Here is a 144,179-nt window from a genome sequence, read left to right on the forward strand (position 1 = left end):
ATTCCTGTCTGACGACAGCCGACAGCTGGCGGATCGGGATGCGGCGTGGAGAAGGCTGGCAAAGAGGCGGCCTCGAGTTCGCGGCGAACAATGCGGGTGACGTCGTCACAGGTGGTGGTCTGACGTGGTCGACCCTCACATGTCGACGTAGCAGCAGTGTTGGGTAGGCGCGCAATGTGGTTTGAGATACGGCGGCTCTTAGCCTGTTCAAGGCGACGGCATTCTTTTATAATGGCATCGATAGTCGACACGTTGCCGAAAACAAGCAAATTGAAAGCGTCGTCGGCGATGCCTTTTAGCACATGTGCCACTTTATCTCCTTCGGACATATGATCGTCAGCTTTACGGCATAGAGCCAAGACGTCGAAGATGTAGGAAACGTATGGCTCGGTAGGTGACTGAACACGAGATGCAAGAGCCTTTCTCGCGGCAGCCTTGCGCGCAATGGGGTCGCCGAACAGTTCCCGCAGTTTTTCTTTGAAACTGTCCCAACTGGTTATTTCGTCATCGTGTGTTTGGTGCCAGACGCGTGGGGTGCCGCCGAGATAAAAGATGACATTGGCGAGCATAATCGTTGGGTCCCACCTGTTGTTAGCGCTGGCATGTTCATAGAGCTTGATCCAGTCGTCGACATCCTGTCCCTCCAGGCCAGAGAACACATCTGGGTCACGATGTGGGGCAACCGTGACGACTGGAGCAGTCGGACAAGCCGAAGCCGTTGCGGAGGCGGGTGCGTCACCTGGAGGCGTGGTGACAAGCTCGGTGTGCCGACCACTTCGGAGTTCCGTGGTGAGGACGGGGATCGCTGACCTCCACCAGAAATGTTACGTGTGGAAAGACACAGACGAGAGATCCTGTTTACACGCTATTTACACTCGAGCCAGGCAGCCAGGCTGACACTCGCTCGTGCCGAGGGCACCGACCAACTTCTTCGTCGTTCTCGCGGTTGCTCGTCTCTCGCGGAATCATATCGTAATTATATAAATAAGCACGCGCCATCCGCGGCCATACCAGTTATGGCATCTTGCCAATCGGCCACTTGAGCGCTTTCCAACGCTTACCCCTGTGAGCGCGAGCGGCGCAAATAGCCATAATTACGTCCGTAAGCCTGCTATCCTCTATCATAGGAATTCTTTCTTACGTCGGCAGCTGCGACCACTGTTTAGCATTTGTGAATTGACTTACGCTTACTATTCGAGCAAGCACTGAAGTTCGCATATGTATTGCCTCATCTCTTTCGGCTACAATGCTCGTCTTTGCAGCGGTGGGAGTCGCAAGCTTGCTGATCTTAGAACAATTTTAGCTTTGTGAATTAACTTTCTCGTGAATTTTTCTTACGTCAAAATTTGTTCGTAAAGTAGCTTAGTGAATTCCGCCCCTGGTTCCCGCAGCACAGTGACCCATTGACCCAAGTTGGTGGGAAGACAGGCGCGCACACCCGAACAGACGGACAGACCTACCATGAACTGAGTGAAGTTCTCAAAAAATGCTAAACGCATGAAAACACGCAAATTCCACGCAACACTAGAATGAAATGGCGGGAAGTAGTGGACGACACGAGCCTTGTCGCGTGTAACTGTCTGCGCCGCGAAGACGATGTACGCGTGATGCTTGTCATGGAATTATGTTGATGAGAGCTGTACCTACAGAGAAATATGACACATATACAAACAGAGTTAAGGCTTCATAGAACTTGTGTCATAGTATCACAACGATTTTGGGAGACTGGCAATGAATGGGCCCATACCAAGAAGCACCAATCTTGTAGCACGTACCTCGTGCCGAAGGTGTCTGTTTGGACACAGTCACCCAATTTATTTGCTAGGCAAGACAGCTGGCAGCACCAAATTGTCTACACAAGGTTCTAAGCTGTGTACTTGGCACGACAGCAGCCGGCTCATACGAAGTGGCTCAAGTTAGCTATATAGTGTATCGACAAATATATCCGGCGAGGAAACGACGATAAACGCCCAACACCGGGGAGGGAGCAAAAGAAGCTTCACTTTAAACAGGTGCTGACTTGATCTTTTCTATTATATATTGTTTGTGAGTAATGAAAGTCATAAACCTCTTTACTCTAGAAGACATAGCCTGAGAGCAGCGCAAATAACTTAATAGCTTTTCTGCAGCCAGCTTAGGTATTGTTTACCAGGGAAGTACCGTGTTTTTTACGCCATGTCACAGTATGCGGTTACGTGGGAGCAGGGAATTACAATGTATTGAAACGCGCTCCAGATGGCTCGGTCACATCATGTGCTGCTACTCACGTGAGGGGCGATGCAGCAGCATAGCGGGCGACCGAGCCAGCCGGAGCAAGTGTCAGAACGTCGCAATGTCTTGCTCTAATTTGCCGACACACTGTGTCGTAACGTCGTACCACAGTGGAAACGAAACCGAAATTCGCTGCACGAATGACTTTTTTAATAACTTATTCACTGTGCTATGAAGCTCTAACATATTTTTTCCGGGTTTAAGAGCTACCAGATCTTCATTTAAAGGGAAAAAGAAGGCTCGGAAATATTGCTTTAGTACCACTTTTAAAATAATGATGTCAGCAGAAAGACTTCATCTTCAACGCAGGCGCACTTTCTCGTGGTGTCGCGAGCAGAATTCATTGTGGTCGGCGTTCGGGAAAGCCAGGTGGGCGTTTCGGGAACACACAATTTGACCCAACGTGCCACGCTACAACGACAACGACGCAAGAGGAGAGGTTCTGCCGGGTGAGCGAGAACATTTATTCGTGCGGCAATCGGCCGCTCTGTTGCACACTCGCTTTGCCACGTAACAAAGGCGCGATCACAGAAGTGACCTTAGCGAGTCAGCTGTAGAAGCAGTAGAACGAGTTTCTGCTTTGTGATGGGCTAGTTTGTGCAGGCTGGTTGGTTCGCGGTGGAAATAACAGGAAAATATCGAAAGAATCCACCAGATAGGAAACAACGAAGGAAAGAGCAGTTGAGCACGCGCGGTTGTGCCTCTCATACAGGAGAGTTATTGACGGCCATAGGTCTTCCTCTAGTATTATTTGATCACATAACCTGGGCGCCCTTCCGCATGCGGCCACATGCAGCTAAAGAGCGAGTTATTATTTTAAGCAAAAAATGAGTTCGTACAAAAGACGTATGTATGCTATGGATGCGGTCTTTTCCGGACGATATTTTTCGTTCCAGCGATAGTCACGAGCCACTGCACGAAGAAATGGATAGGCAATTGCGGGACAGTTATTTTCATTGCCTCGATTCTTAGCCTTGATCCTAATAACTTGATTCTTAGCCTCGATCCGAAGCCTCGACAACGCTTACTCCCAGCGGATGTCTGTAACCGATGCTTCCACACGCGCATCTTACCGCACAACAGCAAACGGCTCGACACGACAAAACATTTCTGAAACAACGCCTCAAAACGGCACGTGCTACAATGCAGAGCCAGCCAGCCATCACGTCCTTTCTTCGCATTCTTACTATGTTCTCTTAATCTGTCATTTAGACAGTGTGCCGTCTGGTCTACGTACAACGTAAGGAATTTGAACCTCTGCACAATCGCTGCAATTCACAAAGCACAATATGTGTCACTTGCTGCTAGCAACCTCTCTGTCAGAGGGAGAGTTACTCCACAACATCTCCATAACATATCTAACTGACAAAAGGTGGAAGGATCAGCCTTGTCATTTGTGCGTTCTGCTAGCTTTTGAAAGGTGTGAGAAAGCTTACGTAGGCAAAGAACAACAGCAAATCTTTTTACGGTCTCTTCGGTTGACTGGGGGTGTCTGCGCACTAACAGGAAACAACTCATTAAGCAGGAACCGAGGCGCAAATACTTGAACGTGAGGGGGACACCCACTTTGGAGAATCGAGCTGATTGACGCATGAAGCATCCTGTCATACTGTGGTCACACGACTACCTAAGCGCATTGCCAAAGCATAGGCTAACAATGCTTCTTTTCGCCAGCTTGGAAAGGGACAAGTTAAAAGGAGAAAGCTGTTTGTTCTCTCGAAACGAATACTTGCAGTGCATTCGCTCCTTAGTAAACAAACGTAATGCCAAGGTAACTTAACTGTTTCCCCGCGAAAGGTAGCTCATTGGTAAGGACGAGGGCTTGAAGCACTAAAAGGTACCTTGTAAGAGTTAAACTTGTTCTATTCACTGCTGTACATAGTACACCGGGTTGTAGTCAACTTACCTAAATATTATACGAACGGTGCTGTCATCTGGGCATCCAGAACACGCGCTGTCATAATTAGTTAAAAGAAATTAGTTGGAATGGTTGCAATGCAGAAACCAATAGAGACACCTTGAGGTTGGATGTCGGGTTTACAATACCATCGCATGAAATCCATTTAGGACAAACTGATAAAAGCTCAAAAATTTCGTTGATGGCTAACGTGCCGCATCCTTAAAATATATGCAGGCGAACTTTTCATTATATTCGCTAAGTCATTGGAGTAAAGAGTCATGTGGCAAGCAGTAATATGAGTTCTTAATTTCTACTGTGAAAGCCTTACCGATTTGATCACTGAGATGACTCGCAATGTGTAAGGCATTCGACATTTTTCGCGAGGAAGGGGCTGTGAAGTTTGAATACCTTAGCTTTCCTTGCAGAAATGCTACCATTAAGAGCAATGGGCCAATTCCATTCCGGGGCAATTAGAACTTCCCGAACTTTCATTCCTTTCAATTCCTCAGAATGAGAAAGCATAGCCCATTCCCACTCCGGGAATGGCCGGGGCAGTGCAATTCCATTCCTGTAAATCCTCAGCGTAGGAAAGTCATCTTGGTAAGCATATTTAGTGCCAGCAAACAAGGACGGAAGGGAGACGACACCACAATGCGCGAACTTAAACAACTTGATTTTCAGGAACTACGCATATTTAACCCATGCATACACTGGGCCGCACCTCATACAAATCTTATAACCATCCAAAAAAGTCGTCTCCTTATCTCCTTAGATAAGGAGACGGCTTTTTCGGACGGATTTTTTGGGTGGTTAAGGTTTGGATGAGGTGGCGCCAATGTGCATGGGTTAAATAGGCGTATTTCCTGAAAATCAACTTGTTGAAGTTAGCGCATTGTGGTGTCGTCTCCCTCCCGTCCTTGTTTGCTGGCACTAAATATGCTTTCCATGTCAGTTTACGAACACGCCAAACAAATGGTAATGCATCTTGGTAGTTTTATCGAGCCACCGATTAACGCACCGTAAAGTTGATGTCATCAGATGCGTTAAGAACTGCAAGAATACGCACAATGCACTACCAAGGTCGAGGTATAGTAGCTTGGTGACACATCTCGTGCAGTACAACCACCCTACTAAGTCCCATACGGGCAGTTCTCTCGCTACCTATAGTATTTACATGGTCAGCATGTTTTAACGGCTTGTGTTATTTTAATAATGTTTAAGCTTAAGTGTGTTAACGCTAAAATGAGGACATAGCGTATTTTTGCTTCGGCGTCTTCGCGATTTTTAAATGCTGCAATAAAGGTCGCAAGCAGTGCAAGGTGCAAAAGGAAGCTTAATTTTGGTTTTATTCATCGAAATTTTGCAACAATATGTGATGAGATAAATGGATGCTTCGCCATTTCGTTTTGAAAACTTCAAGTGCAAATGTTGGCTGTTCAGGGGTTAGTTCTAAAAACAAAAAAGTCAGAAAAACAATTGCCTCCAACCTAACTATGTGTTGCACTTCACAAACATGAGCTGCTCGAAAAAGGTGTTTGACAGCCTATTTCGCTTCGCTGTCATTATCAGGGATGTCGTAGAAAACACGCGTTCCACGTCAGCTGACGCCGCATTCAGAGTAAAAACAGCCCTTTCGAGGCGGGAAAGCAAGGGAAAGCAGCTAGCGTTCACTTTCCGATAGGGCAGGGGCTTAACCGTGACCGCGCAAGTTCTCGCTGTAAAGTAAAAAGAAATTTCCCCTGCGATGGGATCCAGGTATGTTGTCTTGGTGGGCATTTTCATACTGTCTGATGTTTTCAGACATCAGTCTACTTGGCCTTGCTTCAGAGTCTGCATTCGCGACGGTGCTGGCGGGGTCCTGCCCTACCAAAAGAGGCCCCCTCCTTACCAACGCAGTACGCATCTGCTCCGCCGTTGCAGCTGAACACCAAGAAGATTTAAACCGTGGGTCTACGAAGGCACCTATAATAAAAAAAAAAAACAGAGTCAGTCCATGTGCTTGCCAACCGCTTCTCCAGGCTGCGCTGTAGGCCTTTCGCCGCCTCTTTGCAAAGAAGTCTGCCCTTGCTTAAAATTTCCGCAAGGGAAACTTCGATATTTCGCAACGCGAGAAGCAAAAGCCCGGCTGTCTCGTGCCTTTTCTGCAGCAACTCCGTGGCTTCCTCTACAGGGGAGAGAAGCTCAAGCAAATATGTCGCCAGCGTAAGTTCATATTTAGACAGTTTAGCCTTCTTGCACGCATTCAGAGTTTCTGTCAGGCCTGGATGACTCCAAAAAGTGGTAACGAGCTTTCTCATCATTCGCAGCTGCGAGTTCCACCTCGTCGCGTTGTGAGATTTCAAGTTAAGACCAGCGACATTCAACACTTCTTCTGTGTTTGTGATGCGTATAGATGCAACGATGGCGCCGAATGTTTGTGCGTCTGGCTCGGCATTCGGGTCCTAAAATAATGCGAGGACGACAACTACTGAATATTGCCACTGCAAGTACAGGTAGCGCAAACGGCAATCACGCAATGCAATATATTTTCAGAAAGTGAATGATGACGTATGTGATTGTACGGTATTGCACTCGGCGAAACACTGACGCTCCTCAAGAGTGCATTAGACAAAACAAAGTGGGCAGAGACACAGCCGTTCTCTCCGACGCTACGATAAATTGAGAGCGCTTAATGCATAGGTTGCACCTCCCTGCTCTTTAGAAATAAATGTTGTGCGCGTAGTGCCATGGCTATGGTACTAAGGCTGGCATTACCTTAATGAAATGGGCTTCGTATTTCAAATAAACATACTAGCAGCAGACTGCTGCCGCACTGACTGGTCTTATATGCGATGCAACTGTGTTTACGGGCAAAGCTATTTGTACTATACGGAATGACGTACGCTGGAGTTTATTTTCTCAGGTGGGGGAGGGGGGGTGCAATCCAAAAAGAAAGGAGAGGGACATCACGAAAGGAGAGAAAGAGTAATGAGTAATGAGCAGGAAATCAATTGACAAAAATAGCTTGAACAAGTAATCAATCAAACACAAATCCTTTAAAATGTAACTTCGGGACACCATCGGTGTTCTTTACATGATGTGCTAGTTTCGTTATTGTTTGTCTTTAGAGGTATTTCAGAACGGTTGATTGACGTGGTGAGAACAGACCTGGAAGTCGCGTAAGCATGGTGCCTGGCCTGCGCGGGAAAACGATCTGCAGCCACTATTGATGGGAAGCAGAGTGCGTGACCTTGGTCATGGCAGCAAATGCACCACGCTGTCCACGAATTTTGCTTCGACAGCCAGGAAGCCCTTCGTAAACCGCGACATCCTCACGCATAGCGCGGTACAGACGTACTCCGCGCCCGCCAAAGATGATATTTTGGCCTGCGGCGGAAAAACGATCTGCAGCCACTATTGATGCGAAGCAGAGTGCGTGACCTTGGTCATGGCAGCAAATGCACCACGCTGTCCACGAATTTTGCTTCGACAGCCAGGAAGCCCTTCGTAAACCGCGACATCCACACGCATAGCGCGGTACAGACGTACTCCGCGCCCGCCAAAGATGATATTTTGGTCTCCAGCGCTGACACCTTCCCGGCCAGGAACTCCTTTCTGAGGTCATCCCGCGATGGCAACTTGTAGCCCGCGACGGTGACCTGTTGAATCTGAAAGAACACAAAGTCGTTACTTCGATGAAAGGCGGCTTATAATGTTGTAAAGCTTTTTGTTACGAATAGTTTGCACGCCTCCTTCTCGACAACACGAAAGGGCTCCATGTCGGGGCAAATCATGTCGATTATGGGCGCCGTCAAGATCAGCCTTTCCATGAACAGGCACTGAGCTGCGTGCACCCAGCGGTGAAGGCCGACGTTATCTTCAGCTGGTTTGCCATCGCCTTATCTAATTGCGAGTACTCCCGTTCGGGCTCTCTTTTTAGGTGCCGAATCAAATTAGATGAAACTCCGACTACAGCATGTATAGCTTCGGAGCAAAGCTTGCAGCGTGCACCTTGTTTTTTTCTTCGTGGGTAATTAAAAAAAAATGTTTCCAATGTAGCACGTTGGCGGACTTACTGCGTGCGTGAGCCGCTGGGCGCAGGAGCCAGTGTGGCAGTGCGCCATGGAAGCGCTTTTTATTTGCAACAGAAGGCTGGGAAGGAGGGTGGTAGCACAGACAGCCTAGGGGAATGCTTCGAAGCACCGTCTGGCATTCACAGTATGAGCGAGCTACTAAATGAACCATTGGGCTTCCCTAGACTCCAACAGGCGCCACCCAGACCTCCCCTTCCACCCCTCCCCCGACCCTTGAACAGAGAGAACCTTCTTCGGCGCGAATCGTCGCGTCGGGGCTCGGGCAGGTGCCGCCGCAGTTACGTTGGCTCTCCTGCTTGGGCTGGCTTCCCGAACCAATGCTTTCAAAAGTTTATTCTCTCTCTGTCTCTCTATACAATTGATCAGTTGCGAAATTCTGAGAGCGGACTTGAAAGGTTTTGTTACTTGTTTCGGGAAGCCCTGTCTCGGAACACTAGTAATAGCAACGGCGGTACCATTCACCTCGATGTCCATGAGTAACCAAGAGCCTTCCTTGAAGTACGCATAAAAAAGATAATTTATACAAATGAAGACATCCATTCAATCTAACTTTGGCATTCAGGTACAAAAAATACTGCAATATTCTAAATTGTTCACTGAAGAAAGCTAAGAGAAGTTATTATGATAACGAGTTTGTAAGCGGCCAGAATACTGAAAAGAAATGGGAGTTGCTCAACGCATTCTTAAACCGAACAAAGTGTCAGAGTACAATGTCTAAAATTAATTATGATACTACACATGAAGACGAACTTCAAATTGCTAATGCTTTTAGTGAACTCTTTTTCGAAATTCACAATCAGCATCACGCGGGTGCTGAATGTAGCATGGATCGCGTTAATTTCTCGTTTTTTTCTTTTCCCTGTAATACCAGAAGAAGGTTTCACAGCGATTATGAACCTTAAGGATACCTCGCCCGGATTGGATGGCATGCATTCACGCCACTTAAAATTGGTATGCTATTTCATCTCTCGAACGTTGGCCAACATAATTAACAGCATCTTTAAAACTGAAATTTTTCCGTGCACCTTTAAGAACACAAAAGTCATACCCATTTTTAAGAAAGGTGATAGGCCTATTATTTCTAATTACCGACCTATTTCTATCTTATCCTGTGTTAGCAAAATAATTGAAGAGCTATTTGTTAGTCGCTTGAATAATTATTTGAAAAAGTTTAATCTCTTGAAAAACACCCAATTTGGTTTTCTTTCAGGTAGCTAAACTCACTTGGCGGTAATCTAATTAACAGACTACATTAATAATTCCTTTGACAAAGGACTTACCGTCGGTTCTGTACATTTAGATTTCTCGAAAGCTTGTGACACTATTAATCACATCTTACCAAAAGATTAGAAGCCTATGTAATAACAGGTCCTGCGTTAATCTTTTTAAAAAACTACTTGTGTAACAGAAAACTAGCCGTTTATTTATCGGGCAAGTTTTCAGACGCCAAAACAATTTATCAGGGGGCGCCACAGGTCTCCATTTCAGGGCCATTATTACTCATTCTCTACATAAATGACCTTCCGCAACACACTTCACTTTCACGATGTATGCTATATGCTAATGACACAACTATCTCACACACATATACATCTTTAACATAGTTAAGTCATAAATTAAACAGTGCGTCAGCTGAAATAGTTACTTGGTGTTTCAGTAATCACTTGATTTTAAATCCAAACAAAACTAAATACGTGGTTTTTCACTCCCCTCAAAGAAGACTACCATTTTCAGCTCAAGTTTACCTCTACTCACGTTTTATTTCTACAAGCGACTGTGTATCGCTTCTTGGTATCAACCTCGATCAACAAATAAAATTTCGCAAACATATTGCGCAAGTTAAGAAAAGAACTTCTTTCGATATACGAGCACTCATAAAATCTAGATCTTGCCTGTCTACTCCTGCTCTCCTTTCACTTTAATATGCATTCATTCGTAGTCATAATAATTACAAGTTTGCTGCTTATGGTAACATGTATCAGTGACACTTAACATCTCTTCAGCACCTACAAAACGAAACCCTGCGCATTATTTTTAACTTTAGCCACGATAATATTAATATCATACGCATGGAGAATAAATTGCTACGACTACTGACTTATTCGTACTCAACTTAATTACTATGCTTTTCAGATTGATTAATAAAGGTCTCAAGCACAATTTTATGTCCTTGGATTCCTTGAAGAATATTACCCAACTTGTTTTGCTCAGAAAAAACAATTTCTGACTGCCTAAAGCTCTTACTAATTACGGTAAGATGACGGTATACTTCGGCGCTATAACAATGCGGAATTCACTTCCCTACTCTATCAAAACATCATCATCTCTTATTGCATTTAAAGAAAAAAACACTTGAAACCCATCTTTTAAATAAATAATTCTGTTATGATTTATTTATTGCATTTACTCTGTTCTTTTGTTGGCTTGTTTCTTTCCTTTCTTCTTTCTAATTTATCTTTGTAATTATTTTGCGTGTAACGATGCACTATTACTTTTCGTGTTAACTTTATGTGCATGTTTTCAGTGTTCGTATGAATTTGTATTTGTCTATCAGATATTTTGTCATCATCATCATCAGCCTGGCTACTGCAGGGCAAAGGCCTTTCCCATACTTCTCCAACTACCCCGGTCATGTGCTAATTGTGGCCATGCTGTCCCTGCAAACTTCTTAATCTCATCCGCCCACCTAACTTTCCGCCGCCCCCTGCTACGCCTCGCTTCTCTTGGAATCCAGTCCGTAACCCTTAATGACCATCGGGTATCTTCCCTCCTCATTACATGCCCTGCCCATGCCAATTTCTTTTTCCTAATTTCAACTAAGATGTCATTGACTCGCGTTTGTTCCCTCACCCAATCTGCTCTTTTCTTATCCTCTTAACGTTACACCCATCATTCTTCTTTCCATAGCTCGTTGCGTCGTCCTCAATTTAAGTAAGCCCTTTTCGTAAGCCTCCAGGTTTCTGCCCTGTAGGAGAGTACTGGTAAGACACAGCTGTTATACACTTTTCTCATGAGGGATAATGGTAGCCTGCTGTTCATGATCTCAGAATACCTGCCAAACGCACCCCAGCCCATTCTTACTTTTGTATTATTTATGCCATCCCAAAACAGATTTATGTATATATAAACCTTGTTTTTTTGTACCCGTTTGTTCTGTTGGCTTGGTTAATTCTATATTTCTCTGGTAATTTCGTAATTTGTCTCCGATAGTCATGTATACAGAGGGTCTCGGTAGGGTCTTGTGACCTTGAGACCCTCTTCTGCACATCCTTCTTGTTGTAATCATGCTTAAAAAATAAGTGTTTTATTTGATTTGATTTGAGAGGACGCACAGTTAATGGTGTATGACTGGGCTGTGCTGACCTGCAGACCTTCGTCGACAGAGTTTCCAGGAAAAGCGTTGGTGTGTCTAGACAGATGAGACAGGGGGGACAGTATTGCGAAATGATTGTAGGGTGGAGGAGTACGAGGTGAGAGGGCGCGCAAGCTGGTATATGCTAAAGCTTGCTATGAACACAAGCATCGCGCCAGCGTCACTACGTATCAGAACTTAGAGAAGCGCTTTTTCGAATATTCGTCCGAGTCGCCGACGGCGACAGAACCAAAAAAGTTAAGGGTGAACTGAACACAGCAGTCGGTCGGGGTGAAAGCGCCACCAAGTTAAAATGAAATTACAAGGCGTAAGGGGGAGTGAGCTGCCGCCGTAGTTCCGCACACCGGATACCAACGGCATAGAGCCGCGATGACGCGAAGAATTGAGACAAACTTTGGAGAAACTCAGTCTATATAGACAGAATCGTAGTAGGCAAGTTGCTTTTAAATGTAGCATGCTTGTAATCAGCCAAGCTATTTTAAAGACACTGCTTTATTGCTAAATTCGACGCTCTGACTTACTAATGTTTAAACGTAGGCTGATTGGTTCTTCGGCATTATTTGACAAAAAAGAGCCTGTAGACGAAAAAGCGCTATGCTTTCGGAACAAGACGTAATCCCATTCCCACTCCATTCCAGACAAAATGCGCCTAATCCTATTCCCATTCCATTCCTCCAAGCGTTGTCGCCATTCCATCCGGGAGTCAAGAAAATGTGGAAGGATTCCGGAGTCATTCCAGTTCCGGAGTGTTAACACCGCAACACTGGCCATGTGTTTGTTTCCTAAAAAAATCACCCGTAAGGGTGATCTTATCGTAATAACAAAACACCATTATTTGTAGCTTCATTGGCTTTGCAGAGGATGATCAACTATTGTGGTACTTAGGAGCGAAACTGCTGTAGACATATTGGCAAAACATTTTCTTTTGAGTTAGAAACAGGAGCAACCGCAAGGCCTGATATCGTCGTGAGATTATACAGACGCATGCAGTTTGGCCCGGCCACTGTTGAGGCTACTTCCCAGTATGCTCAGCCCCTGTACCAGCAAAATTTCTGGCTTTCACTAACATCTTCGGATGCTTGCCTTAACGAACGCCTCATGTTAGGGTGTTGAGTTTCAGCGTAGCTGATTTATAAAGCTACGAAAATGGAAACGAGAAAGATCATAGGTAATGACCAATTTGGCGAATGCAGTATGGAATCAATAGTAACTAACGAGCGCACGATCGGGACGTCTTGCATTATCAGTTTACTGTTTTGCCCGATATTAACCCTCTAATGCCTAATGTGTGACATATGCTAGATCGAGTTTGATGTCTTAAAATGCTGAATAAAGCCAGGAAAATTTAATGCAAAGCCTATATTTGCATTACCGATATGCTGGAGTAACCTTTCTGCAGTGGATAGTTTAGCAAACTAATTACAAGTTCATTAACTATTGCAGGAAATACGTTATACCTGAAATTTTTTTTTCTACCGATGTGCTGAACATGGCCAGAAATAAAGCTCAGCAATTTGTTCAGCTTTTTCCTTGACGGGAAACTACCTTTGGGTAATACTTGGTTTAGGTCACGTGAGAGCGTGCGCAGACCCTACTGCACCGCTCGGGGACGATGTGAACGTGCAGTTGTCTTTCTCCAATTTTCTCCGTCCAAATTTTACTTCTAGTTTCAAACATTGTTAAAGTTCATTACGGACTCGACTAAAAAGCGAGAGAAGAATGACTAAACTCCGTATCCACCGCGCCGAAAGCCCCGCGAGTGAATTCATCGACAGACGACCGACGGGCTTCCTATTTGCTCAGCAGTGTAGTGATATTCAGAAACATTTCGGTATTCTGCTTCTTATCTATTCTCTTTTTCGTCAGAATGATTAAAATAGTTTGTAATTGTTCTCTTTAGAGCAGCAACACCTACTGGTATACAAGGTAGTATACAAATGCTATGCAGCGGGACAAAACCAAGGTATTGTTGTTTGCCGTCGCTGGCAGACACTCAGATAATTTTTTGCAATCCGCCTAATTAGATGATTAGTTATAATTCAACTTGTAAATTATTATTTTAGATGAAGAGTGTCAACGAGCAAATTGCAGAGCAACATGAGAGACTATACGTGCTACATAAAAGTGTTTTTCCTAGTTTAAAAGAAGCCCGTGAATACACGCAATATTGCCGCACGACTGGACGCTCGAGGCACGTTGCGTGTATTCGCTCGCATTTTTCAGCTTGGAAAACCACTTTTATGTAGCACGTATTGAGCAACAGAAAGCTGTATCGGTAGTTTCTCATGTACTACAATGTTATAATTCAGATTTTCATCTAATTATAATAATTGAGGAGTTGAACTATTGAGACCAGTTATATAATTAGGCGGATTGCAAAAAATGATTTGAGTATCTGCAAGAGACGCTAAACAACATTAACTTTGTTTGCTCCAGCTACGTAGCATTTGCATACTTTTAATATTTGGCTCAACTTACATGAAACACGCTGTAGAGCCGTCGAAAGAAGCTGGTGATTTTGCTGAATTGAGTGCAATTTTGCTAGCACGCGAGAATGCAAATAATCAAGTGAATGAGTAAACGAAAAAACTTATGCTGTTTTGCGCGAAGTAATTCGAAAATAGCTTTTACGAATTACGAAGTAAAATTATGTTTACTTATTACATTCTTGTTTATATTGTGACGGGAGCATAAAAGAAGAGAGAGGAAGAAGATCGCGAAGCGCTGGCTGCTGCGTGTTGTTACTAGTCAGCCATCTTAACCCCATTGACTCTGCTTGTACATACATTGTAAATACAGTTTTATACTCCCCATCCCCTTAACATACTGGTGGGAGATGCGCGGTACCACGTCTGGAAACGGCGCTCCGCAGTGGACGTCGCATCACCATCCGCCCCATGTATGACGGTGAGCACTTGGGATCAACGTCACTGCCGTCTCCAACGTCACCATCGCCCGCTACGTCGCTGTCCCCTTCGGTTGTGGTTGTCCAACCCAAGGATCTCGGACCTTTCTGTGGGACTGATGGCGCCGACGTTGAAGAGTGGGTTGCTGTGTGCGAAAGTGTCAGTGGAATCAACAGATGGGACTTTACGCTTATGCTAGGTAACCTGTTGTTCTACCTAAGAGGCACGACAAATGTGTGGTTCGAAAACCATGAAGAGGAGCTGGCCAGCTGGGAACAATGCAGAGAGAAGTTGACAGAGTTGTTTGGCAAACTAGGCGGCCCTAAAATTTCCGCAAAGCAAGAAGCGGCCTCACGTGCCCAATCCCCCTCGGAGTGCCCAATCTCCCACGGAGTATATCCAGGACTTGCAGGTGCTTTGTCGTAAAGCCGATCACGACATGACAGAAGCTGCGAAGGTAGGGCATGTACTCAAGGGAATTGCTGATGACGCCTTTAACCTGTTCATATGCAAAAGCTGCTCTACAGTTGATTCTATAATCAAAGAGTGCCGACAATTCGAGCAGGCCAAAAGCCGACGCGTCCTGCAACCATTAACCAGACTTCCCAATACTGCCGCAACGTTGACGTGTGAAGATCAGCCCGCACAGCAGCATGCGTCGCCATCAGATGACGTGGTGCGAATCGTTCGACGGGAAATGGACGCGAGCGCACCCGCAGCTTCCTGTTCGCGTAGCCCTGATGCTGCCCCTTTTTCAGTTAGCCTCGTCCAAGCCATCGTTCGACAGGAACTTGGAAACATTGGTCTACATTCTGTCTGTGCTGCCGCCAATCATCGAGCCAACGAACGCCCTTGTATTTATGCTCCACCCCGGCGCTTCTCTCCGCGTTATCACAAAACGACTGAGTGGAGAACCGCGGACGACCAGCCGATATGTTTCACCTGTCGCCGCATTGGTCATGTCGCCAGATACTGTCGCAACTCGTGGCCCTCAAGACCTCGCACGCCGACCAACCTGAGCTGTTTTAATGCAAATGCCCGCATTGCTTCGCCCACCGCCGAGTCTAACAGCGCCAATAACTCTGCTAAGAGCACGTGGTACAGTCGCTCACCATCGCAGCGCGGACACCAGTCTAGTCCGTCTCAAACACGTCGCCCATCTTCCCGTTCCCCGCAGCCACGTCGCCTTTCGTCCCCTGTGGCTTTTGGCCGCACCCTTCCGGAAAACTAAGAAATGCAGCCCTCGGACGTGGTGCTAAATTGCCTACTACTGCAGCAAATCCTCTGTCAGCGCCCACAAGAAGTGTAATTGACGTTAAAATAGACGGCGTACCTCTTCCAGCACTCGTCGACACTAGAGCTCACGTATCTGTGATGAGTGCTAGCCTACATAGACGTTTAAAGAAGGTCCTCATTCCAGCAGCTGCCCGAGTGCTTCTTGTGGCCGACGGCGGCATGCTGGTTTTTCTTGGAATGTGTACTGCGCGTTTAGTATAGCCGGCCGCCCTACTTCTGTTCTCTTTGCTGTGATCGAGAACTGCCCTCACGCCGTTAACCTTGGATCGGACTTTTTTATCCCATCATTCCGCTCTCATCGACATCGCAACTGGCGTTCTTCAGTTGGAACTGCCTCAAGTCATCGATGCCCCGAGCACCGCTCCACCGCAGTTGTGTTCGCTTCAATATGTGCGTCTGTCACCTGAGGCAGTCACTTACGTCGCTTTTACCGCACAGCCACAGATTCCTGACGCTGAATATGTCCTTCGCCCCATCATGGACGTGCTTTGGAACCAGAACGTTGCTCTTCCGCATGCGCTGGTGACGAATACTAATAACGGCGTCGTCCTTCCGCTTCTGAATTTCAGCCTGTGCCCTCAAGTGCTTCCAGCCGGCATGTTCTTGGCCAGCGTTTCTAATACTTCTGAATTTGACATTGAATGTCTGAATGACGAGAGCGGTTTCTTAGCACCAATTAGAGCTCACAGTGCTGGTTCCCTAACGGATGACTTCGCGAAAATGATTGCCCCTTAAAGCACCTCTGCACAGGCCACCAAAATACGTGCCCTCCTCGAATCGTACCGTGACATCTTTGATTTCGGCGACAGGCCTTTAGGACAAACATCTGTTGTTCACCATCGCATCAGCACTGGAGACCCGAATCTTATTCGTCGGTGTCCCTATCGTGTATCGCATGCTGAACGTAGAGTCATCCAATCAGAAGTGGACAAAATGCTCCACAATGGGATCATCGAATCAACAGCCAGCCCGTGGGCTTCGCCTGTCGTCCTTGTGAAAAAAAAAAAAAGATGGTACTTGGCATTTTTGCGTCGATTATTCCCATTTAAACAAGATCACCCGAAAAGACGTCTACGCACTACCACGCATCGATGACGCCTTGAACTGCTTGCATGGAGCTAAATACTTCTCGCCCATCGATCTTCAATCCGGCTACTGGCAGATTTCAGTTGATGAAATGCACCGCGAGAAGACGGTCTTCATCATGCCGGATGGCTTATATCAGTTCAAAAGTCATGCCCTTCGGCCTATGCAATGCTCCTGCGACATTTGAACGTATGATGACCTCTCTTCTGCGAGGCTACAAATGGACCACCTTGACGACGTTATTGTTTTTCCCCCACGTTCGGCAGCCACATTACCCGACTCGCTGCCATTATTGCGGTCTTCTGAAAAGCCAGCCTTCAACTGAACTCCACGAAGTGTCAATTCGGGCGCCGTCAGATTACCGTGTTGGGACACCTCGTTGACGCATCCGGTGTTCAACCAGACCCAGAAAAAGTTCACGCCGTACGCAGTTTCCCTTTGTCACGTTCTGCTTCTGATGTGCGCTGCTTCATCGGCTTCTGTTCTTAATTTCGCTGTTTCGTCAAAAACTTCACCGACGTTGCTCGGCCTTTGACAGATCTTCTAAAGAAGAACGCACCATTCTCATACTTGCACACTTTGATCCATCTGCACCGACCGAAGTCCACACTGACGCCAGCGGCCACGGCATCGGTGCTGTTCTCGCCCAACAGCTGAATGGTACCTAGTGCGTGATAGCTTACGGTAGCCGCCTGTTGTCACCTGCTGAGAGAAATTACTCCATCAACGAGCGGGAGCGCTTGGCTTTAGTTTAGGCTGTCGCGAAGTTCTGGCCATATTTATACGGCCGCACGTTTCGGACCTTACAGACCACCACGTCCTCTGCTGGGTGTCTTCCCTCGGGGACCCCACAGGACGGCTTGATCGTTGGGCTTTGTGGCTCAAGGAATTTTCATTTATAGGCAATTACAAGTTTGGACGCCTCCACGAGGACTTTGAATGCCTCTCTCGTCACCCCGTGGATCCCTCTTATCCTGCTGTGCATGATCCGGTGACCTGAGTGATGGCTGTTGCTGACATGACCGACATGCACGCTGAACAACGCGACAAATCCTTACAATCCATCATCGCCGGAGTACAATTTGGCAGCACTGACACCACGTGCTGCATGCTAGTTCTGCACTACGGCATCCTCTACCGCCGCAATATCAACCCTGACGGCCCTGATTTGCTCCTTGTCCTTCGTCGTCATCTGCGATCCGTCGTTCTCGAACAACTTCACGATGTACCGACGGTGGTACACCTTTGAGCTTGCGTACATACGACCGCGTACGACGCCGGTCTTCTTGCTGGGTGTCTACCGCTGAGTGCGTCATTATGTCACAACTTGGGAATTGTGTACTTCGTCGTAGCGGCTAATAGTAGCCCACAAAGCAGAGCACTGAGTGTGGATATGGTAAAGAAGGTTTCCTACATACTGTCTCGTCACCCACCGAAAATTTCCCGCCGTGCTACTGGCCATTCCTAGAAAATTGTATATGTGACGCCCAGCCATTTGCAACACCAACATTGTTTTGCGATGGGAGAATCCAGGTGAGGGACAGGGTGGTTATGGAGATAAAGACACGCTATTTTCTGCAGTAACTTAGGAATGCATGAATGAATGCTTTCATTTATGAGAAAAAGGAGGAGCAAGCATCAGTGGAAGCACGTCTCAGCAGATTGGGAAAGAAGTGGGGGACAAAGAGGAAAGCGGGGGCCCGGGTGGCAGGCGAAGTCGCAGCTAAGGGGCGAGAGAATATAAGCAAGAGTTGGCTTATATTCTTATTAGCGAAACCTGTTGAACTCCGGTGTAGATGTGTGATGTGCCGAGTAAATTATCGGAGTCACCGCCCAGCATCCGTCCTTTGCGGCAGTATAAGCTCCCGCCGTTCTTGGTAACAAACCTTTACTGAAACCAATCTTCGCAATTACTTATTCATCAGCCATGCCTTGCCGCGTATTCCTTAGTGGCAGGGTCTGGGGATTACAACTACGCTGTCCCGACAAGTTACGACCATAACGTGACGCTTGCGGTTACGGATGCCATACTCGTGACTCTTACTATACTACTACTATACTGCGCGAATACTATAAACATGGGTTTACTGCACAAGTTAGTGAACACACATTTTAGAACCGCGTTTTTTGCCATACATACGCTCAACGCAAGCACCATTGCAGCATGTTACGATGCGCGTCCCTTCAAGACAGAGACGCGAAGGCAAACATAAGAACGCGTTAGAAGACAGGGTCTTGGGCCTCGTGCCAAACATATCCAAGCCAACAATATGTTAACAATCATGCCGTTGTTCCTATGCAAGGAGGTTGTGTATTTAAACTTCTGGAGTGACAGTCCAATCCGCCACCTACGGGAGCGCGTGAAGCCGCCGGGGGCCACATTTTTAGAGGAAAAGGAGCGCGGCCACAGTACGTGGCTTCGATATACGTGCGACGCAACCTGTGCTTGCGGTTCTGTGATGAAAAAAATAAAATGAAACCATTTCAGGAAGTATATCAGTCCGCCACTGTGTGTCGCTGTTGTCAAAAATAAAATGTCATGGGGTTGGGTGCCTGGTGTCCTATGTACAATATGTTGCGAGAACTGAAAAACACTCGTTTCCTGTTTTCTTCATTTAGTAACCTGCCACGTGCATCGGCACTGTGATGCCCGTTCGTCGATACTTGGTGCCAGCCCGTATTGAAAAAACGACATGACCTCGATATATTGTTGCGGTGAAGAGAAGGAAGAAGTTGAATTAGAAGAGAGGAAGACGAAGTCTGGCAGTTGCCTGAATGCCATATAGCTCTGTTGTAAATATACATTATTTTATACTCGTGGGCCTGCTTTCTTCCTGCAACATTTTGGTGGAGGTGCGGGGTACAATCACGGAACTTCGCAGCGGACGTCATCTACCTGCCGCCACAATGGCAAATCAACCGACACAAGCGACAACGCGTCAGCAGCCCGTCCCAACGGTCATCCTCACTCATCCACGGGACCCAGGGACATTTTGTGGCACGGACAACGCCCACGTCGAGGACTGGCTTACGATGTACGAGCGAGTGTGCGACAACAACAGGTGGGATCCAACAATGATGGTAGCAAACATGATATTTTATCTAAGAGGAACTGCGAAGCAATGGTACGACACACACGAAGCTGACCTAACGAGCTGGGATGCCTTCAAAGAAAAAATGTGAGAACTGTTTGGCAGACCTGTCGGTCGTCAGCTGGCAGCAAAAAAAGAACTCGCGTGCCGCGTTCAGACGTCCACAGAATCCTATGTCATGTACATACAGGGTGTGCTGGCCCTCTGTCTCAAGGCTCATAACAACATGACCGAGACAGAAAAGATTGGTCACATACTGAAAGGTATTGCAGACGATGCCTTCAATCTCCAGATGTGCAAGGATTGTGCCTCTGTGGATGCAATTATAAAGGAGTGCCGGTGCTTCGAACAAGCGAAGGGCCGCCGCGTCGCTCAAGCTTTCGACCGATTGCCCAATACCGCCGCGACATCTTCTTGCGAAGACCCGCCACGGTTCGTTCAGCCCACAGGACCGGAAGATATCACGCGCATCGTTCGCCGTGAGCTTGAGGCCATGGCTTCGGCTGCAGTTCGTTCCGACTGTCGGGAAAGCGTGCCCGCTATCTCCCTTATGCAAGCGGTCGTTCGGGAGGAAATAGCAAGTTTGGGCATTCCATCTCTCTGCTAGGTCCACCATACAAACACCTACCAGATTTCTCCGGCCGCTCGCTCCCAGACGCAAAGCTTTCCGCCACTCCGTCGCAACCCAGATGACTGGCGCACAGCGGATGATAAACCCATCTGTTTTAATTGCTCCGGTATTGGATACATCGCCCGTCATTGCCGCAACCACTGGTCGTCGCCTCCTCGATGGTCGTCTCCGAGTCACTACCGCCAAGTACCAGACAATCGTACTTTCTCGCCCTACACGCCGACTCGGAACATCAACGCCGACAGTGTTCCACCAAGATCCAGCCGCTCCCCGTCTCCGCAATGTCGTAGGTCCCGTTCGCCTCTCGTTCACCGCTCTTCGTCCCCTTCTGCAACCGGTCGCTTCACTTCGGGAATCTAGGCGGTGCAGTTACCGGAGGTGAAGCTGCAACTCCGACCCGGCCCACAAATCCTCTGTTGACCCTGCCTACATGTGGAAACCTACTGGACATTGAAGTTGATGGCGTTGCTGTTAGATCTCTCGTTGATACAGGAGCGCACCTTTCAGTTATGAGCGCTGCTCTCCGCCAAAGGCTCAGAAAGGTTCTGACACCCGCCGTACCGGGCACTGTGCGAGTCGCCGATGGGAGTACTTTACCTGTCCTTTTAATGTGCACAGCACGTGTAACCATTGGGAGCCATTATACCGTTGTTCTATTTATCGTTCTTGAACACTGTCCGCACGAGCTAATTCTCGGCCTCTACTTCCTTTCGAAATACTCTGCCGAAATTGACTGCTTCGCAGGTGTTGTACAGTTATATCTGCCGCTTCCTGCCGACGCGGCAACTTGTGCTTCACACCGCTTATGTTCTGCTGAGTTTGCAAGGCTGTCTCCACAAGCGGCTACAAATGTCCTCCTGACGCCCTGTCCTCCCGTACCTGATTGCGATTACGTCGTGTCGCCGCTTACTGACGTGGTTTTTTCGCGCAATATTGCCCTGCCGAGCACCTTAATCCGGATCCGCGAAAACTGCACTCGCGTGCCCATCCTCAATTTTGGATTTTCGTCGCATGTGCTGCCACATGGTATCTCCATAGCGCATATCACTCCTTTGGAAGAATTTGAGGTTTCTTCTCTGACCTCTGAATCCTTCCTCAGTACCAACGGACCTTTGTCACCCACTCCTCCGTACTCGACGCCCGCGGACGATGTTTCTAAGATGATCACCCCTGACCTTCCTTTCGAGCAAACAGCAGCTCTTCGTCACCTCCTGTCATCTTATCGCGACATCTTTGATTAGGACGACCGTCCACTTGGCCAGACATCTGTTGTCACGCATCGCATCAATGCCGGTGACGCCAGCCCCATTCATAGGCGGCCATATCGTGTCTCCGCAACAGAAAGGGCCATCATACAGAAAAAGGTAGACAGGATGATGGACAAAGACATCATTGAACCTTCCAGTAGCCCGTGGGCGTCACCAGTTGTCTTAGTAAAGAAAAAACACAACTCGTGGCACTTCTGCGTTGATCACCGTCACCTCAACAGGATAACAAACAAGGATGTTTATCCCCTGCCTCGCATTGATGAAGCTCTTGACTGCCTTCACGGATCCCAATACTTTTCATCCATTGACCTCCGCTCCGGCTATTGGCAGATTAGCGTCGATGAGATGGAGCCCGAGAAAACCGCCTTCGTCCCACCGGACGGTCTGTACCAATTTAAAGTCATGCCCTTTGGTTTATGCAATGCGCCAGCTACATTCGAGCGAATGATGGACTCTCTCTTGCGCGGCTTGAAGTGGTCTACATGCCTCTGTTACCTCGACGATGTGATTGTGTTTTCGCCGAACTTTGAGAGCCACCTGCGGCGCCTCACAACCATATTCTCCGTGTTTCGCAAGGCTTGCCTTCAGCTAAACTCCTCCAAGTGCCATTTCTGTCGCCGTGAAATTAACATGCTCGGCCATCTCGTAAGTGCCGCCGGAATCCAACCTGATCCACAGAAAGTTCTCGCCGTGCGAAATTTTCCTGTACCTTGTTCAACAAAGATGTCCGTAGTTTTCTGGGCTTATGCTCTTATTTACGGCGATTTTTGAAAAATTTTGCCGACATCGCTCACGCTCTCACTGACCTTCTTAAGAAAGACGTCTCTTTCTCTTGGGGACCACTGCAGGAGAAAGCGTTCTCTACCCTGATTGAGCGGTTTACAACTTCCCCAATTCTGTCACACTTTGACCCTTCTGCGCCCACTGAAGTACGAACTGACGCGAGTGGTCATGACATCGGCGCTGTCCTCGCTCAGCGTCAACAGGGCCAAGACCGTGTCATCGCTTACGCTTGCCGCCTTCTTTCCACGGCCGAGCGAAATTACTCCATTACTGAGAGAGAATGTCTCGCGCTCGTATGGGCGGTCGCGAAATTTCGGCCGTACCTTTTCGGTCGGAGGTTCTGCATCGTCACCGATCATCACGCCCTCTGCTGGCTCTCCTCTTTGAAGGGCCCAACTGGACGACTTGCACGTTGGGCATTGCGTCTACAAGAATATACATTTTCTATTATGTATAAGTCAGGGCGCTTGCATAAGGACGCTGACTGCCTGTCCCGCAATCGCGTGGGTCGACCGGACAATACAGTTGCAGACTCGGACATCAGTGTTCTATCCCTCTCCGGCTTCCTCCATATTGGCGACGAGCAGCGCAAAGACCCTGTTCTTCGAACACTTATGGAACGCCTAAGCTCCTCGCCCAACGACCCGTCCCTTCGGATGTTCACCTTGCGCGATGGGACTTTATACCGTCGTAGCATTCGTCCTGACGGCCCGGAGCTCCTCCTAGTCGTTCCCAAGCACGTTAGACTCGCCGTGCTCCAGCAATTTCACGATGCTCCTACTGCTGGACATCTGGGCATCACTCGTACATACGACCGCCTGCGGCGCTGCTTCTTCTGGCCCGGCATTTATCGCTCTGTGCGCCGTTATGTCGCTTCTTGCGACCTGTGTCAGCGCCGGAAGATGCCTGCTATGCCTCCCGCTGGTTTGCTGCAACCAATAGATATCCCTACAGAGCCCTTCTTCCGTGTGGGCGAAGACCTCCTGGGCCCCTTTCCAATTTCCATCAAAGGAAACAAATAGGTTGCTGTAGCAACAGATTATGCCACGAGATATGCCATCGCGCGAGCGCTACCAACCAGCTGCGCTACAGATGTCGCCGACTTCTTACTATACGACGTCCTCCTGCACCACGGCACCCCTCGCCAGTTGCTTACGGATCGCGGCCGCTACTTTCTATCGAAGGTCGTCGATGATCTGCTCCGCTCCTGTTGTACAGAACACCAGATTGCTACCCCGTACCACCCTGAAACGAACGGCCTCACCGAGCGACTCAACCGCACGCTAACTGAAATGCTGGCCATGTACGTTTCCGACGATCACCGCGACTGGGACGTCGCTTTACCGTACATAACTTTCGCAGACAACTCGTCCCGTCATGATACTGCCGGATTTTCATCATTTTACCTCTTGTATGGCCGCGACCCCACCCTGCCAATTGACACGTTGCTACCTTCCGCAGTACAATCACCCAGCACTGGTTACGCTCGCGATGCTATTGACTTAGCCGCCCAGGCCCGACAAGTCACCCATCATCGCCTCACAGTCTCGCAAGCTTCTTAAAAGCGACGCTACGACCTTCGGCACCGAGACTCCCATTTTTCACCTGGTTCCCTTGTCGTTCTCTGGACGCCTTCACGTCGCGTCGGTTTGTCGGAAAAACTACTTTCGCATTATTCTGGTCCGTACCAGATCTTACGCCAACTGTCCGACGTGACATACGAGATCGCCCCACTCGGTCAGCCTTCAGTGGCTCCCAACGTCACTAGCGATATTGTTCACGTCTTCAGGCTCAAGCCCCATGTCCCCCCATTCAGTGAGGCTCTATAACTTGCACCGGGACGGAGCTACTCCGCCGGGAGGGTGATGTTACGGTGAAGAGAAGGAAGAAGTTGAATTAGACAAGAGGAAGACGAAGTCTGGCAGTTGCTTGAACGCCATATACCTCTTTTGTAAATATACAAAATTTTATACCCGTGGGCCTGCTTTCTTCCTGCAACATTATAGTATCCTTATGCCATTTCTTAAATAAAATCACTATTTGTGTAAATGAGCGTTTTTGGTTTACACCTAGAAAACAAGAACGAAATATTCAACGGTAGGTCTGATTTTTGTCCGGCATTTCAGTTCTAGCTGAAAAGAGTCGGTGAAAGCAAATTTACAATAAAGCTAAGGCTACCCACAATCTGCACGCAGCCACAAGCCTACATGCGCTCCAATGAGAATAACCTGCCAAAGTTAAGGTCATGTGTGAGCTGGCGGCTCAAGCAATCCTTACTTTTTTTTTCGTTTCTGCATCCGTTCTGCCTGCGTCTGCGGCAAAAACGTGAAATGGGAAGGCAGATAAACAGAAATTGGTGGAAGCAGGTGGTAGCAAAATGGTTAGCGTGCCCATCTCCCAAATGCAAGATGGTGCATTTGGGAGATGGGCTCGAATCCCGGTGGTTTGTTTGTGAAGACAGCTTTCTGTGCTCTCTGGTGACTGCGAAGCTCAATGAGGCGGCATCCTGACGACAACAGTCGCCTTCAACGTAACAGAATAAGCGGGCGTGCAAGGTCACTCCTAAAGCCGAAAGCACATTCAGAGGAAATACACTATGCTCTTGTCGACAAAAAAACAACAACAAAAAAAACATGATGAGTAACGAGCGCTATTGTTTAGCGAGGCTGTAGGCGGATAATGTCACCATAGACAGGACCACGCTCCAATCCCGGTGCTCAGCAGAAAGGTACATCGACAGCATGTCAGCTAGCGTGTAATCGATACTTCATTAAGGTCGTTGCGTGTTTGTATTGTGTCTAGCAGGAGCGAGTAGTGTAAGAGATGACACTGGAGAGAAGGCGGTGAGAGATGTCCGCGAAAAGTAATTGAGGATAGCCATATTGAATGTCGACGCGATGTTGAATAAAGCCTGCGACTTCAGTTGCTCAGCCGCCAGAAAGGCTTGAATGGTAGCATAGCGCTGGGCGTATTTGGTAACCACAACGATAAACACACACTTTGCGAAAGTAAACAGAGGAAAGGGACGTAGTGATTTGGCCGCCCTTTTCGATCTCTGGCATAATTTGAAAAATGAATGTGGCGAAGTATGACGCACAAATAGTATATGTCAACCCAAATGAATCAGCGTGGTCATACTTGCGCGACACGCCATGGTGGCCTGCCACCAGGACATCATGAATTTGCAGCGATGAGAGTTTTCATTGGGTACTTGAGAATAAAAACGAGCACATCAGAGACGTCCGAGGGACAATTCTAGGGTACAAAAGCACATCGCCCCCGCCCCCGCCCCTCCAAAAAAAAAATCATGAATATAGGCTTACGAATAGGGACATCATAAGATCGAGCACTACGGCGCTTGTTGATCTTGTTTAGGATGACGTCAACATTTCACTCAGTATTTATTTCTGAGAAAATGAGTTGAAGTTCCGTTTATTTGCATCACAATGGCAGGCGTAATCAGGCAAACATTGACAACATTTGATTAGAGAGTGCCTGTCTACTCTGTGGAGAATAGGTTTGACAATGACAACAAACACAAAGCTTTGCTTACATCGATTCGCACATACATGGGACCCGCACAATTTTTTTACTGTCAATTTAAATGCTTAAGAATGGCGCTCATCAACGCAATATTTCCATTCATAGTGAGCAAAAGTGGTTGTCGTATCCACAGCAAAATTGATTTAAATGGCTTTAATCCCACAGACATTATATCATTGCCAACTTCCGTGGGATTGGAGTGGTCAAAATGGGATACAGTTGACAGGGAAATCAGAAGGTTGATGAACGGCAAGAAGGCGGAAGCTTGCACAAGACCTCAGGGACATAAAATGACTTTTTGCGCAGCTTGGTCAGGGGGCCACGCAATGGTTTCCACGTCTATTAAAAATCCTCCAAGATATGAACAGAGGCCGACAAAAATGCCGGCACTTTGGGAAAGGTGAAACCACTGGAAATTTCAGGACAGCATTAGCCTAAATATAAAAGATGACTTAAATATAAGAAACCATAAGGTTGACAGGGTGGCCATATTTTGGCACAAATAAATTGGCTGTTGAAGCAGTTCAGCTGAAACGCAATGGTGCGAAATAAGGCGAGAATGTCGGCAGGTGTTGAACGAAGGTCAAGTAGGTTCTGTGGCCGACGCCAGCGCTCGGCAGCTGTCAAGCGACTGCACGCATTAGCGAGATGCCTGGTCGTCAGTAGTTACAGTATGATTCGGGTCTGAAATATTGGACGCGGATGAATACAGTGCACTCTACGGTGTCATTCTTGGACAGATGGTACCCATTCTCGCGCAATGAGGATGGGAACCAATTGTCTCACGTGCCGGCTGTCACCTTCCTCCTACTGCCAACATTCCTGCCCCTCCGTAGTTGCTTAGCTTTTATTGGGTTCCGCTGCTAATCACGAGGTCTCGGGATCGAGTCCCAACCACGGCAGCCGTATTTCAATGGGTGTGAAATGCGAAAACCCGCGTACTTAGGGTTACGCGCACGTCAAAAATCCCAAGTGGTATAAATTATTCCCGAATCTTCCACTATGGCGTGCCTCATAATGAAATCGTGGTTTTGGCAAGTAAAGCCTCATAATGTGTTATGTAACATTCGTTAAGGATGTCCTGGGCAGTCGCAAAACTCTTGAATACAATCAGGTGTCAGGAGTTGCGCGTGAGGTGTTTGAATATGTCATCATCATCATCATCAGCCTGGTTACGCCCACGGCAGGGCAAAGGCCTCTCCCATACTTCTCCAACAACCCCGGTCATCTACTAATTGTGGCCATGTCGTCCCTGCAAACTTCTTAATCTCATCCGCCCACCTAACTTTCTGCCGCCTCCTGCTACGCTTCCCTTCCCTTGGAATCCAGTCCTCGTATAATAGCCGTGTCTTACCAGTACTCACCTACAGGGCAGAAACTTAGAGGCTTACGAAAAGGATTCTACCTAAATTGAGGACGACGCAACGAGCTATTGAAAGAAGAATGATAGGTGTAACGTTAAGGGACAAGAAAAGAGCAGATTGGGTGAGGGAACAAATGCGAGTTAATGACATCTTAGTTGAAATCAAGAAAAAGAAATGGACATAGGCAGGACATGTAATGAGGAGGGAAGATAACCGATGGTCATTAAAGGTAGAATATGTTGATAGCCTTTATGGCGTTCAAAAGCTGCTGGTCAACATTGCGGCTATATAATAAAGGCGGAACGGCAACATGGTAGAGAAAGGGGAAAACATACAAATCCCGCATATATTACTGCACAATAATTTCAAATAGCGTTCTTGCTTCACGCACGTGGATAACCGCTATAGGAGACTACTTTGGAAACTAACTGCAAGTACTGTATATGTCGTACCCAAGGGTGTACCTGGCCTTGTGGCCAGTAAATGTGACCGAATATTGCGAGCAGCTTCGGACATAGCATGCTAACGGATGACGACACAGACTGGAGTGACTAGCGCAAGAGTGGACAGGGGACACTAAAGACGCTACAAGGACAAGAGCCCAGTTGGAAGTTTGCGCTTATCCTTGTAGCCTCTTTAGTATCTCGTGTCCACTCTTGCGCTAGTCACTTTAGCATGGAATACCAACTAGCCCGGTCTTACACCCTGCGACGACACAGGGACAGTTTGCTCAACTCTTGTTTCGTGACTTTTGTGTCAAGGTGAAAAACCAACATATCCATGTATATGTCTTAATACTTAAGCACATCTAGATTTGCAGCTGCGGCGGTAGCCCATGAGTGCGCATTGCAAAGTCACTATTGAAATAATTGTGCGCACCTTAACGAATTCAATAGGAGAAAATCAAAATCATTCCACGACGGCGTCTCTAGTAGGCGCTGTGCGATGTTCGGACGTTAACTATGTGTGCCGACTGAAGAAAGGCTGCCAGCTTCTTTACTCCGTAGAATGAAAAAAAAAGGAAAGTGAAAAGGAAAAGAAAAGAAGAAAAAAAATAACCGCATAAAAAGCCCAGAATCAACAATTGCTCGTCGCGAGTAAACGCTGGATGACGAGTAATTTCCAGGCGACGAGCGAATACGCTTGATCAAGAACACTGATAACGCCGGCGGGACAAGCATTGTGGCGAAGTTCAATGCGCAGGGATAGCTTTTACTTTTTTATTTTTGTTTGGTTGACGTCATTACGCGTCACCGCGGGAAGGTTGAAATGTTTAAGGTGGGTACGCTACGTGGTGGCACTCACGCGAACTAAACCCTCGTGTCCGGAAAAGCTGTATACGGAAACCCTATTGGGAACTTCGTATATAAGCATCCGTTGTTCGTTGTTTGTCTACTTTTGTTCCACCAATTTTCCAATCACCTGGTACTAATCTCCTACATCGGACATGTTTACTTTCCCCCTGCTCTCGCGGAAACCGAGGACGTCAAGGAGGCCAGAGGTGCCTGAATCGACCGCTGGGCAGATATCTTTACATTCTAACAAAGCATGCTCCATTGTTTCCCTATCTTTACCGCAACAAGCACATGCTTCTTCCTCCTTGTTGTATCTCGCTCTATAAGTGCGTGTTCTAATACATACAGATCTCGCTTTGAGTGATCATAAGTTGTTTCTTTCGTGATTTCCTCTTTTCTCCTAAAGTAGTTACTCATAGCAGGTTTGTTTTCCATTGCAGCCACCCAGGAGATTGTCGCAGCCTCTCTGACTTTGCTCTTCACGTTCTTTGCTGCCATGCTGCTCACCCTAGCGGTCACATACTTGTTAGTAAGCTTCCTAGTTCTTTTCCCCCGTACAAACAAAATTATTGAGAAGGCATTGAATTATTATTGGTCAATGTTGAGTTTTTCATTGAGGAATTGTGGAAATTTTGTAGGAGAGCTGTTGGGCTAACTGTTGAGTGGTCTTGAATATTGGCCACTGAAATTTAATTGAAACACCATTGGGTACCTCAATGTTGAATAATAGTTAAGTTACCATTGAAAGTCCATTGTGCTTAGACGGCCCGTTGTGTTCTTTTTGTTAAATGGTTGTTGAGTTACCATTGATTCCGCGTTGAACTAACGTTGTGGTAGTTCTGTTGACCTGTTGAGTTAATATTGCCAGAGCATTGAAAAGCACATTGTGGCACAGTTGAGATGGCATTGAGATTTTAGAAGTCGCCATTGAAATATGATTGATGTTTTGTTGGGCTAGTGGATTTTTATTCATATATTGAAATTTCTTTGCTGTTCACACTTGCATGCCCCGGTGCCTGCTCATAACTTTGCCAAACACAAACAAAATCAAAGGAGAGACTGGTCCAACTTGAAGTACCTTTATTTACACTAAAGATGCGTGCACGTGAAACATTATTACAGTACATAAGGCACCACTACATCGAACCTGGAGACATAGGCTCGTACCTACAGCACTCTAGCAGTGTAAGTACATCTGAAAAAACCTATACATATGAATTCAATCAAAACGATCATTGTGGTCTTTACTTTCGACTTAAGTTTATGACTAGAAGGCAAAGCGATTCAAAAGGCAGGGCTTAAGCATACCCTTGTAACAACCAACTTTGAACACATGAACACTTGAAGCTGCTTGCGTGTGGATACACACAAGACATCCGAATACGTTGTATTAACAAGTTTCGCACACTAACCCATCACAGGAAAAGTTACGGCTGACTGTGAGAAGGCAAAATAAGACTTGAAACAAATACTTCAGGTAATTATATACAAGCTTTAGCACACGTCTTTCATCGCGATTAAAATTTAATGAAGTACCAAAGTAGACTTGTCTGAGCTTTTTGTCTGCGAGATGTATATATTTTCAGGTTGCCCAATTATTTTATAAAATAACATCACTCAACTTAGCTATTAATTGATGAGACATCATTTAGAAAGTTGTCGGGCATGGTGAATACCTGAGTCATGTTTCTGACGAGCCAGGTTTGCAAGAACAGTACACCATTTGTATATGTTAAATTGAAGTGCAGAAGAGTTTGTTGGTGGTATTTCCTCAATTTAGTGAGCCCATTTTCAGTTAATTTTTCTGGACTCGCACAAAGCTAATTAGAGCACTTTCTGGGGCCTTTTTTCACCATACCCAGCAACTAAGTGGTACCTCAGTCAATAAAGAGATAAGGCAAGGCTAATACCTTGAACGATAAGAGAAAAAATAACTTTTTAGCACAGAAAATTGGTAGTAACACACGGCTAACACAATTCCAGAGCCAAATAGATGGTCACCTGCACTTGTAGTATCAAGTACCCCAGAAATAGTCATAAAGAATGGGAAAAGGTTTCAATGACTGGACAGGCAGATTGGTGAAACAGTGAAAAACGCAAATAAATGCGTATACGAAAAACCAATGACCTCAATTACGTAGGTAAAATATTATTAAAATGCTACCAGAATTTTATTGCATAAAATACATAAAAGTTGCATAAAAATTGGGACAAAGCAGTAAGAAAGACGGAGGGAGATACAGCACCCGTGTTGAAAAAAAATTACAAGTATATTTATACATACATGCATGTATTTATATATTTATACATATACATGCATATTTAAGCTCAAGACAATTGTTTCTCCAATATATACAAAAAGAACCCATGCACTGACGGCATAAAAGAAGGTTCCTGCGCCTGGAGAATGCAGCACAGTACAAAGCAGCGTCATGACAACCGAAAACTAGAACTTAGTATGTTTAAAAAGTAGGAATACTTGCATACCTACAGGCATGTGACATGTCATGCCTTGAATGGATGAAATTTACAAATCTTACACAAATGAAGTTACCATCACTCTTGTTGGCTTCCTCAGGAGACTCCTTGAAGTTGAACTAGAAGAATGTACATCAGTGTTAAAAACAGAGAAGACCCTATAGCGTTCTTCCTGAAATAAACAGCGCAAATATTTCATGTATAAATTCTATGGACACTTCGCCAATTCGGTGTACATTTATATTTGACAACCACACAAACAGAAACGAGAAGGAGGAATTAAGGTAGGAACACACATGAACGCTGACTCAACTAGAAGTTTATTCGTGAAGACAAAGATTTTAAACAAATTGGCCAACTTCACAAAGAAAAAGCCATGGATGTGCAGCAGAAACAGCCCGGCACAACAAAAAAGGACCGAAAGAAATGTCCTGTAGAACAAACATATGCGTCAAAAACAAAGAAAAACATGAAAACTGAAAGGTTTGTCCTGTAAGTGATATTAACGAGAAATAATGCAGCAACTCTTTCCCACTTGGAGTTACAGAAATCTTGCTTATGAATTTTACTTCGTGATCAATAAATAATTCTTCCATAAGTTCTCTTGTGTTCTGGTCTTTGTGATGAAACAATCGTTCTTTCTGCTCTATACCTCAACACCAGAGGAGTTCCAGCAGCAATATTTATTGATCACAAACGAAACAAATACATAAGCAAGTTATCTGTTGCCCTTAGTGGGAAAGACTTGCAGTTCTCAAGAGTATTTCTCGTTGGTTAGTATCACTCATCGAACAAACATTTCACTTTTTCGAGAGATTTGTCCGATAGTTCTCGTTTTTCACGCACGTTTATTCTACATGACATGGCTTTTTCATATTTTTTTCTTGTCGCTCGTGGCTGTTTCTGCCACGCATGCACGGCTTTTTACCTTTGTCAAGTTGACCAGCGTCTTTAATACCTCTGTCTTCAAAAATAAACTTAGTTGAACTTGCGCTCGTGTGTGCTCCTACCTATTTCGTCGTCCGTCTCTGTTCGCGCTGCTGTTTCCAGTACGCACGTATCACTTGGTTAGGCTGGTAAACATTCTCGCAAGCAAAAGGAAATACCTCCCCTCAAAAGGTAGCCCATCCTTTACTACTACAAGCCAGAGCAAATCAAAGCCTTCACAGAGTCCATGCGCGGCAGCTAGTACACCACAGAGCAGCAGAAAAAATAGTTAAAAATCCCACTTGATGGAGAGTGGCAACAGAGACGCGAGCTTGCTAGTGAATCAGCCACATATCAACGGGTGTCTCTTGCACGACGCCAAGCTGCTCTTGACGTAGAACACTTTCGCATCTGGGCATTTGCTGCATGCGTAACCTGCGAGAAGGGAATGCGGGCAGAAAATGAGATTGCGCGGATTCAGAATCTGCCACACACTGCACATAACTACGCACAAAACAGAAGTACACACTATACTGGCAAGTAAAAATTTGCGACTCTTTACGAGTGCTGTCTAGAAAAGGAAGAAATAGGTTGCTACGGTAAATGTTAGCTAAGACACGCATAGCGATGTTGCACAGCGGGGAGAAATATTCCCGGCTCTCTCGCAGAACCAAAGACCACGCGACATTGCATAGCCGATACCAAGCAGATATCGAATCTTTGGGTAGAAGTCCAGCAGCAGGAATGACCTAAAGATACGCCGAGAGCGATGCGAGCGTGAGCGTGCCTGTACGAGTGAGAACATGCATGTACCGCTTCTTTGAAGCTAGCTGCTCCGGCATGTCTCCGATCATCCCACGCGATTTGTGTGCAGAACGTCGCGTACACGCCCTTGCGCGTTTTGCGCGGTAGCGTCTGCGCAGTGAGCTAGCTTCATGCACGCGTCATTTTTCACCGCGCAAACGGTGCTCGAGGCGACAACGCGCCGAGTGGTGCTCCTTTTGCTTCTGCAAGCAAAATACATTCGGATCGGCCCAGCTCAAAGAGGCAGCAGAGAACGGTGGCATGTTTCGGTTATTGCCAATTGAAATTGTACGTACAGTACGCCTTCAACAGAAACGCGCCGCGCTAGATCAAGATGCTTACTGCGGTAGTTTTGGTGGTGATAGGCGATGAGGCGACCCCGTCGGCGGCTGTGTTCTTTGCCGAAGTCGTCACCACACCTCTGTTCATTTGCGCTGTGTATCCGTGTACAGTCACCGCGCGGAAGCTGTGACTAATCGGTTGGCCGTTCTCCGCAAATCCCAAAGAGGCGAAATATATTTTGCGGTGCGCCGCATCATTAGGCGCAACCTAAATCGAGGCGCGCTTAACCGCTAGCGCACAAAAGGTGATAACACTAACCGTATGGTATACGATGAGCCACTACGGATTTAAAAAAATAATTATGGTGTCCTACGTGCGAAACCAACGATCTGATTATGAGGCAGGTTGTAGTTGGGGGACTCCGTATTAATTTTGACTTCCTGGAAATTTTTACGCGCATACAATGCACAACGCACGAGCGTTTGTGCATTCCGCTCCTTTGGCATGCGGCCGCCGCAGGGATCGTATCCACAACCTCGAGCCCCAAATTGCCACGGCGGCCGCCATAGTTACGAAATGCGTATCGCGCGCTTTCGCTCCGGGGCACACGGTTTGCTTGAAGAAAGTGAACGGTGTGCTTAACATCTCATGCTTGTAAATGTCAAAATAGAAAAAAGGCTACGTGCCCAAGAAAACGAGATTACTTACCTATCTGCAGAAGTTCGGCTGCGACTGTTTCGGGGTGCCTTCTCTCCAACAGGCATCATGACCTCTGCCGCGCAACTCATCAAAACAGCCCGGTTCGCACATCAGTCGAAGACTAGTAGCTGAGTCAGCCAACGACTTCAACGGATAAACGTCCTACTTATCTTCGTTAAAGCATTTCACTAAAATGTGCGTCATGATGACCGAAAAGAAAAAAAATACTTTCATCAAAAAGCACGAGGCATGAACCACCACGCAACGGCAACCAACTAACGGAGTCCGAAAGCCGTTCCCAGCTTAACTATCGTATTCAGTTCTAAAAACCTTTGAAATTCAAACTAACGGCACTTAAAAACCGCTAATTAATTAACAATAAATTTTCATCCAATAACCTTCATAAATTTTTAAGAACAACCCAATTTGTAGCGTAAACAATAAATACTACGACCAAAAAATGCGACTACGAAACTAGCGGTAACGATGTGTACTGTTGAGAAAGTGTGCTCAAAACGAAGCTACAACGGTTGCAACCGCGTGCGCACACACACACACACACACACACCCGAACGCTACCTTGACGTTGGTAGCGCCACCTAGAAGTAAAAATTACTACTAATTTTATCATTTTTACAAAAGTAACGCTACTAGAATAGTTTATTGCACCTTTGCAGATGACGAGGTGACAAGTAAGGTATGATAAGAGTCCGCTACCTGTATTTCTTGCATTTCCCTTTGGTGTTCTTCTATTTAACCGAACATGCGGGACCTGTCCTGCGGACGACAGTTCGGCGAGGCTCAACTAAATCGCACGCTTCTTGCAAGGCGAGAGTCTGGAGCAGCTGCAGATACAGCGATTAGCTGCGATACTGTTGCGCCTGTTTCTGAATCAGAAGCTCTTTGAAGTCAATGGTTATAGCGGCTGCGCGCTGCGATCTCAAAGCGTGTTCGTTGTTTGATCTCTAGTACCACGGCCGTTGGATAAAAAAAGCTATATTTACTTTCCGGACGGAACGTGCGTCGCAGGAAATTCGAAGATCTCTCACGTGTATGTTCGCAGCGTGTGCGCCGCTTGGATCCTACGGTTCCCACAGCGCGTCGGATGCTCGAAGGTAGTAGCGTCGTCGCGTGTCGGCGCCTGTCTTATCACCGGCCGCGCTGCTGCCGTGTCTACTTTTGGGGAACTCCACATGCGCGTAGTCGCCGTGTTTGCGAGTAAACTTCGCATTCTTCTGCTCCCCGAAACGTGCTCATTTTGGATCGTACCAATTGCTATGTCATCTAGTGTATGTTAAAACGACGATGGCATTTGTGCGCCGGCGAAGAAATAAATCGTTATGAACTTGGGCGGTCATGAAGCTAGTCTAACGCTGCAGTTTTTACAGAGAGAAAACGGCTACGAAAGGGGGGCAGTCCCGGAGATAGGCGCTTGAAAGCGCCAGCTTTAGTGACAGCACGAGGAAGTGGCACGCTGCGCTCGCGCCAAGCCTTTCAGAACTTACTGGCTTTCGAACGAGAGGAGCATGCACACGTTCGTGGCCTAATGGTTAGAGCACCGGGCTTGACGGCCGACGTTCAATGCCACCCCATCGGTCACACAATAGTTTCTTTTTATCAAAACGAGGCGAAAGAAGAACCTACCTGCCGCAGAGTGACAGCAATGAGGATGGAACGCATCGCATTTAATTTTTGGTATGTCTTCATATGCGAGTCCTAATTATTGATACTGGACTCAACTGCTGCACAACAAAAAAAAACAACTACAAAAAGCAACACCAATTACCCAATAAATTGTTTATTGAGAACACTCAACGGTAATATTGTTGTGCAAGTGTTGAGCGAACTCACAATTGCTTTTGAAAATTTGTTGAAGTCCGTTGTTTCAACAATTCCCCAATAATATATCAATGGTTAATCAACAGTCATTTTGTACGGGCCTCCACTGTACTTTTTACTTTGGCAGCCTTTAAGCAGATTTTATCTCTCATAGAAGTGACTCATGAACTTTTGGTCGAAGCCTCCATAAGGTTCCATAAGGAGCACGCGGCAGTGCCCCCTTGAGGAGAGAGATATTCTTGATTGGGGTCACTGGGCCTTAATGTTGGCCTTAAATAAAGTTTTTTTCCTTCCTTCCTTGATTGGGGGCTGAAAGGTGGGGCTAAGTGCAGCGCGGTAGCTGTCTCTCAATAGAGGACGCCTAAACCGCACTTACACAAGGGGGAAGGGAGAGAAAGGTGGAGTGGCAGTAGCAGCGACAACAGAGGATGCGTAGGCGCGTCACGGGATAAAAAAGTCTAAGTGGCGCTGAGCGAAGTGGGGAAGGAGAACGGAGGCGAAGCACGCGGCGGAGGAGGGTAGGTGAAAAAATAAATAAATTATGGGGTTTTACGTACCAAAACCACTTTCTGATTATGAGGCACGCCGTAGTGGAGGGCTCCGGAAATTTCGACCACCTGGGGTTCTTTAACGTGCACCTAAATCTAAGTACACGGGTGTTTTCGCATTTCGCCCCCATCGAGGGTAGGCGAAGGCGCGCTGGGTTGACTCAGTTGACCTCTTCTGGCAGTTGCTACGGAATCTGTGTGACGAACCCAGTGCGTGACGTACTGGATTCGTCTCGTGATCAAGAGGCTGAGCCTCGAGCGAAAAGGACATAGCAGGGACACAAGCGGCAGCAGGCCAATCGCAAGTCGACTGATCCCGAAGTCGTCGCCAAGCGCCGGGCACGAGCTGAACAAATGCGGCAAAAGGCGCAGGCTTTGCGCTACCCAGGAGTCTGCCGAAAAGGAAGAAGGGGAAGAAGAGGAAAATAAATAGGGTTAACCGTGCATTACCAAATTGCTTGAAATAATAAAGACTGCTTTTCTCTACAGTGCCTAATGGCACTTGATACTTCATAAAGGTAAAAGAAACAGACAAAGAACATACAAAATAAAAAAGTAGCGTTGAGAAAACCGCCACACTTACACACAATAATATTTTTAAGCAATTGTGATGCCCAAATGTGGGGACAGCGGTTCGTGTACTCAAAGGTTTTAACGGTTCTCTCAGGCGGAGCCTCCGAGAATCCAATTGAGGACAAAGCCGTTAGTTTCCAACACACACACAAACTTTTAATGGAACAAAAAAAAAGCTTAAAATAAATGATAGAAAGAAATAGAAAGAATAAAATAAACACTCAAATAGACATCACGGCAGTAAGACACAGTTGGGGCTAGTGTGAAGTTAAATAGTGCGCGAGTCCGGGCTTGCCACGACGGTAGGGACGCATAATTGGTTTGCTTTTCCTATTTTAGTTGTTTTTCTTGCGCCGCGCGTTCACGTGCCGGACGCTCTTCGGCGTTGTCTCCAGCACGGAATTTCCCTCGGCGCACGCACTCCTTGTCGTCTGCTCCTGACCGTCCCGATCACCGCACCATGTCGCGCACCACACATCACATTAGCCCCTTTTTTAACAAGTTTTTCAGAAGGAAAACTGCCGCTCAGTGCGCGACATAGTTCACAACACTATAGTCATGATCTGTCCACGAGATTGCGCACAACACTACAGTCATGGTCTGTCCACGAGATTGCGCTGTAAGCTTTCATGCACAGTTCTCACAGTTGCACAGTGCACTGAGCATACAGATCAAAGACATTAAAAGAAAACACAATTCAAAGAAAGCACAGCAAGTGAAAAGGAAAAAAAAAACTAGCATCAAAGACTAATAGCCTTGCATTGCGATGACACAAGCTTGCAATAGTAACGGCAACATCAAGAGGCGTAGGGTTGCAGCCCCCCACCCCTGTATTCTACTCATGTAGTCCGCCGTACGAAGTTCCGCCCGTTGGCTTTCTTGCAGGTCATCGCCAGGTTCAATTGCTTCTATACCCGAGCCCTCATTTGTTATGAAGGTAGGTATAGGGGTGTCCGTCTCCTCCTCCTCCACCAAGATGAATAATGCTGACTGTGGGGAACTTTCCGGTTCACGCTCTTCATAGCGCTTCATCATGTTAATATGGAACAGTTTTGTAGTATGTCCCAAGTCCAACCAGTAATCAAAGTTCCTTTTTTTTCCTGTGACCACGAAAGGCCCCTTCCAGTGCATCAACAGTTTGTTTGCCATTGTTGGAAGCAGGATAAGGGCGCGGTCACCAACTTTCAGCCGGCGTATCTTACTTCCCCGGTCGTAGTAATTTTTCTGAGTCGTTTTAGATCGCGACAAGTTCTCTTGTGCCAACCGTAGTGTCTTTTCCAGACGATCTCGGAGATCCAAGACATACCCGTATGTGGTCCTGATTTCTTCGCATAGGTGGTCTCCTGTCCATAGTTCCTTAAGTTGACTGAGTGGGCCTCGGACGTGTCGACCGTAGATCAACTCGAAAGGAGAAAACCCCATGCTGGCTTGAGGCACTTCACGATACGCAAACAAGAGGGGTGCTAGTAATCGGTCCCATGACTTTCGCTCTTCTTGGCACATTTTGCGTAGCATTTGTTTAAATGTGCCATTAAATCGCTCCACTAGACCATTACACATGGGATGGTACGGCGTCGAGCTTAGATGTTTGATAGCCAGCAAGTCATTTATCTCTCTCATTAGGTCCGATGTGAAACAGGAGGCCTGGTTGCACAGTATCTCACGTGGAAATCCAATGCGAGAAAACATATCTATCAGTCCTTCGGCCACCGTAGCCGAATCGATCGACGGCAAAGCTATCGCATCTGGATATCGTGTAGCAAAGTCCACCAGGGTCAGTATGTATCGGTTACCCTTATTTGACGTAGGCTTTAAGGGTCCAATTATGTCCACCGCCACTCTTTCAAATGGAGTGTCTATCAAAGGCACGCGACCAAGAGGTGCCTTGCCCACCTTGCTCTTAGGATACGTTCGCTGGCAAATGTTGCAAGAGCGTACGTATCTTCTCACTGCTTTTTGGACTCCTGGCCAGTAGAAGGCTTCCAGAACCCCATCAATTGTTCTCTTAATTCCTTGGTGCCCTGACATAAGGCTTTCGTGTGCCAAAGTGAGCACTTGGCAGCATAATCTTTGAGGTACTACCACTTGTTCGGTCATTTTGCTCGAGGGTAGCCGGTAACGACGATACAGCACTCCCCTTACTACTTCGAATGAATAGGATGCTAATCCTTTGCTTTGGAACACTTGACCCACTTTGTTCCTGCAAGATTCTAAGGTCTTATGTTCGTTCTGGGCCGTGGTAGAATCCCTCCTGGTTATTTTCAAGGCGCTGATATTGATCGTGGATGTTTCCGGCTGTTGGTCTCGGCTCTTGATGCCGACCAGCAAAGCATCCGGGGAATGGTCTTCTCCCTTGGTTCTTTTCCAACTTGCTATACTATCTTCGATGGGCTTCTTCTTTAGCCTTTCTGTCCAGGTTTTATCTGGATCATGAGGTTCCCGGGAGCCTGGTACATTTCCGATAATAACATCATATAAAGGAGCTGTCATACACTTGACAATCGACTTACCATAAAAATAAGGTGAATGAATTTCAACCTTAGCCTCGAGAACTTCAATGCTGCTGCCATCCGCCAGGACAAGCTTAGCGGTGGTACCTGTCAGAGCCTTGTCTGGTACGAGGGAACGACGCACGACCAGCGTATTGCTTCCCGTATCTCGCAAGACTGACGCGGTCTGTCCGAAGATGACGCCCTTTAGCACTGGCATCTTGCGTGGTACAGTCCTTGTGGGTGTCTTCACCGTGCTAGCTATATCTTCTTGTTCAACGACTACTGCGTTGGAATCTTCCAGGCGCTCTTCTGGCGACAATAGGCAAGACGTCTTCTTTGATGGACCGTTTTTCTTGGTGCAGGCTTTGACATCGTGCCCGGGCTTACGGCAATATCCGCAGTACGTTGCCTCAGCTTAGATCGGCAGTCCGATGCTCCATGACCCAGCTTGCCACATACGAAGCATCGCATTGGAACTCTCTCGGATTAGCTTCCGGTTTTCTCCGTAAGGTTAATGCCTTCCGATATCTGCCGGAACACTAACAAATTGGGCTGTCTCTGACCCTCTAAGAAATTATCGGCAGCTTCGGCCATGTCATCTAGCAGGCGGTAGCTCTTCTCGCGCAGGAAGAGTCCTAACCGATGATGACAGTTGTTCAGAAACTGTTCCGTCACCACTAGGCTGCGAAGTGCCATATATTCCTTTTCGGTTTTGGACATTTCCACCCCCGATCAGAGAAACTCAGATCAAAGAAACTTGGCTTCCGGTTGCGTACCGCTTTCCAGTTTCGCCATCTTGAGGTTTGCTCTGTCGGAACTTCTCCCGGTAGCCTTCCGCCGTTAAACGAAAACGCTGGAGCAACGCCAACTTGGCTTTATCGTAGTCGAGGGAGCCTTCCGGAGACAGACGTCCAAAGACTTTCAGAGCTTCTCCGCTCAAGCATAAACTTAGAGTCGTGGCCCATTTGTCTCTAGGCCATTCTTGTCCGGTGGCGATGCTTTCGAACCTTTTTAAATATGCATCCAAGTCGTCCCGGCTTTCATTGAATCGCGGCATCAAACTGTGAGGATTCACGCTGAATGGGGCACTCCATCCAGGCCCTTGGTCAGCTGTTCTTGCAGCATCCGTTGCCGCCATTTGAAGGCGCAACTGAAGCGTTCGCTCCTCCAATTCTAGCTGCCGTTGGCTCGTCTCGCCACGATTGGCCTCAGCTTCCGCGACTTTAAGTCGTAACTGTAAATTCTTTTCCTCTAATGCAAGCTCCTGCTTTTTAGCCTCGCGCTCCGCTGCCCGCTCTTCTCGCACACGCGCTCCTGCTCGCTCAACCATGCCTTCAACTCCGCACCTTCTAGCCCCATGCGTTCGGCTAAGGCTAACAGGTCTCTTGTGCGAGCCATACTTCCTATCCATTAGAACAAAAAAAATCTGAACGAACGGCCTTGTCCTGTCGCGGACGCCAATTTGTGATGCCCATATATGGGGACAACGGTACGTGTACTCAAAGGGTTTAACGGTTCTCTTAGGCGGAGCCTCCGAGAACCCAATTGAGGACAAAGCCGTTAGTTTCCAACAATCAGACAAACTTTTATTGGAACAAAAAAAAGCTTAAAATAAACGACAGAAAGAAATAGAAAGAATAACATAAACACTCAGATAGACATCACTGCAGTAAGAAACATTTGGGGCTAGTGTGAAGCTAAATAGTGCGCGAGTCCGGTCTTGCCACGACGGCAGGGACGCATGCGGAGACGCGGCGACAAGTTGGCGAAAGGAGTTGCGCCGGTCTCACCAAAGGTCGTGGTGCAAGTTGACTGACCGGGCGACCGGAGTGCGCCAGCTCTGGCTTGGTGAGGTAAAGCAGGCGGCTTGGTGGCACGAGCAGACGGCGGCGGCGTTCTGGCCGGGCAGCTGGCGTAGAGCTCGGGCCCGTAGCCCGACTGTTCTCGTCCTGCCCACGGGCGCAGAAGCTCACCGGCCTTGAGGAGCTGACGGCATGCTCGGGTAGACGGGCGACGCACAGGAACGGGCTGGCAGGAGGCCCCGGTCGGGTGAAGTCCTGGTGGCTCGGGTCCGGTACCCGACGGCCTGTCTTCAACTCCCGGTGGTTGACCTCCTCCTGGCGTCGCTTCCTGGAACTCTCCCGGCGTCTCGTCTGCGTCTCTCCTTTCTGCCAGCGCACCACGCTTTTTAACGCGACAGCGTTAAGGAGCTCGTGTCGCAGAAAAGCCGGTGTCGTCGGTGTCGGCGTCGGCGGCGTTGGCCGTGAGCGATAAATCCCAGCAGGCACTTCATGAATAAAAAACAACTTGCAAGATGGGCTGGGTGGGAATCGAACCAGGGTCTCCGGAGTGTGAGACGGAGACGTTACCACTGAGCAACGAGTTTTTTTTTCTTTATTGCCTCGGTTTCCACACAGTTTACGAGATCAGAAGAACACATTAAAGATAATAGTGCCGAGAACCGTCAGCTGTTTGCTGACTACAAGCCATCAGTATTTCGGCATCTGCAGCAACATTTCTAATCTTGGAACCCACTCTTGTACATACGACTGCACCTTCTGCACTTCGACAAAATGGGACACCGATTCGCAAAAATATTCACGAACCGGTCTAGCGTCAATATCCGCATTGTGTACAGCAGTCCGAGTTCGCCATATACTGTGCAGGCCCAGGAGCATAACCAGATCGAAAGGCACACCATCGTCGTTTTCGACCGTGAGATAACGGATTCCGTGCGGACTTAATGGCAACTCTTTTTTTCAAGGTTCTCTGTAGGATGTCCCAGAAGAACACTCCACCCCAGCAATCTAAAAACACATGCTCAATCGTCTCTGGTTTTTTGCATAACAAACAATGAGTACCCCACGGAACAAATAAACCCTTTTCTTCTAACCATGTTTTAACAGGTAAGGTACCTGTGTGCAGCTTAAAGAAAAGGCTTTAACCCCTGGCGCAACTAGCATTTTTTTAACGCGTTTCAAAACATCTTTTCCTTTGCCTGCACAGTATAATTCACGGTACAATGGCACAGGAAATAACACATCCACAAGGTCCTTGTACAGTTTTTTGCGTGACACATCTGTCAAATATTGCAAAGAAAAACGCACCGATAAGAAGCGGAAAGATGACACCACTTCGTTTAGATATCCACGTACCGGTCCTTGCTGACAAACCGAAGATACAACAAATTCTGGTAGTACTTTACCCAGCCTCAGTTGAATCATAGTTCTGAGAAAGGTATGATCTACATCTCTGTGAAAAACAAATCGACTGACGAGTTGTCTCACATACAGATGCACTAGACCAAGCCCACCATTACTCCCTCTTTTAAACAGATTTGTTCGGCTCGTTTTTTCCCATAGAGAGCTCCAGATAAAGACCGCGAACACTCTGTGCATTTTTTGTACATTTAACCTGCTGCAATGCAAAACTTGCATTACATACCATAGCTTGCTTACAAGAAATAGCTTGCACGTCGTGGCCCGTGCGAAAATTGACTTATCCCATCCTTTCCACTTTTGTGCATTTTCACGTAACACCTCTGTTTGTTTTTTCCAATAAGGCGCATTGTCAGAGTAGTACTGTAGGGGTACTCCTAGGTATTTTGTCGGTGTTTCTTGCCATTTAATGTTCAAAAACATCCTTGGTGCGACGTCCCATTCCCCATGCCAGAACCCAACGCACTTGTCCCAGTTTACTGCACTACCGCTTGCTTGACAGAAACTTTTAACAGCATTGACGGTATGCATTATACTTTCATGATCAACACAGAAAACTGCAATGTCATCAGCGTAAGCAAGAAGGCTTACTTCGGCTTGATGTAACTGAAATCCACGTATCCCGTTGTTCCTAATTACGCTTAGACAAAAGGGCTCAATATATATGCAAAAAAGAAGCGGTGATAATGGGCACCCTTGTCTGACCGAGCGCTGTACTGGTATTTGTTCACATACTGATTTGTTTATTATCAATCTCGTCGTACATCCGGCGTAAGCCATCCGCACACCTTCGCTGATCACATTGCCTACATTCACATGTTCAAGCATACATAGAAGCAGATCGTGCGGCACGCGGTCGAATGCCTTCTCAAGGTCAACTTGCAGCATAGCGACACTTAGTTGCTTTGCGTCACAGCATTCAAGGATTGATCGTCCTATGTGTATATTTGTCATAATTGTCCTTCCTTTTATTCCGCACGTTTGATGTGGACCGACTAAATCTTTCATTACGGTCTGCAACCTGTTAGCCAATACTTTCATTAATATTTTATAGTCTATATTTGTCAGGCTAATCGGCCTATACGATGTGACGTTACGTAATTTGATTGGGTCTTCAGGTTTTGGTATTAGGACCGTGTGTGCTGACAAAAAGGACGGCGGTAGATGTTTGCTCGCGTAAGCTTCGTTGTATACTTCAGTCAAAACAGGCGCGATAACACCCTTAAACGCCTTGTACAATGCAGCGCTTAAGCCATCCGGTCCCGGTGATTTGCCATTATTTAAATGGTCAATCGCATTCTTAACCTCCTCTACTGTTATGGGCAATTCTAATACCTCCTTAATGTTGGCGTCAATGACATGAAGTCTTTTTTAAATCTATCAGTGTGAACTTGGCTACGAGAAAACAATACTTTGTAATATTCCAAAAAACAACTTGCTATTGTTTCTTTGTTGGTAGACAGTAACCCAATATGTTCTATTTCTGTTATTGCATTTTGGGAAGCATATTTCTTTTCGACTCCCAAGGCACGTTTTGTCGGCATTTCTCCTGTGCACCATTTATCAGCTCTGGCTCGAATCAATGCTCCATTGTATCGCTCTTGGTCTATCAGCTCAAGTTTTTGCTTTATGCTTTTTATGTCTTCTAAGAAATAACCGGGTTGTATACTTTCAGCTTCCAATAATTGCTTCAGATTCAATCTAAGACGGGACTCGAGTTCTTTTTTCGCGTGACTTAAAACACTGGCCCTTTCAAGTGCTTTCAATTTAATTGTTTGCTTACAAACTTCCCATTTATGTCCCCAACTATCTAAGTTTTGAGTTGTTTTATCTATAGCCTTGAGAAACTGCTCACAAAACTCGTCGTCTTTCAGCAAGTTTGCATTAAACTTCCAAAGATCCCAGGAAATTTCTTTGCTATTTGCTTTTTCCTTTCCAACACAGAAAGAAACCAAACAATGATCACTAATGCAGCAGGTGTGACTCGATAATCTTGACACGACTGAATTAGTTCGGCCGACACGTACACTCTGTCAAGTCTAGCATGGCTCGCACCCTGAAAGTGGGTAAAAGTGACCGCTTTTCCACCGCAAAGACATTCACCCACGTCTTCTAGATTAAATTCTGCAATCAAGTCTTTCAAAACAGCAGTACTTGCATCATTGTGTTCCCCACTGGTTTTGTCACGTTCCGTACAGACACAATTGAAATCTCCCGCCAGTATTAGTCTACGCTCGCATTTCAAGTACGTCTCCATTTCTTCAAAAAAAAGGCTTTCGCTCTTGAGCCTGAGTTGGTGCATAAAGACAAATTACTCGCCAATTTTCTGTTGACAGGGAAAAGTCAGATACAATGAAACGGCCTGACTCACAGGTAGTCACCGACTGCACTACAGCACCAAGACTCTGCCGAATTAACAAAATGCACCCCGAAGACCTCCCCACCGCATGGGCAACACACACGTTATAGCGTCTCTTGAAAGGACGCACCATACGCTCTGTCTGATCCTCTCTCTCTACTTTGGTCTCCTGAATGGCTACAATATCAAAATCGTGCTCCGTTACGAGGCGGCAAAGTTGGTTTTGCCGCCTCTTGGCACTAAGGCCTCGGACGTTAAGTGTTCCAATATTTATCGACCTCTCTAAGGACTCCATATTGGCGAGTGACACCAGACCGAGCCTACGGCGCTCCCCTCACAGACCTTGCCTTGTAGCAACACACAGTCCAGTCGACGCTCAGGGCGTCGACTTGCCGCCGCCGCGTGTAAGCGACGCCGACCGCTGATGGCTGGTGGCCACCCGAGGCTTTTTGGTTCCAGGCTCGGTCCCACGCTTCTCCGTTGCTCGTAGCCGGCTGTCTTGAGAAGCCGTGCTTGCTTTGCTGAGTCGGCGCTTCGTAGGTGTTGTCTCGGCGTCCATTGCAGCCTCATCCGTCGAATCACTGTTTTCGAGCGTCGCAACGACCTCGCTTACTGCGGTCTTGAGTTCAGCTGTTTTCTCACCACTCCCGGACGCACTTAGTGGCAGCTGCTTTCCTAAAGAGTGGGTTTCAGAAGGGCGCTCTGCCGAACCTTCTTCGTACTTTCCTGTCGAAGCGTCTTCCAGAGTGGCGTCTGCTGCCCGAGCGTCGGCAGCCTTGTTCTCTTGCGAACCTGCTGAGCTGGTGGACGCCGCCACCGCGGCCGCGTCGTTGATAGACGCCACCATCCCAGCCACGGTCTCCGCTTCCTCTTCGTCCATGAGCATCTCGCTCCGGTCTGCTTCACCGCCTACGCTTGCAACTCTGGCGTACGAGCGAGTACAATTAGCCTGCTCATGCCCGAACGCTCGGCAGGCAGCACACCTGGGCACTCGGCATTCACGTCGTATGTGTCCAGTGTTGTGACAACGAAGGCATAACGGGGCACGTCCAGGCACAACCACTAGCGCAGTGCCGCTACCCAGGCGCATTTGATGTGGGATGCGGTCTGGTGTGACACCATCGCGCAGCAGAAGACGAACTAGACGAGTCGTTGACTCGGCGCCCTCAAAGTCCTCGGCCTTCCACCGATCACTGATGACCTCCTTTATCTCGCCATACTCTCGGAAGGCTCGTCGAATGGTCTCAGAGGTGACGTCTAACGCGACCCAATGTAGCTTAATCCTGAGTTCTTGCCTCGCTGGATCAATGACGAGGCATGGCCGGTTCTTCACCAGTAGTGGTCCGGCGTCTAGCAGCGTCTGCTTTGCTTCATCTGTCTTCATGTTCAGCAGCCACACGTGCGACATTTGGTAGGCACCAATTCCACCTACTTGCTGAATTACTCCAGCATCCTTCAAGGGCTTCCGGAAGTCGTCGATTCTATAAGGCCGTCCAGTGACGTCGCAGTGCAATACAACTGCGCGCCTTTGTCCTTCACCTGTTGGTAACGGAGGCAAGATGACACGGTAATCCTTGGGCAACGCAGAACACGGGGTACCACGGCCAACGTCGGCCGCTTTCGCAGCTCTCGAGGAGCCCTCCACTCTGCGTCCGTACTGCACGGCGTCCAGAAGCAGAAACCACTGAGCAACGAGTTGGATGCTTCAAAGCGGTACAAAAGCGCCTCTAGTGAACGCGGTGTTGCCTTAGAAACGAGCTGTTTCTAAGGCTCAGGCGTGCGTCGCTTGCTCAGGCGCACATTTCGTTGTCGCGCCGAACGCTGCGTTGCTCGACGCTCACCGCGTCCGATGCGGGGCGCGTAGTCGCTGCGCCGTAGCCCATTGTCTTACACCCCTTGGCGGGTCGACGGGAACGCTCTCGCGTTCCACTCTTGAAGGCGAAGCTTAAGCGTCCTCCAATTTTTTTTTCTTCTCTCTGGCCGATTAGGCATTCTCCTATTGGCTGCTTGACGCCCCGTGGTCTTTCCTAATTGGTTTGCTTTTCTTATTTTAGTTGTTTTTCTTGCGCCGCGCGTTCACGTGCCGGACGCTCTTCGGCCTTGTCTCCAGCACGGAATTTCCCTCAGCGCGCGCACTCCTTGTCGTCTGCTCCTGACCGTCGCGATCACCGCACCATGTCGCGCACCACACATCACAGCAATGCACAAAAAGAGAATAGCACCCAAACACTTGCGCGTAGCCCGCGTTCACGTAGTGAAACACCACTAACTTTTCTATCTACTAACCATGTATGTTGGAAGTGCGGGCCTCGGGAGAACAAATCACTGCTATCTTCTAGCTCTCCTCATCCAAAACTCGTCAAACGTAGCATTGCCAACATGTACCTGCTGAATGTTTTAAAGAAGTCCTGTCCATGCCGACCACATGAGAGCTTTCTCAAACTGATTGATCATTTAAAGGAGGCAGCCTACCCAGTGCATGTTCTTTTTTCTGTAGCAAAAAACATTCTGAATAACTCACAATTTCGACAACCTTACGAGGAGTAGCCTCGAGAAAAAGAAATGATAGCCGTGAAACCATACCATGCACATCCCGTGTCGAATATCTTGAACAAGATCGCTAACCGAGCTGATAACCGTGGCAGGGAATACCACCTAAGGGTGGTCTTGCCTGCCATGTTAAACCTTTCTAGGCTCCACAGAATACTTGTCCCTGCAAAGCATCGGCTCGCGTCGTAAACCATCAAAGCAAGTGCGTCAAGTGTCAGGTGGGAGGGTTGTATGACCTGTGTCGTGCGGTAGGCAGTACGTGGGACAAACTGAGCAATGTTTAAATTTTCGGCTGAGACAGCATCCCAACAAAGTTAAATATGGCAGAGTGTGTCACTTGGCAATTCATTGTCGTGATCGCAAGTGCACGCCAAATTTTCGCGCATGCTCTGTGGTTGCCAGAAGCCATGATAAATGGGTAAGATTATTAATTGAAGCAAAAAGAATCACTGAAGCAGGTATTGTTGCGTGAGCGTAGAATCGGTGTCATTATCGCCAAAAGAGCTGCTTTACATCAACGCGATTGCACACTGATGAACAGTGACAGCGCTCTGTTGGCCAGTTTCTCGGAATAAATTTCGTTGGAAGTGGCGCCTTGTGTGTGTATCTCTTTTGTGCCCTCATCTATGTAGCTTTCACCTCAGAGTATGCCTAGGCCCCTCGGCCTAATTGGCACTGCTTCATCTGGCGTCCGCGACTGTTACGGTTCGGTGCCGAATTGACGCAGATCTATTTTCAGCAGCCGCGCGACACTCGGAAAGCCAAAAAACCGCCCCGCAAAGCAAGTGTACGAAAGCTGTCCACGGCCGCTACCTATGCGACACACGTACGGCGACCTCTCGTACTTGATGCCGGTCGTAGACGCATATCGTTGTCTTGTACCTCCGAGCAACCCGTTTCAAGACTAGGTGAGGGTTTATACAGCGGACGTGAAAGCTTTATGAACCGCTTGCATGCATAAGCGCGAATGGCGGATAAACAAAAAAAAAAAGGGGGGGGGGGCGGAGGGACATGTTGCGGTCTTGCCGTGACTCTCCAGATTTCGTAATCTTTGACGGGCGGTAAATCATGCGTTGAACTGAGAATGAAATTGCGCGTACGGCCACTGCCGAATACCGTCGGCACCAGCAACGTGCAGAGCGGCAATTGAGTCGCATGATGTGCGGTCATTTTGTCTGTCGCGCCTTACGATTTCACCTTACGATAACCCGCTGCCAGTAAAGTTGGCACGGCCTTTCTGCATTTCGGAGAAAAACTGGAAAGCAAAACATTGCATGCAATAAATAAAATATTGCCGCAAAACACACGTCCAGTATTAAGCTGAGAGCCTCATTGGTACTCAAGACAAATGAACGTCAATAATTCATTAGTTTCAGAGGAAAGAAACATTTTATGGTGTTCAACAGAAATTGTATTGAGAAAAAGATTTTAGAACTTCATGTACTAGAACTGAGCTGTAACCAGTGATGATATAGATAGCCCGCACGTGAATTCAAGGGCGCAGCTTTTCATCGTGCTGGGTCACAAACATGGAGCCTATGATGAGGTCAGTGTAAGCCCTCTATACTGAATTGGTGTTCCCTTTGGTAAGAGTACACCGTACTGCATTTATTGATTTCGATGTACCTAAGTTATTAATAGCTTTCTACATTCTTGTTGTGCAATGCTATAGGAGACGCCAGAGCATGTGCAGCACTGTGTTTTCTTGCCCAAAATTTGTAGGCATTAAGCATCGTGATAAATATTTTGATATTTCAAGTGATATTCGGAATATTTTTCTTGATTCGATTTGATATTTGACTCAAAGTGTATTATTCGGTATTCACACAACCCTACTAAGTTTTCTTCAACTGCGAAACTTTGGTCAAGCAAAGCTGCATTGGTGTTACAGCGAAGTTATATATGGCTAACCGATTCCTTCGTCCGTCCGTCCATCTCTCGGTCGGCCGCCTGTACGCCGAAAACTCCTCCGTCGCAACCCTATCCGCGTGCGCGAAAGAGAGAGAGAGAGGCGCGTGATTAGCCAACACCACCTACACAGCACAAGGCCTGTTTACTCCGATCCATGACGTCACGCTATCTGGCCCGAAATTTCCGTTCACAAGGCTGGCGTAACGGAAGCGGTAGGGCCAAAATCCCTGTGGCCTACTGGGGAGCATCCATATTAGATTCTACGGTAGCCGTCCCAGATAACATGACGTCATGGATCGGAGTGAAAATGCCTCGTGATGTCTAGGTGGCGTTGGATTAGTTGCGCCAGTAATGACGTCTTTGCTCTCCATCGTAACCGAGTACGCGTGCAGCAGTTTCTCTCCGGCTCCGAAATGGATAGACCATGCGTCATCGGCATTCATGAGGAGCTGGCAGCTTTCAATCAGCAACGCCGCGAGCAGAACCGGCAAGAAGCTCGTCTACGCCGTTCCGATGCTGCAGCCCGGGCACGAGAACAAGCTCGTGCAGCCGAGAGCAAGCAGCCTGCCAAGCCGTCGTTTAATGAACCGCCGTGATTAACCCAGTGACAAACACCGAGGCCGCACGTTTCAGCTTCCCTGGGTAACCAAGTGTACCAAGAGCTTGGGTGGTGATTTTAACGCGATAACGCTAAGGAGCCCGTGTCGCAGAAAATTGCCTCGGCAAAAAGAATGTCGAACCAAATTCCGAACCACGCATGCCCAACCACTTCTCTACCAGCAAAATTGCTCATGTCATTTCTCGAAATTTGGAGAACGGCAGCCCACAAACAAATGTAATGGAAAAAGAAACACCGAAAGCACATGTCCTTAATGTTAGCTCTTCTCAGAGTGGTATATTAAAAGTGCGAAACAATAACAGGAGATCGACCCACGCAAAGGCCGCATTTCTAAAAGAATGCTCGCCTTCGTGCATAGCATTCGCAGCCAGCATTTTCCGGTAAATGTTACGCTTACATAAGCTGCAGTTGTCGGTAAGCATGAAAAGCAGTAAGGGGTCGCGTTCCAGTCTTAACGGCGAAGCTTAAGCGTCCTCCAATTTTTTATATTTTTTTTGTAGGTGAATGCCAATTTTTCCCCCTCCTAAAACGTCATGTACCTTCCCGCTCTCCGAAGAAATGATTACTCACTTTGGTATTGGCCAAATATTAAATTGCTCCTCCTATAGACGAAGCATGTTTATCGCGAGGAAATAAATGTGAGGTGCAAGATTCAACACAGGGACGTAGTAAGGGACACGGACACGCCAATCATATTTATTGAGTGGCTGGGTATTACCAGAGTCCCATGTTTTTTCCTGGTCTCGAAACTGCCGCCTCAGTTTCATATAGAGCCAGCGCCCGCCGCTAGTGGCGTAACTGTGCATGAGAGGCCATGCAAACGCCGCTACCGCCGTGGTTGCGTGTGGCGGAGCCACGATATAATAGCGTTCTAAGCTTCCGCAAGTGCCACTTGCGGAAGCTTAGAACGCTAATTAGAACTTAGAACTAGAACGCTTAGAACTAATTTCTTTTAACATTGCACATGCATCAATAACTGCTTTAGCGTGTCTTCTGCCATGAAATGACCGCCTGGGGAAAAAAAGAACAGCGGCTTAAGACATGCATCTTGTAGTGCTCTGTGACAAAAAGAAAGAAATCTGAGATTTCACGAGCCAAAACCACGGTATGATTACGAAGCACGCCATAGTGGGGGACTCCAGATTTATTTTGGCCACCTGGAGTCTTAACGTGCACCTAAATCTAAATAAACGGGTGTTCTTGCATTTTTCCCCCATCGAAATGTGGCCGCCATGGCCGGGCCGTTTTAATTCAGGTTTCTTTCTCAGCTCCATTCGTTCCGCTTTTTAGGTTTTGCTTTTTAATCTTTACCTGAAATGAAACACCTCGCATTCGCTACAAAGCGCCAGTGGTGTCACTTGTAAACAGGGGCAAACATCAGGGCTCGGTGGCGCATAGCGCTAGGTTCTTCTCCGAGCACAGCTGTTCACTTTCTGTTAAACCGTGAGCAGTATCTTATCAGGAGATCAAAACAATTAAATCGTTATTACAAGGGCTCCTTCCGTAATAATGACTTCATTTAATGACAAAGAAAAACAAACTGATCTGCTTCGCACGCTTCAAATTTCTCGGCAAAGCGATGCCATTTCTGAACGAGATTTAGGCAGGACAAATGTAGGACAAACCTCAGAACTAAATGGCTTCGGTGCGGCTTTTAGTATAGAATGAAGACGAACGTGAAGTGTTAGGACCTGTGTAGTTGAAACTGTACTGTAATTAGGCAATTTTCTTAGCAAGCAGTCGTTTAGAAGCGTCAGTAAGCCTAGCACTTATTGACATTGCTCGTGGTTTCGACATATAAACGAAGAGACTAGGTATTTTGGTTCTTAATGCGCAACTATTCGCAAGCTGTTAAAATATTCTAAGAACTGGCCTTGATATTTCTGTGAGGGTCGGAAAATGAGGAAATATAGCTTTTAATAATAAAAAGAAATTAAACTTGTAGGTGCGTAAACATCATACAAGCGCGATAATTGATTTATTATGTACAATAAGCGACATGCAGACAACACAAACAGGCGTCTGGTCACGAACGCTCCCAAATTCACAATGCGCGAAGTTTAAAAGCATGGAACGGATATATTACCCATAAATAAAGACCATCAAAACATAGGAAATATGCATTTTGGCGCAGGAAACACCAGCAAACGAATGGCAATAAATAGAGAATGCATAGTCCATTGTGTCTATATACACAAAGCGTAAAGTATTAGCATTTCATAACCCGTGTCAAATCAACTCTTGGAATACTGACAGAAAATTTTGAAGTGGAGATAACGCGTGAGATCTATTTATGTGGGCTCACACATATCGTCTGTAATATATCAACGGCCAATCTATGGCGTAGAACATATTTAAAATCAATATTAAAATACGTGCGCGCAGCCAACCGCAATTCGCAGCACCTCGCGACATCGACATCAAGGAAGGAAGGATCGTAAATAACTGAGAAAACGCTACGTCACAAATGTCCGTTGGCTACCATGCTGCTTGCATGTGCTCTTCTCAGTTGTTGCTTGTACTGGGACGCTCTCTGTATCGCAGCAACTGCAGAATTAATCCGCAGTTTTTGTCGTGTCTGCAGATTTCCCGCACTATCAGCTTGACTGCGCTGCACTGATGACGCTCGAATATGCGAGCACAGCAGAATGCCTCATTTTTACTGCGTCGTTGACTTCTGCTCAACACATCAGTGTTGGGAACAGCGATGCATCGTTTTCCCCGCGATAGCCTTCACTGGCAGCAGTGGACACGCTACTATTAAATACCGTGCAGGCCACGGCAGTCGACACCGATTTATCGTGGCCGATGCTAGGGTCTTGAGGCTCGTCGTTGCTGTCACTGGCCGCAATATCCAAGTCGCTGTTTTCTAGAGCGCCGAATGGGAAGTGATTGGCCACGTCTAATACGGTGGCGACTCCCGTCTGCCGGAAATGGTCGCCGCTGGACAACGAAAACGACGACGACGATGGTGACGAGGACAACGCAAAGAACGTGCAGGCGTAGCACACGAACTATCAACACAAAGCTCGCTTGCCAGCGTGCGCGCTTGCGTGCGCATCAGAGCATACTTCAGAGGCTTTTTCGATCACGTGCCCAGCTGTGTTTACATTCCATTCTCTGGTCCATCTCTTTGCTCTCTGAAACCGAAACAGAGACTGGTCGCTATAAACAATACTCCAAATAATTACCTGTCGCGTTCATAAGTAACTGAGGTTTCGTTCCGGGATTACTGGGTCATCAGCTACTTGTTAAAGCAGAAAAAACAAGGTAGAAATTTTTGCGTCAGTACTTCTGTTAACGAACACAAGTAGCCACAGCACCAATACAGCAGTTTCATTATTCAGGGAATAAAATAAAATGGTGCTCTTCAATTGTACCCGACAACTAGCGTGGTAGTTCGCATGGGGGTCGCACTGTCGATGAGCGGGACCGAGGCTTGGCTTTTGTGAAATACGCTGGAAGGCCTTCCGAAATCCTTGTGCCCGCGTTAGGCTTCAGCGTCTGCTTTTCACGCTCCTGGGACATGGCGTCGCAGTTTATATTGAAATTGTAGGCAATGATGATGTCCGAGGCGTCTAAGTGTTTCGCGCACAAACGCGTATATTTATTCACATTCAAAGTTAAGACTACCACTTCCCTGCCGCGGTATAGCCCGCTTCCATTTCTGCGCTACTCCATGTCACTCGGTATACAAAGCATGTTTTCGGTCGTTCCCTTGTAGCCGGAACGGCACCCCGGCACGCAACACGTGTTCGGCATCGTCGTCCCACCCCGCCACTTCAGCTAAACAGTCATGAACTGGAAAAATAGCGCAGCACATGCGCTGAACGCACTATGGCAATAAAGTCGTCTCATACTGCGCAAGTGCTTCGGTACGCGAATGATGCCCTCTGACGCACAGTGGCGCCGCGGTGCGGCAGCTTTGAGCAGCGCATAAGCCTCTCCCATAGCGTGACCGCGGAGTTTCGTGACCAAAAAACACCGAAAGATTCTGGTATTACTGTGCGGATATTGCTGTTCTCTGCGTTTGCTCAGGAATTGGCGCAACTGAGGCTTTCCTGGGGTGGGGGGGGGGGGGGGGGTATATTGTGTCTGCTGCTGGAGTGCCGAATGGCTGGGGGCGCCTCTCTCCTTACGACTCGTACCCCAGCCCAGCCAATCAGAACTTCAGCAGCAGATGAAATGGACACGTCCACTAGGTGGAAAATTACAGAATACCCTCCTTGCAGCATGATTATTGGGGACAGTCTCATCTCGCGATGTCTTCCTGTAGGCGCTAATAAAGGTTGGTATTCTTTATATACGAATAGAAAGGAATATAGGGCAATTACGAATAGAACATCCTCCAATGGAATACAAATAAAATAGCAAGAACTACTGTATTCTTATTTCAAGTTGGAATATTCGCCCACTTTGAGGGATTCTTTATGAGAATAAATGAACCAACGTTTCACAGGCGCCAGACTGCCGCAGGGTCATTGGTTCTCTGCTTAACGTTGTCACTGTCAACTAGAGGTCGATGTTGGATGCAATATATTATTGTGCGACTAGGATAATTTTAATCGTCCATCGTGAGCAATGGGCACTACAACGAAAAGCAGGAGGAGTGCTGTGTGCGGCGATTTTTTGTGAGCCGCCGTTCGTTTGCGCGCTGCTCACAATGGATCACTTCAAACTTGTCCAGCTTCACCATTCTTGTAATCGTCATCGACGTTCTTCGTCCTTGCTCAAGATCAATTTAGTCCTTGAGTGCCCTCGTTTTCATTTTTTAATTTTATGGGTTGTACCAGCGTCCTTTATTAATTTACCCAATAATCTCTACTGAATACTTTAAAGTTATTAAAGGATTTTGCGTGTACTTTTTCAGACCCTGTTCAAGGCTCAGCAGTGTCCCTATCCAGGCAGCCATCCCTCATTGAGCCGCTGTGGTCGCTGACATGGGCGCCGGAGGAAAGCCCCTCCTCAAGCTGGCTGGTGTGTTCCATGGTTTCCTACTCATTACCATGATTACCACTGGCCTAATTATACTGCGAAGTGAAGGCTTACCACTATGCTTTTCACTTCCTATCTTGGATTAACCAACTTAGTTTTAATAGCCATCCTTTTCTTGCTCTCATTACTGCGTCTAACGAGATGCCGCTCTTAGGTGATTTCTTTTCCCATGCCTGTTCCGTGTGCTACATGCTTCGTCCGATTACAGTACTTCATGCCATTAATCGCATTTTCGCTTGTCTGTCTCCTGTTCAACACTATTTCTGTCTTCTAGATTTAGACCTTTTAGTTTCCTTCACCGTGCTCAGTCCGCTGTGCAGAGCTTTTTATTTTCTTTAAAATAAGGTTGTCTACACAGTTCTTTAGAGACAATGTCGCCGTTCGCAGCTTGGAACTTGCCCAAAACGAAGTGTCTCCATCAGAGCTTGTCATGTGTAAGAGGCACGTGGCGATAAAAAAAGGAAGAGGACGATGTGCGCGGATTCGTCCGAACGGCACGAGCCCTCGAGGAGCGTGACCCGAGCTGTAATTGGAAGAGAAGCGGCGCTGAGCTGGTATTATCGACGTGGCTTTGCGTCAAGAAGGTTGGAGCGTCAGCATCGTACTGGCGACGGGAGCCATGGAGCTTCGGGCAAGCCCGTCACGCTGGCGATCCAGGGTGTAGCCGTCGACCTCGACGACATTCGAGCGAGGCTCCTTGGAACTGCTGCAGCCTCTCACGGCGGTGCCCGACACTCCAGGAAGGATCCCCCTTTAGAGACAGACTAGCACGTACGAGAGTCTCCGGGGCGTCTCGTCGTCACTCGGAGAAGTAGCGGAGGAACCCGGCGTTGGGCGGGTTCCGCCGACAGGGAGGCCGGAGTGCCACATCACCGGCAGAGTTAGGGTCACCGACATACGAGACGGACGAGCTGGCCGGCCGATACCAAGGCAGCAAAGCTTGCGGAGTCCGCGGGAGCACCGACTATGACCAAGGGCTGACGCTACTCGCACTTGGAGAAACGTGCGACGACAAAACTTTGTAAGAGCATTCCTTTTTGTTAGCGCGGTGCCATAGGCCAGTGGTGCCGGACTTTCGCGTGGAACGCGCTAACGACTGACGTGACCGACAATAAGGACATGTTTAGTCATTGTTAAGTAGGCTGCTTAGGTGCTGGTGTCTCTTCATGGTGTTTTAGTTATGAGTTTTGTTTTGAGTTTTGAGTATGGGTAAATTAAAATCTGTTTGCTGTGCTGCCCTGCGTCTCCCGACTCGATCTCTCCCAACGTCCGTGACAGAGCTACAGGGTAAACTCACATAGCCATTTGAATTGTCGACTATTCCACTCCCGCGCAGAGATCTCCTAACCTCCTGGTTAGCTCAGAGGGTACAGCGATAGGTACGTCCTGGTGATCATTAGTGATTTCCTCGCGGACAAGTTTGAAGTGGGGGGTAGGTATTATTCTGCGGTCGCTTGTCTGGCAGTATTTGCAGGTTGGCGTCGGAAGCTCCGCCTTAAAAGCAGTTCCTCCGGGGCACCATTTCGTAGCAGGATGTTCTCGACGAAGTATTTCGCCACTTCGGCCCTGGTACATTTGGGCAGGGCTTTCGTTTCAGTGTAACGGGTAAGGTAGTAGACAGCCTCAACGATTCACTAATTCCCGGAAGTTTACGTCAGAAATAGCCCCAGCAAGTCTATTACAATCAGCTGGAATGGTCGGTCAACTGTCTCGATCAGTTGCTGCAATCCCGCTGGCCTTGTTGGTGACGTCGTCCGTCAGTGAGTCTCGTAATGTCTTGACGTATGGGGGCAATGTCGGCGGTCAGGCGCGGCCAGTAACTTGTGTCCTCGAAAACGTACGGGAGAATGTGAGGTGCCCAGCGGTCGCATCGTCGTGTAAGACGTGCAGAACCTGTGGATTCAGTGCTCACGGCGCAACCAAAACGCATTTGGTGCGAACTAGGGAGAAGTTCTTTACGGGGACGCCGATTTGCAAGGAGAATGAATACAATCGGCACCTACATACCCTATGGACAGCATCGGCGTTTGCTTCCTTGTAGTCGACGAGGCTTTTTAGATCCGGGTCTCTTCGTTGCTGTTTAGCGAAATCTTCTGCACTTGTCATTCCAAGGGAGGCGTCATCATCCTTGTTGTCTAGCTTCAGCCTGCCAATGGGACCGCCTTATGGGCCGTCGGCATCAGTGCTTCCGTCTGTATTTGTAAAGCTCGATGATGTCAAATACCTGCAGTCTGAGACTCCGTCGGGCGAGGCGTCCTGAAGGGTCCTTTAAATTTGCCAGCCAGTACAAGGCGTGGTGGTCGCTTACGACTTTGAAGGGCCTGCCGTATATGTAAGGGCGGAATTTTGCGGCAGCCCAAATGATTGCAAGGCATTCATTTTCCTCGTAGCATAAATGGCTTCTATTTTCGACAGCGACCGGCTAGCGTATAAGCTATGACCCTTTAAAGTCCGTCTATACTTTGGAATAGGACGGCGCCGAGGCCTACGCTACCATTGCGTCGGTGTGGATTTCGGTGGACAAGCATTGGTGGTGACTGCAGGCGTGGTTTAAGCTTTTGGATTGCTTTGGCTTGTGGTGTTTCCCATTTGAACTCGACGTCTCATTTCGTGAAGCTAGTCAGTGACTCAGAATTACGGGAAAATTCATTACAAAGCGCTTGTAATAGGTGTATAGACCGAAAAATTTGCGCACTCCCTTTTTTGTAGGCGGGATGCGGAAAGTTCGCGATGGGAGGTGTCTTCCGCGGATCGGGATGCACTCCAGACTTGCTGATAACGTGGCCTATGGAAACAGCAGCTATTAGTCCTCGAAACAGCACTTTTACGGTTTGAGGGTGAGTCCGCATCACCTGATTGCATCTAGTACTGTTCCAAGGTCCCTCAGGCTCTCGTTGAAAGAATGCTGAAAAAAGTACAGCGTCATCCAAGTCGACAAGATAGGTTGGCCCCTTCAAGCCAGCCAACATTGTGTTCATGACGCGTTGTAGCGTTGAAGGTACTGAGAAAAGCCCGAACGGCATCACATTGAACTCGACAAGGCCGTACGGCGTGATGAAGGCGGTCTTCTCTCGACCTCTCTCGTCGACATTGATTGGGAAGTATCCCGCCTCGAGGTCCGCCGACGACTAGTAACTTCTATAACCGAGCCGGTACAACGCATGGTAAATCTGTGGCTGGAGGTGTGCGTCCTTCGTCACTTTCTAACGGGGTGATAACCAAAGCAACAAACGCAGGGTGCCATCCTTCCTTTTGGACTAAATAACAGGAAACGTCCATGTGCTATTCGACGGCTGGATGATTTCCTCGTGCATGCAGCGGTTTGCCGACTCTTTGCTTCATGGCGTGTCGCTCTCTTGTCGGAACTTGGTACGGGCTTCGACGGAGTGGTAGGGTGGGTTTCTCGGTTCTTATGCGGTGCTTAGCAAGGGCTATTTGTCGTATCCTTGATGTTGACGAGAAGCAGTTCTTGTATTGCTGGACGAGACTTTTCCGTTGCTTGTCTTTATTCAATTCATTTTTATTTCACCATACAGATGGTCGGAGCTCTTGGGCAAAAAACAGTGCGAAACAGCTTGACCGGGCCCAAGAGACCACGTCAAGGTAGAGCAGGGTGGCGATGTAAATATCAGTAAAAAACAAAATTAAACAAAATTGAAGTGTTGAAAAAAAATAAGGTCATGCAGCTAATACAGAAGACATAGATACGACGTCAGTAGCCGACATGGCATTAGGTGTTCAGCATCCACACTGTTTGAAATTTCAACAAGGTTACACGTAGTCTAATGTAACTGATACATTAAACCATTTCATACATAAGTAAAACTAAGAAAGACAAGTAGTTCAACAAAAAGCAAAAACAATCCAAGAAATTACAACAATTGTACAGTGAACAGCGGATATAAAAAGCACATAAAGTTCAATAAACATTTCAATACATAGGTATTCAAGGCAGTGTTGAGTGCTTTTGCCAATATGTGTTAAGAAATTGCTGTTTAAACTGGTTTAACGTAGGCCTAGTATGAAATGTGGACGTATTTAACACTGAAGGGAGATTATATCTTAGTGACTGAGGTATATAATTAGTTCTAAAGGGAGGAGCACACCATTTGTCAGTATTTCTTGCGGAAACAATATGTTCGTGTCGTTCCAGTGATTCGGTTGCGGTTAATAAGTCAAGAAAGAGGCTTTTCGAAGAATGAGGCGCATGTAAAATTCGAAAGTTGTGCAAAGTTGTCACGGGAATGACATTATACGTCGCGAACAAGGGACTCGTGTCAGAGAGGTGCGCGTGATTTCCAATGTACCGGTTGATTTTTTATTTTTTTTTTGCACTGTAAGGATTTTATTGTTGTTAGGTTTGGTTCTGTGCCCCAGACAAGATGGCACCAGTTTATATGGGAGGCAAACAATGCTTGATATAGGTTTAACTTTATTTGCGTCGTACGAAACGTTCGGCAGCGAGATGCGACTGTAGAAACTTTTTGCATATGTTTCCAACATACAAGTCCCACTTGAGGTTACTATTAAATGTAACTCGAAGCATTTTATGTGATTCTAGAAATTCAATATTCTGGTCTTCATAGGTTATGTCATGATTTAATTGAAATGTTTTATTTTTTGCCCTGAAAACAATTATTTTAGTTTTAGATGCACTAAGTTTCAGGCCGTTTAAGTGCGTCCACGAGGATACCTTCTCAAGAAAATCTTCACATTACTTCCCTTATGTATCTGCGTCAGGACCTGGCATAAGTATGGAACAATCGTCAGTGGATGTGATAAATTACACTGATCTGTCGTTGGGTACAATATGATTTATAAAAACACTAAACAAAACAGGGCTTAAGAGGCTTCCTTGTGGTACTCCATTTTTGACCGGTAGAAAGCTCGATTGGCGACTTCCGAAGCATACCATCTGAGTTCCGTTGATTTAAGTACGACTTAATCAATTCTTGGGGCTTTCCACGAATTCCGCACTGGGATAGTTTACTTTTAAGAATAGTATGCCTTAAACAACCAAATCCTTTCGTGAAATCCAGAAAAAGGACAGAGGTAACGTAATTGAGATCACTATTGTCTAGTACAAATTGTTACATTGTTAGGAGAGCAGTTTCGGTCGATCTTCGGGATATAGAGCCTTGTAAGCCGTCGCTGAACAGATGCTTTGTTGAAAAATACAATATTACAAAATCGTAATACGAGAAAACATGAGTTTCTTCTAGTCCTTTTGTGCAGATTGGGATGATGCTCATTGACTTGTAATTAGTAGCCGTATTTCTATCACCAACTTTGTAAATGGCAAACTCTGGAGCGCTTCATTTTGTCTGGAAAGACGTCCGTTTCGAATATCTGGTTATAAATGTGCACTAGCACAGGCAGAAGGAAGACTAACACATGTTTTATCGACTTGATTTATGCGGCTCGTAGTCTAACGCAGCACTGTAATTTAGGTCACTGAATGTTCTGTGCACTTCTGTTTCGTCGGTGAGTTCCATAAGAAAAACTGTTAGTGGGGCTGAAGACTATATCTCGTTGTGGCGGAACGGGATTTGTTGTTGCGCCTATGTTGACAAAATATTCAATGAAGTAATCAGCAAGCGATTCGTTGATGAGTTCGTGACCGTGGACAATCATCTTATCAGGGTGAAAGTTTAGGCTGTTGCGGCACAGGACTTTATTTAGTACTTTCCAGGCTACTTTAGGCTGTTTGCTTGCTACATGTGCAAATATTTGATGATAATATGCGAGCTTAGCCCGTTTCAGTTCAACGTTGAGTTTATTCCGGCTCTTTTTAAATGCTTGAAGTGACGTAGGTGTATACGTGCGCAAAAACGAATGATATAGCTGGTTTCTATGCTGTATCATTTTAACCTGGTATCACGTTTTCCACGGCTTTCAAATTTTTTTTTATGGCTTGCCTGTTTCAAACGGGAAGTGCTTGAGTATGCACGTGCGAAAATTTTGATGACAGCAGTATACGCCTGAATCACAATTGCCTTTTCGATAATAAAAGACCAGTCAAAAGTACTTATTTCACTTTTAAAGGATTGCATAGCATTAGTTCTTATGGAGTGAAAGGAAAGCGATTCTCAGAAAGCCGTGTTTTTCTTATTTCTGACTCTGGAATGAAACAAGAACACAGGGCAATGATCACTTACATCAGATGCAATTGTACCTGCATGGTGAACAGTGGTTTCAATATTCGTAATGATTAAACTTAAAAACAAAAATAAAACAACACTAAAAACGACTCCCGAACTTCGTAGCAGCGATAATACTACAACAAAGGGTAAGGAGCACACAGGGCACTGACTTGCGGTAAAGACTAGAAGGGTGTTCAGGCGTTGTTCTCAGGCGTTGTCGCGGCTACCAAGTGCGTTCGACAGGCTGATGGTAGTCTCTTATACACGTGCGATGTGTGCGATGGAAGCGCCAACTAAAGGGACCACAGGGTTTTATGCCCACACCGCCAGGTGAGGAGAGGTCCGGTGCGCCGCTTGTGCTGGTGCGTACGACGAGAAGTCACCGTTGCAGGCACATGCGCTGAGCTGATAACCCGTGCGTTGGTGTAGCTGCGCAGGCGGCAATCTGCAGCAAAGAGTAGAAGGGGGTTCAGGCGTTATTCTCGGGCGCTCTTGCTGCTACCAAGTGCGAACCAAGTATGTCTAGGGAGACTTGTATTAATATCGAAAGCTGATTTGGAAACTGCTGCTGTCGAGGTATTTGTCCCGAGAGGACAAATGCATTACTGATTGGAATAAGTTCCTCTATTTATGTGATCTTCATGCCTTTGTTCAGGCGCTTACACTCCTGGCTGAAGTTCGTCCTCATTATTTGCGCGTTTACTCCATGTAACTGAACGATACCTCTTGCGGCACGAATTTAACGCTGCAGTAGCAGCTGTTGGTCGTTCTCGATGATAGCATCCATGTGTTCGGCTGCTTCTGCGCCAAAGGAAATCAATGTGCTCGCTCGAGGCGGAATAATGACTTGATCCGCAAGCAAACTCCAGGCGTGGTGACTCAAATTGCTATCCGGCGGTATCGATTGGACTACAGTCTCGACTTGCACTACAGGTCGATGTTTGCGGCGTGTTGGCTCGGGAAATCCATGCCAAAAATTACGTCTTGTGAGCACTGTTGTAGGATGACGACGGTCGCAGGACACCTCCACTCATGAGTGGTAATGTTGCTGTGACGATTCCAGCTTTTGCAATTAGGTGTCCTCCAGCTATGCGGACGTTGAGCCCGTCCCATGCTAATGACTTTCTTAAACTTTGCGATGAAGGGTCCACTGATGATGGAATGGTTGGCTCCTGCGTTTACAAGGGCGTCAAATTTGTGGGCGTCAACGAGCGCGTCTAGCTCGGTGGTTCGTCTTGCATTGTGGTTAGGTCGTGGCGTCGATTCACGGCTGCAACGCGTTGTCCCGTTGTTACGTCTCGTCGTCAAGTCTTGCTCGATGATGTTTTCGTTGCTTGGAGTATTCGTCTGGTTGGTGGTGTGTCGTAGCTGCTTCTTCAAGATGATTATTGCAGAGTCGTCGTCGGCGGAGTATCTTTGGCATTTCTACTAACAGCCACCATACCTGCATCAGTAAGATCTTGATGAGGGCTAGTTGGTTCATACTTAGAACTGGGGGTTAAACAGCGCGAAAAAGACGAGGACACAAGGGAACAAATACCACAGACAAGCGTACCTGCATCGGTTGCTGTTTTTAGTTTTCTGGAGAAAGACTAAGAGAGTGGCCACCGGTTGGGCTAGTGTAAGGCTGGCGTGGTGGTAACAGGTAGCGGGCTCGTGACGGTAAACAAGAAGGTCGCCAAGGTCTCCACTTCGTGGCGGCAACGTAGTCGGCGATCTTACGAGGTCTTTCGCCAAGCGGGGGACGGGGCGCATTGACGGCTAACCCAGTCCCATTTCATGGTATGGGTACCGGCGGTAGACATGGTCCACTTCTCCACAGAGTTAGGATGGTCGGGGGCACGCCAAAAGTCCGTCTTCCTTGGGACGTTGCGTGGGCTCACAGGCTGGCAAACTGGCGGCGGGGGCTGGCAGCGGAATAGTAGCATTATCGGCCCGTGGCGTGAGCACGGAGGAAGAAGGCGAACTTGATGGCGGTCGATGGAGACGTAGGACATCGCTTCAGGCTGGGGTTATGGTGATGTGGGAACTTCCGCTGAAGTTCTTCCTTGACTATGTTACTGATCGAGGCCACCTCAGGCTGTGATCTACAGAACAACGTCTGCAGCTCTTACCTTATGATCGCTCCGATTATCTGGCGCAAGTCGCTGGTGCCATGCGCTATAACTTTGGCGTAGTTTATTGTCAGCGAACGATGGTTTTATTGCCTGATGCGCATATACATGTTCTACTATGATTGTTATGGCTTCCGAAAGAAGCTCGGTGATGGTCTTAGGCAGGTTGCGTATGAGCCGGATGAAGAGCTCTTCATTCACACTCCGCATCGAGAACCGAACTTTCCTTCCTTAACATATGTCGGGGTCGGCGTGGCGGAACAGATGAGCCATTTCTTCGGTGAATAACGCCATATTCTTGTTCGGTAGTTGTACACAGGTTTCCAAAAGAACTTCGCTCTTTTTCTTGTATACGACACTCGTGAAGGCCTTCAAGAAGTTCTTACGAAATAGGTCCCACGTCCCTAGGTTGGAATCTCTGTTCTCGAACCAGGTCCGAGCAGCCTCGTCCAAAGAAAAGTAGACATGGCGAAACTTGTCCATGCCGCTCTTGTCCTTAAACGTCGGGGTCCTGTCTTACGCCTCTAGGCATCTTTCAGGGTTTTCAAGTGATGATCCACTGAAAGTCGTCGGCTCCCTGGGCTGTTTCAAACGACAGCTGCAGGAGAAGCGGAATCTGTTCACTTGTCCACGATCACCCTGGTTGTCTCAGGTAGAAGTCTGTGCTACGGGGCCACGTTTTGAAGCCCACAGCTAGTTAGATGGTCCAAGGCGACGTTAGTGTTGTCCTCCGGGCGTGAACTTCTGGGCGTCTGATACATGAACGCAAAAGCACCTCCACCAGATGTCATGTTGTAGTGACGGCAAAGAAGAGTAGCACAACGGAAGTAAGGGAAAAAAAATTATGGGGTTTTACGTGCCAAAACCACTTTCTGATTATGACGCACGCCGTAGTGGAGGACTCAGGAAATTTCGACCACCTGCGGTTCTTTAACGTGCACATAAATCTAAGTACACGAGTGTTTTCGCATTTCGCCCCCATCGAAATGCGGCCGCCGTTGCCGGGATTCGATCCCGCGACCTCGTGCTTAGCAGCCCAACACCATAGCCACTGAGCAACCAGGGCGTGTGTAAGTAAGGGAAACAATAATGTTTATTGGGCAAACTTGAGTCCAGCAAAACCCGTAAAACTCGGCATATTGATAGCGGCAAGCGCAATCGTGGCAACCGCATCAGTGGATCGGACGTATCGGGTATTTATACATGGTTCATTGACCCTTCCAGTGAAATCGCTGGTGCTTGCGTAAATAATAGATTGTACAGGGTTGTCCTTCATGAAAAGGGCCACACGAGCGCGTGGTGAGTGCGTGGCCATAGAATAAAGAACCAACTTTAGAGAAGAGAAACTGTACCTTCCATAGTGGTACGAAAATAAGAAGCGGCAGCGCATGGAACTTACCGGGGGTCCCGACAGATGGCGCTGCTTAAACAGTAAGCGGAAATGTAATTTTTTTAGCGCAATATCCAATATGACCGCTTTTTATCTCTGGTGTACGCTGGGTACGCGCTGCGCTCGCCCTGCTGGCTTTGCTGCATGTCTCACCTGCGGCGCTCTAATTTCCAGGAAACTAAAGAGGCTCTACTGACGCCCATACAAACAAGCCATAAGTAATGAACAGGACGTGTGAATTTATAGGCAGAAGAAAAGCAGTGCACCTTCTCGTAAAAGAGTAGAAATAAAATTTGCATGTCGAGTTGGGCTCAATATATTAACGCGAGCTCGTCAACTCGCCAGTTTCGTCGTCGCACATGGCGGTCTGGTAACAAGCCACAATCAGCAGTGCAAGTAAATTCGGCAATGCCCCACCTGTTTGCTTCGACAGTCATCGTGACTTTCACTGCGAAGCAAGCGGTTGATGCCGCCATCTGCTGCCGCAGCCAACACAGCGACATGGAGTACGGCATTATAGCGTTACCTCCTTTCCAACCTGCACGCTTCTTTTTATTCTTTCGCGTGCCGCTAATGTGTAACTCACACTTGGTGCATCACATTCTCAATATGGGCATCACCATTTTGCCGCCACTTTTGCAGGCGTTTCCACCCATGTGTATATCAGCTTCATACACTTCGGACTATGTAATCACGTGTGTCACACCACATCACGGCTGATGAAGGCCCAGAAGCATAATTTGACCACTGCTGCAGGAGGAAAGGACGAACGGGGAGCACCAATTGCGGCGCGTGTAAATTGGGAGACGTTGTCGCTATGTGGACTGCAGGAGCAGATGGTTACCTCGAGAGACTGTTGCCCAATGCCACATGTCGCCACATCCAAGAAACTTAACACGGCGTCCATGATCAAATGAGACTCGGCATTCACTCACCCCATAAGGTTCAGACAGTGCACTGTACATTGGGTAAGATCCACATGACAACAGTGAGCATTCACGCACTAAGGGTCGCTTATAGCACATTCAGCTATCCGGCACAGTGCTTGCCTTTGTCGCACATAGCGGTCTAGCAACGAGTGACAACCAGCGGCACAAGAAGATTGGACAGTGTCCCACCTGTTTGCATCGACAGTCGCTGTAAGTTACATTGCGAATCAATTGGATGATGCACGCATTTGCTGCCACAGCCAAGAAAGCAACATGAGCTACCTGGCATTTTACCTTTACCTCCTTTCCAACCGGCACGTTTCTTTTTGTTCTTTTTGTGGCCGCTAACGTGTCGCTCACACTTGGTGCCCCACCTCAATATGGACACGGTCTGTTTTCTGGGAATCATCATTTTGCAGCCGCTTTTGCAGGCCTCTCCACCCATCTGGATATCAACTTCATACGCTTCAGACAATGTAAGCACATATGCTAGTCTCCATTCACGCCAAATCGCAGCCGAGGAAGGCCACAGGAAACATTTGCACACGGCTGCAGCAGAAAAGGACGAACAGGCGGCACTAATTATGGCACATCTAAACAGGGAATTTATGTCGCTGTGCGGACTGCGAGAGCCGGTGCTTGCCTCGAGAGACTATTTCCCATTGCAACGCACCAGGCTCCCACATACGAGAAAACTAACACAGTGACGAGTACCAAGTCGGACAGCAGCGAAACCAGATTCTGCAATCAATCACTTCAACGTAGCTTGCGCAAAAACACAGGCTGTCGAGCAAGAATATCAATCCTGAACGAGACTAGGAATTAAATATGGGAATGAGAAGGCTTCCATTCAAGAAAGAAGCCACTGTACCTTGCAAGCACTGAAAGCCAAAAACATTAAGAAAAGGTGACAGTGACTGTCACAAGAAGTCAACAAACACTGACACCAAGGACAACATAGGGGAAATTAATTGTACTTATTAAATGAAATAAAGAAACGATAAATTAATGGAAATGAAACCAGATGAAAAAACAACTTGCCGCAGGGGGGGAACGGTCCCAGAACCTTCGCATTAAGCGTGCTATGCTCTACCAATTGAGCTACCGCGGCGCCGTTTCCCCGTCCACTTTCTTAGATATTTATGTTTCCTCGTAGAACCCTGGGAGTGTTATCCAGCGCCTCCACTCACAGACCTTGGCAGCGGACGTGGAACATCCTTTCTGCCACAGGCATCACGAGAATGTCATCTTTTTGGGTGAAGGCAACCGATCAATAAACCCACGCACGCTACCTGAAGACATCAATGTCGCCGGATTCGAGACCCTCGTCATGTAATAAACGAGAAGAAAGGGGGTTACCCGAGAGGCTCGATTTTTTGTTAATCGTATCATAAGAAGCCAACAAACAATGACACCAAGGACAACATAGGGGAAAATACTTGTGCTTAATATAGGAAATAAAAAAACAATAAATTATTGGTAATGAAAGTGGATGAAAAAACAACTTGCCGCAGGTGGAGAACGATCCCACAACCTTCGCATTTCGCGTGCCTGGTATTAAGTAGGAGCAAAGAATCGGTTGACCTTAAATGTTTGGATGAGGAAGAGGAATGATCTCTAACCAGAATTTCGAATGAATGAGCTTGCATTCATTGAATATATATATATATATATATATATATATATATGTATGTATATATATATATATATATATAAACTTGGCCCAAATGGAATTTGACGAGGCCCGGATGCTCAATGAGGATGAGCAAGCTGACGGAACTCTTTTGGCCAGCGTCGTCTGTGCTTGTTCACAGGTTGCAGGTACTTGTGAAGACAGAATTTTTGGTGTTGAGGTACCTGGATGACTCGGTCAATATCCATACTGATTAATGATGACTGAGGCTCTTTTCACTCTTGACATAGTCGCCCGTAGACTTATCTCGTCCAAATACTCCTGGAATGGGTTCTATGTTCGTGGTGTAAAGCCTTGCGAATTCGGCTCCAGCCCCTTCCTGTTGGTGTAGGTGGGTGCTCCTATGATGACCAAGATGTGCTTGGCACAGACTCTCTTGGGGCAGAATAGTGACACATGAGATACAGCAGAGATTATGCAAACTCATATAGTGTTTTCGTTTATGTCCGAACCAATCATGCTGAACTGTAAATATGAACAAACGTTCATATCTGCTACAAAGAAATGACATGTATCTCAAGACTAGCAAGCCAATGCAGCATATATCAAGAAGATTTTTTCTGAACCAGATGTTTACCTTGCAGTAGCTCCCAAAGCCCGCACAATGACATTGTTGTAGCAGGCAGCAGCTTCTCTTTAGTGCGTGTAGTGCATTGCTTTATACTGGTGCCGTCCTGATTGCATGTCTGGAATTGAAACTTTTACTGCATCAGAAATTGAATAAGTACAATTTTGCAATATGAAATGCGAAAAGGTGTGACATATACAATGTAATGCTTTGTGACTACAGAACACATGCTAATGTACGCTTCTTATTCTGGGGTGCTCAAGCAGCATGGTATACGAAGTTCACTAGGGTTGAGGATTGGGTGAGTTGGTATTGCATTCTATAACTGGTACAGCGCAACATACAAAGGAAGAAACAAGCCGAGCCGGCTAGATAAAAGAACGGAGCGCTGACTTCCAACTGGTTTATTAGCGAGTTGCACGAAATATATACCTACAAGAAAGCATTAGGACAGGTCCTCACAACAGTTCACAAACGTCACGCCGATAGAAGGCTACACCATCATGGGTCACCAAACCCGCTATTTTGTCATGCAAGGTTCAACTGATCAAGAAATCTTGCTTCCTGTGGAGATAGGCACAAAGATGGCGCGCTAACGCACGTGCTGCCAGCCCATGCTATGAGATCAGCTTCAATGATCTCCCGCGTAAGTTGTGATCGGTGCTTTTTTTAGCACTTCACACCGATAAAAATTCGCTTTACATCCACAGTCGCGACAGTGAATTCCTAAGTGTCCCTGTATAGGTCAAACTTGTCGCTGCCTTAATGAAATGCTAAAAGAACATGATTACAATGTGCACCGGGCTATACAACTTCAAAAAACTTCACACTTCACAACTTCAAAAAAACAGTCGCCATATCCTTTCACAAGCATGCTAATTGCTCATGTTTAAATTACTCCTATAAATCCACCTTTCTGCAGCGCGCTTATGAATATAAGTATTTAGGCCTCCTTTTCACTCCAAGGTTATTCTGGTCAGAACATATTGTTACAACTTGCAGCAAAGGACTAAAAAAACTTGGATACCTAAACCGAACTCTACGTGCTTCCCCCAAAGAAACTAAACTCATTACATACAAAACACTTGTCAGACCTATTCTTGAATATGCGACTACCATATGGAACCCTTACAAAATTTCGGACATCCACAAAATTGAATCTGCTCAGAAAAAGGCGGTTCGTTTCATATATCACCGTTATGACAGAATGTTTTCACCATTCATCTCATCTGAATATGCTCGGTTTAACCCCTCTTTCCCATCGCCGTCACACTAGTTCTCTGAAACTTCTACACTCTCTATTTTACTCTCCCCATTATGCTTCCCCTAACATATAACTGACCCGTGCAAAGTCCCTAATCACGAGGAACAGCAATGACTTAAGCTTATCTGTCTTTTTTGCTCGCACCAACACTTCTAAGTACATTTTCTTTCCTCGGACAATTGAACTCTGGAATGACCTGCCTGGTTCCATCTGTTGTGCACCACATAGAGAATTTGGGGATGCTATTGAGTGCCCCCTTAGCCATGTTACTCACACATGCTTCTTTGGTAGGGTGATTTTCTTCCCCACATTTTGTATTCACCCACTCCTGCAATACCCCTTCCGGGCTGCAGTAGTTGTACATAAAGAAATAAATAGAATAATTTATTAGTAATTAATTGTTTAATTATTTAATTAATAAATAATCAATTAAAGAATTATATATATATATATATATATATATATATATATATATATATATCATAGGCAGCCAGCTAAGACACCAAGGACAACATAGGGGAAATAAATTACTTGTACTTAAAAAATGCAAATAAAGAAACTATAAATTAATGGAATTGAAAGTGGATGAAAAGCAACTTGCCGAAGATGGGGAACGATCCCGCGCCTCTGCATTTAGCGTGCGAGGCTCTACCAATTGAGCCGCAGCGATGCTGTTTTGCTATCCATTTCCTTGGGTATTTATGCTTTACTACTAGAACTAACCCTGGTAGTGTTAGCCGGCGCCACCACTCACGAACTTTGGCGGTGGATGTGGAACATCCTTTCGGCCGCAGGGGTCACAAGTACCTGAACTTTCTGGGATATATATATATACATATATATATATGTAATCATGAGACGCCAAGGGCAACATAGCGGAAATTACTTGTACTTACTAATTGAATTGAAGCAATGATAAATGAATGGCATGAAAGTGGTTGAAAAAACAACTTGCCGCATGTGGGGAACCACTCCACGTGATTGCATTACATTTTCATTACAATTACCTTATAATTTCTTAAATTCAATTATTATAAGTACGAGTAATTTGCTATATGTTGTCCTATGAGTCTTTGTTGGCTTGTCATGATACTGTCACGAGACTGTGAACGGCTGTTACTGTCGGTCGGACGAAGAAGACGGCGACGAAGTGGTTTGAGGCATGTTCGAAAGCCTTGCATCAGTCGCCGCTGCTTGTGGCTGTGGCAACCATGTATAAAGTAATAATTCGTAAATATACGTTATCCCCGTAACATCTTTTTTTGGTGGAGGTGCGGGGTAAACGTGACGCTGTACCGGCTCCGTCGACGAAGCACGGAACTTCGAATTGGTCGCCGTCTTGGTTGCTCCGCGATGACCACCGAAGTGACGGCGGCGCAGCAGCCACCGGCTCCTGCGCTTATTTTGCTCACACGAGGCCCGGGAACCTTTTCTGGCACGGTTGGCTTGGACGTCAAAGAGTGGATCGACATGTACGAATGCGTCAGTGGCCACGACAGGTGGGACCCTATGCCGATGTTAGCCAACATGATTTTCTGCCTGAAAGGAACGTCACGCGTGTGGTACCAGACGCATGAAAAAGATCTTACAAGTTGGGACGCTTGCAAGGCGAAGCTGCGTGAGTCGCTCGGCCGACCATTTGGCCGTCAGTACGCCTCTAAAAAGCAGCTGGGATCCCGGGTCCAGAAGACCACTGAAACGTACATTGCGTAATGTACTCGGCCTTTATCGAAATGCTGGCACTAAAATGACCGAAGTGGACAAGATTCCGCACAAATTAAATGAAATAGGCGATTACGCGTTTAATCTGCTTGTATTCAAGGACCTTGCGATGGTCGACGCCATAGTTAAGGAATTTCAACGTTCTGAACAAGCGAAGAGCCGCCGCATCATCCGTCAATTCCTTCAGCTACCCAACACCGCCGCCACATCATCGAGCGAGGACCCACCGATGTCTGCGCAGTCTACACCGTCGGAAGATGTAACTCGCATTGTCCCCCGCGAACTCGATGCAATAGCTCCTACGGCCGACCCTCCAGATGTTCAGTCATGCAGCCAACTTGTCTACCGTGTCACTCATACAAGCAGCCAAGAGTTTATCACCTCGGTTTCTCACATCGATATGCCTTCAATGTACGTCTCCGCTGACCTCCGCGATTGGGACGCTACTTCGCGGGATATTACTTTCGCCTACAAATCGTCCTGCCATGACACCACCGGTTACTCACCGTTTTATCTTCTGTATGGATGCGAACCTTCTCTGCCTCTCGATACTTTCCGCTGCTCTAAGCTCATACACTACTTATGCTCGCGATGCCCTACAGAGCTCCGGCACAGCTCGTAAGATTGTTCGCGAACGGCTCACTGTTCCATTCTTCTGAAAAAGCCCTGTATGACAGTCGCCACAGAGACGTTTGTTAATCCCTAGTGCCTTCGTGCTACTGTGCTCTCCGTTCCGCCGCATCGGTCTCTTCGAAAACTATTCTCCCGCAACGACGGTCCTTTCAGGGTGCTACGTCAAGTCACCGACGTTACATACGAAATCGAACTTGTCATCGAACCACCGCCGTCTACGCGACCGCCCTCTGCTATCGTGCACGTAGTGAGAGTTAAGCCGTACGTAACGGGCCTCTCTGGTCCGTCATAACAAGCATAGGGTCGGGGCCCTCACTCCGGGGAAGGGGGGGGGGGACAGTGCCAGGAGATGGTGAACGTTCTGCTTCTGGCGGCAGACGAAGCTGATGGCGACGAAGTGGCCAGAGACACGAGCGATAGCCTTGCACCAGGGGCGCTGCTTGTGGCTCCGGTAACCTTGCATGCAGTAATAATTTGTAAATATTCGTTATCCCCGTACCAACATGGCTTATAAATGTCGGGCCCCTCGGTCAACCCCCTTTCTCCTCATTCATTACATAACGAGGGCCTCGAATCCGGCGACATTGATGCCTTCGGGTAGCACATGTGGGTTTATTGACTAGTTGCCTTCGCCCAAAAAGATCACGTACTCGTGACGCCTACCGCAACAAGGATGTTCCGAATCTATCGCCTAAGTTTCTCAGTGGTGGCACTGGCTAACGCTCCCAACGTTATTTTTAGCACTAAAACATAAATACCCAAGAAACTGGATGGGAAAACCATACCGCGGTAGCTCAATTGGTTAGAACATCGCACGTGTAATGCGATGTGGGATCGTTCCCCACCTGCGCAAAGTTTTTTCATCCACATTCATGGTCATTAATTTATCATTTCTTTAATTAAGTTAGGAAGTACAAGTAATTTCCCCTATCTTGTCCTTGGTGTCTTTCTTTGTTGGCTGACCCTGATATGATTAATAAAAATCGTGTCTCTCGGTTAACCCTCTTGTTTCTCGTTTATATAATACAGGGTGTTCCACGTAACTTGCGCCACGGATATAAAGTGGCTAGCAGCAGCTAAATGAAACCAACATCATATGGTTTGCCGTCATGTGGCGCTCGTTAGAGTATTTTGTATATGCCGCTTAATTACTCAATTAACTAAGATGGCAACATACACCGCACAGCGTGTATGTTGCCACAAAATATTGGATCGGTCGTTTATGAACCCCCTCTACAACGCAACGAAACGCGCTTGGCCCTAAAGTGAATATTAGACAATTTGCATAATTCACCTTCGTTAATTAACTAATTAGGCAGAATATAAAAATATTCTAACGAGCCCCACATGTCGGCAAACCATATGTCGCTGGTGTCATTCAGCTGCGCCTAACCGGTCTTTTTTAATCCTAGGCGCGAGTTACGTCAAACACCCTATGTGTATAAATTGTTACGTAGGAAGCCGCAGACGAAAAGCTATATACAAGTATATTTACAAGGGAATACGCCGCACTTGGCCAAGAGGCAACCGCCCGTGCTAGCGTCCAATCGTCGTCGTCGTCTTCTCACTGCTCGGCTCTTTGTCATTGGAAATACTGTTCCGTAGCACTACCCCTGGCTGCCAAAGGGCCGTCCCGGAGCGACTAAAAGCCGGACTCGGAAGCAATGTAGTAGGCCTTGAGCTTACTGACGTGCATTACACCACTAGATGCCAGAGTTAGAGGACGAGGTTGAGCTCACAGGAGCAATTTCGTACATCACAGGTGTCACCTGGCGGAGCACGCGGTAGGGCCCTGTGTATCGCGAAAGGAGCTTTTCTGAAAGTCCGAAGTGACGAGAGGGCGACCACAGGAGCACGAGCGCACCAGGCTAAAACTGTACGTTACGGAGGCGGGCGTTGTACTCACGCTGCTGAGTGGTTTGCGAGGCCATCAGTCGAGCACGGGCAAGCTGGCGTGCATGGTCGGCGAGGGCGATGGTGCCGCGCGCATGTTCGCTTGTTGAGGTCGCAGCAGGAGGAAGTGCCGTGTCAAGGGGCAAGGTCGGTTCGCGACCATACAGTAGATAAAATGGAGAAAATCCGGCCATAAAGTAAGATAAAGTCACGCAAGAGAAAGTCCGTGACGTCAGTGGCGCAACTGGTAGGGAGAGCCCGCATAATAGCGTACCGGTTGGCGTAATCAGTTGCGACGGCTACCCATTTCTTCCCAGAGGATGACGTGGGAAAGGGACCGAGAAAGTCTAATCCAACACGAAAGAACGGTTCCACCGGGACGGGGATCGGCTGGAGATGACCGGCAGGTAGCAGCTGTGGTGTTTTCTGACGCTGGCAGGTATCACAGGCAGCAACATAGCGTCGGGCGGAGTGAGCGAGACCAGGCCAATAGAAGCGGCGGTGGACGCGGTCGTACGTGCGGGTTACCCCAAGGTGTCCTGCAGTGGGTGCGTCATGCACATCAAAGAGCACAGTCTGTATATGTTTTGGCACGACAAGAAGACGATCAGATCCGTCAGGGACGAAGTTCCTTCGGTGCAGAATGCCGCCCTGGATTACATATCGGTGAACGGATGCGTCGGTAGGTGTAGAGCGCAGACGCTCGATGAGTGCTCGCAGCGATATGTCTTGGTACTGCTCATCGGCGACGTTAGCGAAGGCAGACACAGAGAAAATGCCGTTGGCGGTACTACTGTCGGCGTCGTCAGGCTCATTTCCCTGGTGGCTAGAGAGGCAATCAGCGTCCTTGTGTAGTCGGCCAGATTTGTAGGTGACAGTATAGGAATATTCTTGGAGGCGTAAGGCCCAGCGACCAAGTCTTCCTGTAGGATCTTTCAGTGAGCATAACCAGCAAAGCGCGTGATGGTCTGGGACAACGGAAAAAGGTAGGCCATATAAGTATGGGCGGAACTTCGCAACCACACAAACTAGGACCAGACACTCACGCTCAGTGATGGAATAGTTGCGCTCCGAGGGTGAGAGCAGCCTGCTGGCGTAAGCGATAACACGGTCGTTGCCGCGCTGGCGTTGTGCCAGTACTGCGCCAATTCCGTGACCGCTGGCATCAGTACGGACTTTGGTAGGCGCAGAAGGATCTAAATAGGCCAAAACGGTGGGCGTTGTGAGAAGATCGATTAGATGCGAGAATGCAGAGGCTTCGTTATCGCCTCACTGGAAAGGGGCGTCTTTGTTAAAAGCTCGGTTAGTGGTCGTGCTATGGCCGCGAAATTTTTCACGAAACGGCGGAAGTACGAACAAAGGCCGATAAGGCTGCGCACATCCTTGACACACTTCGGAACAGGGAAGTGCGTAACAGTATGGATCTCGCCCGGGTCCGGTTGCACTCCGTTCGCATCAACGAGATGCCCTAGGACAGTAATCTGGCGACGGCCGAATTGGCACTTCGATGCGTTGAATCGCAGACCGGCTCGACGAAAAACGTCCAGCACTGCTGAGAGGCGATCGAGGTGGGTAGCGAACGTTGGGGAGAATACTATAACGTCGTCTAAGCAGCACAGGCACGTGGGCCAAGGGAAACCGTGAAGGAGGGAGTCCATCATGCGTTCTAAAGTGGCAGGAGGGTTACATAGACCGAACGGCATCACTTTGAATTAATAAAGACCGTCGAGTGTTACAAAAGCAATCTTCTCGCGGTCGAGATCGTCCAGGGCAATCTGCCAGTAGCCGAAGCGAAGGTCAATATAGGATAAGTAGCGACCACCGTGGAGGCAGTCAAGGGTGTCATCAGTCCTGGTACGGGATACACGCACTTTTTGGTAACCCTGTTAAGGTGCCGATAATCCACGGAAAAGCGCCATGAGCCATCCTTCTTTTTTACCAGTACAACAGGTGACACCCCTGGACTACATGACGGTTCAATAATGTTCATGGCAAGCATTTTGCGAACTTCTGCGTGAATAACTTGACGGTCAGCCGGTGACACTCAATACGGGTGGCAGTGAATGGGAGGGGCATCGCTGGTATTAATGGGATGTTTAACAGCTGTAGTTTGGGCCAAGGGACGATCGTTAAAGTCAAAAATATTGTGGTAGGAAAACAGAACGCGGTAGAGCTCACGAGCGTGCTCAGACGGCATGTTGGGCGCAATCATTTTCTGTGTGTCGGCGATGGTACAAGTTGCCAACTGCGATGGTAGAGGAGGATCGGCTGAATTCTCGTCTACTGCAATAGATGCTACTGAATGATCCTCGAATGAGCAAAGCTGGGCCAGAGACATCCCGCGTGGCAGCACTTGTGTCATCAAGCCAAAATTGACCACTGGCATGCAGACGCAATTCGCCGTAATAGATAAAACGCTATGAGGTACTGTGATCCCGTGTGTAAGTAGGACTAAAACCCCTTCATCCACGCGCCACCGCCGCTTTCTTAAGTAGCGACAACCTTGGTTGTGCGCCGCCTTTTCCCCTCACACCAAATCCGGTTCCGGCATTTCCGGTTTCGGCGTTTCCGCTTCCTGGAGTTGCGCTGCGGGAATTTCCGCTTTGACTGCCGATGGTGAGAGGCCCGCGCATGCTTAGCAGAGCTGAGGCAGTGACCATGAGAAAAATGCAAAGGCGACAAGCTGTTGTATTCCGCTGAAGTAGTAGCTCGCGGTCGCTGTTTTCCAAATGCACGAAAAACGGCAGTGGTCTCCAAGCACCCAGGCAATACATTCCACTGTACGTTGTCTCTCGTGGCACAAGCCGTCGCAGGTTGACGCGAAGCAGCGAACACGATCAGATCGCCGATTACAATAGGCGGTGGTTCTTGGATGGAATCGCATTCACAGTTTAAACCGCAGCTGGTGCAATTAAAGCCTCTCCATCGACGCGAAAGTAAACAACGGTAAAAAAAACATAGCGTCACTTCCACTCGGAACAGGAAGCTGCAGCTACGGAATTTCCGCTTGACGCCGGAAGCTAAGGGGGTGAGTGGCAGAGGAGCGTGGAGGAGAAGGGTAGGTTGGCGGTACTTAACCTGGTCGGCGGAAACGGGTATGGAGGGGCTTTAAGTAGGACGTCTTGCATGAGAGCCGCGATGTAGTGACCGTCGGGCACTGGTAGGGATCACACTAAGTCAACGTAAGTCAGTGCCGAAGGTGGGAAGCGAATGGAGTCGACAGAACTAAGGCGAGTGGGGTGCGGTTCAGCAGGATCCAGAACAGGCAGGTCAAGGCGGAGAGTACTGGCGGGACAATCGATGGGAGCAGAATGTGCGGAGAGGAAGTCTAAGCCGAGGATGATGTCGTGGGGACAGTGGGCGATGACTGTGAATAGCACGATAGTGGAGCGATCGGCGAAAGAGACGCGGGCGGCGCACATACCAATTACGGGGGCTGCTCCGCCATCGGCGACATGGACAACAGGCGTCGTGGCGTGCGTGATTATTCCTTCAGGCGGTTACGAAGGTCAGCGCTCATTACCGACAAATGCGCCCCAGTGTCTATAAGAGCAGATACAGAAACACCGTCGACTTGCACGTCAAGAAGGTTCAGATGAGTCGGCAACGTCAGTAGAGGATTTGGCGGCGTAGGGAGCAATGCAGCGTCACCTCGAGGCGCTGCATCGTCTTGTTTTCAGGCTGGGAGCGGCGTCCGAAGGGAGTCGGCGAAAAGGAGCGACAAGGCTGGGGAGAGCGAGATTGTCATCGTTGAGGCGAAGGTGAACGAGAATAGGGGTGGTTCAGCGCAGCAGAACCAGTGGCGGCATTATCGAAGCGTGCGGCATAGGGACGTGAAGGGCCACCTGAGGGGCGAGAGTAGGCAGTATAAGCATACAGGGTCGGGGAACTCCAGTGACAGCGACAGTGCCGAGATATGTGCCCGATTCGATGCCAGTGAAAACAAATGGGCTTGTCGTCAGCAGTATGCCATTGAGATTGGTTGCGGAATCATGGTGGGTAAGAAGATGCAGGACGGGGCAGAATCGAAGAAGCCGGGTGGGTATCAGGGCGATCGGCTGAGCAGATGGGGTGAAGATCCATATTTTCGAACTCCTGGCTGACAACTACCTTGAACAGGGAAACCGTGACTGCAGGTGAGTTGGTGGGGCTGGAGTCGAAGGCAGCCGGATAGGCGGCGGCCTCAAGCTCACGCCGGACGATCCTGGTAACATCGACAGTGTTGTTAGGACGAGCAGCGTCGCCACAGGAAGATGTCGCTGGGGTGTTGGACAGACGGCCAAACTGCTGGTCGATACGTCGGCTTTTAGCTAGTTCCAGGCGGCGGCACTCTTTTATAGCTGCATCTACCGTCGCCACGTTGTTGAAAACGAGCAAGTTGAAGGCGTTATCGGCAATGCCTTTGAGGATGTGAGATACCTTGTGTGACTCAGTCATGTGTGCGTCAACTTTGCGGCACCGAGCCAAGACGTCCTGAGTGTACGTGACATATGGCTCTGTTGACGTCTGCACACGACCAGGAAGCGCCTTCTGCGCGGCAATTTGGTGACCGTAGGGGTTGCCGAACAAGTCTCGGAGCTTTTGCTTGAGCGAATCCCAACTGGTGAGCTCATCTTCGTGCGTCCAAAACCAAACTTGAGGTGTGCCACCGAGATAAAAGACTACGTTGGCGAGCATGATAGTAGGGTACCACCGGTTATTGCGGCTGACGCGTTCTGACAGGCTGATTCAGTCCTCGACGTCTTCCCCATCTTTGCTCGAGGACACGCCAGGATCATGTGGAACGGGGAGAGTGATGTAGGTCGTCGAAGTGGCAGCAGGTGTCAGAGGCGGCTGAGCCGAGTTGTCTTTGCTGCGAGCCATGAAGGAAGGCTCGACACACCGTCCACTGCGAAGCTCCGTGACGAGATACACAGAACGTCCACCTCCACCAGATATGTTACGTAGGAAGACGCAGACGAAGAGGTATGTACAAGCAGATTTACAAGGGAATACGCAGCACTTGGCCAAGAGGCAACAGCCCGCGCTAGCCTCCAATCGCCGTCGTCGTCGTCTTCTCACTGCTCGCCTCTTTGTGATTGGAAATACTGTTCCGTAGCAATATTGTCGCGAAGCACATTGGGCAGTAAGCGTTCGCGACTAATAATATGATATGACTAATAAAAATCGGGACCCTCGGTTAACCCCCTCTCTTCTCGTTTAGAGCAGAGAGAGGTAGTTCAGCCGATGGAGCACCGAAACAAGGTTCTTCTCTCTCGTCGTCGTTCTCTCTCTCATAGCAGCCCCACTGCTCCTTATTTTACAGAACAGTTATCTCCTCAGCGAAAAGAGGAAGTCGTACCGGTGACGTACGGGTAGGACAACACAGGCGGATCATAGTACGGCTTGAGACGGTGGTCATGAACAATTTCGCGTCCTTGATGACGATGATGCAAAGGCAGCTCGTGTGGTTCCACGACATAGTTGGCTGGAGACGTTTGGTTGATCACGTGGCATGGGCCCTGGTACTTCGACGCGAGTTTCGGTGACAATCCAGGGGTAAGGGCTGGAACCCAAAGCCACAATAGCGAGTCAGGAGCATAGGAAACAGAAGCATGGAAAGTTTCTCGATGGTGCCTCTAGCGTTGCTTGTCTTTTGACGTAAATATACGGGAGAGCTCGCGACACTCTTCTGTGTGTGCAGCAACTTCGGATACGATAGTGGTTTTCATGGTGTCAGGTCTGTACGGAAGGATAGAACCCATTGTGGAAAAAACGTTCGCGTCCATGCAGGAGAAAGAAAGGCGAAAATGCCGTGGCAGTCTGCGTGGCGGTATCGCAAGTGTAGGTCAGAAATGGTAGAACATTGTCCCATTTGCTTTGGTCGGATGCAACGTACATGGCAAGCATGTCACCAAGAGTGCGAATTAAAGTGCTCGGTCATGCCATTAGTCTGCGGATGATATGCAGTAGTGGTGCGATGAATGATGCGGCATGCTTTCAGGAGAGCCTCGATGACGTCGGAGAGGAAGACGTGGCCTCTGTCACTGAGTAATTCCCTGGGAGCTCCGTGGTGGAGGATGATGTAGCGCAGGAGAAACCAGGAAATGTCACGTGCAGAAGCGCTGGACAAAGGGGAAGTTTCCGCATAGAGCGTAAGATGATCAATGGCTACGATTACCCAACGATTACCGTCTGATGTGGTTGGCCGAGGTCCATAAATGTCGATGCCTACTCGATCAAAAGCACGTGCTGGGCAAGGCAAAGGCTGCAATGGGGCGGTTGAACGACGAGGGAGATCTTTGCGGCGTTGGCAAACGAGACAGGAGTGGACTTAATGACGGATGAATCTATACATTTCCCGCCAGTAGTAACGAATGCGTAGACGCGCGTATGTCTTCAGTACACCGGCGTGCGCGCACTGGGCTCTTCGTAGAACGCTGGACAAATATCCGAACGCAGATGCCGAGGGATGACAAGCAACCATTTGCGGCCATCCGGGAGGTAGTTACGATGGTACAAGAGCCCCTCGCGAATGGAGAAGTGATGTGCTTGGCAACGCAATGCGCGATTGGTAATGGGTGTGGATGGGGTGGACAAGAAACGCTGCATGGGCACAACTCGTGGGTCTTTCTTCTGCTCCTGAAGAATGTCCGTAGCCTCAAGGGAAGGCTCGGACAATGAGATCTTCGGAGAGCTAACCTCGTCTGTTAGTGGCGAACGATACAAGGCATCCACATTCGAGTGTTTTCGGCCAGAACGGTACAGCACTCGAATGACGTACTCCTGCAGTCGAAGGGCCCATCGAGCTAGACAACCAGATGGTTCTTTTAAGGACGACAGCCAGCACAGTAAATGGTGATCAGTTATCACGTCAGATGGGCGGCCATAGAAATACGGACGGAATTTGGTTATGGCCTAAATTATAGCCAGCATTCTTTTGCTCTTACAGAAAAGTTTGATTCAGGTTTAGTGAGTGCACCACTGACAAAAGCCACGACGTACTCATCGAAGCCAGCTTTACTCTGAGCGAGAGCGCCACGAAGGCCGACGCCACTGGCACCCGTGTGTATTTCAGATGGAGCGTTTCGGTCGAAATGGCGCAGGATTGGTGGCGACGTCAAGAGACGACGCAGCTTTGTGAATGCGGCATCGCGATCCCAAGGTCGAAACGTTGTGGCCACCACGAAGAAGCTGCGTTAAAGGTGTTATCATGGTGGCGAAATTGCGGATGAAACGGCGGAAGTATGACGCTAACCCAATGAAGCTGCGCAGTTCCTTCAAGATCGTTGGTCGTGGAAACAGGGCAACAGCTTGCAGTTTCGCGGGATCAGGGAGTACACCTTCTTTCGATACGACATGACCGAGGATGACCAGCTACCGGACTGCGAAGCGACACTTCTTTAAGTTAAGCTGGAGACCAGCATTGGCGATGCACTTAACTACGCGTTCAAGTCGAAGTAAGTGGGAAAGAAAGTCCGATGAAAAGATAACGATGTTGTCCAAATAACATAGGCATATCCGCCATTTGAGGCTGCGCAAGATGTTGTCCATCATTCTTTCAAATGGCGCAGGCGCGTTACACAGGCCAAATGGCATCATGGTGAATTCAAATAAACCGCCAGGTGTGATGAAGGCCGTTTTTGGACGGTCTGACTCAGCCACTGGCACTTGCCGGTACCCTGATCGTAAGCTTAAACCTGAAAAGAATTTGGCGCCTTGGAGGCAGTCTAGCGTGTCGTCAATACGGGGTAGTGGAGAAACATCCTCGTGGATGATCTCATTGAGTCGCCGGTAGTCCACGCAAAAGCGAATTGTGCCATCTTTCTTTTTGACCAGCACTGCAGGAGAAGCCCAGGGACTGTGAAAAGGTTGTATGACGCCGCGTTGTAGCATGTCTCCAACTTGCTCAGCTATGACGCTACGCTCCATGGCGGATACATGATACGGTCTGTGGTGTAAAGGCGCATGGTTCCCGGTGTGGATGTGATGGACAACAGTGGAAGTATGGTCTAAGCGAGATTGTTTTAAGTCGAATGACGTGCGAAAGTGGTCAAGGAGATAGACGATCTGGGCGTGCTGGCCTGAAGTGAGGTTGGGATCAATACATCGGGAAAATGTTGGGTCACACGGCGGCGTGGGAGGAGAAACTTGAAGGGCCAGAGCGTCAACTAGAGAAGCTGGGTCGTCAGGCACATCGTAAAGGAAGTTTGGTTAGATTTCGTCAGCACAACCAAGACACTCGTGGCGGAGCATACCAGCAGGGTAAGGAAACAGATTCAATACACGAAGTGCACTGGAACCTCCTCGAATGGCAAGAAGGGCAAAAGGAAGCAAGAAGGGATGACGGCGAGTAACAAGCTTAGACGGCGTGAAAAGAACTGCGGGGTCGGAAAACCTAACACAGGAAACGGGTACAAATGCAACAGAGTAAGGAGGAATCTCGGTGTCGGCGGTGATGAATACACGACCGGAAGCGTCATCAGTATGTTCGAAAACGCTGTTGCCGAATGTCGAGAGCACGAGTTCAGCACGGGCACAATCTATAACGGCATGATGAGAGGACAGGAAGTCCCATCCTAAAATCATGGCCTGGGAGCAGCGAGGCATAACAACAAACCCAACATGGTAAAGTGCCGCTAATTACAACAAGCACGGTACACTTCCCTGAGAGTTCAATCAGCGCAGCACTTGCTGTACGTAATGAAATGGCAGAATATGGCGTCGTGACTTTTCTAAGGTTAAGACGAAGCTGGTCCGACATCACTGATATTCCTGCTCCCGTGTCTACAAGCGCATGAACGACAATGTCTTCTGCATAAACTTCAAGCACGTTCGCAGGAAATAAATGAGGTCTTGAGGAGTTCGTTGAGATCGCAGTTCTTGCCTCCGGGACTGCGGTCCTTAGTTTTCCCCTCGGGTAGCTTCAGGGCGACCGATAAGCGGCGACAGAGAACGCCGACAGGGAGACGGAGACCGACGGGTATTGAAGGTTCGGGAAGGAGGAGGCGAGGCTTCGAAGGGCTGAGCGTCGGTAGCGGAACGAGACGGAGAGTCGAAACCGTTGCCTTGTGCCCTCGGAGAATCCGAAGGATACCATCCGCGCCGGCGGCGAAGCGCTGCTTCATACCCAGGTAGGCCGCATGAATAACATCGGCCGGTTGCCATGGGTGCGCCATGGATTGAGAACAGAGGGCGGAGACTGGTGAAAATATTGGCGAGGTGGGTGCACGGGCTGCTGTGGCGGCAGTAGTTGCTTGGTAGGTGCAGATGTTGCAGCTGCTTGCGGAGGTGAGGGATAGGCGCTGGTAAGTCTTGATTGAATAGCTGCAGACGGAGGCCTTAGATTCGCGCCAACGGCAGCGTACGTAAGTGGAACAGGTGGAGGAGTGGTTGGGCGTTAGCGACTTGTTCTTGTATCACCTGACGGAGATCGGGAGACAAGGGCGACTCTGACGCTGGACTGAGCGGCAGAAGAGAGAGCTGGCGTGCCATTTCTTCTCGTACAAATTGCTTGATTTGATTGCTGATTGCTGATTGCTGAACTGCAAGGAGCAGCACTGAAGCCATCACTCAGATCTGAAAGCGCGACGTCCGGAGCGAGAGCTCGGCGTGTAGAAAGCCGTTGTTTGCGTAGCTCCTCATAGCTCTCGCAAAGCGTATGGGGTCGTTGACCGTCTGAGGATTCTTCGCCAAGAGCATTTCGAAGGCGTCATTTTCTATGTCTTTCAAGATGTTCTTGAACTTGTTATCTTCGGTCACATCTGGGTTGATACACCGGCAAAAGTCAACTACAACTTCAATGTAGCTAGTAAAGGATGTTTGTAAAGGCATCCCTTTTGTTGGGCACGACAGCGAAGCTGTTGCTCAGCCCGAAGTTTGCGCACAGCAGGACGACCGATCTCATCGGTCGTCCTGCTGTGCCGTGTCGTTCGGAATGCTATCCAGGTGGAAAATTCAGCCTCGTGGTTTGGAACCAAAGATGGGCGATCCCGGAATGGTAGAATGGTACGTAACCAAGATTGTCAGCTTCAGTCCACTTGTTGTGGGCACTCAGTCGGTTGTACGATGACATCCAGTCCTCTACGTCATGATCGTCAGTGTCATTGAAGTAGGAAGATCCCGTTGGCGTGGCGCGCCAGGACAGACGACCGGAGGCGGTGCCATGGGTGGTTCGGTAGGACTAGTCTCCTCAGTTAAGGGAGATGTGACAGGGATCGTCCGGCTTCGGAGTTCCAGGTTTGAAAAAGGTCTAGCACCTTCCGCCAAATGTCACGAAGCACTTAGGGCAGTAAGCGTTCGCGACTAGAACGATAGAGCAGCGAGAGGTAGTACAGCCAATCGAGCACCGAAACAAGGTTTTTCTCTCTCGTCGCCGTTCTCTCTCTGATAGCCACAGCTCCACTGCTCCTTATTTTACAGTGAAATATACATATACTCTGGCGAAGGCTGGTCCACCAGCCGAAAACGTTAATAAGTCGTCCAAAATGTTCGTCGTCCCTTTCCTGCGTATATATATATATATATATATATATATATATATATATATATATATATATATATTGTCACGGCTCACTTGAGACAAGAGCGGAGAGCGGTATTTTATCTAGACAATTAGAACAAGCGTTCAGTTTTTGGCTTCTTCTTCTCTAGCACCCTCACTTGCACGCACGAGGTCGTCGTCCTCGTCGTCATCGTGGTTTGGCACAGATGGCGTCACGGCATTTGCCCCCCCTTCAAAGGAGCATCGTCCCGATGCTCGGCGGGTAGCACCCGGTGTCCAGCCGACCAGCAAGTGCCCATGTCATTCAGCAAAATAAGTTTTCATGCGCACCACGTGCACAGTCTCAGGCAGGTCCTGACGGCGCCTCGAGCAGGATTGGCTGTCAGGAATGACTTCATAGTTGACGCCGCTAAGGCGTCGTAGAACCTTGTACGGTCCGAAGTATCGGCGCAGAAGTTTCTCCGCGAGGCCTCGGCGGCGTACTGGAGCCCAAACCCAGACTCTCTGGCCGGGCTGGTAGACGACGCATCGATGGCGTTGATTGTAACGTCGCGCATCACGGTCTTGCTGGCTAGTTATGCGAACGCGCGCAAGCTGTCTTGCTTCTTCGGCGCGCTCTGTAAAATCTGCGGCGTCAGTCTCGGAATCGCTGGAATCATGAGGAAGCATAGCATCCAGCATTGTAGTCACTTCTCGACCGTGGAGGAGACGGAATGGCGTCATTCTTGTTGTTTCTTGCCGAGCCGTATTATAAGCAAAGGTTACGTAGGGTAATATTTGGTCCCAGTTCTTGTGTTCCACATCGACATACATGCACAGCATGTCTGCGAGAGTCTTGTTGAGGCGCTCCGTAAGTCCATTGCTTTGAGGCTGATAGGCTGTCGTCCTTCTGTGTGCCGTGCCACTGAGCGTGAGTACAGTTCGCAAAAGTTCAGCCGTGAACGCGGTTCCCCTGTCGGTTACGATGACCGCTGGAGCCCCGTGCCTGAGGACGACGTTTTCGATGAAGAACTGCGCGGCTTCGGCTGCTGTGCTGCTCGGAAGTGCCTTGGTTTCTGCATAACGCGTAAGGTAATCTGTTGCAACTATGATCCGCTTATTTCCAGCAGTTCATATTGGGAATGGGCCCAAAAGGCCCATCCCAATTTGTGCAAACGGTGTTTCCGGCACTTGAACGGGATGTAATAGTCCGGCAGGTTTCGTAGGTGGCACTTTTCGTCGCCGAGAGTCAAGGCACGTTCGAACGTAGTGCTTCACCTGTGATGCGAGCCGTGGCCAGTAGTATTAGGTTTGGCACAGATGGCGTCGCGGTAATATATATATATATATATATATATATATATATATATATATATATATATATATATATATATATATATATATATATATTTATATATATATATATATATATATATATATATATATATATATATATATATAATGTATATATATATAATCACATCATAAGAAGCCAACAAACACTAAAACCAAGGACAACATACGGGAAATTACTTGTGCTTAATAAATGAAATAAAGAAGCGATAAATTAATGGAAATTAAAATGGATGACCGCAGGTGGGAACCGAACCCACAACCTTCGCATTTCGTCGGTTTGAAGGTTGTGCGTTCGGTTCCCACCTGCGGCAAGTTGTTTCTTGATCCACTTCAATTTCCATTAATTTATCGTTTATTTCATTTATTAAGCACAAGTTTTTTCCCCTATGTTGTCCATGGTGTCAGTGCTTGTTGGCTTCATATGATATGACTAATAAAAATCGGGCCCCTCGGTTAACCCCCTGTCTTCTCGTTTATGTATATATATATATATATATATATATATATATATATATATATATATATATATATATATATATATATTGTGACGCTCTTAGGTGCATAGTGGGTTCACGAATGTGACGCGCTTAGGTGCATAGTGGGTTCACGCCTCAACAAACAGTATGCGGGGGCACCGAAGGGTAGTGAACGAGGACGACGACGTGTGGCTGGCTGGCTGAATCTCGACAGGCGCTCAGTTGACCAAGGCCATCGCTTCTAACTCCACCCGGCTTCAAAGTAACGCCTTTTGTGGGCGTAACAGAGTGGTGGAGGTGCGGGGTACGACAGAACGTACCACGGAGTCGCAACATCTAGAACTTCGCCGGAGCCGTCGTCTTGCCGGTCTCTTGCCAACGACCTTCCCTATGGCTCAGGACGGAGGTGGACAAATGCCAGCTATAGTTTCACCTTCTCAAAGGTCAGCGCCAGTTGGACCTTTGCGGCACTACATGGAACCACGCTCGTTCGCGGGAAAAGTGGGCGAAGACGTCGACGAGTGGCTGATGCACTACGCAAGGGTGAGCCGCTACAACCGTTGGGATTCTGTCACTCAGCTTGAATATGTTGCACTCTTTCTGAGTGAGACAGCGCTGATGTGGTATGAAAACCACGAAGACTCCCTAACAACGTGGGAGCACTTTGTCGAGGAAATTAAGAAGTATTTTGGCGACTCTTACGCCAAACAGAAACGCGCCGAGAGAACACTTGCTCAAAGAGCTCAAGCTCCTGGAGAAACATGCACTATATACATAGAGGAAATCCTCAAGCTGTGCAAAATCGTAAATCCGCAGATGTCCGAGGAAGACCGAGTCGGACATCTCCTCAAAGGAATTGCAGAAGATGTATACAATTTCCTCATAAGTCGGGAACACGTTGATTCCGTCTCAGATGTCGTGCGTCATTGCCGTACGTTTGAGACGTTGAAAACACGTCGCATTGTGCCAAAGTTTGGACGCCTGGCGAATGTGACAACCATTGCCAGCGTCGATGAGAGCCCGTCTGCCGATCTTTCGTCTACTATACGGCAGATCGTGCGTGAAGAACTGCTGCGGCACCAGGAACTTGCGCGCGACGTCATACGACAACCTGACGCTTATTACCCGCAACACATGGCGCCTGCCGCACCCTGCGCTTCCTGGCAACCGGCGGTATGTGTCACAGACGTCAACGACAGAGGTGCTCCATGGCCACGTGAGGACACATTTACGCCCGAACACCGACCAGCAGAACACCCTCGCCCCAGCAGGTTTGCACGCAGACCGACACTTCCTCCTGTGCAGCAGGCTCAGCCGCTCCGCTCTGCTACACGACCCCCCACGGCTGAGCGCTTCGAAGGGCAGTTCATCGATCGTCGTTTACCTGTGTGCTATAGCTGTGGCGACTTGGGTCACATTGCCAGGTACTGCAATCGCCGCCAACCACCGAGGTTCGACCGATCGACGATGTCTAGGCGGTACCGCGCTCCTCTGGGCGAAACATATTCGCCCTCGCACACATATTTAGGAAGCTTGCCTCACCAGCACCCGGAGCCGCTACGGAACCGTTCTCCAGCATCCGATCGCAGCTTGACACCACCACCCGCTCCTCGTGCAAGCCGGTCGCCCTCTCCGCGGCGTCGATACCCGTCGCCACCTCCGGAAAACTAGCCAGCGCGGCCGTTGGAGGTGAGGTCGCTGGACAATCTTCGATATCGACAGATATACCTCCAACCATTTGTACGTTTCAGAATAAGGTGTTTGTATTAATTGACGGGGTTTCATCCATGGCCTTAGTGGACACGGGAGCAACCGTTTCAGTGATGAGTCTTGCGTTTAAAAGCCTCCTAGGACGAAAGGTGATGTTTCGCTGGGACCGTGCCGATACGTTTCGCGGAGTGAGTGGGGAGTTGTTGTATCCTGTGGGCGTGTGTAATGTAGACGTTACCTTGGGTGGTCAAATATTTAACGCGGAGTTCGCTGTTCTACCTTATTCTACGCATGACGTAATCCTGGGTCTTGATTTTTTGAAACTGTGTGGTGCCACCGTCGACTGCAAAACGGGTGAAATCAGTGTAGGTATGAGCTTTGCTGCGGCGTTTATGGAAGCCCCACCGTATCGTGAAAGTGTGCTTTGTGTATCCCGGGATACAGTTGTGCCTCCGTTATCCGCAACGTGTGTTTCAGTCGCCTGTTTCCCCACCACCGACGGAACGTTTGACGCTACCGTGGAGCCCGTTCACCTGAGTTGCATCAAGAGGAATGTACTGATACCGTATTGCACGCTGTCAGTTGTTCAGGGACGCACCAACTTATGGGCCGTAAACTGTTCGAGTGAACCTGCAATACTACCACAGGGTCTGAATCTTGCCGCCTACCAAGAAGATCACGTGCTATCGCTCGCCATTCTTACAGAGGCCCTTGATTCTGCGGATGAGCGCCATTTCGCTAATGTCTGCCCTGCGGCGCACTCCTCATTTCTGACTATGGTAAACAAGTCGCTCAGCACTAAGCAGCGTCACGAAGTGGCAAATATTCTGCTAAAACATGCCCGACTGTTTGACTTCTTCCAGCAAGAGGGACCACCATTGTTTCCTCCTTCTCGTATACACCATCGCATCGATACGGGATCTGCCCAACCGCTGCGACAGAAACCATACAGAGTCTCACCGTCGGAACGCAAGGTGATCAATGACCAAGTCCACGAAATGCTAAATAAGAATGTAATCCAAGAATCCTGTAGTCCGTGGGCAGCGCCAGTGATCCTGGTTAGAAAGAAAGATGGTACATGGCGATTTTGTGTTGACTACCGCCGCCTCAACACCATCACTAAAAAGGACGTATATCCTCTTCCGCGTATTGATGATGCTATCGACTGCCTCTCATCAGCGTCTTACTTTTCGTCTGTTGACTTGAGGTCGGGGTACTGGCAGATTCCTATGCACGAGGCAGACAAGGAGAAAACGGCATTTGTAACACCAGATGGATTTTTGAATTTAATGTGATGCCGTTCGGGCTCTGTAATGCGCCTGCAACTTTCGAGCGCTTCATAGACAACATCCTGCGTGGTTTGAAGTGTGAAGTATGCATGTGCTATCTAGATGATGTAGTGATTTTCGGGCGCACGTTCAGTGAGCACAACGCACGTCTCGATCTTGTGCTAGACTGCTTGGACAAAGCGGGTTTAGTGGTCAACTCGAAGAAGTGTCATTTTGGAGAGCGCCAAACACTCGTTCTGGGACACCTAGTAGATAAGGACGGTATACAGCCTGATCCAGCGAAGACTGCTACGGTGGAAGCCTTCAAGCAACCTCGCCATGTAAAAGAGCTACGCAGTTTCCTAGGGCTTTGCTCGTACTTCCGCCGGTTTATTCGTGGATTTGCCAACATCGCGTATCCGCTGACATGCCTCCTCCAGAAGGGCGCTCACTTTGAATGGACTCCTGAATGTGAAGCTAGCTTTCGTGAGCTGAAGTCTCGTCTGACGTCTCATCCCATTCTCCGACACTTCGACCATGCGGCTCCCACAGAAGTTCATACGGACGCTAGCGGTATTGGCATCGGCGCCGTCCTTATTCAACGCGCCGACACCAAAGAACACGTCGTCGCCTATGCGAGTCGTTCTTTAAGTAAGTCCGAGCGTAACTACACCGTTACAGAGCAAGAATGTCTTGCAGTTATTTTCGCAGTACAGCGCTTCCGGTCGTACCTGTACGGGCGCCCCTTCACTGTGGTGACAGACCATCATTCTCTCTGCTGGCTGGTTAATCTCCGTGATCCGTCGGGCCGGCTTACGCGTTGGACACTCCGTTTACAGGAATATAACTTTACCGTTTCTTTACCGCCGACCCACCGACGCTGACTGCCTCTCGCGCATGCCGCTTCCAACGACGGACTGCGACGCGGACAACTTCGACTGCTATATCGCATCACTGGAGCCGGGATTTCCTGATATAAATACCTTCAAGGTCGAGCAACAAAAAGACAGAACATTAGAACCACTGCTCATTACTGCAAGGCAATCAGCACCATCCACTCGTTTTTGTGTTCGTGATGGGGTTCTTTACAAAAAGAACTATTCTACTACAGGCCCACGATATCTTCTGGTGGTCCCGGAGAGTCTCCGTGTCTGCGTCTTGCGCGCTATGCATGACGATCCAACATCTGGACATTTGGGTTCTGCGCGAACTCTCTACCGCCTCCAAGAAAGGTTCTACTGGCCTAAAATGCGCCATACGACCGCCCAGTATGTGTCCAGCTGCAGCGAGTGTCAACGTTATAAGTGTCCGACGAGTGCTGCTCCTGGTCAACTCCATCCAGTGCCACCCCCCAGCTCTCCCTTTGAGCAAGTTGGCATCGACCTCCTCGGTCCTTTCCCGCGTTCATCCGATGGGAATCGCTGGATTATCGTGTGTGCCGATCACTTGACACGCTACTGTGAGACAGCTGCAATACCATCGGCTACTGCAACCGAAGTGTGTATTTTTCTGCTACGTTTTGTCATTCTCCGACATGGACCTCCCAGAGTCATCATCAGCGATCGTGGGCGGCAGTTCACTGCAGACGTGGTCGAAGAGATGCTTCGTCTATGTGCTTCAAGGTTTCGACATTCCACCCCGTATCATCCCCAAACAAATGGCCTTACGGAACGCACGAACAGAACTCTTACTAACATGCTGTCCATGTATGTCGAGTCAGATCATTAGAACTGGGACAGCGTGCTACCTTTCATTACGTACGCATTTAACACCTCAAAGCATGAAGTTACGGGCTACAGTCCCTTCTTTCTTCTCTACGCTCGTCCGCCTCGTTATACACTAGACACTATCTTCCCGTTTTCCAGTCACGATAATCTTTGTATATCAGAGACAGTCTGTCTTGCCGAAGAAGCCCGACGACTTGCTTCGTTACGCACTATTGTTTCACAAGACCGCTCGAAGGCACGCTGCGACCGCCGACGCCGACACGTGATATATGACCCTGGTGATTTAGTGTTGCTCTGGAAACCAACCAGGAAACGTGGACTATGTGAAAAACTGCTGGCCCACTATGTTGGACCCTATGTTATTACGGAGCGCATCAGCGAATTAACCTACCGCATAGCACGTCTCACATCAAATGTCCGACGGTCAGCAAAGACTGAACTTTCGCATGTCGCCCGTTTAAAGCCCTTTATTTCTCGACAGCCTGTTTGACTTGCCCGGCGGGCTTCGTCTGCGCGGAGGGAAATGTGACGCTCTTAGGTGCATAGTGGGTTCACGAATGTGACGCGCTTAGGTGCATAGTGGGTTCACGCCTCAACAAACAGTATGCGGGGGCACCGAAGGGTAGTGAACGAGGACGACGACGTGTGGCTGGCTGGCTGAATCTCGACAGGCGCTCAGTTGACCAAGGCCATCGCTTCTAACTCCACCCGGCTTCATTCAAAGTAACGCCTTTTGTGGGCGTAACAATATATATATATATATATATATATATATATATATATATATATATGGTGCTAGTGAATGAGAAGAAGACGACGAGGTGTGCTTGCTTCCCCGTTTCGAGATAGCAGCGACCTGTTTTTAAGCCTACCGCTGCAACCTAGAGCTAGTGCTGCTAGGCGAACACCCCCGTTGCATTTGGTGGAGCTGCTGCGTTTCTCTTCAACATCCTGGAACTCCGCAGTCAGACGCTACCACCAGCTGTTACAGTGGATCAAACGGGACCGTCCCAGGTTGCTGCTCCCGTGCCCCCGGCCATGGTCTGCTCTGGTGTTATCCGCCAGCGCGATCCGGCTATATTTAGCGGCACAGACGACCACGACGTGGAAGACTGGCTCGCCGAATATGACCGGGTAAGCGCCTATAATAAGTGGGACGACCGCGCCAAGCTCACAAATGTCATATTTTACTTGACTGACGTGGCCAACCTATGGTTCCGCAATCATGAAGTCGATTTTACCACCTGGTCGGCTTTCACGGCGACTTTGGCTGAGGTCTTCGGCCGTCCCGCAGTTCGCCGGCTTCGCGCTGAGCAGCGCTTGCGTGGTCGAGCTCAACGCCAGGACGAGACCTTCACCAGTTATATTGAAGACGTGCTCTCGCTCTGCAAGCGCGTCAACTCATCTATGGATGAAGCATACAAGATCAAGCACGTCATGAAAGGCATCGATGAGCATGCCTTTCAGATGCTCGTCGCGAAGAGTCCCCGGACAATTGCCGAGGTCATACAGCTTTGCCAGCAGTACGACGAGCTGCGCAAGCAACGTGCATCAACACGCGCTGCTCAGCAGGACACTGCGGATCTATACCCGCTGGACATCGGTCGCGACGCTGCCGACATCTCTGCTTTAATGCCGGAAATAAAGCAGTTCATCCGCCAGGAAGTCGCCCGCCAACTCTCTCTGGCGAATAGCGCACCCGAGCCGTCGACAACCCTGGCTCCTTCGCTTCGTCACGTCATTCAGACTCAAGTTGCCACGGCGCTGCCATCTGCCCCTCCTCCGCAGCCTGCAGCTGGACCGCTAACGTACGCTGACGTTGTCGCGCGGCCTTACACTCCTCCGGCTCCTGATTCCTACCGGGCCACCGGCACCTTCCATGTACCGCCGCCACCTTCGCGTCCGATAGTCGTTCCTTACTCGGCTGCTGGAGCCCCTGTCGTCAACCCGTGGCGAACACCTGATAACCGGCCAATATGTTATTCATGCCATTTTCCGGGCCACGTAGCACGATTCTGCCGCCGTCGCAGCCCCCGATTCTGCCTCAAGCTACAGGCCTGCTCGACTTCCGCGTCAGGACCAATCTAACCTTCCTCCGGACACCTCTTAAAGTCGCCTCCCCTTCGATTCACGCCGGTCGCCTTCCCCACGTCGCCGATCCCTTTCCCCGATGGTTCGCCGACCCAGCCCAGCCCGAGAGGAAACCTAGCAGTCGCAGTTCCAGAGGCAAGAACTGCGTTTACGTCGAACATTGCAAGGCCTCATTCTAAACCGGTGAACGAAATTGAACTGTCCGTAGACGGCGTCACCGTACACGCACTTATCGACACCGGAGCCGCCGTTTCTATTATTAGTGAGAAGCTCTGCCGCAATTTGAACAAAGTGACCATTCCCCTTACCTCTCTTTCTCTGCGTACGGCAGCCTCGCATCGCATTCAGCCTTCAGCGGCGTGCACATTGTCATTCAAAGCGTTATGCATGTTATCGAATTTGTCGTCCTGCCTCGTTCCTCGCCCGACGTTATTCTTGGTTGGAATTTCCTATCTGTCAATGAAGCTCTTATCGACTGCGCTCGTTGCGAACTTACGTTATCAGTGCCGTGTTTTGACCCTGACGACCATTATTCTCCTAAAGTTGTTGCCGCCTCTGACATCGATATCGCACCTTTCTTCGCCGCTCTGGTTCCTGTGTTATGTAGCTCTGCTGCGAACTTATCTGTTCTGTTTACGCCGTCGACCACTTGTGCGCGCCGCCGGAACTTTCTGCTTCCGTTTGCGGTCGTCACTTTTTGCGAAGGTTCTGCTGCCCTTTACGTGTGCAATCCGTCCGCCTGCCCATCATCCCTACTCCGCGACGAGTGCCTGGGTACCGCTGCAGCTTTCAATAGCATTCTCCCGGCCACCATGTTTGGTGATACGGCATCACTTCCGATTTGTGCCGTAACTCCTCCCGCCGCGACCGATGCCCCTGTAGACGTCTTCGCTCGTGCCGTCGACGCAGAACTCACACCTGCGCAGCACACTGAAATTATCAAGCTCCTCCAGCGTTTTCGTGCCTCATTTGACATTGGCCAACCATCCTTGGGCCGGGCGTCCGCAGTCGTTCACCGTATCGACACCAGCCAATAAACACCATTGCGCCAGCGTCCGTATCGTGTGTCGGCCACTGAACGCCGTGTCATCGACCAGCACGTTGACGACATGCTGGAGCGTGGCATCATCCAGCCCTCTAACAGTCCCTGGGCATCTCCGGTTGTCCTTGTCAAAAAAAAAAAAAAGAAAAGACGGCTCCATTCGGTTCTGCGTCGACTATCGCCGCCTTAACCGAATAACGCGCAAAGATGTCTATCCTCTGCCGCGCATCGACGATGCCTTGGACAGTCTGCAGGGAGCGGAATTCTTTTCCTCGCTGGATCTACGCTCCGGGTATTGGCAAGTGCCAATACCCGGCATGCGACGACGCATTCCAAGAACTGCGACGCGTTCTCACCTCTCCTCCAGTACTGCGACACTTCGATCCCTCTGCACCAACTGAGATCCATACGGACGCTAGCGGTGTCGGGCTCGGCGCTGTCACCGTCATGCCGTTCGGCCTCTGCAACGCGCCTGCCACTTTCGAGCGAATGATGGATAGCATTCTTCGAGGGCTGAAGTGGAGAACGCGCCTCTGTTATTTGGATGACATTGTGGTTTTTTCCACCGACTTTGCGACGCACATCAGCCGCCTCGAGCAAGTCCTTGCGTGCCTCTCCACTGCAGGACTGCAACTAAATTTGAAGAAATGCCACTTCGGCGCTCGCACGCTTACTATTCTCGGTCATGTAGTTTCCAAAGACGGTATCCTCCCGGACCCCACGAAACTTAGCGCCGTAACCGAGTTCCCTAAACCAACCACCATGAAAGAGCTTCGCATTTCATCGGCTTGTGCTCGTATTTCCGGCGCTTCATCCGTAACTTTGCCTCTATCACCGCTCCCTTGACGCAGCTTCTCACCGGCAGTTCTGACCTATCAGCCTGGTCTCCGGCATGCGACGACGCATTCCAAGAACTGCGACGCGTTCTCACCTCTCCTCCAGTACTGCGACACTTCGATCCCTCTGCACCAACTGAGATCCATACGGACGCTAGCGGTGTCGGGCTCGGCGCTGTTCTTGCACAACGCAAGGATGGCTTCGAAGAGTACGTCGTCGCGTATGCCAGCCGCACCCTTACCAAAGCCGAGGTGAACTACTCGGTTACTGAAAAGGAATGTCTGGCCACCAGTTGGGCAATCGGAAAATTTCGTCCTTATGTGTACGGGCGTCCATTTGACATCGTGACCGACCATCATGCCCTATGCTGGTTATCTTCATTAAAAGATGCAACTGGTCGGCTCGCCCGTTGGGCATTGTGCCTACAAGAGTACGACATCCACGTTGTTTATCGCTCCGGCCGAAAACATTCAGACGCAGACGCTCTATCCCGGTCACCCCTGCCCTCCGGTCCTGTCCACTCGTCTATTTCCACACATGGAGCCTTCGCCCTCAACATTACTGACATGCCATCAGAGCAGCGCAAGGACCCATGGATCTCTTCGCTTATTGACTTCTTGTCTAGCCAGTCGCCAGCGCCAATTTCTCGGACGCTCCGTCGTCAAGCCGCGCACTTCATCATTCGGGATGACCTGCTGTACCGCCGCAACTACAATTCGAGCGGTCGCAAGTGGTTGCTTGTTATACCCCGACACCTGCGCCCTGACATCTGCGCCACGTTCCACGCCGATCCCCAATGCGGCCACGCTGGTGTCTTAAAGACATACTCTCGCATCCAGCTTCGGTACTACTGGCGCGGTATGTACCGCTTCGTTCGCCAGTACGTCCGGTCATGCCTCATATGCCAACGACGCAAGACGCCAACTCAACATGCCACCGGCCCCTTGCAACCTTTACCATGCCCCGCGCGCGCGTTCGACCGCGTCGGCATTGACCTATACGGTCCGCTTCCCAACACTCCCAGCGGCAACCACTGGGTTATTGTTGCTATCGACCACCTCACGCGGTACGCTGAAACTTCAGCCCTAGCATCTGCCACAGCAAAAGACGTCACCAGTTTTATCCTTCGAAACCTGATTTTACGCCATGGAGCACCTAGAGAATTACTGAGCGACCGCGGTCGCGTTTTTCTTTCTGACGTCATTGCAGCATTTCTAAAGGAGTGTCGTATCATTCACTGCACCACCACGGCATATCATCCTCAAACTAATGGAATGACAGAGCGTTTCAACCGCACCCTTGGCGATATGTTGGCCATGTATGCTTCATCTGACCACTCGAATTGGGATCGCATTCTGCCTTTCGTCACCTACGCTTACAATACCGCCACGCAAAGCACCACTGGGTTCTCCCCTTTCTTTCTCCTTTACGGACACGAACCTTCATGCACTATGGACACGATTCTGCCTTACCGACCAGATGCTTCGGAGTGCACGACTGTTTCTAGAGCGGCTGCTTACTCCGAAGAATGTCGCCAGCTCGCTCGTCCGTTGACATCCCAGGACCAGTGGCGCCAAAAGCATCGCCATGATTCATCTACTGCGGCTACGTGCTTTGCTCCTGGCTCGCTGGTCTGGTTGTGGGTGCCCTCTACTCCTCCAGGCCTTTCCTCTAAGCTGCTCTCCAAGTACCACGGTCCTTATCGGGTACTGAAAAAAACATCCGTGGTCAACTACCTCATCGAGCCAACGGAAGCGCCTTCCGACCAGCGTCGTCGCGGCCAGGAAATTGTGCACGTCTCCCGGCTCAAGCAGTGCCATGACCCTTCTGTGTTTTCCTGCCCTTAGGTCGCTAGGATGGCTACTCTTTCGGTGCGGAGTGATTTTACTGAAGGCACTGGGCAGTGGGCATGGTGCTAGTGAATGAGAAGACCCGTTTCGCAGCACCGACCTGTTTTTAAACCTACCGCTGCAACCTAGAGCTAGTGCTGCTAGGCGAACACCCCCGTTGCAATATATATATATATATATATATATATATATTGCCATTTGAAGCATCGAGACGATGCATTCTGGAAGGGGGCTAATGCCAGGAGCATAACAGTTGCCTGCGTAGTGGGTTTACCGCTTCTGCAGAAGCTGAGGCCGACGACGACGAAGGAGCACTCTCAGTGAAGGTGTCGAACGTGAACTGTCTGCTTGCATTAAACTTAATAGTTTTTGTCATACGCCTACATGTAGTAACGTGACTATGTGTAATAGTTGGACTTGAATATACTTCGTGTGTTCACTGTTCACGGAAATGCTCGCTGAAGTGGCGGCCTTAAATGAGCATAGAAGACCTCATAGTAAAAGAAAGTTCAATTTCAGTCTGAGTCCATCGCAGCGCCTATGGAGTGGCGTCTCTCCGTGGTGTAATCTTCCTTCGTGTAACTGTCATACATCGATATCACTAACGCTGCTTAGCCTTTCCGGCCAAACTGGAGCCACCTTTTTTTGTTTTTTACGGTGAGTCCAAAACACATTGCAGTCGCTACAGCGCATGGCTGAGAGATTCCGATATTGAGTGAATCTGGCTAGGCCTCATTTCGGTTACTGAGTGAATTATATTGTAAGGAAGATAACCAACGTGTGCTCAGAGTCCGCAGCATCGGCAGCATCAAGAGCGCGGCAGAGGCTCCAGCTCGGGAACTGCTCAGTGCATGCGAGAACGGGCGGTCGCTACGAACCACAATAAATCTCCTTTATAAGTGGTGGAGGTGCTGGGTAACGTTCCATTCTACCATCCTGTAACTCCATTCTCGGACGCTACCCTCCGCCATGCCGGACGCCGACCAGAAGACTCTTCCATCGCCACCCGTCCCTTGCCCTGGTACCGTTCGCCAACGGGAGCCTCCCATCTTCAGCGCAACCAACGACAACGACGTTGAAGAGTGGCTGTCGTCCTACGAACGGGTGAGCGTTCACAACAAATGGAATGACTCGGACAAACTGGCTTACGTATCATTCTACCTCGCGGGCGTGGCCAGTCTCTGGTTCAGAAATCACGAGAGGGATATCCGAACGTGGTCGGCGTTCAAGACGTCGATTACAAAAGTATTTGACCGACCCGCCGTCAGGAAACTCCGAGCCGAGTAGCGTTGGCGTACACGCGCACTTGACACGGATGAGACATTCACCAGCTATATAGAAGACGTTATAGATTTGTGCAGGCGCGTGAACGTTGCCATGACGTAAGCGGAAAAGATCAAGCACGTCATGAAGGGAATCGACGATGACGCGTTCCAGATGCTTCTGGCCAAGGACGCGCGCACTGTTGGGCGATGTCTTCAGCTTGTGCCAGAGCTATGACGAATTACGTAAGCAGCGAGCTCTGACAAGGCGACATCCCACTCCAAATGCGGCGTCACTCTGCAGCCTGATCACCGGCCAAGAACAAGCCTCCTTGATAACCCAAATGAAGGATTGTGTCCGCGAAGAAGTCGCACGACAGCTATCTCTGGTGTCCGTTACTCAGGAGTCTGCCAGCACTTTGCCGTCTCATCTCCGTAACGTGATCCATGAAGAGGTCGCGGAAGCGCTGCCGGCTGTTCACCAGCAGGATGTCGTGACTACACCAGTCACTTATGCTACGGTTGCTGCAATTGCCCCTCGCACTGTACCTGTGCGTCGCTTCCAGCAGCCTGTGCCACGCCCCCTCCCCCTCCCGTCTCCTGGACCAACACTACCATCGCTAAGCCTTGGCGTACGCCGGACAATCGCCCTATATGCTTCCCATGTAGGTATCCCGGTCATGTCGCAAGGTTCTGCCGCCGCCGATCGCAGGCGTTCGATGACGATCGCCGAGCGCCCTATGTGCCGCCTGATTCAAATGCGCCTTACGGACCCTTCGACCCATCACCAGCTCGCTCCCAGATTGATCGCCGTCCTCGCTTCGAACGCCTCCGATCGCCCTCTCCACGTCGCTGATCGCTTTCCCCTACGCGTCGACGACCCATCGCTAACGACGAGGGAAACTAGACGACGCAGTTCCTGAAGCAAGAACTGCGCAAGTGTCGACATGCCGAAGTCCTCCTCCTTTACCTGCCAATGTCATTGATGTGTTTGTCGAAAATGTCGCTAAAGTCGCCCTCGTCGATACCGGTGCCGCTATTTCAGTTATGGATGCAAGATTTTGCCGGTCGCTTCGCAAAGTGACGACGTCTCTGTCTGGATTGTCGCTTCGAACGGCGAGTGCTCAACCCATTTCCCCTACCGCTGCTTGTACTGCCCGTGTGACCATACAGGACGTTTTGTACACGGTTGAATTCATAGTTCTTTCATCGTGCTCCCACGCCGTTATTCTAGGATGGGATTTTATCTCACGCCACAATGCCATCATCAGTTGCGCTTGGGCTGAGATTGAACTTTTCCGCCTTGGTGACGTGGCGTCCGTCGATGCTCATCCTGCCGCTAAAATTGTCGTGAATGAAGACACCTGTATTTTTCCGTGCTCTTCAGCACTCGTACCAGTCTTCTTAAGTACCATATCTGACGGGACGGTCTTCTTCATGCCCTCTCATCCCTTTGTTACCCGAAAAGCGCTTCCTTTGCCCTTTGCAGCTCTTGATTTTGCTGCCGGTGTTAGCACGATGCCCATTTACAGTCATCTTTCATCGCCGCTATCACTGCTCCGCCACGAATGCCTTGGTTACGTCGAGTCAGTCGATTCAACACGAGTTGTCTCCGTCCTCGACGAAGTGCCTTCTACTGCCGTCCATGAACTGAGTTCCCTCTCCGTACCCAACTCAACATGGACTGGTGTGTTCAGCCCATTCATCGCCGAAGATCTGACGCATTCGCAGCGATCTCAACTTCTCGCAGTCCTTCAGCACTTCCGCCGTTATTTCGACGTTGCGCAAACATCTCTTGGCCGTGCATCGACGGTCGAGCATTACATCGACACTGTCTCTCACTCACCGCTGCGACAAAGACCAACTCGCGTGTCCGCTACGGAACGTCGCGTCATTGCAGACCAGGTCGATGACATGCTCCGTCGAGGCGTCATTCAACCTTCCCAAAGCCCATGGGCCTCTCCCGTGGTCTTTGTCACAAAAAAGGATGGTTCCATGCGCTTCTGCGTTGATTTTCGACGGTTGAACAAGATCACACTGAAGGACGTCTACCCCTTACCACTCATCGATGATGCTCTGGATTGTTTGCAAGGAGCCGAGTTCTTTTCTTCGCTGGATTTACGGTCAGGCTACTGGCAGGTTCCGATCGCAGAGGCCGATCGCCCAAAAACTGCCTTTGTTACACCAGACGGCTTCTATGAATTCACCGTCATGCCTTTCGGACTTTGCAATGCACCTGCTACATTCGAAAGAATGATGGATAATGTTCTGCGTGGCCTCAAATGGAAAATCTGTCTTTGCTATCTTGACGACATTGTAGTGTTCGCCCCTGATTTTGCAACGCACCTGCTCCGCCTCCAGCACGTACTCACTTCTTGACCAACGCCGGGTTGCAACTTAACCTGAAGAAGTGTCGATTTGCTGTTCGTCAGCTCAGAATTTTAGGCCATGTCGTGTCAAAGGAGGGCATTCGCCCGGATCCTGAGAAGCTACGTTCTGTTACTGCGTTCCCAAAACCTACCACTATGAAAGAGCTACGCAGTTTTATCGGCCTCTGCTCTTACTTGCGGTGATTCGTTCGAAACTTTGCGTCAATTATATCGCCTCTCACGCAGCTCCTTGGTGGCGCTAGAGATCTCTCATCATGGTCTCCAGCGTGTGACGACGCCTTCACAACCTTGCGCCGTCTTCTCACGACGCCACCCATCCATCGCCATTTTGACCCTCAAGCGCCAACCGAAATCCATACCGATGCAAGCGGTGCAGGCCTTGGCGCTCTGTTGGCACAGCGTCGAGCTGGCCACAAAGAATACATCGTCGCATACGCGAGTCGCACGTTAACCAAGGCGGAGACCAATTACAGCGTTACAGAAAAGGAGTGTTTGGCCATTGTGTGGGCGCTTGGCAAGTTTCGCCCATATTTATACGGCCGATCGTTTGACGTAGTGGCCGACCACCACGCACTATGTTGGCTGTCGACGCTCAAAGATCCATCGGGCCGCCTTGCCCGCTGGGCATTGCGAATCCAAGAGTATGACATCCGCGTGGTTTACCGTTCCGGGCGAAAGCACTCAAACGCTGACGCGCTATCCCGATCGTCGCTTCCCCCGAAAGCCAGTCACGACTCCTCCTGCGAGTGCACGTTATCCTCTCTGGACGTTGACACTATCGCTGCTGCGCGGCGTAATGATCCCTGGATTGCATCTCTGCTCGACCTTCTCTCGGATATGTCGAAAGCTCCGGCGTCACGTACGCTTCAGCGCCAAGTTCCTCATTTTGCGATTCGAGACCAGCTATTATATCGACACAACTATGCCCCAGAGGGACGCACCTGGTTACTTGTCATTCCGAGAAGGTTGCGATCAGAGCTCTGCTCCTCGTTCCACGTCGACCCTCAGTGTGGCCACGCGGGAGTCTTCAAGACCTACGAAAGACTTCGACACCGCTATTACTGGCGGGGAATGTACAATTTCGTTCGAAGGTTCCTTCGCTCTTGTCGTGAGTGCCAACGCCGCAAAGCGCCACCGCACAACTCCGCCGGTGAACTCCAGCGTTTACAATGCCCATCCCGACCCTTTGATCGCGTGGGCATAGACCTCTACGGGCCACTTCCGTTGACTCCTACCGGCAACAGGTGGATAATCGTTGCGGTAGACCACTTAACCCGTTATGCGGAGACTGCTGCTTTACCAAATGCTACAGCGCAAGAGGTCGCCAGTTTCATACTTCGCCGTTTTCTCCTTCGTCATGGAGGTCCACGTGAACATTTAAGCGACAGAGGCCTCGCCTTCTTATCTGAAGTCATCGAACGACTGCTTGCTGAATGCGCTATTGTTCATCGTAAATGCACTGCTTATCACCCACAGACTAACGGTACGACGGAACGCTTTAATCGAACTCTTGGTGACATGCTCGCCATGTATGTCTCACCTGATCACTCTAATTGGGGCCTAGTTCTTCCGTTTGTCGCCTACGCCTACAACACCGCGACTCAGGCCACTACCGGATTCTCACCCTGTTACCTTTTTTACGGAAGTCATCCTTCGCACACAATTGACACCATTCTGCCCTACCGGCCGGGCCTATCCGAATGCTTGCTGATCGCGGAAGGCGCCAGACACGCCGAGGAATGCCGCCTGCTGGCCCGCCGATTCACCTCGGATGGCCACAACCGTCAAAAAGCCGTTCGCGATGCCCAGAACTCTACTCCCACTTTTCTCCCGGGCGCTATCGTCTGGTTGTTAGTGCCGCACTGCACGCCTGGGATCGCTTCAAAACTCCTTCTGAAGTACGACGGACCATACCGCGTTCTCAAGAGAACATCACCCGTTAATTAACTGGTTGAGCTGCTAACGCAGCCGTCCGACATACGACGTCGTAACCGCGACGTCGTTCACGTTCAGCGTCTCAAGCCGTATAGCCATTCTACCGTCCTTCCAGAAAACTAAGTCGCCAGGATGGCTCCTTTATTTCCGCGGGGCCATTGTAAGGACGATAACCAACGTGCGCTCAGAGTCAGCAGCATCGGCAGCATCAAGCGCGCGGCAGGGGCTCGGGCTCGGGAGCTGCTCGGTGCATGCTAGAACCGGCGGTCGCTACGAACCCTAATAAATCTCCTTTATAATATATTCATGACATCTGCATGCAAGTCGCCATTTTCCATACCTGATAAATGTATATTATTAGAATGTTTTTTTTCCATGAGTTGTTAGCATTGCCTACTGGAAATAGAGGCAATACTGAGACACATATAGTTCACGCACATTTTACAGGGCATTCATACAAGAATCTGCCGAAAGGTTCACTGAAGTCTACAAGTTTTTTTAGGGTTAAGAAAGAACGAATATATATTTGAAGCAAGGTGAACATGCACCAACATTTTCATTTTCGTGTGGATAAAATATAATATGTTGTGTATGTGCATGGTGTTGACTGGAAATTTAAAACAAAGATATGTATAAATGAAAAAGTGCGGATTAGGTAGCTGCGGCTGGTGCTACTACTGCGCTTGTCCTCCTATTGTCAGAATTAGCAGAAATAAAGTGAAATTATGAATTAAATGCCGTGCACGCCCGTGTTAAAAACGATGCAGTAAACTTTAATCCATAATAAAGGTTTAAGTGAAAAAGTACAGGCGCCTCAAAAGAAATCTCAAATGATGTGTGCAACAGAGCTAAAGCAATGGCACTTTAGGGGGGGGGGGGGGGGGGCTCCGGTCCCCTAGCCCCCTCGCTGTCACCCCCGTAGTCGGCGCCTATGAAGTGGAAGCTGATGTGTGGTACGGATTTTACTGTTAAGCATTCCTTCCAAACTACCGACCGCTTAAGTGTATGCCTATGTAGCTAGCCTATTGCGCCGCAGGATGCTTACCAACTCGAGCCGCTAGGCATGTGCTCATGTTCCCGTTCCGGGCGCGGCAGCACCGTCATTCGAGCTCCGTCATCCAACTCGCGCTTCTGATTCTCGCGGACTACCTGCGCCGAGCCAGGCGGCGTTCGTGCGCAAGAAGATCCGGGCATGTCGGCTGCCGTGCAGTGGGTGGTGGTTTCCACCGTCGACTGAAGAGCGACTGAAAAGCACTTTTTCCCAACCCGTGCATGCCAATCAGCTTCCTGACGCTCACAGAGAAGCTCTTGGAAGGCTGAAGCTTCATCGAGAAGTGCGTCCTCTCGGACATTGCGTTCTTCAGAGATTTAGTTGAGCTGTCTGATGGCGGGCTACAGAGGTACTATTGGGTGCGCAGGAAGGGAACGCGTTCGCAATGATCGAGTCGTTAGGCAAACCCGCGCTTTTTCTCACCTTAACCATGTCCAACCTGCACAATGAGCATCTGCTCCAAGTTGATCGAGAGAGCCAAGGAGTCGATCAAAGCGCGCTGCCGCAGGGTCTATGCTATAGCCAATTACCTGCAAAATGATTCGCATAACTTCGATTCCCTCAAGGCGCCAGATCGGCAAAAGTTTTCTCCATGTTACCAGTTTTCCTTGTTTGTTTCTTTCAATATTTTATTTTATATTTTATCCACACTCATCCGCCTGATAAACTCTACTTCAGTTGATCACCCTCATCGGCCGGCCCTTCTCTTCTTTGTGTTATCTTCATTATTGATATGTGACGTTGGATATCTTTATTGTCTTTCCCCCTTGCGTGTATATAAGTCATTTGTGTGAATAAACCAGTGATTGATATTCAGCGCCAGTGCCCTTTTGTCTTTCATTCCCCCTATTACTGTGCCTTTTGCTCAGAATGTCTTTAGTACCATTACTCCATAGGTGGCGTGCTTGTGTTGGCGTTATCACAGAGAAAGAAATTAAGCAGGAGGGGATACTCGGCGAAAACTGGCAACAGGAAATACGTCACGCTAGTATTAACACCAAATTGGTTCATTTTTTTAACTCTTTGCCGGCAAAAGTAAAAATATCTGCATATAAATAAATTAAGCTGTGCGGCTTTCTACCGTTGCGGCGAATGACGCGCCAGATGCATGCGTCATTCGTCCGACACACCGCCGAAGCCAGCGAGATCGGCTGCGCATCTGAACGTTAGCCTGTTCGGCGACCCGCCTCCCTGTTTTATATTTTTAGATTTAGCCTGGTTTGGTGGGCTCCCGACAAATTCTTGCGTTCTTTCTGAACTTCGACATGGCACCAATGTACTATTGGACTACGGCAAGGTGAGAAATTTTGTTCCACAGTCTGCGACGCGTTTCAAACAATTAGGCTTACGGCACAGCACCTATAGGCTAGACTTGTGACGCAGTTAACGAAAAACCACCCGGCCGTCGTGGCGCTGTTAATTTGAATTAATGATTCGTGCTGGGAGATGTCTGCGACGCTTTCTATGAGCCCCAATATCATTTTAACTTATTTCAATAGTTCTTGGGCATGCTAGCCCCAGAGAGCGCTGTGACGCAGTTTCGCGTGTACTGAATCTTACTGCGACAATTTTGGCGCTTTCTCTAACCCGCAACGTTATTGTAACTAATCTCGTTGCTTTTTGTGGTACTTCTCAAGCGCAGCGGTCACGCCTGGCGCTGCGACGCGGTTAGCAAAAAATAGCTCGGCGGCGGTGCACAGTTAAGTTTCGAGCTTTAATCCACTGACAAGTTCGTGGCGCTTTCTCTGACGTCCAACATCATTGAAAATTATTTTCAGTACTTTTTTATTGGTACTTAGGCACGCTCGCCACTGATGTCGTGACGCAGCGAAAAGCAGCTCGGCCATGGTGACAAAGTTAGTTTGGCGCGTACTGAATCTTAGTGCGACAAGTTTGTGGCAATTTTTATGGCCCCGCAACAATTTAAGCGTTCTTTCAGCACTCACGCTTACCGAGAACGCGACGAGCAATTGCCAAGAGCGATAACACGGGTGTGTGTTGCTTGCGCCAGCAGAACGTGCAAAAGATAACGCCAAGGAGCTCAAACGCCAGGTACTTGTAATTCGAAAATTGTGTCTTCTGAACGACTGAAGACAGGCATTGCACCCCTGCATTTGTCTTGAGTGCGAGTAGAAGGAATTCTGCAAGCGTCCAGCATGGTCTCGTTCAGAGACTGTGCTGTGGCCACCTCTGTATATTCGTAGCCTACTATCGCGTCGGTTGTAGCCATGTTCTGGAAACGCGCAGTAGCCCGTGTATTCGTGCTCTCAAATTGAAGGAAGTAAGGCCCGGGAAGAGGGGAATGCTTGTAAATAGGATGTTTTCGTGGTATGTACGGTGTTGTTTCGGATGATTCGGGTATTTTCTACGCCGTGTGTGTAAAAGCGAAGTGCTTTTCTTTGTAATGCTGCCCATTCACCACTTTCGCACGTTTCGCCTCTACACGCATTATTCGGGAATTAGTAAAGGCAAGGCGCAAAAGACCAGGACTCAACAAGAAAAACACGAACGACAGGACCGGCGCCGGTCCTGTCGCTTGTGTTCTTCGTCCTGTCGTTTGTGTTCTTCTTCGTTTGTGTTCTTCTTCTTGAGACCTGGTCTTCTGCGCCTTGCCTTTACTAATTCAAGCATGAGCCAACTAGCCCAAGCAAGTTTTACTTGAGGCATTATTCGTATATGTTATTACCAAAATGACACTCGCTTGTAATTTAATTTTTCAGCTGACGCCATGCGGTGGAGCTTCCTACGAGAACTACTGCTGCTTACTTGGTGCCACAACGTTCGATGAATGCACAAAAAGCTCGCAACGAGCATTTATTTATCATAAAATAAGCATTTCCACATTTCACAAGGCGTCTTGCTCTTTATGAAATTGCATGTGGCACATATTCGATGGAGTTTTGTAAAGGTCGTTCGCAATCAATCTTAATAATGAAGCGATTTCGCACGAAGACCGCGTGCGCGGTTCAGCTGTAGAAGCAAAAAAAAAAAAAAAAAAAAAAAAAAAGCCAATCAGAGCAACGGGCGTCTTTCAAATCGCGCGCGCCCTAAACCGAAACATGAAGTGTGGTTCAGGTATTAACGCCGGCGGCTAGATGCGCTGCAGTCGATTCGGCCCCTGGGCTCTATGGACGTCCGCACGCCAAGTTTCATCCTAGACGCGAGTGCTCGTTTCTCCCCTGGCTGAACGATTTCACCTCCAACGGGTGTAGGTTTCCGGCGCCGCTGTCCTTCACTGTCTCGCCCGCGTTCAGTCGTCTTGTTTGCGACGGCGCCTCTTCAGATGGCCGGAAATTATGATTGTGTTGTTAACTATCACGACAGAAATGTAAACACGAAAGGGTTGATGCCACCAGTGAAATCCGGCCAATTCACAAGAAAATGGTACGAAAAAATCAGACGACAGGCATGGATTACTGCGGTGCGCCGAACCAACTAAACAACTGGCAAACGCAGCGAGCTTGTTCATTGATCACTCCTGAGTGTATTACGGTTTTCATATGTAACCCACGTGAATTTACAGATTACTCGGTATATAATCCTTTTATTCATATAAAAACTTCCAGTTGTTCGACCAGCGCTTGCCCTGTCTTCTTTCTCGTGTTTGGTTTGTGTGTGCGCTGCCCAAGAATGGAAACCAATTCTGTTGTATGCGTTAGCAGTGGCCGGAGTTCACGCGTGCCGAGAAATTGAATATGTGCACGATGCGTTGAACATGAACAGAGTTCATTCCTGCATCACCACTGTACCAATCAATCGAGTTACTGGACGATACACGCCCGCGCCTTGGTCGCGCCGGCATCACTGAAGAAATATTGTAGGGGACGTACTAGTTAAAGTTGTGTGCGCATGTCGTACTTGTGCTATGCAGCGATATATTTTGTTTATTTCCGCACAGTGTCGATGGAAGTCCGTTGTCACCATCAGGGACAACACGGATTTGTAGCAAACATTTTTTGAGAAACTGCAAAAATGACTTTAGCTCGTATGTGCCGTATGTATGTGCCGCATCGTTTTTGCCGACGATTTCTCCGGCGGCACATATATACGATGTCGTTTCCAATTACCTGCTCAGCGTCACTTACATTGCTAAGCAGATACTGCCCTTTCGCCGTATTGCAGCCATAAAAATAATCGTCAAGCGTACCGATCTTCTCAAAGGCAAATAGAAGCGTGTACATTCTGTTTCACACTTAAGGGAAAACTCGGAACGTATTGCATCGCGATGGGGCAAGCAATGGAGTCGTGCGGCGGCAGCAGCTCGAGCAGGCGCAGACGCTCGAGGGGCTGAGTCGAGGTCGGCGTCGTCTGCTACGGCGGCGCGTGCTGGCCACATTGTCGGGAAGCGTGCCACTGTCAGGGGCAGTGCACCGATTTAATCGGTACTGCGGGAACTGAGCTGATATTCTTTACTAAACGTTCTGCGACGCCGAACTCTAAGCCTTCATTGGCGATAATGGAGTTCCACAAACTTCTTTTGACAGCATGTTTCGTTTGTTCTTTCGAAAGGCCGGGTTACTGAGCGCGTGCACGTATATTTCTTCACTGTGTGTGCTAGCGCAATGAGCAGCGACAAAACGCACCAAGATATGCGCGCAACGCGCTCAGTCTTTATTTGACTCGAAAGGAAAACAAAGCACTCGACAATGATAACTATGGGGGTCGAACACGATGAAATAAACGGATACGATTAAAGGAATGTTTTAGGTTAAGACACTGAGATAGAAGTGATTTTTCTCGACAATCAATCACTACACCAGACATACCCTGCCCACCGGCGGGGAATTTGACACGTCAGGCTCCGAACTTCAGCTAGTATCTCGTCATGTCCCCAGCGGAAGCGATGACAGCGCTCATCCTGGAAGGCACTGAAGTGTAGAGTGACTTGATCAGAGATGTGTCCATTCGCAGCATTTCTCAGTCGCTGACAATGGTGGATCGAAGCCTACCTTCGGGCGACTGATAGAGGGGATCGTGCGCCAGCGATACTTTGAACGAGCCCCAGGCATTTTAAATGATGTTGGCGCCCGGGGATTCAGGCGGCCACTCCAAGAGAGTGACGGCGCACTCTTCCAGCAGCTTTTGCACAACACGAGCAGTGTGGATCGGTGGCCTATCGTGTTAGAATATATAGTCGCCTTCCAGAAACGGGCCGTCAAGAATGTATGGAATCATTACGTCGTCTGTTACTGCCCTGCACATTTCAGCGATGAACTTGCCTTCGAGGCGTATCAGTGGGTGTCACACAACGCTTAGTAAAGAATACCGGCTCATTTCACGCAGTAACGATGAGATCGGCGCACTGCAACAGACAGCAGAACGCTTTCCGACAATGCGGCCAGCGCGCGCCGCCGTAGCAGACGACGCCGTTTAATACCCTGCCCCTCGAGCACCTTAGCTTGCGCGGGCTGCTGCCGCCGCCTGACTCAAGCGCTCGCCGCATCGCAATGCAATGTGCTCCGAGTTTTCCCCTAAGTGTGAAACAGACTGTACATCGTCCTTCGAATAAAACGTCCACGCACACACACGTAGGTACACATCGCGCGCGGTACGAAACGTGCCCAAGCACGCGCAGTGCAAGAGGCAATCAAGGCGGTGCGAACGAGTGATGGGAGAGGCGTGCCACCCGCTAGCGGAATTTTGCCCCGCATGCGGCGCTCTCAACGCCGGCGCAGCAGCGCCGCTCTCGGTGCCATTCTTCTCTATGGGAGTGTCTGCTCTTGTTCGATCCTTTCTCTAATGCGTTGTGCTTACCTTGCGGCTTCCGTAGTCCTTGCCGATGGTGCTCGGTGAAGTCTGAGATACTGACATAATCGGGAATTTTTTTTTCAGGTAACGGAACTTCTACAGGAGATGAGGGAAGCGCACACTTCGCTGAAGCCCATGTTCTCATCACTCAGCGTCCATTTACGCTGAAATATGTTATGTGTGCAGTGCTTCCCTTTTGTTCACGCTTCCTTCTTCAGATAAGACTGCCAGACCTGCCAACACTGGCTTTTTTTTATGTTTGCGCCAATGTGGTTGGTCAGGAAACGCAAAAAAAAAGCGCATTTCAAACATAAAATCTCCAGGTCTCGGCGCTTGTCGATCGTTCCTCGACTACAGGTGGCCGTTCTGCCACGGAATCGGAATACGTAACAATGAAAAAAAAGAAACCTTCCCAAATAACTCTGCTCGTACAATCGCCAGACTTGTGTGACGTCGTCCTCGCTGTTATATATTTAGGTAAACACAAAATAATAGATGTAGAATAATTTCATTTACAATAATTGCATCTGACTGACTCTCATAGTAAGACACGATATATTCAGCAGGGTTAGCTTTTTATTTTGAGGAATATGCTAGGCAGACCTTGCCTTACCAGACCTACAATGAGCAAGATTGGAGTAATTAATAAAGGGAAATCGAAACATCCACCCAGACATAGCTAATTTCTACAAAGGAAACCCATGCCGGTTCCTAGAAAGAAAAAGAATAAATTAGACTTCGCCCTGCCACCTGCTAGTGGCCTGATTAGCTCAGATGGTAAATCGGCTGCCCCGGAAAGGCGGTGGTCATGGGTTCGAGCCCAGGACCAAGACTAATTTTCTTCAACTGCGAGGCTTTTCTTTTGAGGAACCCGTATGGGTTTGCTTTGTAGCAATTAGTGACGTGTGGGTGGATGTCTCGCTTTCCCTTCATTAATGACTTCTCTCCACCTTTCGTGTGCGTCTGTTTTTCTTTTCCACTACAAATTAAATTTTGCAATCGTAATTTTAAGCATGGCTCCGCTTTAGCGCAACACGCACAAATGTAGGCGTATTTTTACACAGTCGAAGGTTGTCATAGAAATGATAGTGCACTAAAATGATAATTTCGCTTCTGAAATAATTATAAGGTTATTCTACGCTCGTGTTGTCTAATCTTATCCTGTTCTTTCCCCACTGTCTCCGCGTATTCTCCTCGTAGATAGGTCCCAACGAGTACAGTTTTCGACTCTTCTGCAAATACTTCTTCCTCACTCCTTTGCGCAGATATGCCCCACAATGAACAAGCGCCCGGGACAGCCCAGGATGAAGCTTGCACACTGATCGGAGATCCCCTGGAATCGACCATGGCCCCGTCAATGGCCACTTCGAGTAAGGAAGCCTCCAGCGTAATCATCCTAAATTCAGTGGGCAGGCAGGCTGGAATGCGGGATTCTGCTTTACAGCGCTTGTCTGCCTACCTACCAAGCAAAATGCCCAGTTTGATATTGCAGAAACGAAATTTACTATTAAAACATCACTTATATTTCTTGTTAGTGTCCTTAAGCATGGCTACGAAAGAGAATTTCAGCCGCATACGCGTCTTGAGAGGATTCTGGAATACAGAAGCGGAATGTGGCCAGGATATGAGTTCTGGTGTTTGGGCCACATACAATGCACAATGCGTGTTAGGGCCTCATGGAAACTCAGCCTTGGGCCAGAACCTCTCGTTCGGAAGCACTTCGGAGGTGGGCCGGCAAGGAGTCTTGCGTAGTGGAAAAGATTCCGATGTCGTGCATGGATTGCTCCTAAATCGTACAAATGCTTGGCTATCACCGATTTCGCTGTTGATAGATGTCCGCGACAGGATAGACTTGAGGGCCCATTGATTCAACGTTTACACGCGAAAATATGAGAAGCCTTTCGCGCTATTGAAATGTTAAGAACTGTGCTGACTTATCGCAACAGCACTCACCAAAAGCTTGCTTTATCATTTTCTCATCGCGTGTCATTGAAGCACGAGAGAAATATCGTTTATTTCATTATGCAGTGCGCATTCCTTCTTTTCACTGAAGTTGCGCTTGCTTGGTGCTTTATATGATGCGAAATATTATGGGGTTTTACTTGCCATAACCACGATCTAATTATGAGGCACGCCGTAATGGGGGACACCGGATTAATTTTGACCACCTGGGGTCACCTAAATCTATGTAGGCGCGTGTTCTTGTATTTTGCCACCATCCAAATGTTGCCGCCGTGGCCGAAATTTGGTCACGCGACTTAGTGCTTAGCAGCAAAACACCAAAGCCACTAAGCCACCAAGGCGGGTTATTCAGTGCAATAAAGTTTATTTCCATCAATACATTAAGATGGAGCAGGTGGGAAAAAAGCAATCGTGCTTGACGAGGTTCGCACCCCCTTTACAACAGGATGCTTGATATTCTCCCTGTCAATAATAAAGGAAATGCAGTTTAACTTGCACAGTACACAGTAATAATGAAATAGAGCAGCATATCAAATCGTGCTGTTGACGAAAAGCAAAAAAAGAAGACGACGAAGACAAAAGACTGGCTTGCAGTTGGCAAACAGCGCACTGATAAGAACATTGTTTATAATGATATCAATGACGTTTTGGACTCATTATAATTAAAAAAGTGGCGCTGAGGTTGCTAACGGCACAAAATAAAGAACTTATGCTGTGCCGAGTTACTCTACATTAAGATATGCATCAGGTAATTTGCTTAATGCTAGTGTTAATTGATATCCTAATGCTTGGCATCCAAAGTTTGTTCTGACTGCTGGTAACGACCTGTGTGGTTTGTAGTCGTGTAGGTACGGCTGCTCATACAATTGCGATGGAACTAAGCAAAAAATTTTTTTCAAAGTGCCTCTTTAACGGGCGTAATAGCTTATACGTATACAAGTTAATTGTGGTTTTAATTCCTTGGCCCATATTTATTCGTTTTCTCGAGCGTCTCCGGCATCAGTTGAAACCATGCGAAGAGCACGTTTTTCAAGGAAGGCTAGTTCTTGAAGTTTAGGTTGTGTAGCAGTCCCCCATACTAGTTTAGTGTAATGCATATGCGAGCCGACAAAATCATGATACAGTAGGAACTTTGGTTTTGGGGGCAAAATACGTCATTCAAGATGACAAGAAACCTGTGACTTTAGAAGGTTTCAATACTATATGGTTTATGATGTCGTTCCATTGCATATTTCTTGAGATTATTATTCGGAGTAATATAAACGATTTTGCGCATTCGATTTATTGTGATTTATAAAGTAAGGATCCCAGGCCACTGCACTTATTTTTTGGGCGAACAAGTAGCGCCTTGCATTTATCGACATCAACTGTGAGTGAACGTTTATGTGAATAAACTTGTAGCTGCCCCAGTAAGATGTTTGCATTGTTAGCTGGATGCCAGAATCTCGAGAAAAGACCACCTTTGTATCGTCAGCGTGAATGACAAAAATTTTGCGCATACCACGCATGGGGGGAATCGACATTATGCTAAGCATATTAAAAGCAGCTGCTTATGCTGCATTGTTTGGCGTTCCACAGAACGTTACTGGGAATACCAATGTGTTTGTGTAAATCAAGTGTATGCATGTGGGACGCGAGTACAGTGAACTAGACTTAACGAGAGCAGCAAGACGACGACGACGGTAATTCGGTGATTGCATGACTTGAACGCGCATTCGAATTGATAAGAACGAGCGGCATGGCCTTGCGAGATGTATCAGAAACGCAGAAACTAAGTGCTCACAAACGGAAGCACGCCGTATTCCTTTGAAGACACAAACGGGTGACCTTGCGGCGTTACTGTAGCACAATCTGAAGCCCGCCTCCTTTCATATCCATTCGGACGAGGGGCGTGGTGCTCGCCTTGGCCGAGCCGTGTTGACGCTGCCATAGTGGAATTTGATGCAGCTTTGTCGTACTCGCACCCTAGTTGCACGGGAAAGAGCACGCGAGCTAAATGCGAGAAGGACGGTGAAAGTCTGGTACGAGCTTTGGGAGGAACGAGGAGGCGGGGCGTTGCTGTTCGGCGCTCGGGAATCAGTACTCGCGGAAAACTTTCTCTTCGGAACGTCCGCATGCAATCAGGAAGACTGGTTCCAACGGCGCTCGTAGGTGAGGCGGTCGGCCGCGACGCCACGTTGACGCAGCGACACCAGTGGCTGGAACGGGGTCCTTTGACGCCGAGAAGCCTCATTGCTCTGGACTTGTATCGGACTACAGTCTACGTTATTCCACCTCCAATGTTCCTGAACAACTTCTTTAACAGAGTTTGACTTCCAGCTCGGCACTGTTGGGCACCGAAAGGCAAGCGTAGCCGCCGCTTGGGTGATAAGCCGAATGGGGGCGGTGATCGCGGCGAACGGCGAACGGAGCCGCACGACAATTTCAGCCGGTTTCCACTGCTCGTTTTCGATTACAGTGGTGAAGACAAAGTGAAGGGCAAATTAAGAGTCTTAATGTGCCCTTCATTTAATTAATTAAATTAATTAATTGTTAGTGTTTTTCGGTGCATTGTGTCTAGTACAAATTGTTTGTGTTCGTGAAATAAAGCCAGTTCCAAGTATTTGCGGAGGAAGAAGAAGAAGAGCCGACCAGTGCGGACGGCTGAATATCGGCTCCCGTTTTGTTAAATGTTTTTGGCAGGTTCTTTTGGCTGCCACGTTACACAATTGCAGTATTCGACGCGGTTGGTCGCAAGGAACCGGAGGACACCGAACTTTCACCGGTGGGTGCTTTTGTGACTTTTCGCCGAGCTGTTTCTGGTGGACCACGCTGGCGCGCCGCTAAACCTAACGCGCTCAGCCTAACGGCAGAGCGGTGGCCGCTCGGCGAGACGCCAGGTCGAGACGCTCGGCGAGTGGCGGCGAGACGCGGTGCTATGGCCTCCAATCCAAGCGTGGTGATTGTTGAAGGCATGGATATTAGTCCGGAGGATGCGGAGTGCTCAGGCTGGGTAACAGCGCTGGGCAAAAAGAAGAAGAAGACCGGGCCGGGCTAGCCGCGGATGCCGGGGCCCGAAGCGAAGAAAAAAGGCGAGAAACGCGGCAGCCGCACTGCCGCACCACGGAGCGCGTTGAAGCGTATCGTGGACGCCTCGAGACTCCCCAGATTACCGAGGGAGCAATTCAAGATCATCGTCCGACCTCGAGGGGGGCTGGACTTAAAGAAGTCGGATTTGATACACCTCGCCCGGGCGCTGGCCATGGCGGCGGCCCTGGCGCCGACGCAAGTGCGGGATGACACGGTGTGCCCCAATGGCATCCAGAATATCCTAGTTATTTCCACGCCGCATGAAGCGAATGCAACCGCCTACGCCAAGATCCAGAGGATCCACACGAAGGAGGGACCCTTCGACGTGGCAGCATACGTGGCGGCATCGGATGACACCTGCAAGGGAGTGGTGCGGGGGGTGGACCCCGAGATCGGCGACGCCGATCTAAAGGCGCTCATTGTCAACCACCGAAACCCCGAGGCATTAGAAGTACGAAGAATCAAGAAGACCCCCACGATCGTTGTGCTCTTTGAAGGACAAAGGGTGCCCAATCACGTGGTCTGCGGGACGGTCATGTTGCCTTGCGCCCTGTATCGCAGGCAAGTAGACGTTTGCTACACGTGTGGAGAGCTCGGCCATAGAGCAGACGTCTGCCCTAACGGCGAGGACAAAAGGAAATGCCGCGGTTGTGGCATGGTTTCCCCACCAGAAGATCATCAGTGCGACCCAAAGTGCGCCATCTGTGGAGGCGCGCACCCGACCGCCGACCGCAGGTGCAGCCAGCGCTTCCAGGTGCCGTACATAGTGCGTCGGAGGCGGCAGCGCCGGCGGCGCGCCCGGGAGGCGCAAGCTGCTGCAGGATCAAGTGATACCAGCGTGCCAGGCGCGGTCCCTTCCCGGGGCCTTTCGGCAACGAGAGGGCGCTCCCGATCCAAGGAGCACGCCGACAGCAGAGCGCGGTCCCGATCCAGCGGGCGCCCCGTCAGCAGAGCGCGCTCCCGTTCTAGGGGACGCTCGCGCTCCAGTGTTCCAGCCCTCTGATAGTGGCAGGGGACTTCAATGCCCCGCACATGGCCTGGGGTTATAATAGACAAACGGCGAAGGGAGTGAACTTAGTGAGCACGGCAGAAGACTGCGCGTTGACCCTAGTGGCGGACCCCCGCTTTCCCACGAGGATAGGCACCTCGGTCTCGAGGGACACGATGCCAGATCTGGCTTTTGTTAGAAACACTGACGCAGCCTGGACTAACCTGCAAGAAAATTTAGGGAGCGACCATCACATTGTGGCGTTATCAATCAGAATCAGAGCGGCCCCGCTTAGGATATTTAAGTACGTTGATTGGGATCTCTTTCGAAAGATACGGGACGAAGATGAGTCGGAGTACGGTGCACTGGAGGATCTACTCGCGCAGGTCAAGATAGACGTTGAAAGGGCCACCAAGGAAATATCCACGGACCTTAGGACCCCCAGGATGGACGCGCGCCTGGCGCATCTCCTGGAGGCCAAGAGGTCTGTGCTGGAGAGGTGGAAAACTCAAAGGCTAAACCGCAGGCTGAGAAAGAAGATCGCGGAGCTTAATCGCAGCATAGAGGCACACTGTCTCGAGCTCAACAGGCAACAATGGAACGAAGCCTGCTCGGCAGCAGACGGGCGAATGCGCACGGGGGGAAAATGGAACCTTCTTAAGCACCTGCTCGATGATAAACAGACCAAGGGTAATCAGAGACTCTCCGTAGATAGACTTGTGCATAAGCAAAAACAGGAAGGTCATTCCGATACGTCCCTTCTCCGAGACCTGGCAAGGAAGTATCTTCCGGTAGGAAAGGATGAACTACGGTAACGCCCTCAATACGTGGGGGAGGACGCCCCAAATCTCGATGATCCGTTTTCTGAGGCAGATATCAGGGAGGTGCTCTACAATCTCAATGGTAGGTCGGCCCCTGGGCCGGATGGCATAACCAATCGGGTTTTGAGGAACCTGGACGACCGGTCCATTAGCACCATTACAAAGGAAATCAACAAAGTATGGGAGGAAGGTAGTGTTCCGGACTCGTGGAAGCAGGCGACGGTGGTACTGATTCCTAAGCCTGGAAAGCCCCCAAGCCTGGACAACCTCCGGCCCATTTCGCTAACGTCATGTTTAGGTAAGGTTGCCGAGCACGCTATACATAACAGGATCTCAAAACACATAGAGCGGGAGGGGTTGTTCTCGTACAATATGGTAGGGTTTAGACCATCTCTTTCCACGCAGGACGTCATGCTACTGCTAAAAAGACAGGTTATTGACAACAGGACTAGAGACGTCAGGGGCATTCTTACACTAGACTTGTCCAAAGCCTTCGACACCGTGTCGCACGACTTCATCTTAAATGAGATTTCGGCATTGAACTTGGGAGGTAGATTTTTCGCGTTTGTGGAGTCCTTCCTGAGGGGCAGGACGGCAGTCGTCAAGGTGGGGCAGACCAAATCAGAAGCATTCCCGCTAGGAAACAGAGGCACGCCACAAGGAGCGCTGATCTCCCCCCTCCTATTTAACATTGCAATGCACGGACTCTCGAAGCGGCTGGCCGCCGTGCCAAACGTGGGACACGCGCTGTACGCCGATGACATTACGATCTGGTGTCCGGGAGGCTCGGAGGCGGCCGTGGAACAGGCGCTCCAGGAGGCCTTGGACGTGACCCAGTCCTTCCTGGAGGGCACGGGTCTCCAACTCTCCCCGACCAAGTCAGAGCTCATGTTATACAGACCGGCAAGGCAGGGGGTTCGGGGGCTCGTGCCGCTCGAGCAAATCCCCATAGATGTATACACGCGGGACGGCCAGAAGATCCCCAGGGTGAATTCGATTAGAGTTCTAGGATTGTTGCTCGATGCCAGGGGCTGTAATGCCAAAACCATTGCGCATCTGACCGCCAAAACCGAGAATATTCTTAGATTAATCATGAGAATCTCCAATAAGAAGGGGGGCCTAGGCGAGGACAACCTACTTAGGGTGCATCACGCTTTTCTTATGAGCCACATCAACTATGTGGTCTCGGCCCTGCAGTGGACAAAGACTGAAAGGGACAAGCTTGACACGTTGATGCGGAAAAGCGTCAAGAAGGTATTGGGTATTCCGATCACGGCGAGCACGGACAGGCTAATGAAGCTCGGCGTTCATAACACGACCCTCGAACTCATAGAGGCGCAACGAGCGGCGCAGATCACGAGGCTTTCGGGCTCCAGCGCCGGTAGGCGCCTCTTGGAGGCTGCGGGCTTGCAGCCACGTTACAGCAACAGCGAGGTGGTTCAGCTGGACGAGAACTCCAGAGGGACCTACGTCGTCAGCCCCTTCCCTAGAAACGTTCACCCGCAACATAATGCGGGCAGGCGAGCAGCTCGTGCCAGGGCGATATTGAAGAAAACGGTCGGCATGGAAGCCTTCGTGGACGCAGCTCAATATGGGCGCTCCGGTAAATTCACGGTCACGGCGGTCAGCGAAAAGGGCGAGCTCCTATCTGCGGCCTCGGTAGGCGCTGTGACGGCCGACGTGGCAGAACAGGTGGCGGTGGCGCTGGCGATGCAGGATTCAAAAAGGCCGTATATCTACACTGACTCACGCGCGGCCGTCAGGGCTTTCGCTTCGGGAATGGTTGCGAGACAGGTGGAGGCGATTCTGAAAAACAAGTCCAGAACTAATTGTGACCCCGTGCATTATATTATATGGTTCCCTGCTCACATGGGCGACAACGTGCTGCCGGACCACCCGAACCCCAATGAAATTGCTCACCGCCGTGCGCGAGAATTAACGCGCCGCGACGGCGATGGGGCTACATTGGATCCGGAGGAGCTCGGCCACAGCATCATCATCATCATCATCATCAGCCTGATTACGCCCACTGCAGGGCAAAGGCCTCTCCCATACTCCTCCAACTACCCCGGTCATGTACTAATTGTGGCCATGTTGACCCTCCAAACTTCCTGATCTCATCTGCCCACCTAACTTTCTGTCGCCCCCTGCTACGCTTCCCTTCCCTCGGAATCCAGTCGGTAACCCTTAATGACCATCGGTTATCTTCCCTCCTCATTACATGTCCTGCCCATGCCCATTTCTTTTTCTTGATTTCAACTAAGATGTCATTAACGCGCGTTTGTTCCCTCACCCAATCTGCTCTTTTCTTATCCCTTAACGTTACACCTATCATTCTTCTTTCCATAGCTCGTTGCGTCGTCCTCAATTTAAGTAGAACCCTTTTCGTAAGCCTCCAGGTTTCTGCCCCGTACGTGAGTACTGGTAAGACACAGCTGTTATACACTTTTCTCTTTAGGGATAATGGCAACCTGCTGTTCATGATCTGCGAATGCCTGCCAAACGCACCCCAGCCCATTCTTATTCTTCTGATTATTTCACTCTCATGATCTGGATCAGCAGTCACTAACTGTCCTAAGTAGATGTATTCTCTTACCACTTCCAGTGCCTCGCTACCTATCGTAAACTGCTGTTCCCTTCCAAGACTGTTAAACATTACTTTAGTTTTCTGCAGATTCATTTTTAGTCCCACCCTTCTGCTCTGCCTCTCCAGATCAGTGAGCATGCATTGCAGTTGGTCCCCTGAGTTACTAAGCAAAGCAATATCATCAGCGAAGCGCAAGTTACTAAGGTATTCTCCATTTACTCTTATCCCCAATTCTTCCCAATCCAGGTCTCTGAATACCTCCTGTAAACACGCTGTGAATAGCATTGGAGAGATCGTATCTCCCTGCCTGACGCCTTTCTTTATTGGGATTTTGTTGCTTTCTTTATGGAGGAGTACAGTGGCTGTGGAACCGCTATAGATATCTTTCAGTATTTTTACATACGGCTCGTCTACACCCTGATTCCGCAATGCCTCCATGACTGCTGAGGTTTCGACTGAATCAAACGCTTTCTCGTAATCAATGAAAGCTATATATAATGGTTGGTTATATTCCGCACATTTCTCTATCACCTGATTGATAGTGTGAATATGATCTATTGTTGAGAAGCCTTTACGGAATCCTGCCTGGTCCTTTGGTTGACGGAAGTCTAAGGTGTTCCGGATTCTATTTGCAATTACCTTAGTAAATACTTTGTAGGCAACAGACAGTAAGCTGATCGGTCTATAATTTTTCAAGTCTTTGGCGTCGCCTTTCTTATGGATTAGGATTATGTTGGCGTTCTTCCAAGATTCCGGTACGCTCGAGGTCTTGAGGCATTGTGTATACAGGGTGGCCAGTTTTTCTAGGACAATCTGCCCACCATCCTTCAGCAAATCTGCTGTTACCTGATCCTCCCCAGCTGCCTTCCCCCTTTGCATAGCTCCCAAGGCTTTCTTTACTTCTTCCGGCGTTACTTCTGGGATATCGAATTCCTCTAGATTATTCTCTCTTCCATTATCATCGTGGGTGCCACTCGTACTGTATAAATCTCTATAGAACTCCTCAGCCACTTGAACTATCTCATCCATATTAGTAATGATATTGCCGGCTTTGTCTCTTAACGCATACATCTGATTCTTGCCAATTCCTAGTTTCTTCTTCACTGCTTTTAGGCTTCCTCCGTTCCTGAGAGCTTGTTCAATTCTATCCATGTTATGCTTCCTTATGTCAGCTGTCTTGCGCTTGTTGATTAACTTCGAAAGTTCTGCCAGTTCTATTCTAGCTGTAGGGTTAGAGGCTTTCATACATTGGCGTTTCTTGATCAGATCTTTCGTCTCCTGCGATAGCTTACTGGTATCCTGTCTAACGGAGTTACCACCGACTTCTATTGCACACTCCTTAATGATGCCCACAAGATTGTCGTTCATTGCTTCAACACTAAGGCCCTCTTCGTAACTTAAAGCCGAATACCTGTTCTGTAGCTTGATCTGGAATTCCTCTATTTTCCCTCTTAGCGCTAACTCATTGATCGGCTTCTTATGTACCAGTTTCTTCCGTTCCCTCCTCAGGTCTAGGCTAATCCGAGTTCTTACCATCCTGTGGTCACTGCAGCGCACCTTACCGAGCACGTCCACATCTTGTATGATGCCAGGGTTAGCGCAGAGTATGAAATCTATTTCATTTCTAGTCTCGCCGTTCGGGCTCCTCCATGTCCACTTTCGGCTATACCGCTTGCGGAAGAAGGTATTCATTATCCGCATATTATTCTGTTCTGCAAACTCTACTAATAACTCTCCCCTGCTATTCCTAGTGCCTATGCCATATTCCCCCACTGCCTTGTCTCCAGCATGCTTCTTGCCTACCTTGGCATTGAAATCGCCCATCAGTATAGTGTATTTTGTTTTCACTCTACCCATCGCCGATTCCACGTCTTCATAGAAGCTTTCGACTTCCTGGTCATCATGACTGGATGTAGGGGCGTAGACCTGTACAACCTTCATTTTGTACCTCTTATTAAGTACACAGCGACCCCTTATTAGGCCACAGCGACCCCTTATTAACCTTTCACGAGATCGTCTCCCATTATAAAGAGGAACGCAGGCGCTTCCCGCCTCCACATCGAAATCTATGCAGATCACAATCGATCACGCTTAGGATGCTTCAGACGAGGTCATATCCCTCGCGAGGTTTCTTAAGCAGGATTTATCCAGAAATTTACCCACAGTGCCCGGATTGTGGGGAGGTTAGCACTCTACCTCATATGCTCTGGCAGTGTCCTGCGTTACGGGATACGTCCCTCACCAGCGAACGGGACTGGGACGAGGCCATATCTAGTACGCAACTCAAGCTCCAGTCCATGGCCGTCCAGAGGGCCCGTGAAAGAGCGGAGAGGCTTGGCCTCCCGATTCCGACATGGGAGCAGCCAGCGGCGAGCCGGGGGCCCCAACGGGTCTCCACCGGCTAGTCCCTCAGGATCTCATTAAAAGTTCATTGTCTGTCTGTCTGTCTGTCTGTCCAAGTATTTGCTTTAAGTACTCTCTTTTGCCTCGTGTTGTCCTTATTAGCGGAATATAAATTGTAAATTGATGCAAGTGTAACTTGTTTCCGCTACGTGCACAGGCTATAATTAAACCACCCCGTGACATTTTATTCAATGCTACACTCTCAGTGAACGCCTGGATAACATCCTGCCCATAACCAGTGCTGCTCCATTTCAGCAGAAAAAGCCTGATATAGTCGGCGCTCAAAGGCGGTTTTAAGGATATGGAATAAAAGCTACGAGCGACACTGTGAAGGTCACTTCGCGAATACGGCTACAACTGCGTGAGACTTTTTCGGGCGGCGTATCTGCAGCGGACGCAGGGGCCTCGAAGGAACGATGCTCACTCGTGGGGGTTCGCTTCAAGATTGAATGTTTGTTTTGCAAAAGACATCGCAGTGAGAGAAAAGGAAGAGAAAAGAAAACACAAAATCAAACTTCTTCGTCGGCTGCATCGACGGTTTCGCCCCTTTCGGAGGCGCCGGCGATTCCCACGATGCAGGTGGTCCGCCGAGAATACGGGGCACAGATCAGGTTGCGGGTCGAGGCGCCGGCCGGGACGCCAGCGCAGCGGGCCGCCCCTCGTCCGTGCGCTGGCTCCTTCTTGGTGCATCGTCGGGCCCCCAACCACGGGTGCAACAAACGTGCGGCGGTCGCTAGCAATTTGTGGTCTTAATCTTGTGGTCTCACTACATGGACGGGCCATGCCGTGGTGAGGCATGTAATAAACGGGCCCTTTTGGGAACTCACCCAGGCCGATGACCTCTTCCGCGTGGCCAGCAAGCACGTAGTTTCGAACCACCTGGACATAATCGCGCATAAGGTCATTGTTGCTCATCAATTTTGTCGTCAGTGACTTGAGTCTACTGAAAGCCGTGGCTAGATAAAAAGGGCCCTGAGCGGTGGAGCCGCGAGCGAAACGAGGTGAAGTACACCATCGGAAACAGGAAACAACCCTGTACACGTCGCACAGTCAGGTTCCGTCCAGCATGCAGTTACAACTCTTCAGCTACCGTGGACAACGACAAGACTTCCGAAGCTGGAGATCGCCAAATTCGACGGAAGCCTGCGCTTATGGCACAGATTCTGGATCAGTTCGAGTCGACCATCCACAAGAATCCAGCTCTACACCTAATTGCCACGTTTCAGTGCATGACGAGCTGTCTCACTGGCAAAGGGGCAGCCACTATCGACGGGCTACCACTCAGTCATCGAAATTATGAAATTGCAGTGAATACATTGGTGGAAAGATTCCGAAAGGACGACGTCATCATTGAAGAACACATGTCGCGGTTGCTCAACATCCGACCTGTCCATAACATCCTCGACACCAAGAGGCTGCAGACCCTTTATGATGATTTTAGGATGGATAGTTTAGCGTGTTGGTTAAGCATGTTCTGAAGTGAAGGCGCTAAAGCGACGATGGACGAAGAAGGAACACACACACAAACACACAGGGCGCCACTTCCAACAATGTTTAATCAGGAAAAAAACGCCACTGATTTATAGTATAAGCGCAGTCACAGTTTCGCAGTGCGCATTCGCGTTCAAGTAAAGCAGTTCTTTGCGTGATAGGGATATCGATATCGGATATCGGAGCTGTGGTTGCTAGAAGCCATGACAAATGGGTTCGATTAATAATTGAGGCCAAAAGGATCATTGAAGCTGGTGATAAGTGCGTAAGTGTTGCATCGATATCCTTATCACGCAAAGAGCTGCTTTACCTGAACGCGAATACCGACTGAGAAACTGTGATTGCGCTCCTAGTATAAATCAGTGGCGTTTCTTCCTGATTAAACATTGTTGGAAGTCGCGCCCTGCGTGTGCGTGTGCGTGTGCGTGTGTGTGTGTGTGTGTGTGTGTGTGTGTGTGTGTGTGTGTGTGTGTGTGTGTGTGTGTGTGTGTGTGTGTGTGTGTGTGTGTGCGCGCGTGCGCGCGCGCGTGTGCGTGTGTGTGCGTGTGCATGTGCGTGTTCCTTCTTCGTCCACCGTCGTTTTTGCGCCTTCACTTCAGATCTTTATGATGAGGTCCACGCGGGGTATCGAAGCCTCGAGGCACTGGGTGTGGCATTGAACACTTATGGAGTGCTCTTATTGACATTCCTACGGAAGAATATCCCGAATGAGCTTTGGCTAGGTTACTGCAGGTAAAAGACATCTGCAGTCACGTCAGGAGATGACTCAAAATTTCCTCAATTTCCTCAAGGCCGAAGTAGAATGTCGAGAGAGGGCGGAATGAAGAGGGGGTGAACTGAAGCGCCCGAGCCGCAAGGGCATTCCTGAAAAGAAGGCGTCCGCGTCGGCTTTAACTGCTGTCATTAAAGCTGAAACACAATGCAACCTTTGCGAAGCGAGCTGCCACTCAACCGCTGAATGTGACCTTGATTTGACTGGGGATCAGAAGAGGACACTTGTGCAGCGGGAAAGATGCTGCCTTAGGTGCGCCAAGGCCGGTCATCTACCATACGAATGCCGCACGAGAACGAAAAGATGGCTTAAGTGTAAGAGATGATCCGGCCCGCACGTTACAGCCCTGTGTAACCTGAATCGACCACCAGCAGCAGGAAAGTCGGAAAAGAACACTGTACCAACTGAGACAATCGTACAGTCTTAATTCGCTTCAAGTCGAAGGCACCAAGAAGAGATCCCGTATTCTTCTGCAGGTGGCTCAAGCGGGGGTGTAGGGCAGGGAGAAGCGAGCGGTGGTCAGCCTGATGATTGACGGCTAAAGTCAGCGTACTTTGTCAAGAAAGAGGCTTCACAGAAGATGGAACTGGGTGTGATGGGAAAGGAGGCCCTGAATGTCATGACATTCGGAAACGACAAGCCGTCTTCAGGAATGAAGTGCCGCCGAGTGGAGTTATGGCTGTGCAGTCGACACAGCGAAAGGAAGATCCGCGTTGAAGCGCTCGAGATTTCATAAATCTGCTGCGACATTGTGCCAGCACCTGAAGCTTCCACCGCCGACTACCTCGAAGAGCAGGGCCTTGAACTCACCGGCAGTACGCAAGATGGAGCAGAGATAGGAATGTTGCTGGGATCTGATTACTACCGGGAGGACACAACCGGTAGTGTCAGGCGCCTGGAACGAGATCTCGTCGCTGCGGAGACCATCTTTGGCTGGACCCTGCAGGGGACAACACATAGCACCATAGAATCAACCGCATTGCACGTGTCCACTGTGGGAGTGTTGCGCGTGGCTGTCATCGGCGAGGAAGACCAAGACGACACTGCTGCTCAACTTAAATCCTTTTGGCAGCTCGACCACATTGGCATTGTCGAGGAAGACGAGGCCGACGTGGACGATAACAAATTTTTGCGAGAGTTTTGAGAGAACGTCTCGAGGAACGACTGCCGATATCAAGCTTCCCTTCCCTGGAAAGAGAATGCCACCGATTTTTCAGACAACACAGATCCTTGTTTCGAAGGTGCAAATTTTCATACTCTACGCAAAGCACCTTATTAATACGGTGTCGAGCTCCTGTACGTCTACTTTCCTTTCTATGGCGTCGTCGACTGCTTTAAGCTCATCAGCTTGCTCAAGAAGGATGTCCAAATGTTCTTCAACCTCACCGGTTGGTGCTTCTGTCGCTTAAGGCTGGGTGGACAGCACAGACACGTGGGAAACTGGTATGGTGTTTTGTACCAATAAACGCTTAAAATATGTTTTTGTGCAATGTTCAAAGGAATGACTTTTTGGCACACCCGTGAGCAAAAGTATACGGACCACAGGGTAACGCCGCTAAAACAATTTATTTTTTATGAACATGTATAAACGAAAACTGGCGAGTGCCAGTTTTCGGGTGTACGTGTTCGGGTGTACATGTTTGCATCTACGCTATCACTAAAGCATAGGCGATTATACGTATAGAGACAATGATTCCTTCAATGCAGAAAATTTCGGTACAAGATCAGCCTTTTCACTTCAATACTTCACACAAGCTACAGGGCACAGATTCGGAGACAAGTGGCTGGCTTGTAGATATTTAGAAATGATCTATGTTAGAGGATTTCTGTTTATTGATTGCGATTAAAAATATCAAAAGAAAATTACGCAGATTAGGCGCGTATATCAGAGTATACACGAAGTGACGCTTTAGTGAAGCGGTAGTTTACATTCTTTACAAGCAGCACAAATATATATAACTGTGTTTGCTTTCATTCTATGCTGCGTGAAACCTAATAAATGGCCCGAATTTGTCCACTATAAAGGTGAGAACTTTAATCCCATGCATTTTGTTGCCATTTATGCATTAGCGCCACGTACAAGCAATAGCGAAATACAAACGCTAAACAGGAGGGTGCAGTTGAAGATGTCTGTCTAGTGATGCCACGAGGATGACGGTAATGTAGGAGGTTTGTCGAAGGAAGAATAGTGATGACAGGTTCATGCACAGAGGCATACGACACAGACTTCGCCAAGTTACCATTTGTGGCACAGTATTGCTACGTGTGCTTATTAGATGGTAGAGCGGCTGCCCCGAAAGGCGTTGGTGCCGGGTTCGAGTCCTGGGCCAGAACGAATTTTACTTCCACTGCCAAGCTTTCCTTTCGAGGAACCCACATGGGTTTCCTTTGTAGCGCTTAGCTACGCTTGGGTGGATGCCTCATTCTCCCTTTATTAATTGGAGGGTAATACTCCACACCAATTCAGTTACGCGCGTTTTGCTTAAAGTTCGTTCGAGCGCGTGCACCATGTTTTGCCAGGTGCGCTCTGCATGTGAGGCGGCCAAAATATACTTTGCGGTTCAAGCAAGCGTTCTTTGCACCGAGGACAAAGCCTGACTACCGACGTGCCGCTACAGTACCATATGTTCTGTCTACCAACACATATTATGCCTCGTATGATGTTTTATCCTAGTGAATAATTAACAGAAGTAACAAACCGAGAAATTTATCGTGGCAGCATACGCCAGCTCATGCTCGCCTCAGTTCGTTATTGCAGCTCGTTCCTTGAAGCGATAGAAATGCTCGTTGACGTATACAAATCCGCCGTGGTTGCTCAGTGGCTATGGTGTTGGGCTGCTGAGCATGAAGGTCGCGGGATCGAATCCCGGCCACGGCGGCCGCATTTCGATGGAGGCGAAATGCGAAAACACCCGTGTATGTAGATTTAGGTGCACGTTAAAGAACCCCAGGTGGTCAAAATTTCCGGAGCCCTCTACTACGGCCTGCCTCATAACCAGAAAATGGTTTTGGGACGTAAAACACCATAATGTATGACGTACACAAACGCTCGAACTTAACGTTATTACATGCAATGCTGCTAAACTGAAGAAAACAAACACACACGTCCTTCGTTTCACGCGTCTCTCATATGTTGTACAGAGTGTATTTTCTTCGCATTTCGATGAGGGCGAAATGCGAGAACACCCGTGTACTAAGATTTAGGTGCACGTTGAAGAACCCCAGGTGGTCGAAATTTCCGCAGTCCTTCACTATGGCCTGCCTCATAATCAGAAAGTGGTTTTGGCACGTAAAACCCCATAATCTAATTTAATTTTAAGTTAGTGTATTTTCTTCTGTCGAACACTTTAACAATGTACTAAGTTTACTTGAATTGTGTCAATACGAATAAACTGTCTGCTGACGCGGACATCGATTTCAATAAACACCAAATCGATCCATTCATTAAAAAGAAAGCTAATTACATTAGCATACTTTCTTTATTACAAACGTTATTGCGCATGCATTTACAAAAGAAAGTTCAGGGCAATTGCCGTGAAAGTTCAGTAGCGCGTTTCAACGTTTCAGAATGGCCGCGTATAGACCCTGGCGACAAACGATTCGTCCAATTTATCCGATGGCGCGTGCAGCACCCCGAAGCACCCCATGACGTAAACGGCGCGAAATGAATAAATATCCAATGGCGCGGCTGCATTCCATGCCACGCCCAGTTTCAGGGGTTGACAGGAGAGCCGCGCTGCATGGTGCCACGTCAGGCAAACTGTCTCGGCCTGCGTGCCCATATTGACACGCGACAAGACCACTTTTAACGGTTCCCTTCAACTTTTCTTCATGAACATGAGCAGTAAGGTTTGAATTAAGCTAATCAAGTAATGCAATTATTTATTAATAATTCAAGTACTTTGGTTTTTCCTTGCAAGTTATGACCGCCATGGCCTACAATTCCTCTATACTGACGTAATTCAAGTGAACTTCGGACGCTTAAAATAGAAAAATGTTGGACGTACAGACTTGGTTTAATATCAGGTCGTACACCAACTAGACAAAGACGCAGACCGTGAACGCATAAACGATTCCAACCCAATGAGCTCTCGGGCGCAGACCTCGCATCTCGAGACGACGCTATAAACGTGCCAACCCGTTTAGAACATCTTCGCCAACTCGTCTATAAGAGGCAGCTTTGGCCCGGATTGTGTGCATAGCCTGTAGAACCCAACAATAATTCGCACACTCGCAGCGCACAATAACATTATTCGGTCCGTTACTGGGACTCCGTTTTCCTGAGGCTGAAATCCTTAGCTTTAGTGGGCCTCTCACCAGGCTCTGTTGGAAATTTTGGTTATATACCCAACGCTTTAAGGCTTCGTCTAAGGAGCACATTGCTGAAATAATTCTTCAAATTAGTTCATGATTACATGAGATAGCGAAAATTGAAATGTCGCGTTGGCATGCCATCAATACTCGAGCTTCGTAGCAAACACTGACAGTTTCGCCCGTTGCCCGACTAGCGTGCGCAAGAGTAATTCCATCTTTGCTTTCTTCCGCACTGGGGACGAGGGACCATGTCACATTGGCGTCACGCCCTCCCTCCTTTTCGTCTCGTTTTTCATTTTTTCAGTGCATTTTAGTTAGTTTTTTTTTTTTTGCTGGGCGGTGCTCTTGTAGTGGCATCATTGCGATTTCGGCAAATGGATCGCTGCCATGGAGAATATTCTTTTTTCACAGAACTAAGGTTCTTATCCATAGAACAAACAAGTAAACATTCAAATATATTTACTGTCATGCGAGAAGACAGTAATTTAACAAGAATGCTCTTTTTGATTTTATTTGATTTGTTTGTTTACACCAAGATATGGGCATGCCCACGCAGAATGCCACAAATTCACGTGAAGGAAACTGGAGCCTTATTACCTCTGGCATGAATATTTATTACCTCCGGTTTTGTCACCCACACGCGTGCGTTACTTGGAGATGAAACAAATCTCAGGAGTTGCATTGCAAATCAAAGCTGTTTAAGAGCTTCGCGCGGAAATTTGAGAGCGAATTAGCAATTTTACAGGAAGAAAATAAAGTCACCGGTTAAGGAGTCTAGACCTACTTTCAAGTTTAAAGCAGTACTCATCTTTGTGGCCCTTCTAACTTCATGGCTAGTTATAGAAGGAGCCTCCCTAACCTGTTCATTACTACTTCGAATATAGGTATCGTGGTTGCTTTGCCTACTGTACAGGTCAGTATAGAATTCTTCCTCTGCTTTTTCTATATCTTCGAAATTGCTGATTATATTACCCTGTTTATCTATCAGTGCATACATCTTGGTTTGTCCTATGCCAAGTTTCCTTCTCAGTGATTTTATGCAGCGTCCGTTTTTACTGCTTCCTTAGGCTTTCTGACGTTATAATTTCAAATATACCCTATTTTCTCCTTGTTGATCAGTTTTGATAGTTCCGAGAATTCTACCTCATTTATTGAGTTGGACACTTTCATTCATTGTCATTTCTTTATTAGGCCCTTTTTTACTTGGGAGAGCTTGCCTACTGGCTGGCTGCCTTAGCACCTCACCTCCCACTTCAACTGCTGCTTCCGAAGCCAGCCTACGTACGGTTTCATTCATTATCTCTATGCCATGTTTACTTCTCTGATCTAAAGCTGCATATTTGTTTGCAAGTACCAGCCTGAGTTGGTCTGCTTTTACCCTTACTTCGTCTAGGTTGGCCTGTTTCTTCTTGATCAATTTTACTCTTTCTCTCTTCAAATTGAGGAGAATCGTAGACGTCACGAACCTATGATCACTGTATTTTACCCTACCTAACACCTCTATATCCTGCACTAGGCCGGGATTGGCAGAAAGTATGCAATCGATTTCATTTCTTGTTTCACCATTACTGATTTTCCATTAGGGATTTTCTCGATAGATCAGTGCCCTAAATGCTTATATTTTCGGTATCCTCATCGCGTTGGTAACTGAAAGTTGTTGAAATTCGGCCGATGTTTTCAAACAGAATTTTTGTAAAGTGCCGCACAATTAGGTGAAGTTTCGCGGATAGCCGAAATGCCAATATGCTGAATTCATGGCCATGCGCAGAAAGGTGCCCGGGTGAGGACTTGCAAGACTGTATGCCTATACGAACTGTTACAATAAAATATTCTACGTGAACCTATAGTAAAGGTTACAAAATACCTGTTCATTTACAGGTGCACAACATTGTGAGAATATGCCCTTTACTAACCGTTACGTGAGTAAAGGTTCCAACTTCATTTCTTATTCATAGGTAAATAAATTTGTGAGAATATGCGCCTTTATTAAAGGTTACGAAAATAAAGGTTACGATGTAATTTTTATTTATAGGTGCACGAAATTGTGAGAATATGTCTCTTTATTAAACCTTACCGTGCTAAGAGTGTAGGTATGTACCACTTCCCTCTGTAGTTCCACTGGCCCGGATGATAACACAGATAAATAAATAAATAAGCAATCATATGAATATATCATTATCTTGGCGGTGCACCATCCAAAGATACACCAGAGAGCATTTACGCACCCATGTGTGGCGATAAATGATCAATATCAGCAGCAGAAATTTCATTGGCATGTCATATTTCTTTAAACTAACGCTGACAAGATCTCTGAATTTAAACAGAGAACGGCATTTGCGAACACTAGCATTGGCAACATTACTCCTTCCCAAATTCCTCGCACCACCCCATATTTACTGTAGCTCCGAAGTGCTCTATCTTTCATAGCTACGTTCTGCTTCCGCTTCATCGGCAGATTACCTTGGTGGAAATAATTCCTGCTCTTATGTATGCGCACAGTCATTTACATTGACTATGGGTACGGTTTGCTGTCAAATCGATGCGGCACGATTACTCATTTCTTCGCATTTACACACTTTCCAATATGAGCCTTCTGGCATGCAGTAAGCAGATTAAAGGCGCAAGGAGTGCCGGCATGGCATTAATCACCGCCTCGACTTGGCGCTGTTCAAAATCGGTGGATCCTGGCATCAGTAGATGCGATTTCCATCGCACACTGCTAGCACGTGACACGCCATCTATGTACCCAAACCACCCTTTGCAACAAAGGTGCATGCTCCGCGGACGATGTTAATCTGTAATCTATGTCGAATCTTGCAAATGTTTCAACAGAGCTAGGCGCAATAACGCATGCAATAACTTGGGCTGGTCGGTGCATGACGGTAGGAAGCTAGTAGCAACAGCGCCGGAGAACAACGTGTAATGGCTGAGACCGACGAAGCGCTGACTTTCAAACGATATTTTATTGCGCTCGCAGCAATATGCAGGATGTCCCAGTTAACTTTACCTAGAGTTACCTAAAAGAAAGAAAGTTAGAAACTGCCTAATCGGACGTTTTGCAAACGCTCTACCACTTTTTAATTGAAATCGTTTGGCTAAACTCGTTGCTTCTGAAGTTGGTAAATTTATCTTTACTAATTATGCAATTAGGCAGAATACAAAATAGTGCGACTTACTCCATACAGCAGTCAGCAACATGCAATTAGTCATGTCGTCTTAGAGCACAGCGGCATATTTTTAAACTCTGGCTAAAATTAGCTGGAACAATATGTATATTGCTGTGTGCGCAATAAAATATTGGATGAAAGTCAGCGCTTCGTCTGTCTCAGTCACGTCCCGCTGTCCGGCGCTGCTACTCGCTTTCTTCACGCACTTTACGCTTCTTTTTTTAATATCTCAGCCATGGCAGCCGCATTTCGATGGGGGCGAAATGGGAAAACACCCGTGTACTTAGATTAAGGTGCACGTTCAAGAACCCCAGGTGGTCCAATTTTCCGGAATCCCCCACTACGGCGTGTCTCAATATCAGATCGTGGTTTTGGCAAGTAAAACCCCATAATTTAGTTGAATTCAATTTCTGACTTCAAGCTTTTCGTCTATGAGTAAACAATCAACCGTCAATTACCATGTACGTTCCACCGTATTGCAAACACATGTGCGATGTCGTCTGATATAATTCGGCGAAAACACTACGCCTGCATCCTTCTTCGCTGTTCCTACAAGTTGCCGCGGCGATCCTAGCTTTTCTGCCGAAGGTATGAGCTACACGGAACCAAAACATTGAGGCATACGTGAATAATATATGAGACTGTAACGTTAACTTCCTCACCACTATTGATATCAACGATTAATTCGCAATCGCCTTCTGAGCAATGTCACATGCAGGTTTCGCAAGACAGCACTTCTATCACCAAATCGAAGAAGTGCCAAACCATTGTTTGGAGGCGTCGGCAAAGTCCTTAATTTTGTTTACACGGACGACATGGGTGATACTCTGCGGCAAATGCGGCATCGTGCCTCAGTCGCTCGCACTTCGTATTGCACAATAATGCACGCTCTTCATTGGAATTTCACGTGCGAATTTAGGCCGGGTGTGCACTCCTGCTTGGAGGGGGAAAAATATACCTCGCCGCGAGACGGAGTTGTAATTAAAGCGTGAGAAGATAGTAAGCAGAGAAGCGAGTATTCAGGGCCGCTATAACGTAAAACTATTCCAAATTTTTTTATTCAAATTCTGCAATCAGCCCTCCGCGATTGGTCAAAAACTTTTTTTGGACCTCCTCCACTTCACCCGTATGTCACGCGACGTCACAAAACCGCCATAGCTCCCCATCTGATATGGCGTGTACACATTGATTATGCATCATTTGGCCGAACAAAAGAAAAAATAGTTATTTCTGATTAGACGCCTTTTCGCCATTAGCCCTCGGCTATTGGTCAAGAGCTTTCGGGCTGCACCCACTCCACCTGCCTCTCACGCGACGTCACAAAACCGCAAGAGCTCACCGCGTCAGAGTGACGTATACACGTTCAAGATGCATTTATATGCCGAACAGAACTCCATGTTCTTCTGAAATGCCGCAGGCTGCCCCAATCCGAAAGGAATAAAAGATGGCTGGCGCCGATCGCTCAGGCACTGGCTACTCTCACCTGCCGGAGAGAATGGGTTAATTTGCGTGTAATAAAGCTTTTTCCGTGGCCGTGTAACGTTTTCGAGCACTTTCGGCACGTTTACGACCGCATTCTGTCAACTCTTTGCTGAGGATCCGTTTTAGCGTCATTCTTAAGTTTCCGTTGCATGTTGCCGTGATTGTCAACAAGCGACCGCATGTTAAGGGAAAGCGGACCCATCGCATGCGCCGGCACAGCCCTCTTCATCGGGTTATCGATTTTCAGTGCAGTGGCTCGGCCCCATCTCGAATCCCTCTCCACTTGAGCGTGCTCCACGTCTCTTGTGAGCCAATTCGATAACACAAGCCGCTCAGTGCAGGCAATGTCATTCGTTTTTCAAGAAAACAAAAGTGACCTCCTATGAACGATGGGAGCGTCTGATTGTTCTGTTCAGACAACGCTGCGGGTGACCTCCTGATGCTTGCGTTGGCGGTTACGCAAATTTAACGGACACCAAGATATTTGTCGGAGGAAACAGGGTCTAAGGGGAGATTATTAACGCAGTAAAAAGGAAGCTGGTTAGAAGTTCTGGACACGCGCATAAATTTACATTTTTTTATATTTAATTCCATTGACCATGATTGGCACCAAGTAGAAATAGCGTTAAGGTCGGATTGAAGAGAAGATATGTAAGTGTCACATATTATTTCCCTGAAGATTACGCAATCATCGGCGAATAAGTGAATGTTAGAGGAAACACAAGAGGGTAGATCATTTATGTAAATTAAAAAAAAGAGGGGACCAAGTACCGACCCTTGAGGTACGCCGAACTGTACTCATCTCGGTTGAGAGTTTGAGTCATTAGCAAAGACAAACTGTGAACGGTTAGAAACAAAGCAATCAAGCCATGCAAGCAGTCTAGGATCAATGTTAATTCGATGCAGCTTAAACATTAGAAGGTTATGGCACACTTTGTCAAACGCTTTCGAAAAGTCTAAAAATATACAGTCGGCAGTTGAAGAGCGGTCAAGAATGACTTTTAGCTTATGCGTAAATAAAACAAGTTGTGTTTCACATGAATATGTCTTGCGGAAGCCATGTTGCGATGGTGAAAAAGATGAGTTAGTTTCAAGAAAGCTAGCAAGATTAGAGGCAAGTATATGTTCTAGCATCATACATGGAATGGAAGTGAGGGACATAGGGCGGTAGTTATATGGAGAATGCTTGTCACCCGACTTATGGAGTGGGATCACCTTCCAAATCTTCCATTCATCAGGCAAAGCACCCTTATCTAGCGACTGTTGGAATATCATTGCTAGAAAAATTTAAGAGTAACAGCTAGTGCTTTTCAAAAATTTCGCGTTTATTAAATCGTGTCCTGGAGCCGAAGACAGCTTTAAAGATGAGATAATTGGTACGATGCTTGCTGTTTCAATGATTATGGGAAACATTGTTTGGTAATCGTAGTCGTGCATGGATGGAAGAGTAATGTGTGTAGTTGATGAAAAGTTGAGCACGAAAGCATCATTAAGCGCGGACGCACATTGATTATTTGGAATAACATTTCCAGAGCTGGTTGATTAAGGTTATCATGTCGTCCGCCTTGGGGTTAATGACGCACCAGAATTTCATGGTGTCGGTTTTAAGCAATAAAGGCAAGGTATTGCCAAGAAAGTGATCTTTGCTTGTTTAAGTACGGCTACATACACATCTGCCGCCAGCTTGTATTTGGTCCAGCGGTTTACGCTAGGTGAACGTTTGGCTAATTTGTGCAGGCGTTTCTTTTTATTAGACAGGTGCTTGAGACGGATGTTGTACCATGGGCCGTTTAGATTACATGCAATGGTGCGCAGTGGAATGCATTTGTTTGTTAGTTCAGCAATTTTTGCAGCAAAAATATTCCAGTTTGTCTGAACGGTACGGCTGTCGAATTTGTTTATAAATACGTCTAGAAAAGCAGATAATTCGGCGTTGATGGCTTCAAAATTTTCTTTCGCGTAGTCTCGAAAAGATTTGAATTTTTTACCGGTTTTTGGTCGCAAAATATTTATGTCAAACGAAAGTGCTGAATGGTCGCTCAAGCCGGGTAAATAGGTGGTGTCGGAAACTAGGTCAGGCCGCGATGTTAATACAAGGTCAAGTGTGTTCTCAACGGATTCGGTAGTGCGTGTGGGTTGAGTAACAAGTTGTGAAAGTGAAAAGACAGAGCACATGTCTAAGAACTCATTGGCTAATGAAGAAAAAGGGTGTAAAGTTGGAGGTTCAGTATTCCATATTATGTTCGGTAGATTAAAATCGCCAAGCAAAATAAAGGTAATGTAGGATGACGAGATGTAACAATATTAATGATATCATGAATCTCATTTACGAAATTGGATGAATAAGGTGGGGGGCGGTAACAAACACCAATGATTATCTTCTGGTGATTTATTTCAATGATGGCCCAACCCGTTTCGAGGTCAGTATTGACATGAATACACTGAGATGGGGGAAATCTTTAGAAATGGCTAAGAGCACGCCGCCTCCCTGACGCATTGTACGGTCACAACGATACAGTGAAAAATGGTGTGCGGTTTGAAGAATTTTGTTATCTTGAATCTGTGAATGTAGCCACGTTTCAGTAAGCACAAGAATGTTGGCGTTGCAAGTCTCCAAGGCAGATGCTAAGGAAGTGCGCTTGTTCATGATGCTTCGAATATTTGTAAGGAACACAGATACGATGCATGATTCTCGTCCACATCCCCTCACGTTTTCCTAACTGGGCACGTGCTGGGAATTTGCATGCCCGCCGTTATCTCGTGGTTCATGTGGCGCATGCTCGTTGACGGTGTCTGTTGCCGGATCATAGAGGAACTGTTTTTTTATTCATTATTAGTTTGGTGTACCTTAACTGGAAAGGGCATGGTTGGGGCTGGCTTTTAGCGTAATTAGTTTTTTACGGACGTGACGGGTGGCGGGGAAAAAATATTCGGAGATAGAAATATCCTTTTCTTTAAGCTGTGTGCGCATAGAAAGTACTTTGTTTTTTATTTTCGTGTTGGGGAATTTAACAACAATTGGGCGACACTTATTAGGCGTGTAGTGACTAATGCGATGAGCACGTTCGATTGCCGTGTCAGGCAGACTGTCGATTACATCGGTTAGTGCTTCTCTTATGCGTGATTCGGACTGTTCCCACGTTTCCCGAGAGTCACGGATGCCATGAAATATGAGGCTATTGCGTCGCGATCTGTCCAAGTTCGTCAACGCGCATTAGTAAAGAGTCAAGCCGAGTTGTTTGGGCTTGAGCCGACGCCTGAATGCCAGTCATTTCATCATGGAGATGGTCTAAAACATTTGTTTTTTCTTCAAGGTTGTCTAATATTTTCTGGATACATTCCATTTTGGTCTCGATGTTCTTTTGACCAACCTTAATAGCCTTGACGTCGTTAACCAACTCGGCCTGACCCTTAGCAGATTGTACAGAACGAGCCTGAAGGTCTTTTAACAGCCGGAAAAGAACTTCCGTCTGCTCAGAAGGATTTGATGGCAAATTCTGCAGCTCGAGTAATGCCTCAGTACGCGTAGTAGGACCGGGATTAGTTTCCACGTCACCTGAGCGCATTAACAGCAACGCCATAGAGAAACAATCTGCGACAATTTCACAGAGCACTTGTTGGCACGGAAGCAATTGCAAAAATGGGCCGTCACTTTTCTTAGCATAAAGCGTAAAGTTTTTACAGACCTGCGAAGTGGAAAGGTGCGCTGTAGGAGCCATGGTGCTCCAAATCCTGCTTCCATGCCAACTAACCGGACTGACGCTCGGACAGCCGCTTAAGTTGCCACTGCGATGTGACGACACAGTTGACGATGATGGTGCGCAGAAGGCTGGACGCAGTAGTTGTAGTGGGTCGATGTGGAGATAGGTCCCGGTGTGCTGGTAGATTGTGGCCTTGCTCGATAGTAGTAGTGGTTGCGAAGGGTCATACTCCGAATGCGGTGTGCACGGACACAGCAGCAGCAAGAACGCGAAGATCGCCTGCGAAGTGGAAAGGTGCGCGATTGGAATAGGTTTCCGTTATAGGGCCACAGGCTGCACTTTCCGTGCCTTTTCACCACCATTGAGGCGTGAAAGTGTTGCTACCATGCAATGAGAGAAGCGCCGACGTTAATCCTCACCCCGCGACGCTCTGCCGGTGTTCGCGTCTCTCGTATTCAACCGACGAAGGAAAGACGGCGTACACAAACCGAGAATTAGAGATGGGTCGCTCAGGAGCGAGCCGGATCTTTTTCGCCGCTCTTTTAAAAGAGCGAGTGAGCCGTGGCTCAGTAAAAGTGAGCGGCGGCTCTTTTGGAGAGCCGGTTCAGTGAGCCGTAATGAGCTGGGCCGTACCGTTCCGTCAGTGCCGGGTGTTCTGCCGGGTGCGATTTCCGCGCCATCTATTAGCAGTGCGAGAAAGCTGGTTGAGTGAACGGGTCGGCACGGCTCACTGAACGAGAGAGAAACGGCTCTCCAAAGGAGCCGGACGGCTCACTGAACGAGAAAGAAGCGGCTCTCCAAAGGAGCCGAACGGCTCACCGAACGAGAAAGAAGCGGAGCTCCAAAAGAGCCTGCTCTTTTGGAGAGCCGATTCTCTCTCGTTCAGTGAGCCGTTCGAAGAGCCTGCTCTTTTGGAGAGCGGCTTCTCTCTCGTTCATTGAGCCGTTCCGAGTTGAAACGGCTCACTGAACGACAGAGAAGCGGCTCTCCAAAAGAGCCGGCTCTATCGGAGAGCCGCTTCTTTCTCGTTCGGTGAGCCATCCGGCTCTTTTGGAGGGCCACTTCTCTCTCGTTCCTTGAGCCGTCCGGCTCTTTTGGAGAGCCTCTTCTCTCGCGTTCAGTGAGCTGTGCCGACCCGTTCACTCAACCAGCTTTCTTGCACTGCTAATAGATGGCGCGCAAATCGCACCTGGCTTAAAGCCCCTCAATCTCCCAAAGTAGCGCCATTTGCTTCCCTCCTCCTCCGCTCGGCGCGGCCTCGACGGTGGCGCCGCCGGTGGTGGGCCTGCCGTAGCAGACGACGGCTAACACGCTACGGGAGGAAATCCGCAGAAAAGTTCGTCCGAGCCCTGCGAAGCAGTTTTTTCAATCGAGATCTTTCTTCGTCAGTCGGTAACTGGCCTTTAGAATTTCTTGTTAGAATTGCGGAGGAAATAGAGAAAATGACCATTATTCAAGGCGTATTTAAGGCGTAAAGCGCGCGACGTTGAGAGTTCGTGTTGCTGAAACACGACGCAAGCACGCGGTGTACTCAAACGCGCGCGTAATTACCAATGTTTCAGGTGTTGACAGCGTGAAAGTATGTGTACGTGGTTTCGTAGGTTCATTCACGTACCTGCAGGACACTTTTGTTCGGTCGGCGCGTGAGAGATTCCGGCTGTGTGCGGTCAGCAATGCCTGGCAACAGGGCCGTTTTTTCATTGCTGGGTGCTTTGGTAATCGTGACGATATCTTGTCTTTTTTTTTTACAAGTACTGCTCCAGGAGGGCACATGTAATGGCTAACGGAAGCCTCTGAAGAGCACGTAACATTACACTAATGCAGACATCGCAGGGAGTGTTCGCATACAAAATTGGCTGTCCGCGATCTGATACCCCCTTGGCATGCACAGGCTTCGGCGAGCCCCATCCAGCGCTGGTTCTAGCTTTGGTGTTGCCGTTGCCGCTTTGGTGCCCTGACGGCGCCGTCAATAACACGAAATAATGACAAGTTGTTACACTAGTAAATAAAATTTATTGAAGAAATACAATCGCGCCGAGGCGCCATCTTCTAAAGCAGCACTAGCGCACGAGTATTATGAAACGCCAACGGGGAATTTACCGGCCCACGTACGACTCTACGATCAAAGTGCACGTTAAACATCCCCAGGCGAGCTAGATAAAGTTATCCGGAGCCATCCACTACGACCTCCATCCTAGCTTTAGTCGCTTCGGAACGTTAAAACATTAATCACCACAAACCAAATCAATACATGCGGGCGTACATTCGAAGCTAAAAGACTGCATCGTAAGTCATAGTGAGCATTGCAATAGCGTTGAGAATGTGCTAACTTCTGGTGGAGCTCAAAACACGCCCTGAATAAAGTCGCTTTTATGTCACAGGCCAGCTACAGATGCGTGCATTTCACCGCAAGACGATACTACATGAAACAAAGAGAGCACATTCGAAAAAAGAAAGTCAAACAACGCGCTAAAAACCACGCAGAGCATGAACACTCACTTTTTCAAAGCGGAAGGCGTGAACTAGGCTCAAAATAAGAGGTTGTGAGTAGCCGTGGCCCTTACTTCACTAAGCCTTGCGCTCTTTGCCACTTCCTCGAAGTCAGCCCGCCCGATCCTGCGAATCCACACTTCTTTTTGCGTTGCGCCCGCCGGACGGCAAAACAAAAAGCTTTTTGCCTTCGCTGTGTCTGTTGCGGCAACCGAAGGCGCAGCAGCATGGCATCGCAATTAAGTTCTCGGCCCTGCACATTCTATTACGCTAACGCACTCCGTCAGTCCGTCTGCCGTACTTTCGTCGCGCAGGCCCAACAATGGAGGTCGGCGCGCGCTGGAAAGAAAAAATATACAAAAGCGCGGCGCCTGCTCCACGCTGGAAAGAAAAAAAATATACAAAAGCGTGGCGCCCGCTTCCACGTTACACAGATTGGCCAATGGGGGAGCGGAGGAGGCTGGGGCGACAGGAGGCGTGGAGGAGGACGCGCCAGGGTGAGCGGGGTGGCGGAAAGATCTAAGAATGGCGCTACTTTTGAAAGATTGAGGGGCTTTAACCTGGCTCTGACGGAACGGTTCGGCACGGCTCATTGAACGAAAGAAAACTGGTTCTCTCTCCAAAAGAGCCGGACGGCTCACTGAACGAGAGAGAAGCGGCTCTCCAAAAGTGCTGAATGGCTCGGAGCAAGCCGGATCTTTTGAGCCGGTCTTCTGAAAGAGCGAGTGAGCCGTGCCTCAGTAAAAGTGAGCGCCAGTTCTTTTGGAGAGCCGGTTCAGTGAGCCGTAATGAGCTGTGCCGCACCGTTCCGTCAGAGCAGGGTGTTCTGCCGGGTGCGATTTGCGTGCCATCTATTAGCAGTGCGAGAAAGCTGGTTGAGTGAACGGGTCGGCAGGGCTCAATGAACGAGAGAGAAGAGGCTCACTGAACGAGAGAGAAGCGGCTCTACAAAAGAGCCAGACGGCTCACTGAACGAGAGAGAAGCGGCTCACTGAACGAGAGAGAAGCGGCTCACTGAACGAGAGAGAAGCGGCTCTACAAAAGAGCCAGACGGCTCACTGAACGACAGAGAAGCGGCTCTATAAAAGAGCCAGACGGCTCACTGAACGAGAGAGAAGGGGCTCTCCAAAAGAGCCTGCCCTTTTGGAGAGCAGCTTCACTCTCGTTCTGTGAGGCGTCCGGCTCTTTTGGAGAGCCGCTTCTCTCTCGTTCACTGAGCCGTTCGAAGAGCCGGCTCTTTTGGAGAGCGGCCTCTCTCTCGTTGAGTGAGCCATTCGGACCCGTTCACTCAGAGCCGGGTCTTCTGGCAAAGTGCGTATTTCTAGGCGAGTTGGTTGAGAGTGGGTTTTTTTGGAGAGCCGGTTCTCTTTCGTTCAGTGAGCCGTGCCGACCCGTTCAGTCAGAGCCGGGTCTTCTAGCAAAATGCGCATTGCTGGGCGAGTTGGTTGAGGTACACTCGGAGCAAAAGAGCGCTCGCAGAGCGCTGCATGTGTTGTCCTCGCTTTGTGTTGTCCTGCGGTATTGTGTCTTCCTTGTTGTCGTCCGTTGTCTGCGAGCGCTGTTTCGCTCAGAACGTGTCTTCAGGCAAATCATTGGCAAAGGATGGCGCCGTTCGTTGACAGCTGTTGTTCGAGCGATGTCTCACGACTCCCACCGATGGTGCATCGTGAGGTTGTGCAATATTTCGAAGGTATTAGTAAATACCTATAACACGGTTATTCTACTAATGCAAATATCTTTTTTATTAAAGCCAAATAACTAGACTCTATAGCAGAGGTTACAGTGTAAACTGTATTAAGAAGTCTAGTTATTTGGCTTTGATGAAAAAAAAAAACAATATATGCTTTACTAATATAGCCGTGTAGTAAATTTAGGCCTGGTCTTTTCCTTTTCTTAAGAGGGGAACAGGGCCTCTACAGGCAGTGTTTAAAGATGGGGATGATTGACGCTTGCAGATGATGAAGAGAAGAAATATATTTACACAAATGTACAAAGGCAAACTGAGTTACAGAAGCAGAGTCACACAGACGGCCGAACTAACTGTAACTAAAAAAAAGGTAATTCTCACACAGAGAACAGACACTGCAAGACCTTACTTATCCACCCACGTGTTAAAGCCTAGGTAATTGCAGAATTACAAACCACTGCACAGAGCCTCTAGCTAAACTAGACAATACTGACTTGTGACTTCTAATGCATTTGCTTGCGTTTTCGTCAGTTTTACAAAGAAGTTAGGGCGGACGTATTTCGAGGCCCGTTCTAAGCTTCGATAACCAGTGAAGGTAGCCACAGCCCCTGAAGTAAAGGAGTGACTCAAAAGACCCGGCTCGCTCCTGAGCGACCCAATCAGCGTTACAGATTTAAGTGAGCCGGTGAGCCGTTCAAATGAGCCGGCTCATTTCAGTGAGCGGTGCCGTTCTGAGCCGCTCACTGAAGTGGGCCGTTTTGCCCACCTCTGCCGAGAATGTCTTCAGCGCCCGAGGGGCTCAACGGGGCTCAGGGCGAACAGAAATGCCACGATGGGCCACGCACGGCGACTGCGGGGATTTGCGAACCAAACGAACCGCCTCGCCTTGTTCCGAGGAACTCCCAAGTCCTCGCGGATACATTCCGCAGACGGGAAATCCCCGCCGCTTCAATCTCTCGTGAGGGGGGGGGGGGGGGGGGGGCGGGGCGCAATCATCGGCTCCGCAATTACGCTCGCAAACCGGCTCTTCCCAACGTATTGAGCCTCGCCGTCGATGATACCACGTGCCACGCGCTGGTGAGACAACTTCTGGAATTAGGGTTGGGGCTTGCCGACTCTGTCTTGTTGCATCAGTGAACGGGGAAAAGCAGGGCAAATCAGCAGCACCGATCAAAGCCCTGATTTCTACGAGGCAGATACTGTTCGTCTTGTCGTTCAGTGAATTCGGCATATGAGGACAAAAAATGTAAGCCACTATGTTACGTTACATTATATAAGAAAAGGAAAACATTGGAGGGAGCTTAGGCTTCGCCTTCAAGAGTGGAATGCGACAGCCTTCCCGTCGACCCGCCAAGGGGTGTACGACAATGCGCTACGGCGCAGCGATCACTTACCAGGCGTCCCGCATCGGACTTTGCACCCACCAATCACGCGGTGAGCGCCGAGCAACGCAGTGTTCGGCGCGGCAACGAAACGTGCGCCTGAGCAAGCGGAACGAACCAAAGAACTCGGTGTCTTGAAGGGGGAAACAATCTACGCCAGCCAAACGTCGTGATCGGCACGGACAGCCGGGCCGCGACGCGCCTCGCACCAGTCCCCACAGTCCCAATGCGCTCAAACGAGACGAAGGCTAGTGTCCCTGTATACGTTCCCGCAGGGAGCTGAGTTGCGCATAGGTCCGCCGTTGTGCTCCAGCTCTGCAGTGAAGCAACTCCTCGAGCGCGGAGGAGGCAAATGCAGCGCGGTGTTCCATTTGCTTTCTTTTCTGCTGGTCGTGAGCTACATGCGCCAACTGTTCGCAAGTGGTGAGCAAGATGACACTTTTTAATGCAGGCTACGCTCGAACGATTGGCGCAGCCGGAGGGGTGCCAACCCCCCGAAATTTTTAGTTTGTATGTACATATACACATACAAGCACACGCCACGAGCGTACATATAGGAGCCCACTCGCTCCCTCGAAATAAAATCGTGATTGCGCCCGTGACTCGAACAGCTCAAAAATTCGCGTGTAAACGCGTATCACCTTGCAAAAAAAAAAAAGCGGTGCAATGTTTTTCAGCATGCATATGAAGTTTTCTCGCGTAGGCAAGAAGGCAAGAAATATATAAAGGGTGTTAGAAAAAAAACTTCGCGCATGTGTGGTGGACAATTATGTGAGCACATTTCGCCTGCCGAAACCAGACGAATAATGATCGTGGCCAAGAGAAATATCGCGCCTGCAGTTATATCAGTGACCGTTAACCGTTACCGTGATTCGTCGCTAACCGTCATTCACAGCTGCTGCACGTTTTCGATATATGCGGTATAGACACGTATATTTGAACGCATTTCAAATGTTCACCTGCGCACATTTTATGCAGAGCTTATTTTTATGATTCATACCGCAAACTTAACAGCTGTTTCGTAGCAGCAAATTTATGAGTAGAAAAATATTCAAAATGCACGAGCTTCTGGATCAAATTTATTTCGTACAAGGGAATGGGTGAGCAATGGCTCGTGGCAGCAGGGGATGAGTGCCGGTTCATGGAGCCTTGGGGGCAGAATTCTAAGTCACTGGAAAGGTAACAAGTTATTAAGAGTAACAAAAGGTTATTTTTCTTGCACTATAATCACATAAGATGGCAAACTTGTAAAGTAATTATTCACACATTGCAAGCTGTAATATGACAACACATTTTTCTTTATCTCTTCACACTACTCAGGTTAATTTACTATACCACAGCACCTATTAAACGTATAAAAATAATTTCACATTCCTCACGTTGACTAAGGCTGATCGAACAAGCAACATATATTGCGGGCGGTAAATGCTGAAGCTATCACAGCTGTCTCATCAGCGGGAGCCCACGGCGTTTTCGCATACTACAAAATAATGAACGCGAGTACATTGATGAGAACGCCGACAAAATGAGAACGCCAACAAAAAAAAAAAAAACGAAACAGTAGAGAAAGGCCAGGATGCAGCGGGCAAATCGTACATGCTAGTATTTACTCTGTTTTGAACATACTGTTATGGAGCCGCATAGCCAGAACAACTGTACAAGCTACACAGCGAATTGGGCTAGTTGGTAAGCTAACATTGTTGGCGTATATGTGCAGCTCGACACAGACGTGTCGTTCATTCTTTGTCCCGCGTCTGTGTCGCGCTGCACATATACTCCAAAAATTGCACAAGTGAACAACCACTCATTCCAGACGTACGCATTTCAGCGTGCACAGGAGTGTTACTCGAGATATACGCTGCTTTAGTGTAAACAAGCCGAACTCACCTCTGTAAACAAGGCGAGCACACCTCGCATATCCTGGTCCCTTTCGGAGCTGGCCGGTCTCGTCCGTCCGCACGGCACCGAGTAATAAGCTCTGCCACCTTAAGTGCGATTTGTGCAGTTTGGTGCTCTGCAGCCCGTCGTACTGGAATACAAGTTTCAAAATGATGTGTTTCTTACCACTTCACCAAAGTTATTAATTTAATATCGGCCAACACCGTACCTGCAACCAGGAGCCGATCGGTGCAACGCACGCTTCACGGTCCGCTGATTGCAATTTCGATGGCACTGACAGAAACGAGCCGGCGCCGTGCCTGTGAAGTTGGCTTCGCAGCGGCGCAGTTGGTCATTTGACGTCATTTTTGTACCACGTGATAGCGCTCGGCGAATAGCGGTGCGAGCGGCGCCGGAAAAGTATGCGCCACTCGGCTCCCTGCGGGAGCATGTAGAGGAACACTAACGAAGGCGAGAAGCGGGCGAGTGGCGCGCCACCTGTCGGGGCAGCGCTGTACATTGCGAGAAGGGGGTCTTCTGTGTTTGCCGCAAGATGGCTCTGCGTGTGCGGCAAGCGCAGAAGAACTGTAGCGGAAACGTACTTCACTACGCGTTTAACTGCGACTTCTGTAATTTATATGCTCATAATTACCGATATACACCACAGTATAACTTTCTACGGCATGTTTAAGGCAACACCGCATTCACTAGAGGCGTTTTTGTCCCGCCTTGAAACATCCAACTCATGGCTGAGTGGCAGCGTCTCCGTCTCATACTCCGGAGACCCTGGTTCGATTCCTACCCAGCCCAACTTGCAAGTTGTTTTTATTTATGTATTGCCTTTCGGGATTTCTCGCTCACGACCAACGCCGCCGACGCCGACGACACCGGCTTTTCAGCGTCACGAGCTCCTTAACGCTGTCGCGTTAAAAATGAAATGAGCACTTTCCCCCCGAGATTTCAATACCATCCGGCTTTAGTGAAAGACAAAAAATTCACCGGCGATTACGATACTCCCTAATGCGGATTTAGAGCGCCGCAGTTTAGGTGTTTTAAATTCCCGATGTATTGTGGCAATGAACTTCATTCTGAACGACAGGGTGCTCTCGGTGGCGGCGCTAAGCCTCTACTCGGGCAGCTCGCTTAGCAGCAGAGGCAGACGAAGCGCTTCCACCGGTTGCGTCGCTCATTGCTCAGGAAGAAAACGTGAACGCAGGAACGAGCGCCTTTTTTAGGGGCGGCGGCAACTCTTGCGC

General features: G+C 48.6%; 1 protein-coding gene and 1 long non-coding RNA gene across 2 annotated transcripts; one reads left to right on the forward strand and one right to left on the reverse strand.

Annotated features, from left to right (window-relative positions):
- The first annotated feature begins 2,610 nt into the window (after nt 1-2,610).
- Nucleotides 2,611-110,120, forward strand: LOC129386681 (uncharacterized). The gene is made up of 3 exons (XR_008613979.2): nt 2,611-2,720; nt 55,051-55,157; nt 109,995-110,120. It is a non-coding gene; the product is annotated as an uncharacterized lncRNA (long non-coding RNA).
- On the reverse strand, nt 45,477-53,708 carry LOC140217067 (uncharacterized). Its single transcript, XM_072287487.1, has 2 exons — nt 53,598-53,708; nt 45,477-46,757 (listed from the first exon to the last, which is right to left on the reverse strand). Exons 1-2 carry the CDS (start codon nt 53,706-53,708, stop codon nt 45,477-45,479), a joined length of 1,392 nt encoding a protein of 463 aa, XP_072143588.1.
- Nucleotides 110,121-144,179: the final 34,059 nt, after the last annotated feature.

The sequence above is a fragment of the Dermacentor andersoni genome, chromosome 4 (assembly GCF_023375885.2).
Source record: "Dermacentor andersoni chromosome 4, qqDerAnde1_hic_scaffold, whole genome shotgun sequence".
NCBI lineage: Eukaryota > Metazoa > Arthropoda > Arachnida > Ixodida > Ixodidae > Dermacentor > Dermacentor andersoni.

Excerpts from the sequence above, each read along its gene's own strand:
- LOC140217067 (XM_072287487.1), bottom strand. The coding sequence starts at position 53,708 with ATGTCCCAGGAGCGTGAAAAGCAGACGCTGAAGCCTAACGCGGGCACA. Across the intron at positions 46,758-53,597 it reads CTCGGTCCCGCTCATCGACA|TACGGACGCAGAGTGGAGGG; the intron begins GTGCGACCCCCA and ends GACGCCGTGCAG.